The sequence below is a fragment of the Oncorhynchus gorbuscha genome, linkage group LG12, assembly GCF_021184085.1.
Source record: "Oncorhynchus gorbuscha isolate QuinsamMale2020 ecotype Even-year linkage group LG12, OgorEven_v1.0, whole genome shotgun sequence".
Lineage (NCBI taxonomy): Eukaryota > Metazoa > Chordata > Actinopteri > Salmoniformes > Salmonidae > Oncorhynchus > Oncorhynchus gorbuscha.
The window spans coordinates 65,911,325-66,055,111 of record NC_060184.1 but is presented as its reverse complement, the minus strand read 5'-3'; the positions used below and the strand labels follow the sequence as shown (position 1 = coordinate 66,055,111).

Genomic DNA, 143,787 nt, shown 5'->3' with positions numbered 1-143,787 from the left:
ACCATCAACCCCTCCCATCAACCCCTCCCATCAACCCCTACCCACCCTCCCATCAACCCCTCCATCAATCCCATCAACCCCTCCCATCAACCCCTCCCATCAACCCCCCCATCAACCCCTCCCATCACCCCTACCATCCCCTCCCATCAACCCCTACCATCAACCCCTCCCATCAACCATCCCTCCATCATCAACCCCCCATTCCCATCAACCCCTACCATCAACCCCTCCCATCAACCCCTCCATCAATCAACCCCTCCCATCAACCCCCCATCAACCCCTCCCATCAACCCCTACCATCAACCCCTCCCATCAACCCCCCATCAACCCCTACCCATCAACCCCCCCATCAACCCCTCCCATCAACCCTCCCCCCCTCAACCCCTCCCATCAACCCCTCCCATCAACCCCCCATCACCCCTCCCTCCCATCAACCCCCCATCAACCCCTCCCATCAACCCCCCATCAACCCCTCCCATCACCCCTCCCATCAACCCCCTCCCATCAACCCCTACCATCAACCCTCCCAACCCTCCCATCAACCCCTACCATCAACCCCCCATCAACCCCTCCCCATCAACCCTCCCATCAACCCCTCCCATCCCATCAAACCATCAACCCTCCCATCAACCCCTCCCATCAACCCCTCCCATCAACCCCTCCCATCAACCCCTCCCATCATCCCATCAACCCCTCCCATCAACCCCTCCCATCAACCCCTCCCATCAACCCTCCCTCAACCCCCCATCAATCCCCTCCCATCAACCCCTACCATCAACCCCTCCCATCAACCCCTCCCATCAACCCATCAACCCCCCCTCCCATCAACCCCTACCATCAACCTCCCATCAACCCCTCCCATCAACCCCTCCCATCAACCCCTCCCATCAACCCCTCCCATCAACCCCTACCATCTACCCCTCCCATCAACCCCTCCCATCAACCCCTACCATCTACCCCTCCCATCAACCCCTCCCATCATCAACCCCTCCCATCAACCCCCCCATCAACCCTCCCATCAACCCCTACCATCAACCCCTCCCATCTACCCCTCCCATCATCCCATCAACCCCTACCATCAACCCCTCCCATCAACCCCTCCCATCAACCCCTCAAATCTACCCCTCCCATCAACCCCTCCCATCTACCCCTCCCATCAACCCCTCCCATCAACCCCTCCCATCAACCCCTCCCATCTACCCCTCCCATCAACCCTCCCATCAACCCCTACCATCTACCCCTCCCATCAACCCCCCATCAACCCCTCCCAACCCCTACCATCTACCCCCCCTCCCATCTACCCCTCCCCATCAACCCCTCCCATCAACCCCTCCCATCTACCTCTGAAGTTCTATTTGCCATATATTATTAACTGTGCTGTTTCATAAAGGTTATGAACCTACATACATGTTACAGTATATTATACATGAGTTATCTTGCTGTTTTTCGTCCCACCCTTCAGCTCCACTAAACCCCTCCCATCTAACACCATCCATGTTTTATTTCTATTTGCCATATATTTTTTAACTGTGCTGTGATGTTACACAAAAGTTCTGAACCTTTTTATTCTCATAGTTTCTACAGATTGCCATTTAAAGATAAACATTTTTGCTAAAAGCATTATTATATTATTGATCGATTGACTATGACTTTTCAAATCACCCAGCAATGCTGGTTTTGCAGAGCTGTGTGCAGAGCTGCAGTGCTGGGTTTGCAGAGCTGGGTGCAGAGCTGCAGTGCTGGGTTTGCAGAGCTGCAGTGCTGGATGCAGAGCTGCAGTGCTGGGTTTGCAGAGCTGCAGTGCTGGGTTTGCAGAGCAGGGTGCAGAGCTGCAGTGCTGGTTTGCAGAGCTGGGTGCAGAGCTGCAGTGCTGGGTTTGCAGATCTGGGTGCAGAGCTGCAGTGCTGGGTTTGCAGAGCTGCAGTGCTGGGTTTGCAGAGCTGGGTGCAGAGCTGCAGTGCTGGGTTTGCAGAGCTGGGTGCAGAGCTGCAGTGCTGGGTTTGGAGAGCTGGGTGCAGAGCTGCAGTGCTGGGTTTGCAGAGCTGGGTGCAGAGCTGCAGTGCTGGATTTGCAGAGCTGCAGTGCTGGGTTTGCAGAGCTGCAGTGCTGGGTTTGCAGAGCTGCAGTGCTGGGTTTGCAGAGCTGGGTGCAGAGCTGCAGTGCTGGGTTTGCAGAGCTGGGTGCAGAGCTGCAGTGCTGGGTTTGCAGATCTGGGTGCAGAGCTGCAGTACTGGGTTTGCAGAGCTGGGTGCAGAGCTGCAGTGCTGGGTTTGCAGAGCTGCAGTGCTGGGTTTGCAGAGCTGCAGTTCTGGGTTTGCAGAGCTGGGTGCAGAGCTGCAGTGTTGGGTTTGCAGAGCTGGGTGCAGAGCTGCAGTGCTGGGTTTGCAGAGCTGGGTTCAGAGCTGCAGTGCTGGGTTTGCAGAGTCAGCTCCAGGTAAATGTTGCAAATCTTCAGCCTTTGCTGAACCTGCGACCAAAAACAACCTATATATATGGACAGTAACAAAACAAATGATCTCGTGATTATGTCTCTTCACAGCAAAAAACTGCAGCGATGTGATGGTTGTGCAATATATTTACATAAACATCAACCCAGCGATACTGAGATAAACATTAACCCTGTGAATCTCATCTTTTCCCATTGATTACTATGTACTGAGATAAACATCAACCCTGTGAATGTCATCTTTTCCCATTGATTACTATGTACTGAGATAAACATCAACCCTGTGAATGTCATCTTTTCCTATTGATTACTATGTACTGAGATAAACATCAACACGGTGACACTCTTCTTTTCCCATTGATTACTATGTACTGAGATAAACATCAACCCTGTGAATCTCATCTTTTCCCATTGATTACTATGTACTGAGATAAACATCAACACGGTGACACTCTTCTTTTCCCATTGATTACTATGTACTGAGAAAATAAGTCAACTACTGTGATGTTTTACCTTTTGCCTTTTTTTAACGCGCAAGTATGACATTTTTGTAGGCTGATAATGGACTAAGGGGTAAAAAAAATATATGTTTTGAGCAAATATTGTTTTTTAGACACAAGTGCAAACATAATTGAGTAGGCCTTTTAAAGATTTGGTCTGATGGTGCCCTCTGTCATCGGCCTCCCCCTTGCTTGAGGAACAATAGAGGCGCAATAGAGAACAAGAGGAGTGGCTCACTAACTTCTGGTTTATTCCTATTCAATGTGTGTCTTAGTTGAGTTCCAGTCACTTCTAAGAAAACATTAAACATTATTTTATAGGTAGATAAATAGATTCTTCAACTGAATGGAAGGTTCAGTTCTGTCACAGCCTTTTACAGTGTCAGATTTAAAGGACCTGCTGTCTTGTCAGCTCACAGCAGTGTTTCGCTTGATCAGAATCCTTGACTTTATTCTTATCATTTTTACAGCATTATTTGTAAAGACTTGTCATTTGCGAATGAGAGGTGCAGTAGCTCTGCTGGTGTTGCTGTTTTGTGTGTCTGGCACATGGGCTCAGGGAGAGAGTGGAGGGTTCAGAACTGAGCTGAAGGTAGTGGAACAGAGAGTGGAGGGGTCAGAACTGAGCTGAAGGTAGTGGAACAGAGAGTGGAGGGGTCAGAACTGAGCTGAAGGTAGTGGAACAGAGAGTGGAGGGGTCAGAACTGAGCTGAAGGTAGTGGAACAGAGAGTGGAGGGGTCAGAACTGAGCTGAAGGTAGTGGAACAGAGAGTGGAGGGGTCAGAACTGAGCTGAAGGTAGTGGAACAGAGAGTGGAGGGGTCAGAACTGAGCTGAAGGTAGTGGAACAGAGAGTGGATGGGTCAGAACTGAGCTGAAGGTAGTGGAACAGAGAGTGGAGGGGTCAGAACTGAGCTGAAGGTAGTGGAACAGAGAGTGGAGGGGTCAGAACTGAGCTGAAGGTAGTGGAACAGAGAGTGGAGGGGTCAGAACTGAGCTGAAGGTAGTGGAACAGAGAGTGGAGGGGTCAGAACTGAGCTGAAGGTAGTGGAACAGAGAGTGGAGGGGTCAGAACTGAGCTGAAGGTAGTGGAACAGAGAGTGGAGGGGTCAGAACTGAGCTGAAGGTAGTGGAACAGAGAGTGGAGGGGTCAGAACTGAGCTGAAGGTAGTGGAACAGAGAGTGGAGGGGTCAGAACTGAGCTGAAGGTAGTGGAACAGAGAGTGGAGGGGTCAGAACTGAGCTGAAGGTAGTGGAACAGAGAGCGGAGGGGTCAGAACTGAGCTGAAGGTAGTGGAACAGAGAGTGGAGGGGTCAGAACTGAGCTGAAGGTAGTGGAACAGAGAGCGGAGGGGTCAGAACTGAGCTGAAGGTAGTGGAACAGAGAGCGGAGGGGTCAGAACTGAGCTGAAGGTAGTGGAACAGAGAGCGGAGGGGTCAGAACTGAGCTGAAGGTAGTGGAACAGAGAGTGGAGGGGTCAGAACTGAGCTGAAGGTAGTGGAACAGAGAGTGGAGCAGAGCATCACTAAGTCTAAACTCCAGCAGATGATAAAGATGAACAAACTGAAGAAAGAGAATGCAGGTATTTAATGAAGGTGGATTTTATTGTTAACTGACCGGTTTATTGGTGCGTATTATGGCTATAGACTAACTATTGTCCCAGAAGTACGCTGTGCGTTATGAAAATAAGAAATGCACAAATCATTATAGAAACGGAATTTTACTTCCATTGCATTGTTTATCAGACAATCGGGCATCCCGAAAATCTAACTTGTCTCGAAAACGTTTGTACAGTTTGGCCTGGAAACTAATATGACCACTCTATGGACAGACTCTCACGAACACGGTGACATTCTCTGATTTGGTCTACGTACCCCACAAGTGTCACTGGACTCGTCTGAAGGTAACCGGTACCAGCAATTACTGGACAGTTAAAGTCAGAAGTTCACATACACTTAGGGTGGATTCATTAAAACTTGTTTTCAACCACTCCACAAATGTATTGTTAACAAACTATAGTTTTGGGCAAGTCGGTTAGGACATCTACTAAGTCATTTTTCTAACTATTGTTTACAGACAGATTATTACACTTAGAATTCACTGTATCACAATTCCAGTGGGTCAGAAGTTTACATACACTAAGTTGACTGTGCCTTTAAACAGCTTGAACAATTCCAGAAGATAATGTCATGGCTTTAGAAGCTTCTGATAGGCTAGTTGACATCATTTGAGTCAATTGGAGGTGTACCTGTGGATGTATTTCAAGGCCTACCTTCAAACTCAGTGCCTCTTTGCTTGACATCATGGGAAAATCCAAATAAGTCAGCCAAGAAGAAACACCATGGGACCACGCAGCCGTCATACCGCTCGGGAAGGAGACAAGTTCTGTCTCCTAGAGATGAATGTACTTTGGTGCGAAATGTGCAAATCAATCCCAGAACAACAGCAAAGGACCTTGTGAAGACGCTGGAGGAAACAGTTATATTAGTATCTATATCCACAGTAAAACGAGTCCTATATCGACATAACCTGAAATGCTGCTCAGCAAGGAAGAAGCCACTGCTCCAAAACCGACGTAAAAAAGCCAGACTACAGTTTGCAACTGCACATAGGGACAAAGATCGTACTTTTTGGAGAAATGTCCTCTGGTCTGATGGGGAAAAAATAGAATAGTTTGGCCATAATGACCATCGTTATGTGTGGAGGAAAAAGGGGGAGGCTTGCAAGCCGAAGAACGCCATCCCAACCGTGAAGCATGGGGGTCTCAGCATCATGGTGGGGTGCTTTGCTGCAGGAGGGACTGGTGCAATTCACACAATAGATAGCATCATGAGGAATGAAAATTATGTGGATATATTGAAGCAACATTTCAAGACATCAGTCAGGAAGTTAAAGCTTGGTCGCAAAAAAAAAAAATTCAAATGGACAATGACCCCAAGCATACTTCTAAAGTTGTGGCAAAATGCCTTAAGGACAACAAAGCCAAGGTATTGGAGTAGCCATCACAAAGCCCTGACCTCAATCCGATAGAAAATGTGTGGGTAGAACTGAAAAAGTGTGCGCTAGCAAGGAGGCCTATAAACCTGACTCTGTTACACCAGCTCTGTCAGGAGGAGTGGGCCAAAATTCACCCCACTTATTGTGGGAAGCTTGTGGAAGGCTACCCAAAACTTTTGACCCAAGTTAAACAATTTAAAGGCAATGCTACCAAATACTAATTGAGTGTATGTAAACTCCTGACCCATTGGGAATGTGATGAAATATATAAAAGCTGATATAAACCCTTCTCTGTACTATTATTCTGACGTTTCATATTCTTAAAATAAAGTGGTGATCCTAACTGACCTAAGACATGAATGTTTACTAGGATTAAATGTCAGGAATTGTGAAAAACTGAGTTTAAGTGTATTTGGCTAAGGTATATGTAAACTTACGACTTCACCTGTATATACAGTACCTTCGGAAAGTATTCAGACCCCTTGACTTTTTCCACATTTTGTTATGTTACAGCCTTATTCTAACATTATTAACCCTAGGATCCATATGCTGGTCAAAACATCCTGGCCTAATGTTGTTTTTGCTATATTGACCCCCCCCCCACCCCCCCCCAATTGTCATCATCTAATATTCCAGAAATCAATTAAACAATGTGTCTATAATGTTTTAACATCCTATTTTTGTTTTTTAATTTCTTATTTGTTTAAGTAAAATTATTTTTGCATCACTAAGTTTTCATATGTGGGTCAAATATGACCCTTATGTATTTCCTATGGAATTCACCACATTGCACTTGTCAAACAGACCCTTCTTTTTGCTACAACAATAAAATCAAAGTAAATAATCAAATATTTATTAAACACCCTGTTTTTAATGTTCATTAATCACCTTTTTCATTTGTCCTTTTGAACTCATTGAGTAAAAGGAGTTTCATGAGGAGGCTCATAAGAATGCTGCCAGATATACAAGCAAAATGATTTTACAGATGAGGAGGCTCATAAGAATGCTGCCAGATATACAACCAAAATGATTTTACACATGAGGAGGCTCATAAGAATGCTGCCAGATATACAACCAAAATGATTTTACAGATGAGGAGGCTCATAAGAATGCTGCCAGATATACAACCAAAATGATTTTACAGATGAGGAGGCTCATAAGAATGCTGCCAGATATACAACCAAAATGATTTTACACATGAGGAGGCTCATAAGAATGCTGCCAGATATACAACCAAAATGATTTTACAGATGAGGAGGCTCATAAGAATGCTGCCAGATATACAACCAAAATGATTTTACAGATGAGGAGGCTCATAAGAATGCTGCCAGATATACAACCAAAATGATTTTACAGATGAGGAGGCTCATAAGAATGCTGCCAGATAAACAACCAAAATGATTTTACAGATGAGGAGGCTCATAAGAATGCTGCCAGATATACAACCAAAATGATTTTACAGATGAGGAGGCTCATAAGAATGCTGCCAGATATACAGCCAAAATGATTTTACACATGAGGAGGCTCATAAGAATGCTGCCAGATATACAACCAAAATGATTTTACACATGAGGAGGCTCATAAGAATGCTGCCAGATATACAACCAAAATGATTTTACAGATGAGGAGGCTCATAAGAATGCTGCCAGATATACAACCAAAATGATTTTACACATGAGGAGGCTCATAAGAATGCTGCCAGATATACAACCAAAATGATTTTACAGATGAGGAGGCTCATAAGAATGCTGCCAGATATACAACCAAAATGATTTTACAGATGAGGAGGCTCATAAGAATGCTGCCAGATATACAACCAAAATTATTTTACAGATGAGGAGGCTCATAAGAATGCTGCCAGATATACAACCAAAATGATTTTACAGATGAGGAGGCTCATAAGAATGCTGCCAGATATACAACCAAAATGATTTTACAGATGAGGAGGATCATAAGAATGCTGCCAGATATACAACCAAAATGATTTTACACATGAGGAGGCTCATAAGAATGCTGCCAGATATACAACCAAAATGATTTTACAGATGAGGAGGCTCATAAGAATGCTGCCAGATATACAACCAAAATGATTTTACACATGAGTAGGCCATTGGTGCCACTGACTCAGAATCTTTGTTATCCAATTCAGATGACACAGACTATGTGCCTGTAGGTCCAGTTGGAGTTGTGGATGCACCTGGTAGTCCACCTGTCCAATATGATTCCACAGATGGGGAGGACGACTCCTCTGATGAGAGTGAAAACCATTCAAAAGGGCTCTTATTGGAGTGCCCCTTTTGCGACAGCGTGGAGAGAGGTCAACAAAGGGGAACTAAAGGCCTTTATTGGCATGGTGAAAAGGTGGGCTGTCTCCACACGGGAGCTATTTTTGGATCCACTGCAGAATCCAATGTATAAGGCCACCATGTCGGTCGGAAGATGTGAGGATATCCGTCGCTACCCGAGGCTGGATGACAAGAGGACCAGAGTGTTCAGAGAGGCAACAGACCACCTGGCAGCCTTCTGGTATGTGTGGGACCTTTTCCTATCGACCTGCAGAGGAAGGGTCATCCCCAGCGACTACGTCCGTGGATGAGCAGTTTTCCTCCAGACTTGACGCTTGGCATTCTATCCAAAGAGTTCAATCTTGGTTTCATCAGACCAGAGACTCATGTTTCTCATGGACTGAGAGTCCTTTAGGTGCCTTTTGGCAAACTCCAAAGCGTGCTGTCATGTGCCTTTTACTGAGGAATGGCTTCCGTCTGGCCACTCTACCATAAAGGCCTGGTTGTTGGAGTGCTGCAGAGATGGTTGTCCTTCTGGAAGTTTCTCTCATCTCCACAGAAGAACTGAGGCAATGGAAAATGTGGGGTGATGAAAGAGAGCCACCACCACTCAGATCAGCCAGGGCCAGAAGAGGTGCCAGCTCTGCCCAAGCACAAAGGATAGAAAAGTCAGCTACTGGTGTTCTCAGTGCAACACACCCGTCTGCAAAGAGCACAGTCACATGCTTGTGGTTTGTAACAAATGCATGAGCTAACATAAGTCAGCATCACACACACGCACACTTTGCTCCTTTTAGTGTTCATGTTTTATAAATTCACAATTGTTAGTGTTTTCGTTTATATTGATGACGAAATTTGTATTTTCAAATAAATATTTTGAAATATTATAAAACATGCTTAAGGTGGTTTATTTTGTTCTTCACACTAAAAGGTTGAACGTGAAACCTTGATTGTAAGATTGATTGTAATAAAAATATGATAATATTTTCAATAGCTGTTACGAACTTTCATAATATGTTATCATGGAAATGTGCTGGACTACCAAAAATCCTCAGCAATCAACACACAGTATCCCATAACAACAAAGTGAAAAATGTTTTTTAGACATTTTTGCAAATGTATAAAAAACTAACAAACAGAAATACCTTATTTACATAAGTATTCATAACATTTGCTATGAGACTCAAAATTGAGCTCAGGTGCATCCTGTTTCCAATGATCGCCTTTGAGATGTTTCTAGAACTTGATTAGAGTCCGCCTGTGGTAAACTCAATTGATTGGAAACCTGAAAATATTTACCTGTGCAACAACGCTCCCCATCCAACCTGACAGAGCTTAAAACTTCTTCGGGCTAGGGGGCAGTATTTTCACGTCCGGATGATAAGCGTGCCTAAAGTAAACTGCCTGTTACTCAGGCCCAGAAGATAGGATATGCATATGCATGGTATTATTGGATAGAAAACACTCTAAAGTTTCTAAAACTGTTAAAATAATGTCTGTGTATAACAGAACTCAGAACTGATTTGACAGGCGAAACCCCAAGCACCATCCATCCAGGGAAATTGTTTTTGAGGTCATTGTGTTTTCCAATGCTTTCTATGGGAAACCTGATTTTTTTAGGGCCCAGATTGCAGTTCCTATGGCTTCCACTAGATGTGAACAGGCTTTAGAAATTGTTCAATGTTTTTCTTTTGAGAAAAATTTCCATTTTAGGGTACCTGAGGTTGGATTATAAATGTTGTTTGGACCAAGTTTACAGGTAACTTATTAGATCCTTTGTAGTCATGTTGGGCGAGTTGGAACCGGTGTATTCCTGAATCAAATGCGCCAAATAAATGGACTTTTTGGGGATATAAAGAAGGAATTTATCGAACAAAACGACCATTCATTGTGTCACTGAGACATTTGGGATTGACATTTATTATATCACTATTTCTGACTTTCGTGTCGCACCTGCCTGGTTGAAAAATGTTTTTCATGTTTTTGTATGCGGGGTGCTGTCCTCAGATAATCGCATGGTGTGCTTTCGCCATAAAGCCTTTTTGAAATCTGACTCAGAGGCTGGATTAACAAGACGTTAAGCTTTATTTTGATGTATTACACTTGCATTTATATGAATGTTAAATATTTATATTTAATCTATCTAACGCGATTCGAGCGTTAAGGGTCCCTAAGAGGTTTTAAGAGTATCTGCAGAGAAGAATGGGAGAAACTCCCCAAATACAGGTGTGCCAAGCTTGTAGCATCATACCCAAGAAGACTCGAGGCTGTAATTGCTGCCAAAGGTGCTTCAACAAAGTACTGAGTAAAGGGTCTGAATACTTATGTAAATGTGATATCAGTTTTTTTTAAAACATTTTATACATTTGCCAAGAGTCTGCAAATCTGTCATCAAGGCAAAGGGTGGCTATTTGAAGAATCTTAAATATAAAATATATTTTGTTTTGTTTAACACTTTTTTGGTTAACTACATGATTGTGTTATTTCATAGTTTATGTCTTCGCTATTATTCTATAATGTAGAAATTTGTTTAAAAAAATAATTTGAATAATAATGAATGAGTAGGTGTTCTAAAACCTTTAACCAGTAGTGTACGTACGTTTCAATATCAGTGTCTGTACAGTATGTCTGTGTGTATACGTTCTCACTACAGCATGAACCATCAGAATTGTCCATAGCTGTTCGATTTCCTCTCGGACTGCTCTATCTTCATCTTAATGTTGTTCTGACTGCAGCTCATCAGTTTGACCGGGACGTTGAGCTGTTGTTGTATTACACCCATCAGCCTACTACTATAGTAAAGGCTTTGCCAAGCCAGGTGAGAGGGGGGTGGGTGTACTCTGTTGTAGATTTCTGTAAGTGAGATCAATGAGTAGTGTCGTCTAGTACCTTCAGGGGTGTTTCTAAGATTTAAGGACATTTGGGGCCTTAGCCCAAAGCGACAGGGGCACCCTAGTAGGGGGGTCTGTAGGGATTCTCGCTGGAAGAAGAACATTTGAATTTGAACAGCTAAATGCATCGATCTGGTACACTTTGAGATGAACATTGAGAGATAAGATCAAATAAATGTGTGTGTGTGTGTATGTGTGTGAGCATTCCACAAACTCACTCATTAATATCCGAGGCAACGGTAAAACAGTCAAGTCCGGATGTACAAAAACAAGTTACACGCCATTTGGAAAGACCGTAGAAAAGTGTGTACAACTTGGACAGTGTTCAGCATGCAGATCTCAAGCAAGAGCATCACCCCTCTGAAATAGGCTGCATTTACACAGGCAGCCCAATTTGGATATTTTTTTCACTAATTGGTCTTTTGACCAGTCACATCAGATCTCTTTCCGAGCTGATTTGATTGGGCAAACAACCAATTAGTTAAAAAATATATCCGAATTGAGCTGCCTGTCTAAAAGCAGCCATAGAAGATAGGAAAATATCATTCAGCTATTACAAAACATTGTTACAAATAATTCTAACAGCTTATACTTTTACTGTAATGATTCAATGCCCTCTAATAAAATGCCATAGGCGACAACATATTTATACAATACCTTTAATAATATGTACTACAAAATTAAATCCAATGCCATATAACATAGGCTGTAAATACACAGGCAAGCCAATTCTGATCTTTTACTCACGAATTGGTCTTTTGACCAATCAGATCAGCTCTTTTGCCACTAACTGGGCAAAATAACAGAATTGGGCTGCCTGTGTAAACACAGCCTAAGGGCTCAATTCAATCCGTAGCGCAGAAGATCTACATTGTAGCACAGTTGAAATGTAAAGGTAATTTCTGATTGAGACAACATACTTATGTAGCGTTTACTGTGAATGCAGTCTCTGTGAATGCGGAGAATTTGCCTTTAAAAGATTAATCGCGCTGTAACGCTTGATCTTGAGCCCTTAGGCTGCATTTACACAGACAGCTCAATTCTGATATTATTTTCCCCACTAAATGGTATTTTGGCAAATCAGATCAGCTCTTTTGCTAGTAATTGTAAATGCAGCCTTAATGCCGTAAAAGGGAGAAACAGAAAGGATGTGTTTTCAGAGTTTTGAATCAGGATAAATCCATCTACACCAGGCTCAGGCCAAAACGTGGCCACTATGTGGGGAACAGGATTTGAGACATGAGTCACACCCCGTCTTTATTCAGTCCTCAACAAATCTATTTTTCTGTCCGTTTACTCATATACAACTACAGTAACACACACACACATACATACACAGCTGAAGTTGGAAGTTTACATACACCTTAGCCAAGTACATTTAAACTCCGTTTTTCACAATTCCTGACATTTATCCTAGTAAAAAGTTCCCCTTCTTAGGTCAGTTAGGATCACCACTTTATTTTAAGAATGTGACATGTCAGAATAATAGTAGATACTTATTTCTTTCAGCTTTTATTTCTTTCATCACATTCCCAGTGGGTCAGAAGTTTACATACACTCAATTAGTATTTGATAGCATTGCCTTTAGATTGTTTAACTTGCGTCAAACATTTCGGGTAGCCTTCCACAAGCTTCCCACAGTAAGTTGGGTGAATTTTGGCCCATTCCCCCTGACAGAGTTGTCGTAACTCAGTCAGGGTTGTAGGCCTCCTTGCTCGCACACACTTTTTCAGTTCTGCCCACAAATTTTCTATCGGATTGAGGTCAGGGCTTTGTGATAGCCACTCCAATACCTTGACTTGGTTGTTATTAAGGCATTTTGCCACAACTGTGGAAGTATGCTTGGGGTCATTGTCCATTTGGAAGACGCATTTGCGACCAAGCTTGAGATATTGCTTCAATATATCCACCTAATTTTTGTTCCTCATGACTCCATCTATATTGTGTGAAGTGCACCAGTCCCTCCTGCAGCAAAGCACCCCTACAAAATGATGCTGCCACCACCGTGCTTCACGGTTGGGATGGTATTCTTCAGCTTGCAAGTCTCCCCCTTTTTCCTCCAAGCATAACGATGGTCATTATGGCCAAACTATTCTATTTTTTCCCCATCAGACCAGAGGACATTCCTCCAAAAAGTATGATCTTTGTCCCCATGTGCAGGTGCAAACCGTAGTCTGGCTTTTTTATGGCGGTTTTGGGGCAATGGCTTCTTCCTTTCTGACCCGCCTTTCAGGTTATGTCAATATAGGACTCGTTTTACTGTGGATATAGATACTTTTGTACCTGTTTCCTCCAGCATCTTCACAAGGTCCTTTGCTGTTGTTCTGGGATTGATTTGCACCAAAGTACGTTCATCTCTAGGAGAGAGAACGCGTCTCCTTGCTGAGTGGTATGATGGTTGCATGGTCCCATTGTGTTTATACTTGCGTACTGTTGTTAGTACAGATGAACGTGGTACCTTCAGGCGTTTGGAAATTGCTTCCAAGGATGAACCAGAATTGTGGAGGTCTACAATTTCTATTCTGAGGTCTTGGCTGATTTCTTTTGATTTTCCCATGATGTCAAGCAAAGAGGCACTGAGTTTGAAGGTAGGCCTTGAAATATATCCACAGGTACACCTCCAATTGCCTCAAATTATGTCAATTAGCCTATCAGAAGCTTCTAAAGCCATGACATTTTCTGGAATTTTTTAAGCTGTTTAAATGCCGAGTCAACTTAGTGTATGTAAACTTCTAACCCACTGGAATTGTGATACAGTTCATTACAAGTAAAATCATCTGTAAACAACTGCTGTAAAATGTACTTGTGTCATGCGCAAAGTAGATGTCCTAACCGACTTACCAAAACCTTATTTCGTTAACAATAAATTTGTGGAGTGGTTGAAAAACAAGTTTTAATGACTCCAACCTAAGTGTATGTAAACGTCAACTGTAGTAGTAATGCTTTAAACATATTGCAATCTACATAGTGAGAATAGAATAACTGTAAAAAAAAAATCAGGGCAAATATCAAATAGCATTTTTGCCTATACAGGCCAAAGCCACGTCGTGCATTATATCCACAATGTATTCAGTGCACTACATGAGGACTAGGGGGCCATTTGAGATGCAGCCTAGTGTCTTGTGTTCACTCCCAGGTGATGGCCAGCATCTTGCAGCTCAGCTCCCACAGTTTCTGGGCCAAGTCGTCATCCGAAGCTGTCCTGGAACACCTTGCAGGCGCACAGTCGCTGTTCACACACAAACACAATGAGTGTCAATGAGCAGATGTACAATAACCTACCTGATTAACGCTGTGTACCACTGAGTTCCCCTTTCCCAATATCAAACAGTATGCGTGTACCTGTAGTATCCTCCACTCTCCTTCTCCAGTCCTGGCTCCACAGCACAGTATATGGAGGTCTGAGCTCCCTCGACAGAGGACTTCGTGAATGGCCGGAACACCTTGACCGCTACCTGGACACGATTGTTCAGGTGTCTCCATAGTTCTGACTGGACCACACCCGGGTGGAGGGAGAACACACTCACACCGGTGCCTGCACACAACACACACAAGCTGGACGCTCAGTCATGTTATGATGACTAGTAGGAACAAGTTGCTTCTAGCCACAGTTACAGGGTGAGATATTTGCTCAATCTTAGGTTTGTAGGTACACAGGATTATCCATAGATCCTATAATTCTGAATAGCTAACAGAAGGTTTGAGAGTCTTAAAGTGGGAGAAACTAACATGCAGCGGTCTAAATGAACAAAGTCCTTTTCAGAATTCCCGGAGGGTGCTTTGGAGAGAAAACATGACATGGTCTATTTGAGGATCTTAACAGGACGATGTATATGTGTGAGACAGTACAGTATCCTGTTACTAATATATACACACACACACACACACACACACACACACACACACACACACACACACACACACACACACACACACACACACACACACACACACACACACACACACACACACACACACACACACACACACACACACACACACACACACACAGGTGACGGCATAAAACATCTTGCAGAGATTGTGAAGAAGAGGAAATCTTTTGAGTCAACTCCAATTCTCTCCAAGAAACATTCCGTTCTAGACCAGTTCGGCTATGGCTGTCGAGGGCAGCTCTTACCCTGCAGTCGTTTTGCCAGTGAACGTGTGCAGAGGACATTGGCCAGTTTGCTCTGTCCATAGGCCTTGACCTGGTCGTAGCTCGTCTCACTGTTGATGTCATCCAGTCTCATGCTGGTCCAGGTGTGAGCCACTGACGACACGTTAACGATGCGGGCTGGCGCCGAGCACTTGATCAGGTCCACCAACAGGTAGGTCAACAGGAAGTGACCTACAGGAAGTCAGGGGTTAGGGACAGGTCAGGGAAGGGTCAATGAGCTGGGTGTGTGCGTTATTTCTGGCAAATTTGCATGTTGTCAGTGTGTGTGTGTGTGTGTGTGTGTGTGTGTGTGTGTGTGTGTGTGCGTGTGCGTGTGCGTGTGCGTGTGCGTGTGCGTGTGCGTGTGTGTGTGTGTGTGTGCGTGCATAAGAATGTTTTGTTATCTGTAAAACTGGTAATGAACTGTCGTTAAATGATGTTCTCTTCAGTATGAATAGTTCAACAGTGTGTGTATCTTTACGGACCCAGGAAGCATGGCGAGAATGATAACCGTTTTTAAAAGAAACTGTACTTCAGCAAAAGTCAGACTCACTTCTATCCAAATCAGATTGAATTTTCGCCCTAATCCATGAATGGCTAATAGCCTTACTGCCGGAGGTTAAGACAGAGAGCAATCCACGTAAACCAGACGCTAATTAGTTCTACATTTAGGAAGGAAATAGGGGCTAATATACTGATTTACCATTTTAGCCTGCTTAAGAACATGCCTGCACTGATTTAATCTCGATAATCTGATAACGCAGACGCACCAAGTTGGCCTAGTATATACAGTTGAAGTCGGAAGTTTACATACACCTTAGGCAAATATATTTAAACTCTTGTTTCACAATTCCTGACATTTAATCCTAGTAAACATTCCCTGTTTAGGTCAGTTAGGATCACCACTTTATTTTAAAAGTGTGAAATGTCAGAATAATAGTAGAGAAGGATTTATTTCTGCTTTTATTTCTTTCATCGCATTCCCAGTGGGTCAAAAGTTTACATACACTCAATTAGTATTTGGTAGCATTGCCTTTAAATTGTTTAACTTGGGTCAAATGTTTTGGGTAGCCTTCCACGAGCCTCCCACAATAAGTTGGGTGAATTTTGGCCCATTTCTCCTGACAAAGCTGATGAAACTGAATCAGGTTTGTAGGCCTCCTTGCTCGCACACACTTTTTCACTTCTGCCCACAAATGTTCTATCGGATTGTGGTCAGGGCTTTGTGCTGGCCACTCCAATACCTTGACTTTGTTGCCAATAAGGCATTTTGCCACAACTGTGGTAGTATGCCTATGGTCATTGTCCATTTGGAAGACCCATTTGCGACCAAGCTTTAACTTCCTGACTGATGTCTTGAAATGTTGCTTCAATATATCCACATAATTTTTGTTCCTCATGATGGCATCTATATTGTGTGAAGTGCACCGGTCCCTCCTGCAGCAAAGCACCCCCACACCATGATGCTGCCACCCCTGTGCTTCACAGTTGGGATGGTGTCTTTGGTTTGCAAGCCTCCTCCTTTTTCCTCCAAACATAACGATGGTCATTATGGCCAAAGAGTTCTATTTTTGTTTCATCAGACCAGAGGACATTTCTACAAAAAGTACAATCTTTGTCCCCATGTACCTGTTTCCTCCAGCATCTTCACAAGGTCCTTTGTTGTTCTGGGATTGATTTGCACATTTCGCACCAAAGTACGTTCATCCCTAGGAGACAGAACTTGTCTCCTTCCTGAGAGGTATGACGGCTTCGTGGTCCCATGGTGTTTATACTTGCGTACTATTGTTTGTACAAATTAACGTGGTACCTTCAGGAGTTTGGAAATTGCTCCCAAGGATGAACCAGACTTGTGGAGGTCTACAAAAAAAAATTCTGGGGTCTTGGCTGATTTCTTTTGATTTTCGCATGATGTCAAGCAGAGGCACTGAGTTTGAAGGTAGGCCTTGAAATACATTCACAGGTACACCTCCAATTGACTCAATTTATGTAAATTAGCCTATTAGACATCATTTGACATCAAGCTGTTTAAAGGCACAGTCAACTTGGTGTATGTAAACTTCTGACACTGTAATTGATACAGTGAATTCTAAGTGAATTAATCTGTCTTGGAAAAATTACTTGTGTCATGCACAAAGTTGATGTCCTAACCGACATGCCAAAACTATAGTTTGTTAACAAGAAATTTGTGGAGTGGTTTAAAAACGAGTTTTAATGACTTCAACCTTTGTGTATGTAAACTTCCGACTTCAACTGTCTATATATCATAATAACTAGTGGAACCTTGAAATCGTCTATGGCCCAGGGGATTTTCCCGTTCCACTATCGGCTTGACTTACTTTGGGGAAGGGTTTAAGCTTTGGTTACACCTCAGCATTTATGGCAAATGCATTATGAAAGGGGCTACATGAATACAAGTTCATTGATTGATTTATCTTACCCAGGTGGTTGACTCCAAACTGCATCTCAAAGCCGTCCTTGGTCTTAGAGTAGGGACACATCATGATGCCAGCGTTGTTGATCAGGATATTGACTTGCTTCTCCTCTGCAAACACCAGAAAAACTGTCACTGAAAAAGCTTTCCCTCCCTCCATCTATCTATCCATCCATCCATTCCTATACCCTGAAGGTTATCTACCCTTGTTAACCAGCTCAGCGAACTCTCTGATAGACTTGGTGTCAGACAGATCCAGTTTGTGAACGACAAGGTTTTCATTTCCACAATCTTCTGTGATCTCTTTCCTGGCGCCCTCCGCCTTCTCCACGTCTCTACACGCCATGATGATGCGAGCACCTAAGAGGGGGTTCAAAGAAGTCAGAGGTTACACAGAGGTAGGTCATAAAAGGTTACTAGCACACGGGAGGACAAATGTGAGAGATGTTCATTTGTGTTTAAAATCCCTGAACATCATAGAATGGATCATTCTCAACGGTTTAACAGAATATCATAGAGATCTCTAAAAACACAAGCTTCATATCTGTTTACAGAATATTCAACTGTTCATTTCACAGTGTTTGTCAGTAAAGAAACAGGCAACAGTATAAACTGTGTTTCTCATCTTCTCTTGGCAAACAATGGACTGCTCATCCTATTTTAATGAGCCCAGCCCTGCTGAGAGAGCCTATGAGGGGAGACACACACACACACACACAATAGCTGTGGTGGCCCAGTAATTATGGAATAGAAGACCGTCATTATTCCATGGGAGTGTTCCGTCTGGAAGCTATCAAAGTGCCTTTGTTCCCCTCTCTCCGCTCCGATGTGGGGATCGAAATGGTTTCCCAAATTCCCTGGCAGAGCAACCAATCATAATTAAAACACAAACGATAAACAAACAATTAAGAGGGAAGTTAGAGTTTGAGTTGAGCCAATCGCACACACAGTGATGATCCAGGGTGATTTCATGCTGACAGCCTTTATTTGACGACGTTTATTTGTTCCACATGGGTAAGTAGTGTGTGTGTGTGTGTGTGTGTGTGTGTGTGTGTGTGTGTGTGTGTGTGTGTGTGTGTGTGTGTGTGTGTGTGTGTGTGTGTGTGTGTGTGTGTGTGTGTGTGTGTGTGTGTGTGTGTGTGTGTGTGTGTGTGTGTGTGTGTGTGTGTGTGTGTGTGTGTGTGTGTTCATTGGACATTGCAAACATTTTTTTTAATTATCTAGCTGTTGTTTATAGTACATAATTAACACATTTAGTTATTCTATTTTATTTTACCATCACAGCAATTTTCATTGAGTTAAATTAAAATATACATTTTGAATTTGACGGACAGAGGAAGGTAACTTGAGGATTCTAGTTTCAGATCTTTAAATTAAAGACTGTTTTCCAGTAAGCCAAGAAACAGAGTGTGATGCACGCAAGGATTTGTCTTGGCCCAGCCTGTCTAGACATATTAAATAAAATAGTATTGGTAATACAATTATATAGATATTTTAATATAACCTCTTTCATCTATTTCCTCTAGCTTACTTGACATCGTAAAGTATGATCAATATTTCCTTATAGAACAAATTACTTTAGGAAATAAAATGACAGACGGTTATGAATCTTTCGTTCCCAGCTCTAACCTCAGTTGTGAATGAGTGAAACGTCATTCTGATAGTCTTTTAACAGACCCCCGATGCTTGCAATACACACACACACACATTCCCACTCACACACAAACACACAGTTGTGTTTTGTAAGAGGAAGTTGGTGCCACACAGAGCTTTTCAAGTGCAGCCAACGGAACAAATCAGACCACGTACATAGAACCAGCTTTCATCTCCCTCTGTGTGTGTGTGCATGTGTGTGTTTGCGTGCGTGTGCGTTCCATCGCATGCATAGGACGGATGTTTAGCGGTCTACTCTGACAATGCCCTCTCTGTCTCCACCTCTCCTGGATCCTTAATGACTGCTACTTAGAATATCATTAGGCTAAAAGGTGCCCATACACTCGGTTTAGAAAAATATAGATTTTGTCCCTCTTGAGACAGCATAGTAACAATTCTGACTATTTTGAGGAAAGCTAAGAAAAATCTATGAATCTGTAATTCATTTGGAAGTTTTTGCCAAGGAGGTCTTGGTCACACAATTTTACATCTAACTAAGATGTTTGGTGCAGAATTTTCTCAAGTGAAAGCATTTGAATAAAAACTAGTCGTCTCTCGTTGAAGGACAACAAATACTTAATTGAAGAATCCTGTCCATAGTTCCCACTCCTACTAGGAGTCCTACCAATCACTGGCGAAGGATGTAGACTTCGACTTGTGTGTGTTTTTTTGTTTAACTATCCTTGGGTACCAGAAGTCCTGATAGTAAAACAAGGAAAATTTGTGCAAGGCGGGACATTTTGCCGGTCCTCACAAAAAAATGTTGCTATTTTAGGCTTAGGGGTAAGGTTTAGGGTTATATATAGGGTTCGGGGTTAAGTTTAGGCTCAAGGTTAGGAAAAATAGGATTTTAGATGGGAATCAATTCTTTGGTTCCCACAAGGATAGCAACGCAAAACTGTGTGTGTGTGTGTGTGTGTGTGTGTGTGTGTGTGTGTGTGTGTGTGTGTGTGTGTGTGTGTGTGTGTGTGTGTGTGTGTGTGTGTGTGTGTGTGTGTGTGTGTGTGTGTGTGTGTGTGTGTGTGTGTGTGTGTGTGTGTGTGTGTGTGTGTGTGTGTGTGTGTTCTCTACCTCTCTTGGCCAGGTCCCTGGCTGTCTCTTTGCCGATTCCAGTGTTAGCTCCTGTGATGATGACAGTCTGACCGTCCAGACGCACGTCACATGACCAGCGGCCACAGAAGAAGTTCCTGACAGAGTCACATACACACAGCAAGAGAGAGTCAAATACACAATCAACACAGTCAATCAACACAGTTGAACAAACAGTTGAAATCGTTTGGAGGATGTGGTAAGACAGCTTATTACAGAGACAGGAAATGTAGTAATATTACAACATAACACAACAACATACAATACACATATTACACACACACACCAGTGGAGGCTGCTGAGGGGAGGATGGCTCATAATAATGGTGGAACGGAGCAGTAGGAATGACATCAAACACCTGGAAACCATGTTTGATGTATTTGATACCATTCCACTGATTCTGCTCCAGTCATTAACACGAGCCCGTCCTCCCCAATTAAGGTGCCACCAACCTCCTGTGACACACACACAAACACCACATCATCAGAATGTCAACTTAATTTAGATGTCAGCAAGACAGTTAAATAACTAGCTACTAGTAAGAATACTAGCATTAAGTACTGAACCAAATTATGAAATGTAAATTATTCGACTTATGATTAATTGGAAATAAGTGAAAAAGGTTATGATCTTCTATGGAGCATACGACTAGATTAAATATTAATTCAGTAAATCGGCTACCAAACCTTGATAAATAATAGATTTAGTAAAAATCAATAATAATTTGTTATGAAGTAGAAATATGTTTTTGTTTTAATTTACTTTACAGTTTTTCTCAATCGCTTTGGCTCAATTCTCAAATTATTATTTTATTTTTCAAAACAATATTTTCAAATCTCTGAACAATTAGTTTATTTTTTTCACACCGGATTTGACATTCTTATTAATTAAAGCAAATTGCACGTGTTTGGTCACTTGTGTGCAAAAGAGTAAACACAATTGTCTACAATTTGCACAATGGCTACATGCACATGGCTGATCAAACCTGATGAGCTGATTCTCAGTGAAATTGTCATACTCTTCACAACATTCTTTCATCGTGTGAGCCATCACGTGCAAAAAGATCCATTCAATGAGCAAAATCTGTCTGAGATACATGCATCTTCCATAAATATCTATGACATGGAATGTGTGTGATGTCTGCTAAATTGGCAAATTACCTGCCAGGTGACATAGTAATGAAATAGGAATCACAATCTTACCAATCAAGTTTGGAAGCATATATATGGAGCTTGCCCACAGCACAATCACTACCATTTATGAACATGGAGGAACGTCACAACCCGGGAACAGCAGCTACATGCTCGTGGAGGAGAAATAAGAAGATGTGTAAGAGTGGTTGGTGGGGGTGTTAGGGGAAGACATAATAGAGGAAGAAGGCAAAGAATAAGAGTCCCTGATGAAATCAGAGCCACAATTGTGGACCATGTCATAAACCACGGTCTGACAATGGAAGAAGGATGGTCGGAGAGTACAGCCTAATGTAAACAGGTCCACAGTGTTAAGAACCATGGTGTTACAATGGAAGAGGCTGGTCAGAGAGTACAGCCTAATGTAAACAGGTCCACAGTGTTAAGAACCATGGTGTTACAATGGAAGAGGCTGGTCAGAGAGTACAGCCTAATGTAAACATGTCCACAGTGTTATAAACCATGGTGTTACAATGGAAGAGGCTGGTCAGAGAGTACAGCCTAATGTAAACAGGTCCACAGTGTTATAAACCATGGTGTTACAATGGAAGAGGCTGGTCAGAGAGTACAGCCTAATGACAGAGCAGCTCTACATGTCATATATCGGACTGCACAACGACCTCTACATGTCATATATCGGACTGCACAACGACCTCTACATGTCATATATAGGACTGCACAACGACCTCTACATGTCATATATAGGACTGCACAACGACCTCTACATGTCATATATAGGACTGCACAACGACCTCTACATGTCATATATAGGACTGCACAACGACCTCTACATGTCATATATAGGACTGCACAACGACCTCTACATGTCATATATAGGACTGCACAACGACCTCTACATGTCATATATAGGACTGCACAACGACCTCTACATGTCATATATAGGACTGCACAACGACCTCTACATGTCATATATAGGACTGCACAATGACCTCATGTTGATGACAGAGCAGCAGTATTCAGCCTCATAGCCAACAATTCCATCAGGCTAAGAGATCCAAAGTGCAATCATAAATTATGACTATATTTGCAAATATCAATGGTCAGCATTTCCACTACAGACAGATAAAAACATGATTTTTTAAATGACTAAGAAACAACTGTACAAGGTGCCATTTGAGAGGAATAGTGACAGAGTGAAGGAGCTGTGGCACCAGCATGTCCAGGTAAATCATTGGTGTGCGCATGGTATACTGTACTTCAATGATGCCTGTATATACTTCTTGAAGTTGTAGATGCCCATAAGAAAACATTTGTACTTTACTAAACTGTCTGATTCCATAATAGGCTGACTTTATATTTTGTTTCTGTGTTACTATACAGAGAACAATGGAGCTGGAAGGACACAAAACGACCCACATTCTTGTTTTTGTGGAGAGGCTGGGTTCAATCTGGCCAAAGGCAGGAGGCGTGGCCACAACCTCCATGGATGCAGAGCCACAAATGGCACACCAGGCCAACATGTGGGCAGTATTACAATGTGTGCTGCCATTTCTGAGAATGGTGTGAGCACACATTCCTCACATTGGGCCCTATAACACTCAACTTCTCCTGGCCTTCCTAAATACACTTTACAGAGACCTAATACCAGAACACCAACGAGGTTAGGTTAGACCAGATTTGCCAAATGATGTAATTGTGTGGAATAATGTCAGCTTCCACCAAACCAACATTGTTAGGGAATGGTTTGCTGCACCTGAAAGGAAGTCAATGGCTCTTCTTTCACCATCCTCCCCATTCCTGAATCCGGTTTTTTTTTCAGCATGAAGGTGGAAAGTATAAGACTATCGGACACAAGATCAGATGTCTCTGTTAGATGCCATGAATGCTGCTTGGGAGGACATCACAGGCCATCGTTGCAGGGGTTGGTTACGCCACGCAAGACGAGACATTTTGACCAGTACGGCTCACACGATGACAAAACTTTTCATTTTGGTGGCATTGGCCAATTTACTGACACAATTCGGTTTTTGAGGCATGAATGAAATGTTTTGGGTGAGTTACCACATTTTGCAGACATGCAATAGTTGTGATGTCCCGCAAAACAGTTGTGACAATTGCACTTAGTTTAGAGAACGTTAAGACTGTTTCAAAGAAATTAGCCAAAGCGATTGAGAAACTGTAACATAATAAACTAGCCCAGAGGTCTCCAACCCTGTTCCTGGAGAGATACCCTCCTGTACATTTTCACTCCAACCCCAGTTGTAACTGACCTGGTTCAATGTATCAACCAGCTAGTTATTAGACTTAGGTGTGCTAGAATAGGGTTGGTGAGAACCTACAGGATGCTACCGCTCCATTAACAGGGTTGGAGAGCCCTGGACTAGTCTAATTGCAATTTAATGTCAATACACTATAGTGGTAACCATTTGTTCAATGTTTCATAATTACAACAGTAATAACAGTTCGAATTTGAAGAAGAAAAATTGTTCTGTACACTGAAAGAGAAAATGACTGCCACCAGAACATCTTTGTTTTCCCCAATATAAGTAGTCATTGACCTACCTGATTGAATGCATTCCTTTCCCAGTGACCAATCTTTCTCTTCAATACCCCAAGTTCATCTAAACAAGTTTCCTCTCAACTCTAGGTTGTATCAATGGATACATTCCTCCGCGTTGCAGCCCGCCCACCCGACATCTGTCACACTATGGGTGCGTTCCAGCCCGTCGTTGTGCTGCGAATATTTTTATTTTATTACCATAATAAAATAGTAGTGGTTAATAGGGAACTGGTTTTGTTTGCCTGTTTGAACAGTGAGTAAATTAATGAATTAATAAAATGTATTTTGACATTTTAACTTATTCTCCAGATGTTGTGAGATCTTACAATATGCTCCGCACGACTTTATTGAATTGCTGTCTCGAACGAATGACTTGCTCAGGGGTCCTCTTTTGACCAATTTCCCCGGGAGTGGAGTGAGATCAATTCAAGGCATTTATTGCCTTTTATTTGATCAGTTCATTGATCGGATACTTTCAGTTTAACAATTCGGATAGCCTACCGGTAGTCAATTCAGGTTTTGTAAAGGCCTAGCTCACAATGTTTGTTCCTTTTCCCTTGAATATAAAAGGGCACCAAACGAATTGGCTGATTATGGCAGTTGACATTACTACACGTTTCGCCCTGAACAAGGTATGGCACACCTTGTCAGTCAGAGAACAAACATTTACAAATATGTCCTAGTTAGAATAATATAATAACTTAAACTTAATAACTTACATTTTCTGGGGGGAAAAATAGTCACACACATCCTGAGTGACTAACATTGTTTGTGGGACGAGGTCAACAGAGTATCCTGTAGAAAACTCACAACCTTTCCTTTTTATAATCCGAGGTTCAGTTGGTTACATCATCGTCATCTTCTACTGCTGTTACACTGTGTCAATGTGCAGATCGAGCGCTCATTTTAAGACTTCTTGTGGTTTGAAGCTTTGACCACTAGATGTCCCCATAGGCCAATTTTAGTGATACTTGTCAGCCTATTTTAGTCGTGTTCTAATAGATAATTAATGTAGAGAAAGCTATTGCTGGTCTAAATAATAGTCAGAAAGCCTAAATTACTCCCAACAAGAAAAGGCAGAATGTTGGTATAGCATTTGATAGCATTTTACTTTCTCCAGAAAGCACAGGAATCAAAGGTGTAAAAACAGAAGAGAATTACATGATTTAGTTCAACTGAATATTTGACAATTAGCTTTCCTTGTCCAGTCAGTCTCAGATAGTTTACTGACTGCAACACTAACTCTACACATTCTATAACCTATCTGTACCACTTCCACCTGCACTCACCATCAGCCACATCATACATCACCTGTCTGTCTCCCTCTTCACATTTAGCATTTGACATAGTAGGACTTATGATAGCAATATTTTCTCAGTATTTGACGTGACAGAAAGAAGCAATTTGGTGTAAAGATTATTATTAGCATTAATATTGGGTGTCTGTTCATCTCCAGCAGATGCCCAGTAGATGACAGCTAACAGCCCAGAGTTTGAGAGCGGTGCCTTCATCACTACCAGCCCTGGCACACACTGCCTGTGCACAACCACTGAAAGAGAGAGAGAGAATTATTTTATTTTACACCCTTATTTCATGGGTAATCAAGTACTGTACATATTAGGGTTCAGGGTCAGGGATGAGAGGTGAAAGGTCACTGACCTATAGTAACCCCCAGAGGTGAGTTCAGAATCAGGGGTCAGGATGCAGTACAGAGTGGTGTAGGCTCCTTCTGCTGGTGTCTTGAGGAAGTAGCTGAACTTCTTAAACATGAGCTGTAGGGGGCGCTTTATGTGACGCATCAGATCAGTGTTCACTACCCCCGGGTGGACTGCATAGGCTGTCACACCTAGAACTGTTAATACACACACACACACACACACACACACACACACACACACACACACACACACACACACACACACACACACACACACACACACACACACACACACACACACACACACACACACATTGTTCAAGTACCCAGGGCCTCTTTGCTCTATTTCAACCGCAGAGTGTTGGTGGTTGAGACACGAGACACTCACACTGGTGTACGCTTAGATCCATTCTCTACAGGATGCTACATGCATGGAAACACACACCCATACCCACCCGCGGTCCTCTTGGCCAGCTCTCTAGTGAACAGTATATTAGCCAGTTTGCTCTGGACGTAGGCCTTGACAGGGTGGTATTCTTTCTCACTGTTCAGGTCCTCAAAGTGGATCCTGCCCATGGCGTGAGCCGATGACGACACAGTGATGACACGGGAGGGGGCGGAGTGCTTCAGCAGATCCAATAGGAGGAAAGTCAGGAAGAAGTGACCTGGAAAAAGGAAATAGTTCATAAGGATAGGTTTCAATCAATGGCAATCAATCAATGATAATATATTCTCTTTATGTGGCAATGGAAAAAAGTGTTGCTTGCAGTCTTGTTAATAAACCAGCCGTTCTGTCTCGTACCCAGGTGGTTGACTCCAAGCTGCATCTCGTATCCATCTACAGTGGTGCTGTAAGGACAGGTGGCCACACCTGCATTGTTGATCAGGAAGTGAAGCACCTTCTCCGCTGGGGGACAAAAAGAGTCAGAACACCTCTGTATCGGAGCCCTGACAGTATGGTGTTTAATAGGTTTCACAGTATATGGTGTTGTGTGTGTGTGTTTTAACCCACTGTTGTAGATGTTTTCAGCAAATTCACAGATGGACTTGGTGTCAGCGAGGTCAAGCTTCCTGGCTTCCACCTTGGCCCCTCCCATTTCCCTGACGATGTCACTGACCGCAAGCTCCGCCTTCTCCATGTCCCTGCAGGCCAGGATGACGTGTGCACCTAGAGTAAGAGAACCCCTTTTTTATTCAATTATCTTCACACTTTTAAAACGTATCAAACTGCCATACTGTCCATGATGTCTAGCACATTTCTGACACTTCAGTAGCCTTTAAAACTCCCAGCATACACTGCAATGCACCCCCACTGGTTCCTACCTCTCTCATTACTAATATACCCCGAAAGTCTCTTTCCATAGAGAGATCATATTAGTGTGTACAGACAGAGGTTGGCAATACTGACTTCAGTCCCGTGACGGTTGTGGGGGTCGTAGAGCAAAACAGTCTCATCTTTCCATTGAGGGGTCATAAGAGTTTGGAAGCTACAGATGTTTCAGAGAGAAGACCAATTTCCGGTATGTCTCCTGGTCTGACAAACAATGTTGTAGCTCTGCCACCTTTCACCGCAGATACAGAAGGCCGACATCGGAGGATGTGGTGGGATACTTCCGGCGCCGACTGAGATGGCCGCCTCGCTTCGCGTTCCTAGGAAACTATGCAGTTTTTTTTTTTTTACGTGTTATTTCTTACATTAGTACCCCAGGTCATCTTAGGTTTCATTACATACAGTCGAGAAGAACTACTGAATATAAGATCAGCGTCAACTCACCATCAGTACGACCAAGAATATGTTTTCCGCGACGCGGATCCTGTGTTCTGCCTTACAAACAGGACAACGGAATGGATCGCATGCAGCGACCCAAGGAAACGACTCCGAAAAAGAGGGAAACGAGGCGGTGTTCTGGTCAGACTCCGAAAAAGGGCACATCGCGCACCACTTCCCAGCATTCTTCTTGCCAATGTCCAGTCTCTTGACAACAAGGTTGACGAAATCCGAGCAAGGGTGGCATTCCAGAGGGACATCAGAGACTGCAACGTTCTCTGCTTCACGGAAACATGGCTTACTGGGAAGACGCTATCCGATGCGGTGCAGCCAACGGGTTTCTCCATGCATCACGCTGACAGAAACAAACATCTCTCTGGTAAGAAGAGTGGCGGGGGCGTATGCCTCATGACTAACGGGACATGGTGTGATGAAGGAAACATACAGGAACTCAAATCCTTCTGTTCACCTGATTTAGAATTCCTCACAATCAAATGTAGACCCACAGCCGTATATATCCCCCCCCCAAGCAGACACATCGATGGCTCTGAACGAACTTTATTTAACTCTTTGCAAACTGGAAACCATTTATCCGGAGGCTGCATTCATTGTAGCTGGGGATTTTAACAAAGCTAATCTGAAAACAAGACTCCCTAAATTTTATCAGCATATCGATTGCGCAACCAGGGGTGGTAAAACCTTGGATCATTGTTACTCTAACTTCCGCGACGCATATAAGGCCCTGCCCCGCCCCCCTTTCGGGAAAGCTGACCAGGACTCCATTTTGCTGATCCCTGCCTACAGGCAGAAGCTAAAACAAGAGGCTCCCACGCTGAGGTCTGTCCAACGCTGGTCCGACCAAGCTGACTCCACACTCCAAGACTGCTTCCATCACGTGGACTGGGACATGTTTCGTATTGCGTCAGATGAAAATATTGACGAATACGCTGATTCGGTGTGCGAGTTCATTAGAACGTGCCTCGAAGATGTCGTTCCCATAGCAACGATAAAAACAGTCCCAAACCAGAAACCGTGGATTGATGGCAGCATTCGCGTGAAACTGAAAGCGCGAACCACTGCTTTTAATCAGGGCAAGGTGTCTGGTAACATGTCCGAATATAAACAATGCAGCTATTCCCTCCGAAAGGCTATTAAACAAGCTAAGCGTCAGTACAGAGACAAAGTGGAATCTCAATTCAATGGCTCAGACACAAGAGGCATGTGGCAGGGTCTACAGTCAATCACGGACTACAAGAAGAAACCCAGCCCAGTCACGGACCAGGATGTCTTGCTCCCAGGCAGACTAAATAACTTTTTTGCCCGCTTTGAGGACAATACAGTGCCACTGACACGGCCTGCAACGAAAACATGCGGTCTCTCCTTCACTGCAGCCGAGGTGAGTAAGACATTTAAACGTGTTAACCCTCGCAAGGCTGCAGGCCCAGACGGCATCCCCAGCCGCGCCCTCAGAGCATGCGCAGACCAGCTGGCCGGTGTGTTTACGGACATATTCAATCAATCCCTATACCAGTCTGCTGTTCCCACATGCTTCAAGAGGGCCACCATTGTTCCTGTTCCCAAGAAAGCTAAGGTAACTGAGCTAAACGACTACCGCCCGTAGCACTCACTTCCGTCATCATGAAGTGCTTTGAGAGACTAGTCAAGGACCATATCACCTCCACCCTACCTCACACCCTAGACCCACTCCAATTTGCTTACCGCCCAAATAGGTCCACAGACGATGCAATCTCAACCACACTGCACACTGCCCTAACCCACCTGGACAAGAGGAATACCTATGTGAGAATGCTGTTCATCGACTACAGCTCGGCATTCAACACCATAGTACCCTCCAAGCTCGTCATCAAGCTCGAGACCCTGGGTCTCGACCCCGCCCTGTGCAACTGGGTACTGGACTTCCTGACGGGCCGCCCCCAGGTGGTGAGGGTAGGCAACAACATCTCCTCCCCGCTGATCCTCAACACGGGGGCCCCACAAGGGTGCGTTCTGAGCCCTCTCCTGTACTCCCTGTTCAACCACGACTGCGTGGCCACGCACGCCTCCAACTCAATCATCAAGTTTGGGGACGACACAACAGTGGTAGGCTTGATTACCAACAACGACGAGACGGCCTACAGGGAGGAGGTGAGGGCCCTCGGAGTGTGGTGTCAGGAAAATAACCTCACACTCAACGTCATCAAAACTAAGGAGATGATTGTGGACTTCAGGAAACAGCAGAGGGAACACCCCCCTATCCTCATCGATGGAACAGTAGTGGAGAGGGTAGCAAGTTTTAAGTTCCTCGGCATACACATCACAGACAAACTGAATTGGTCCACTCACACTGACAGCGTCGTGAAGAAGGCGCAGCAGTGCCTCTTCAACCTCAGGAGGCTGAAGAAATTCGGCTTGTCACCAAAAGCACTCACAAACTTCTACAAATGCACAATCGAGAGCATCCTGGCGGGCTGTATCACCGCCTGGTACGGCAACTGCTCCGCCCTCAACCGTAAGGCTCTCCAGAGGGTAGTGAGGACTGCACAACGCATCACCGGGGGCAAACTACCTGCCCTCCAGGACACCTACACCACCCGATGTTACAGGAAGGCCATAAAGATCATCAAGGACATCAACCACCCGAACCACTGCCTGTTCACCCCGCTATCATCCAGAAGGCGAGGTCAGTACAGGTGCATCAAAGCTGGGACCGAGAGACTGAAAAACAGCTTCTATCTCAAGGCCATCAGACTGTTAAACAGCCACCACTAACATTGAGTGGCTGCTGCCAACACACTGTCATTGACACTGACCCAACTCCAGCCACTTTAATAATGGGAATTGATGGGAAATGATGTAAATATATCACTAGCCACTTTAAACAATGCTACCTTATATAATGTTACTTACCCTACATTATTCATCTCATATGCATATGTATATACTGTACTCTACATCATCGACTGCATCCTTATGTAATACATGTATCACTAGCCACTTTAACTATGCCACTTTGTTTACTTTGTCTACACACTCATCTCATATGTATATACTGTACTCGATACCATCTACTGTATGCTGCTCTGTACCATCACTCATTCATATATCCTTATGTACATATTCCTTATCCCCTTACACTGTGTATAAGACAGTAGTTTTGGAATTGTTAGTTAGATTACTTGTTGGTTATCACTGCATTGTCGGAACTAGAAGCACAAGCATTTCGCTACACTCGCATTAACATCTGCTAACCATGTGTATGTGACAAATAAAATTTGATTTGATTTGATTGAGATGCAGCCCATGCGTCTAGCTTAAACAGGCCGAATGTTATGGGGATGTTTTTATTGTGCTGATTCGATTTCCACGGTGAGGCATATATCAAATCAAATTGTATTAGTCACATGCGGCGAATACAACAGGTAATATATAATACAACAGGTAATATATAATACAACAGGTAATATATAATACAACAGGTAATATATAATACAACAGGTAATATATAATACAACAGGTAATATATAATACAACAGGTAATATATAATACAACAGGTAATATATAATACAACAGGTAATATATAATACAACCTTACAGTGAAATGCTTACTTATGAGCCCCTAACCGACAGTGCAGTTTAAAAAATACGGATAAGAATAAGAGATAAAAGTAACAAGTAAGTAAAGAGGAGCCGTAAAAAAAAAAAAATATATATATATATATATATATGCAGGGGGGTATATGGACTATAAGGGAGACAAGGGAAGCAATAGAATGTAAGATTGTACGGTCTACCTCTCTTGGCCAGGTCCATGGCGGTCTCCTTGCCAATGCCAGTGTTAGCTCCCGTCACGATCGCAGTCTTCCCATCCAGACGAACATCAGACGACCAGTGCTTCGTGATCAGGGACCTTGAAGAAGAGAGAGCCAATATGATAAACAAATAAGCTGTTTGACATTTGTTGTTGATATTGACTGGGACAACACAATTCGTTACATTAATATTAAATTATATGAATCGCAGTTATTTTCTCTTTGATGGTCTTACATCTATTTACAGTAGAACCATAGGGATTGATTTTACATCTATTTACAGTAGAACCATAGGGATTGGTTTTACATCTATTTACAGTAGAACCATAGGGATTGATTTTACATCTATTTACAGTAGAACCATAGGGATTGATTTTACATATATTTACAGTAGAACCATAGGGATTAGTCTTACATATATTTACAGTAGAACCATAGGGATTGGTTTTACATCTATTTACAGTAGAACCATAGGGATTGATCTTACATCTATTTACAGTAGAACCATAGGGATTAGTCTTACATCTAATTACAGTAGAACCATAGGGATTAGTCTTACATCTATTTACAGTAGAACCATAGGGATTAGTCTTACATCTAATTACAGTAGAAACATAGGGATTGATTTTACATATATTTACAGTAGAACCATAGGGATTGATTTTACATATATTTACAGTAGAACCATAGGGATTGATTTTACATCTATTTACAGTAGAACCATAGGGATTGATTTGACATCTATTTACAGTAGACCCATAGGGATTAGTCTTACATCTAATTACAGTAGAACCATAGGGATTAGTCTTACATCTATTTACAGTAGAACCATAGGGATTAGTCTTACATCTAATTACAGTAGAAACATAGGGATTGATTTTACATATATTTACAGTAGAACCATAGGGATTGATTTTACATATATTTACAGTAGAACCATAGGGATTGATTTTACATCTATTTACAGTAGAACCATAGGGATTGATTTGACATCTATTTACAGTAGAACCATAGGGATTGGTTTTACATCTATTTACAGTAGAACCATAGGGATTGGTTTTTACATCTATTTACAGTAAAACCATAGGGATTGATCTTACATATATTTACAGTAGAACCATAGGGATTGGTTTTACAGCTATTTACAGTAGAACCATAGGGATTGATCATACATATATTTACAGTAGAACCACAGGGATTAGTCTTACATATATTTACAGTAGAACCATAGGGATTTATTTTACATCTATTTACAGTAGAACCATAGGGATTGATTTTACATCTATTTACAGTAGAACCATAGAGATTGATTTTACATCTATTTACAGTAGAACCATAGGGATTGGTTTTACATCTATTTACAGTAGAACCATAGGGATTGATCTTACATCTATTTACAGTAGAACCATAGGGATTAGTCTTACATCTAATTACAGTAGAACCATAAAGATTGGTCTTACATCTATTTACAATAGAACCATAGGGATTAGTCTTACATCTAATTACAGTAGAACCATAGGGATTAGTCTTACATCTAATTACAGTAGAACCATAGGGATTGGTCTTACATCTATTTACAGTAGAACCATAGGGATTAGTATTACATCTAATTACAGTAGAACCATAGGGATTAGTCTTACATCTAATTACAGTAGAACCATAGGGATTAGTCTTACATCTAATTACAGTAGAACCATAGGGATTGGTTTTACATATATTTACAGTAGAACCATAGGGATTGGTCTTACATATATTTACAGTAGAACCATAGAGATTAGTCTTACATCTAATTACAGTAGAACCATAGGGATTGGTCTTACATATATTTACAGTAGAACCATAGAGATTGGTCTTCCGACTAGCTTGGAAGGACGGTACCGTGCAGTACCGAAGAGCCCTTACTGCTGCTCGATCGTCCTATTTTTCTAACTTAATTGAGGAAAATAAGAACAATCCGAAATTCCTTTTTGATACTGTGGCAAAGCTAACTAAAAAGCAGCATTCCCCAAGAGAGGATGACTTGCACTTTAGCAGTGATAAATTCATGAACTTCTTTGAGGAAAAGATTATGATTATTAGAAAGCAAATTACGGACTCCTCTTTAAACCTGCGTATTCCTCCAAACCTCAGTTGTCCTGAGTCTGCACAACTCTGCCAGGACCTAGGATCAAGAGAGACGCTCAAGTGTTTTAGTACTATATCTCTTGACACAATGATGAAAATAATCATGGCCTCTAAACCTTCAAGCTGTATACTGGACCCTATTCCAACTAAACTACTGAAAGAGCTGCTTCCTGTGCTTGGCCCTCCTATGTTGAACATAATAAACGGCTCTCTATCCACTGGATGTGTACCAAACTCACTAAAAGTGGCAGTAATAAAGCCTCTCTTGAAAAAGCCAAACCTTGACCCAGAAAATATAAAAAACTATCGGCCTATATCGAATCTTCCATTCCTCTCAAAGATTTTAGAGAAGGCTGTTGCGCAGCAACTCACTGCCTTCCTGAAGACAAACAATGTATACGAAATGCTTCAGTCTGGTTTTAGACCCCATCATAGCACTGAGACGGCACTTGTGAAGGTGGTAAATGACATTTTGATGGCATCGGACCGAGGCTCTGCATCTGTCCTCGTGCTCCTAGACCTTAGTGCTGCTTTTGATACCATCGATCACCACATTCTTTTGGAGAGATTGGAAACCCAAATTGGTCTACACGGACATGTTCTGGCCTGGTTTAGGTCTTATCTGTCGGAAAGATATCAGTTTGTCTCTGTGAATGGTTTGTCCTCTGACAAATCAACTGTACATTTCGGTGTTCCTCAAGGTTCTGTTTTAGGACCACTATTGTTTTCACTATATATTTTACCTCTTGGGGATGTTATTCGAAAACATAATGTAAACTTTCACTGCTATGCGGATGACACACAGCTGTACATTTCAATGAAACATGGTGAAGCCCCAAAATTGCCCTCGCTAGAAGCATGTGTTTCAGACATAAGGAAGTGGATGGCTGCAAACTTTCTACTATTAAACTCGGACAAAACAGAGATAATTGTTCTAGGTCCCAAGAAACAAAGAGATCTTCTGTTGAATCTGACAATTAATCTTAATGGTTGTACAGTCGTCTCAAATAAAACTGTGAAGGACCTCGGCGTTACTCTGGACCCTGATCTCTCTTTTGAAGAACATATCAAGACCATTTCGAGGACAGCTTTTTTCCATCTACGTAACATTGCAAAAATCAGGGATTGGTCTTACATATATTTACAGTAGAACCATAGGGATTGGTCTTACATATATTTACAGTAGAACCATAGGGATTGGTCTTACATATATTTACAGTAGAACCATAGGGATTGGTCTTACATATATTTACAGTAGAACCATAGGGATTGGTCTTACATATATTTACAGTAGAACCATAGGGATTGGTCTTACATCTAATTACAGTAGAACCATAGGGATTAGTCTTACATATATTTACAGTAGAACCATAGGGATTAGTCTTACATATATTTACAGTAGAACCATAGGGATTGGTCTTACATATATTTACAGTAGAACCATAGGGATTGGTCTTACATCTAATTACAGTAGAACCATAGGGATTAGTTTTACATATATTTACAGTAGAACCATAGGGATTGGTCTTACATATATTTACAGTAGAACCATAGGGATTAGTTTTACATATATTTACAGTAGAACCATAGGGATTAGTCTTACATATATTTACAGTAGAACCATAGGGATTAGTCTTACATATATTTACAGTAGAACCATAGGGATTAGTCTTACCGGATCTTTTCCATCTCTGTGTTTCTGATAGAAAACTGATATCCTCTTGGGAGACTTCAGAAATCCCCTCTTCAACCAGTCTGTCTTTCTGTCCACTCACAGAAACGGATGTGCTAGAGGACGCTGTGTGTCGAGACTCTTGTGTGTGTGTGTGTGTGTGCGCATGCAAGCGTATATATATGTGTGTGTGTGTGTGTGTGTGTGTGTGTGTGTGTGTGTGTGTGTGTGTGTGTGTGTGTGTGTGTGTGTGTGTGTGTGTGTGTGTGTGTGTGTGTGTGTGTGTGTGTGTGTCATGTCTCCAAATTGTTAATAGTCTATTGATAGGCCCCAGATAAACCATTCTTTCATCAGGGGAGAGTTGTGTCTAATTCATTACTGTGCCTTAGAGAAACTCTTTCTTACAAAATGTATTTCTGAATAGTAACAGTATTCTGTGATAAGTAGAAACGTGGAAGGAGTTAGTCAAGAGACAGCCAGCCGGAGGCTCCTCCTATTAGTGGGCCACCATGTTTTATCCTGACCATGTGACTGGACTGTTAAAACCTAATGTCACATGTATGGTTAGTAAAATCCCAGGTCCCTACATAAGAATGGAGTCTCACACTTCCATACAGGTTCTGTTTCACCTCAGGTGTAATTCAAGCCTGTCTAAACAGCAGGTGAAGATATTCCAGTTTCAGCATTTCTGACTGCGAAGTTTCTGGTAGTTTCCAGGTGAGAACTTGCTGCCCTGTGTCACCAGCAGCGAACTAGAACACTACAGGAAATGCAGTGTGTGTATTTGTTTGTGTGCAATACATGTAATACAAGTAATACATCCTTCACTAGGTGGCATCATAGTTTAGTGCCAATGTTCTCCAATACATTACCCTCTAAATCTACACATTCTCTATTCTTATGTTCTCTAGAAGCAGCTGAGTTGAAGGCATCTGATGTAAACCATGTGCAGGCTAGTCATAACTTCCTGTTTTCACAGACAACAGAAAATACCCTACTCTCTTGGTGGGCCTCTGGTTCTCAATGGCACACACGCACGTACACTTGCACGCAAACACAAACGACCCAAACCAGGCCCTAAATCAGCATCTCCAGCCCTTCTCATGTGGTTTTAGAGAAAATAGCCCTATCCTAGATGCTACGCAAGCTAAACGTGGCCAATGCTACGTTGGCCCTATACTGCCAGCCATCTTGTGTGATAATGAAATACTGTCAGTCTGTCTGTCTGCATTGGGACAGTGACAGAAACTGAAGCCCGGCCACATGTGTAATTAGCTCTGTTTTCACAGTCATTATGGCTCAGAGAGAAGATAAATAACTTCATTGTAATGACCAGATAGCAGACAGTAAACCATCGAATAACGGTACGGCTGCTGTCACAAGAAAAAACACTCGATTTGAATCAAAACAGTTTTGTCATTTATTGAAATTTGAATCAATATTTATAGTTTATTTACAGACAAGTTTTCACTTTCAACTCTTGAAAGCTTTATTTGATTGGTTAGCTATTCAATAGCTGGTTTTAGACTTGGACTTGTAGACTAACTGTGTGAGCTGGTTTTCATTTCAACACAGCCTGGTCTAATAGACTAGACATAACATAGTAAATGTAAATCCGAGACACTGGCATTAGTATATGTTACGTTTGGTATGGTTACAAAAGACAGAAGTTTACTTAAGGCAAAAAGTAAAGGACAGGGGGGACAGGTGGGCGTATAATGCAAACATTATCGAATCGTATCACAGACAATTTTAGCTAATTATCTACTTTAACTACTTACTACTTTTTAGCTACTTTGCAACTACTTAGCATGTTAGCTAACCCTTCCCCTAACCTTACACTTTTTAGCTAACCCGAACTCAAACTCTTTTAGCTAAACCCATCCCTGCTAACCTTAACCCCTAGCATAACTAACGTTTGCCAGCTAGCTAATGTTAGCCTCCTACCCACCTAGCCAACATTAGCCTCAACAAATTGGAATTCGTAACATACTGTATCATACATTTTTCAAATTCGTAACATATCATACAATTTGGAATTCGTAACATATCATACGAAATGGATGATGGGCATCCTCAAATTAATACATACCATATGAAACATAACATATGACACTAAATGTGAGTGTCTCTGATTTAAATATTGAATAATACAAAATGCTCGGAGACACTATGTTGTTCAACCAGGTAAAGTCTTAAAGCTGCAATATGTAACTTTTTGGGCGACCTGACCAAATTCACATAGAAACGGGAGTTATCGATCGGTCATTATCATTCAAAGCAAAGAAGCAGTAGATATGTTCTATGTGCACTATTTCTATGCGTTCTGTTCTGAAGTTTAGTTTTTTGCGTCTTTTACTTAAATCTTTTTACACCAGCTTCAAACAGCTGAAAATACAACATTTTTGATTACGGTAAATATATTTCCCAGCGATTTAGATGCTACAATGATTCTCTACACTAGACATGCTTGTTTTGTCACAGACTGAAATTAGGCAAACTATTTGATTTTAGTAACCACAAAATGGCGGAGTGATTTCTGCATAGTGCAGTCTTTATTCTCTTTGGGTCAGCACAATTGATTAAGGTGGATGAATCCCGGGTGTCCTGCTGTCCACAAGACTGTGTTAGCCCTCTGAGCTAAAGCTAACACAAGTCTTTTCAGACAAGGTTACTCATCACACGAGTGTGGATCACTGATCCACTTCCATGGTTTTTGTAGTACGACAATAAGGCTTTCGTTCCAAAGATTTCTTCATTAGTCCAACATCAAAAATATTTTAGAAAATAAACAACACATTTACATGTATAGTATATAACTCAACAAATGCATAGCATTTTTCTTAACAACAAACCACACACGTGGTGCTCTGAGAAGAAATCAACACCAAGGATAACAACAAGAAGGGAGTCAAACTCATGGACTTGATTTCAGTTGTCCAGCTCTTTTAGATCAGTAAAAATGAAAGAAATGAGACAATGAAGTAAAGGAGGCTTCATGAGACTATTGAGACAGCCATGAGGTCCAGATGAGGAACACAGTCCTTCAGGTTCCAGTTCTATGTCTATGGCACAGTTCCAATTCCTAGCACCTACCCAGGAAGACTATGGACTATTGTTTCAAGTAGGTCGTAGCAATAGGTTTTGGAGTGTCAACAAGTCTGTGGCTTCACTCCTCTCTTTATGGTACACTATCCACAATTTTCTTGTCTCACTTCATCAGTCACTGGGCAACTCATCAGTCACTTCCTGAACTGGCAGGTTGTCATCCTGCTGTGGGGGGTTATGGGTAATGGAGTTCCTTGGAGAAGGTGGAGGTGAATGACCGACACTTTTGGAGGAGGCAGAACTCTGGAACAACGGAGCTCTCTCATTGGCCTGTTCCTGGACGGGGATTCCGAATGCATCATCTGGCCCTTCCTCCTCGTTGCCTAGCGACGTCTGGCTGACGTAGACGACGATGACATCAGCGCTGAAGTTCATAACCTGACCGCTGGAGATGAAGGTGGTGTTATTGTTCCCCGTCACCTGACCTGGCAGAGAGAGAGTAGAGAGAGAGTAGAGGTATAGAGAGAGAGTAGAGGGTAGAGAGAGAGAGAGTAGAGAGAGTAGAGAGAAGGAGAGGGAGAGAGAAAGAGAGAGAGAATTAAGGGGTCAGTTTAGCCAGTTAGCCTAGTTAAGAGTCTTGCCATTGTGGTCTCTTTCCCAAAATGGTATCAGGTTTAATTTCACTACCAGAGATAAAGGGACATAACCAACCAACACAGAGAACCAAACCTCTTTTGAAATGTGTACAGAGGCCAATGTATGTTATAGTTGTGTAATTATGCAGTAACACACACAAACACATGATCCTCTAAAGCTGTGATATAAAAAAAATGTTTATGTTAGGGGCGACCTCAGATGACTAATAGCGAGTAGGAGTGATGATGACCGTGCACAGTAACCATAGAAAGACCGTGGTCGGCTGCGGTTGCTTTGACCATAGTCCTGGTCAAGGACATCATAAACATATCATTTAACATCAGGGTTTCAGTGTGACCAGCAGTTTTCATTCTATGTGAAAATGTTAAACTTTATTCAAGCTGCCATTTAGACGTAGAGAAGTATAGTTTGTCATAACATTATTACAGACGACATGTCCATCTCAGTGCTGAAATAGAATTAGTGTTATTCAAGCTGGCATTTAGACGCTTGTATCGTAAGCAACTTACAACTAATGTCCTATCAAACCCACAACTTGTGAGAAGCACGATGCTCCAACCAACTGAGCCATCGGAACAACTCTGGCGTTTGTATTCAAATCAAGTGGAACAAACTGCCATCTTGTCCCTTATTTCCATGTTAGTAGTTCACACCGCTGATGGTATTTATAAACACAACTGGAAAACTACAGAAGTCTGTTTCTGTCTGCTGCCCATTTCAACACCCCCCCCCCTCTCTCCCTCTCTCATATTCCCATGTTAACTCTGTAGAAGTGCAATGAGACAGTCACTCCTCACACCTCATTTACACGAATGCACGTGCACATGCACACAAACACACACCATAACATAGTATGTGTCAGTGTCTATAATCCCATCTGAAATCATTTACTGGCACTGGAATACCAGTCTGGCCAGCCTGGTGTAAAAATGTCATTTCACCACCATCACTAAAACAAACAAACCCCCTGGTGTCTCTGTTTACAGCAGACTGTCTACAGTTGAACTATCCTAGGAGGGCAGATAACATCAATTATGAGAGAGAAATAATGGAACAGACGTAAACTGAGTGTGAAACTTGCTCTGCATCTCATTCTAGTCTAAAGTGGCTTCCGCTCCTCATCTCCTTTCCTTCTGGAGCTGATGTAGTCATGGGGAACACCTGTCTTCGCTTCGCTCGCTATACTACTTTAACCTATCGTGCAGGTCTATGTCCAGGAGACACAAGGACTATACTACTTTAACCTATCGTGCAGGTCTATGTCCAGGAGACACAAGGACTATACTACTTTAACCTGTCGTGCAGGTCTATGTCCAGGAGACACAAGGACTATACTACTTTAACCTGTCGTGCAGGTCTATTTCCAGGAGACACAAGGACTATACTACTTTAACCTGTCGTGCAGGTCTATGTCCAGGAGACACAAGGACTATACTACTTTAACCTGTCGTGCAGGTCTATGTCCAGGAGACACAAGGACTATACTACTTTAACCTGTCGTGCAGGTCTATGTCCAGGAGACACAAGGACTATACTACTTTAACCTATCGTGCAGGTCTATGTCCAGGAGACACAAGGACTATACTACTTTAACCTGTCGTGCAGGTCTATGTCCAGGAGACACAAGGACTATACTACTTTAACCTGTGCAGGTCTATTTCCAGGAGACACAAGGTCTTTAATGTCCAGGGTCCAGACACAAGGACTATACTACTTTAACCTGTCGTGCAGGTCTATGTCCAGGAGACACAAGGACTATACTACTTTAACCTGCAGGTCTATGTCCAGGAGGCACAAGGAATATACTACTTTAACCAGGTCTATGTCCAGGAGACACAAGGACTATACTACTTTAACCTGTCGTGCAGGTCTATGTCCAGGAGACACAAGGACTATACTACTTTAACCTGTCGTGCAGGTCTATGTCCAGGAGGCACAAGGACTATACTACTTTAACCTATCGTGCAGGTCTATGTCCAGGAGACACAAGGACTATACTACTTTAACCTGTCGTGCAGGTCTATGTCCAGGAGGACTATACTACTTTAACCTGTCGTGCAGGTCTATGTCCAGGAGACACAAGGACTATACTACTTTAACCTGTCGTGCAGGTCTATGTCCAGGAGCCACAAGGACTATACTACTTTAACCTGTCTATGTCCAGGAGACACAGGTCTTTAACCTGTCCAGGGAGACACAAGGACTTTAACCTACTAGGTCTTTAACTATACTACTTTAACCTGTGCAGGTCTATGTCCAGGAGACACAAGGACTATACTACTTTAACCTGTCGTGCAGGTCTATGTCCAGGAGGACTATACTACTTTAACCTGTCGTGCAGGTCTATGTCCAGGAGACACAAGGACTATACTACTTTAACCTGTCGTGCAGGTCTATGTCCAGGAGACACAAGGACTATACTACTTTAACCTGTCGTGCAGGTCTATGTCCAGGAGACACAAGGACTATACTACTTTAACAGGTCTATGTCCAGGAGGTCGTGCAGGTCTATGTCCAGGAGACACAGGACTATACTACTTTAAGGACTATACTACTTTAACCTGTCGTGCAGGTCTATGTCCAGGAGACAAGGACTATACTACTTTAACCTGTCGTGCAGGTCTATGTCCAGGAGACACAAGGACTATACTACTTTAACCTGTCGTGCAGGTCTATGTCCAGGAGACACAAGGACTATACTACTTTAACCTGTCGTGCAGGTCTATGTCCAGGAGACACAAGGACTATACTACTTTAACCTAGGTCGTCCAGGAGCAGGTCTAATGTCCAGGAGACACAAGGACTATACTACTTTAACCTATCGTGCAGGTCTATGTCCAGGAGACACAAGGACTATACTACTTTAACCTGTCGTGCAGGTCTATGTCCAGGAGACACAAGGACTATACTACTTTAACCTGTCGTGCAGGTCTATGTCCAGGAGACACAAGGACTATACTACTTTAACCTGTCGTGCAGGTCTATGTCCAGGAGACACAAGGACTATACTACTTTAACCTGTCGTGCAGGTCTATGTCCAGGAGGACTATACTACTTTAACCTGTCGTGCAGGTCTATGTCCAGGAGGACTATACTACTTTAACCTGTCGTGCAGGTCTATGTCCAGGAGGACTATACTACTTTAACCTGTCGTGCAGGTCTATGTCCAGGAGACACAAGGACTATTGAGATGCAGCCCGTCTCTCCGAGGTGTGATCCCATAATTCAGTTGTTCCCAAACTGAGAGGTGCGTAATAGTAGTGCATCATCAGTTCCTCTTGTCATATCAGTCAGTAATACATTAGAGAGCTCCAGTATTTATAACTTTAGAACTTGTCAGACATTTCCAGATCAACCAGCCTGTCAGCTAAAGCTTTTTTATTTGTTTTTTTTAGCCCATAGATATTGTTCACATTTTTTTGTCACTCAAATAGCACATGAACACACATTAGACATGGCAAAACATATAGAATTGCAAGAAGATTTGCTTTAAATCTGTAAAATGTTCTTTGCATCCCATGACAAAATGTGTAGAATTGCAGAAAATAAGCTTTAAACCTGCTAAATTCTCTCCAGTGCTTGTGCTCATAGAAATAGATGTGGCGTGTGCGCGCGCAGGGGTGTGTGGGATGTTCTCCAATGCTTCAAGGGGGGCCCTGAGTGAAAAGGTTTGGGAGCCCCCGCCATAATTAACCTCTCTGAGCGGGAAGTCCAGTTAATGACATGTTATTACTGCATTATGAGAAATGTGGTTTATTTACTTACTGCTGCTTTGGGGCATAATTAAAGTATACAGTGATCAACGAGAGTCTGAAAGTGTGTGAGTCTGGGTATTACTCAAGGGATGTGTATTCAGAGCACATCTTGTTTCAATTAGACCTGTAGTCACTTTGCAAAACCCTGCAGAACTCTGGAACTGGGTGAACAGGAGTGTTGTGGTGGGCAGAGCTCACACACAGAGAGATAAACACACACACACGTTACAGCACAGTGTAATCACTGGCTCATCACACACACATTCTTCTTCCTACTGTGTGTGGTCTTTAAAACAAGCCAACAGTGTACAATATTAGCAGGAAACCAATATACTTATTTTGGAGCAACAATGTGAAAAGATATTTCTGAAATCTCAGTTACAGTCCTAGCCAAAACAATGTACAATAACCCAGATCCAATAACCCAGGAGAAACACCAGTGGATGTATTTATCTTTCCTCTTTAACAATGGTTGGAATGTATAATGACATGTGTACAGTGCCTTCAGAAATGATTCACACCCCTTTAGTTCTTCTACATTTTGTTGCGTTACAGCCTGAATTTAAAATGGACTAAATTGAGATGTTGTGTCACTGGTCTACACACAGGACCCCAAAATGTCAAAGTGGAATTTGGTTTGCAGAACATTTTAGAAATGAATAACAAATGAAAAGCTGAAATGTCTTGAGTCAATTACTATTCAACCCTTTTGTTATGGCCTAAATAAGCTCAGGAATACAAATGTGCATAACATTTACATTTAAGTCATTTAGCAGACGCTCTTACAAATCGCATGGACTCATTCATTCAACAATATGGTTAACATTATTTTAGAATGACTACCCTCTCTCTGTACCCCACACATACAATGATCTGTAAAGTCCCTTCATCGAGTAGTGAATTTCAAGCACAGATTCAACCACAAAGACCAGGGATGTTTTTCAATGCCTTGCAAAGTAGGGCATCGATTGGTAGATGTGTCAAATTTTAAAAAGATGACACTGATATCCCTTGGTGAAGCATGGCGAAGTTATTAATTAGGCTTTGGATGGTGTATCAATACACCCAGTCACTACAAAGATACAGGCGTCCTTCAAAACTCAGTTGCCAGGAAGAAAGGCAACTGCTCAGGGATTTTCACCATGAGGCCAATGGTGATTTTAAAACTGAGGTTGGATCAACAACATCGTGGTAACTCCACAATACTAACCTAAATGGCAGAGTGAAAAGAAGGAAGCCTGTACAAACTACAAATATTCCAAAACATGTATCCTGTCTGCAACAGAGCACTTAAGAAATATTGCAAAAAATGTGGTGAAGAAATGTAGTTTTGGTCCTGAATACAAAGCGTTATGTTTGGGGCAAATCCAACACAACGCATCACTGAGTACCACTCTTCATGTTTTTAAGCATGGTGGTGGCTGCATCATGTTATGGGTATGCTTGTCAATGGCAAGGACTAGGAAGATTCCTATGATAAAAATAAACAGAATACAGCTGTAAGCACAGGCTAAATCCTAGAGGATAACCTGGTTCAGTCTTCGCTCGCTATACTACTTTAACCTGTCGTGCAGGTCTATGTCACAGCTCTTAGAGACTTACCCAAAAAGCCTCACAGCTGTACTTACAAAGTATTGACTCAGGAGTGTGAATAATTATGTAAATTTGTTCTTTCATTATTGGATTTTCAATACATTTGCAAACATTTCTAAAAACATGTTTTACTTTGTCATTATGGGGTATTGTGTGTAGATGGGTGAGAATTAAAAAAAATATTTGATCCATTTTGAATTCAGGCTGTAACACAATAAAATGTGGACCAAGTCAAGGGATATGAATACTGTATTTAGCCTTTTTCTTGTAAAAAAGTGTGGCACTGCTGTGCAGTATCTACCTGAGGTGAGTGCTGGTTCCGCAAGTTGGCTCTGGATACAATCAGGGGCACACTCCAAATCCGAGCCCCCAGATAAGAGCTTGTTTCCTCCACTGCCCCTCCAAGAAAGTCCCTGGTTAGGCTCACTGCTGGAGGCCTCAGAGCTTAGCTTGGACTGCTGGTCTCCCACGGTTACAGAGGGGTCAGGAGAGGTTATAGAGGTTGAAGTGGGTGTGGTGTCTGTGGTGGGGGTGGAGCTTATGCTAGAGTTCAGTCTGTATAGCCCATCCACTTTCCTCTGTGAGCTGTCAATCAGCTGAGCTTTGACCTCTGACCTGGCTGGGGTCAGTGGCAGGTAGAGGTCACATGACGGCATGACGGGGGAAAGGGGGGAGGAGGTGGGAGAGAGGGAGTAGGGGGAGGTATTACAGCTCATCTCAGAGCTCTTCCCTTGCAAGCACTCAACCATCTTGGCCCTCTCCCTCCCTCCATCTTTTCTTTCATCCTTCTTTCCATCCCTGCTCTCCCCATCTCCTCCACAGGAGCAGGTCCCGAGGGTTCCAGGGTTGACGGCCTGACTACAGTCTTCATTCTCTCCTACCTCTAAAGGTTCCCTCACAGACAACACACACACACAGGAGCCAGCCCACAGTGGAGACACACACACACCCTCTGATACACCCTCCTCACACACAGCCTCCTCAGAAACCTCCTCCGCCTCCCCTGACCCCTCACTTCCCATCCCCTCATCCTCCTCCTCCCTCCTCTCCTCCTTCATCTCTTTAATGGGTGGTAGTTTGACCCGGTCACCAGGTATGGCTGTAGGACAGGTGTGTAGAGTTTCTGAGGGGGTGTCAGCAAGGACAATCAGACAGGTTTTCTCACACAGGGTGCAGTTCTGCCCCCCTACCCTACCTCCTTCACCCCCACTGTGGTAGAGAGGGGCCAGAGTCTCCTGGAGAGAAACACAAACAGATATGTTAGTCTGAGGGCCATTGAACGTTTTATTTAGTCTACGGTTAATGCATGTCATCAAAAAGTCTACCCTACCTGCTGTATCCGGGTCCTTTTCAGATTCTGGACACATAATCGCAAATTCACTGTAAAACATAAGAGGATGAGTGTCATTCATGTCAGATACATTTTATGCCAAGGAATATTTATATAAAAAAATGATTCCTTCAAGAATATTGTCCTCTGCAACAAATTCAACCTGGGTAGACATAATATAGCAAATTTAAATCTGTCTCCCTCCATTTAGTATCATATGTTACGTTTAGTATGGTATGTATTAATTTAAGGATGTCCATCATCCATTTCATATGATATGTTACGAATTCCAATTTGTTGTGTCTAACGTTAGCTAGGGGTTAAGATTAGGGTTAAGGTTAGGATTAGGAATTAGGTTAAAGGGTTAAGGTTAGCTAACATGCTAAGTAGTTGCTAATTAGCTCAAATGCTAAAGTTGTCCGTGATGAGATTCAAACACAAAACCTTCGGGTTGCTAGATGTTCACAGTATACGCCCACCTCTCCACCCCGACCGTGGGTGTCCAGGATTTACGTTTACTATGTTACCTCTAGTCTATGAGACACGGCGGACAAATTTAATCTCTCACTCGGGTACCTGAGAGTAGTTTGAGTTTGTCCTTGTAGCAGAAGAGCAGGAGGATGAGGAGACAGAGGACAGTGATGACTGACAGAATACACACTAGGACCCAGGAGGAGGTAGAGGAACCAGAGAGATGGGGTCCACAGACAGCATCAGTCTGGTCGCTCCCAGTCTTTTTGTCACTCTTCCCCAGGCCTTTACAACTGGAAGGAGAAAACACCCAAGGAGACATGGTCATTATTTCTGTTTTATAGCAATTCAGGCATTCTCTCTCTCCTTTCTTTCCCTCTCTCACTCTGCTCTCTTTCTCTCCTTCCCTCCCCCTCTGTTCTCTTGGTTGACCACAGAGTCAGGCAGTGGTAGAAGCTGCTCTGTGTTCCAGTGGAAGTGGTGCAGCATTAGTCAGAAGAGCGCTGTGGTGGAGCTTTGAGCGCCTGTAGAACCCTGTTCCTGCCTCACTGAATGGGACACACTGGACTGAAGAGGAGCGCCCAGGGGAAAAGACATTGTATGAAGGGACACGGTATAGGTGTGTGTTAACTCACTTGGTCCACTGTCTGCATGGTTCTATAGAGGTGTTGGGAGAGAAATATCCTCGCTTGCACGCAACACAAGTTCTCCTGCCCGCCTCTGAGTTTAAAACACACATGACAGAGAAGAGTGAAAAACTGGACTGCTAACAACAGTGGCAACACAGAAGTGTGTGTGTGTGTGTGCCTGCCTGTGTGTGTATATGTATATGTATGCCAGCATGTGTGTGTGTGTGCACGCGCGTGTGTGTGTGTGCATGTTAATAATAATAATAATAATATATGCCATTTAGCAGACGCTTTTATCCAAAGCGACTTACAGTCATGTGTGCATACATTCTACGTATGGGTGGTCCCGGGGATCGAACCCACTAACCTGGCGTTACAAGCGCCATGCTCTACCAACTGAGCTACAGAAGGACCACGTCTGCGTGTGTATGTCTCTCTCACCAGTGTCAGTCTCCAGTCCATATCCTGGTCCACAGGTAGGAATCTTCTCACAGAACTCACAGTTGATAGGAGAACACTCTAGACCAGGTTGACATTGACAGGGTACCGCAGCCTGGGGGTTACTGGGCCTCTCACGATTAAAACCTTTACCTGGGTTTCACAAACAGGTCAGGGGTTAGTGGTTAACCAAAGCAAACACCACAGACATCAGCATCTCCAAAAGCCTTTGCTAAAATGTATAGAAAACAAAGCTTCAACAGTAGACTTAAAGGCATCCCTTCCAACTAGACTAGACTCCAGTCACCTACTGACCTGTGTCACAGAACTTCTGTGGCAGACACTTGGTCTCGTTGGTCCAGTCAGGCTGGTACTCATCACGACCACACTGACGACACTTGGTGTCAGAGTACCCAGAACACTCTGCAAACACATAGGAGCCTGGGGGGTGGGGAAGAGCGAGAGGGTTAGACTGGCCACAGGTTAATACACCAACGTTGCAGTGATCTGCTGAGGTAAGAGAAAGCGGAAGAGGAAGAGGCTAAAATAGATACATTTCCATTACGCTTAGAGATGAACAGTTATTTGGGGATTAGGGTGTGTGCACATGTGTATGTATTGCAGCAAGTCAGTTCCTCTTTCACATCCTTCCTAATTTATTTTCAGGAAAAATGAAACATGGCAGTTTCTTTCTTCCATGCATATGACGGCTCTCTGCTAAAGCCCAGACAACTGGTTCTGTAGAGTGGTCATATTGGGTGTTAATGGCCATTCATGTATTTCTCTGGTTTAGTTTACCTGGTTCACACCTCCTGCAGCATCTCTTGTCTTTGAGGTACTGCTGCTGGGTACAGGTGGGTCTGGAGAGGGCTCTCTGGAAGACAAAACACAAACCACTATGGCCAATCTGGTTGTGTCAAGGCCTAAAACAATTATTGGCAGGTGACAGTAAATTTGAACAAAATGTCATTAATTAATTTGTTTATTCACCGTACAAAAAGAAAACTGCATGGGGAAAAAATCTGGTTAAAAATGGTGGTTCATGTCTGGACATGTGAATAATGACACGTGTGAACGTTTGTCACGTGAAAGTTCTGAATCTATTTTCACATGTGAAACCGCTAATTTCACACGTGAATATGCAATTGACATGCGAGGTGAAAACGGGTTATTCCCCTCACATATAAAAAGTGGACTTCAAGACATGTGAACAACTGACTTCACGTGTCTCTTTTCTGATGTGAACATTTCTGCTCAACATGTGAAAACCGCTACTTCACATGTGAAAATGTGAAAAATGTATCATGTGTGTTGCTTGTAAGGGTCATTCATGAATTTGTAGACATGAGATATAAGTCTATCAGTAAGACTAAACAGTGGTTGTTGGAGGACAAGAGAAGAGGATTGCCCAAGACAGAAAGAAACAGAAGACCCCCAACACCTCAAGGCATTCCACTGCAAACATTCTCACATTCTCACTGTCAACAGAATGCATTTTGGAATGAAACATTACTGGAATAAAACTTTGTTCTAATGATTTGATTCCAAACGGTTCTAACGTCCAAGCTCTTTAAAACAAGACCATAAAATACAAATATTGCCCACTTCAGCAGAGCATACTTGTCACGCCTTGGTCTTAGTGTTTTGTGTTTTCGTTGAATATTTGGTCAGGCCAGGGTGTGACATGGGTTTATGTTGTGTTTCGTATTGGGGTTTTGTAATTATAGGGATTGCGGCTGAGTAGGGGTGTTGTATGGGCTTGGCTGCCTGAGGCGGTTCTCAATCAGAGTCAGGTGATTCTCGTTGTCTCTGATTGGGAACCGTATTTAGGTAGCCTGGGTTTCGCTTTGTATTTCGTGGGTGATTGTTCCTGTCTCAGTGTAGTGTTCACCAGATAGGCTGTATTTAGGTTTCACGTTCCGTTTGTTGTTTTTGTTTCTATAAGTTATTTCATGTATCGCTTTTGTTTTTCTTCATTAAAGACATGAGTAACCACCACGCTGCATTTCGGTCCGACTCTCTTTTGACAAACGAAGAACGCCGTTACAATACTGGCATTGTAGTAGTCACCAGAGTGGATACTTGGCTGTGGAGGGAAGGAGGTCGCCTCAGTGGCTCGTTGAAGCTTGGTGTACAGATGTAGGATCTTAATTTGACCACCCTGTTGCAGGATAACTTTCCAGTTAAATTTGAAACTTGTAGTGTACAGTGCATTCGGAATGTATTCAGACCCCTTCTATTTTGTTACATTACAACCTTATTCTAAAATGGATTAAATAAACAAATGTCCTCAATCTACACACAATACCCAATAATGACAAATATGTATTTTTGGGCCATTTTTTTAAATAAACAGAAACAGTTTATTTACATTTACAAGTATTCAGACCCTTTGCTACGAGACTCAAAATTGAGCTCAGGTGCATCCTGTTTTCACTGAAGTGTTTCCACAACTTGATTGGAGTCCACCGGTGGAATATTAAATTGATTGGACATGATTTGGAAAGGCACACACCTGTCTATACAAGGTCCCACAGTTGACAGTGCATGTCAGAGCAAAAACCAAGCCATGAGGTAGAAGGAATTTTCTGTAGAGCTTCAAGACAGGATTGTGCTGAGGCACAGATTTGGGGAAGGGTACCAAAACATTACTGCAGCATTGAAGGTCCCCAAAAACACAGTGCTCTCCATCATTCTTAAATGGAAGAAGTTTGGAACCACCAAGACTCTTCCTAGAGCTGGCCACCCGGCCAAACTGAACAATCGAGGGGAAAGGGCCTTGGTCAGGGGAGGTGACCTATAACTCGATGGTCACTCTGACAGAGCTCCAGAGATCCTCTGTGGAGATGGGAGAATCTTCCAAAAGGCCAAACATCTCTGCAGCACTACACCAATCAGGGCATTATGGTAGAGTGGCTAGACGGAAGCCACTCCTTAGTAAAAGGCACATGACAGCCAGCTTGTAGTTTGCCAAAAGGCACCTAAAGGACTCTCAGACCATGAGAAACAAGATTCTCTGTTCTGATGAAACCAAGATTGAACTCTTTGCTTCAAGTCTGGAGGAAACCTGACAACATCCCTATGGTGAAGCATGGTGGTGGTGGCAGCATCATGCTGTGGGGATGTTTTTCAGTGACAAGGACTGGGAAAGTAGTCAGGATCAGAGACCCTTGATGAAAACCTGCTCCAGAGCGCACAGGACCTCAGACTGTGGTGAAGGTTCACCTTCCAACAAGACTAAGCACACAGCCAAGACAACACAAGAGTGGCTTCTGAATGTCCTTGAGTGGCCCAGCCAGAGCTCAGACTTGAACTCAATCGAACATCTTTGAAGAGTGAAGAGACCTGAAAATAGCTGTGCAGCGACGCTCCCTATCCAACCTGACAGAGCTTGAGAGGATCTGCAGAGAAGAATGGGAGAAACCCCCCAAATACAGGTGTGTCAAGCTTGTAGCGTCATACCCAAGAAGAATCAAGAATGTAATCGCAAGATTAAGATCCTACATCTGTGTAATAGATACTTAAAACATGAGTTTCTCTCTACTGTGAACACTGATCGTGCTGTGGTCTACCCACCCACTGCTGTTGGCAGGGGTTCAATGGTAAGCTAATACAATACCCCTCACCACAAACACACATATGCATGTACCTCCCCAGCCAGTGTTCTGAATTACATTAATAATACTGTTATGAGAGAAAATATGCTGAACCAAAAGTTTCTTTGTGAAGGAATAGAACTAACAAAAACACCTAATTCTCCATTTATATAAACCTTCAAACACCATGAGCACAGAGTGCTTCTGCCGAGTATTACTAACCCCATCCTAAAGAATCTTACAGTAGCTCTACTTCACTGTCACATGGCACAACTCTTGCCTCTCTCCATCCCTCCCTCTGCTGTCTGTGCCCCCATGCCAGCTCTGTCCCCCAATCACAGACTACAGAAACTCATCTAAAGCTTCTCATTCAGGTTCTTCTTGTTACCCACCAAATTTTTAAAAACAACGTCTGTAGCCACGTCTTAAGCTGCAACCCAGAACAAACAAGCTTTCTGCGACCAACCCTTTAAAAACCTCCACTGATACGGTTTTAGTCTGTGTGTCTGTGGTGCCAGAGATCCCAACAAGTTGAATTACTTCCATAGTGTCTCACATCAGTCATGGTTTTGCTTTTAATGATGAATGCCACTCATAGTTGTGACCACAGTCATAATGAGCAACATGTGTTAGAGGAGACAAGCTGACTGAGATCAGAGCAATGCTGCCATGCATCAACTTACAGCTGTTGAAGAAGGACACATTTCCCATACATCGAAGAAGGTGGGTGAGTAATGGAGCAGTAGTTCCAATGGCTCAGCATGGTGCTGGAAACACTATAGTTGTGGGTTTGATTCCTGGATGGGCCATATATAGATCGGTCCTCTGGACCCCAAGCGCTGCATGTTTTGGTTTTTGTCCTAGCACTACACAGCTGATTCAGATCAACTAATCATCAACCTTCGATCATTTGAAACAGCTGTGTAGTGTTAGCAAAAACCAAAACGTGCATGCCTTGGGGTCCCGAGAACCCAGTTTTGGAAATGCTGCCTTACCGTATAACTGTCATGGATCAATGTTTCAGAGATGAGGGAAGGGTATGCAGGAAGGAGGTGAGGGAAGAAGGAATGTTGAGACTATTGACACCCAACCGTGACAGACAGTATTGCTCAGTGACAGATTTGGGCGAAAGGGGACAGGAAACCAAAAGAATGCTGGGAATCGTATTTCAGTTTCCTCTGCCTCCGAACATCAGGCCATAATTGAGACGTTGCTGCAATATGTTTTAATTCATTAAATATATAAGAGCTTGGCTTGGATCCACCCTAAATTATTACAGGCTAAACTAGAGAAAGGTCAGGATGTTACATAGGCACCTCTAACCTCCATCCATTCTTATTTTATCTGAAGTGCAACTACAGTCAGTTCTGTTACATGCAAACATTGGTTCCCAAACTGTTTGTGTGTGTGCTGTGAACCATCATAAGCGTTAAAAGAAGAGATAGAGATATACAACGTAGAACAACAAATAATGCATGCAGAGCAGAATTAGGCCGATACCCGCTAATTAACGAAATCCAGAAAACAGCCGTTAAATTCTACAACCACCTAAAAGGTAGCGATTCCCAAATATTCCATAAAGCCATCACCTACAGAGAGATGAACCTGCAGAAGAGTCCCCTAAGCAAGCTGGTCCCATGGGCTCGGTTCACAAACACACCCCACAGAGCCCCAGGACAGCAACACAAATAGACCCAACCAAATCATGAGAAAACAAAAAGATAATTACTTGACACATTGGAAAGAATTAACAAAAAACAGAGCAAACTAGAATGATATTTGGCCCTAAACAGAGTACACAGTGGCAGAAAACCTGACCACTGTGACTGACCCAAGCTCTAGTTTTCACAAATCTCGCCGAAGATGGTGCCTCTTCCTGTTCGGGCGACGCTCGGCGGTCGTCGTCGCCGGCCTATTAGCTGCCATCGATTCCCTTTCGTTTCTGTTTATTGGGTTTAATTGGGTACACCTGTTTTGAGTTAGTGTTTGTTTGTAGGCTATTTAAGGGCACTAGGCCCGCTGGGTATTTGTGTGGGCTTGTTCTCTGTTATTTGGTGTTGGTGTATTAGTGTGATCTATATTTTTTCCGGACAGTTTTAGTCCTTTGTATTTTGGACGGGTTGTTTCATGCGCCCTTGTGTTTTGCATGTCCGTGTCTCCACTGTCTTTGGAATAAAATATCCACGTACGGAATTACCTGCTCTCTGCGCTTGACTCCTCCACTCACCATTCATAGAAGTCGTAACACTAGTGACACCCCATCCCGGATCCGGGAGCGTAATCATCGACTGACACTAATTATCATAATGCAACGGACATAAATATTACTAGAAAATATTCCTATTCATGAAAATCACAAGTGAAATATATTGAGACACAGCTTAGCCTTTTGTTAATCACCCTGTCATCTCAGATTTTCAAAATGTGCTTTACAGCCAAAGCAAGACAAGCATTTGTGTAAATTATCGATAGCCTAGCATAGCATTATGTCCAGCTAGCAGCAGGTAACTTGGTCACGAAAATCAGAAAAGCAATCAAATGAAATAGTTTACCTTTGATGAGCTTCGGATGTTTTCACTCACGAGACTCCCAGTTAGATAGCCAATGTTCCTTTTTTCCAAAATTATTATTTTTGTTGGTGAAATAGCTCTGTTTGTTCTTCACGTTTGGCTGAGAAATCGGCCGGAAATTTCGGTCACGACAACGCCAAAAAATATTCAAAATTAGCTCCATAATATCGACAGAAACATGGCAAACGTTGTTTATAATCAATCCTCAAGGTGTTTTTCAAATATCTATTCGATAATATATCCACCGGGACAATTTGTTTTTCAGTAAGACCGATTGGAAAAATGGCTACCTCTGTATTTTACGCAAGAATCACTCTGAGAGCCAATTTGTAAGTCGCTCTGGATAAGAGCGTCTGCTAAATGACTTAAATGTAAATGTAAATCAGGTGACCACTTACACAATGTAGCCGCTTACGGGTATACTTCAACATAAAGGCGTAAAACTACGTCACAATGCTGTAGACACCTTGGTGAATATGTAGAAAAAGTAATCTGGTTGATAGCCCATTCACTGCTCCATAGGGATGCATTGGAACGCAGAGCTTTCAAAACTTGAGGCACTTCCGGATTGGATTTTTCTCAGGCTTTCGCCTGCAATATCAGTTATGTTATACTCACAGACAATATTTTTACAGTTTTGGAAACTTTAGAGTGTTTTCTATCCTAAACTGTCAATTATATGCATATTCTAGCATCTTGTCCTGACAAAATATCCCATTTACTTTGGGAATGTTATTTTTCCAAAAATGAAAATACTGCCCCCTAGGCACAAGAGGTTATTAAAGCTTTGACTATGTACAGACTCAGTGAGCCTTGCTATTGAGAAAGGCCGCCGTAGGCAGACATGACTCTCAAGAGAAGAGAGGCTTATGTGCACACTGCCCACAAAACGAGGTAAAAACTGAGCTGCACTTCCTAACCTCCTGCCAAAATGTATGACCATATTAGAGGCACATATTTCCCTCAGGTTACATAGACCCACAAATAATTTGAACACAAATCGAATTTTGGTACATTTGCATATCCATTAGATGAAATACCACACAGTGTGCCATCACAGCAGCAAGATGTGTGACCTGTTGCCACAAGAAAAGGGCAACCATATATTTATGTTTATTTTCCCCCCCTTTGTAGTTTAACTATTTGCACATCGTTACAACATTGTACATAGCCATAATATGACGTTTGAAATGTCTCTATTCCTTTGAAACTTTTGTGAGTTTAATGTTTACTGTTCATTTGTATTGTTTATTTCACTTTTGTTTAACATCTATTTCACTTGATTTGGCAATGTAAACATATGTTTCCCATGCCAATAAAGCTATTTGAATTTAAATGAATTCAGAGTGTGAGGGAGAGAGAGAGAGAGGGGGGGAGGGATAGAGAGAGAGATGAGTGACTGAGTGTGAATGTGTGAATGAGTGAGTGAGATAGAAGACTAGAGAAAGAGTGTGTGACAGTTCTCACAACCAGTAGCACCTGTAAAATACTATCTTTATTTGTTTGTAAATGGGGGGGGGGGGCTGCAATCCCTGATCCCATCAGGGGTTGGGATCTTTCATCTTCTCTGACATGAGATGCATTCCAGTCTTTCTCAGATTTGCATAACCGCCACCCCAAACTCTGACACCAGGCCAAGGACAACCTCTCCCGCATTAATGATTTAACACCTGGGTATTTGTAGACTACAGATTAAAATCTAGGTACTCTGTGAATTATTGCATGATAATCTCATGTCCATTCATGTTACTACCAAGGGATATAAATGATATGTAATGACTTATAAACAGTTTACTTATGGTTAACATATGTAACAATGGTTTATAGCCCTTTATAAACAGATCTCCATCTAAAGTACTGTCTGCCGCTGGATGTGGGCTGTAGTAGACTGTATGTCTGTCTGTCTGTCTGTCATCGAAGCACCAGCACAACGCTTTATATTTTACAACGTACTCCGCAGCAGAAGCGAACTCCTTCGTCCGCTGCTCTTTACCACGCGCGAGGTTCCAATAAATCACGTTTTGCGGGGGAAGTTGTGAAGCACCAGGGAAACTGTGAAGCATGCTGTACCCTATTGCGTGATTGTATTTGTGAGTCTGTTATTAAAGAATGTGAAACAATGTGTATGTTTAATGCTTTTCATTAAATCATGTACGGCTATACTTATTGTTTTTAAATGATTAAAGGAATGGAAACATTGTGATTTTAGTGTGCGGAACGGCTTGCAGGGGAACTCAGTTAAACGTGTCATGAGGCTGATGGCTAAAAAAACAGTCTGTACTATATCTAGATTCTACAATGTATTTTCACGTTTAAGAATGTATTTTCTCCCCAAATAGAAGCTATATTTATCACGGTCCACAACTTGGTTGGTTTCTTCGTCTGTCACTCTCTCAGGTTAAGACTTGTCCTACAGGAGTGACAATGAGGCAACACCTGGGCTGGTCCAGTTAGTACAGTTGTAGACACTTAGCGTTTAGATACTGTAGACACTTAGCGTTTAGATACTGTAGACACTTAGCGTTTAGATACTGTAGACACTTAGCGTTTAGATACTGTAGACACTTAGCGTTTAGATACTGTAGACACTTAGCGTTTAGATACTGTAGACACTTAGCGTTTAGATACTGTAGACACTTAGCGTTTAGATACTGTAGACACTTAGCGTTTAGATACTGTAGACACTTAGCGTTTGCCTGCACATTAGACAAAACATAAATGACTAAATGAATACTAGTGTTTGGTATTGCATAACAGACTGACAATTGATCTAGACACTTAGCGTTTAGATACTGTAGTCATTACGTTTAGAATGTAGAAAATATGACACTAGACAAAACATAAATGACTAAAAATGTAACAGACTGACAATAAGAGAGTCATTACAATGGAAAATATGACTAGAAATGTATGTTTTGATAACAACGAGCATTGCCATTAAAAAGATGGACATGTGCAACTCATGGAAAACCGTATACAGTTGAGGACTAATAGACTGAAAAAAAAACGTTTGGTGTTCATTTGTGTTTAAATTCCAACTGCACAGGACGCCCCTCACTTTAAAGTTTAAAAAAATGTCATGGACTAAATGATTCACGCATTCCATTGTAAAGTGCAAGGTAGCCCAATACTGATCGAAAGGAGCCTAAAGTTACTCTTTATTTTCCAAGAAACTTACCTGTTTTGTTTAGAGGCGAATTGCCTCTGGCAGCTAAAACAGCCAAATTCTCCATCTAAACTTGAATCGATTCTCAATTGTAGTAAGGTTCTAGAAACATAAAGCCCTTTACTTTCATATCAGATCAAAATAATTTCACAAATTCTAAATACACACTCACTGTTTTAACACAGTTTTAGCCAACAGTATTTTTCAGTGACAACACTTTTGTGCATGTCCGACTTCCTCACAGGCATTTGGAAACGCAGATAGTCCCAGCTAATTAGTACAGGTAGTCCACTCTGTCTTCCCTATTTTTTCAGTAAACATGCGCGGGAATATGGCCATGTGGGAACCTTAACCCTATACAGGTGTGTAGTAATTTAAGCTTTTTTAAATTATTATTATTTCTGGCTGATATGAAAGATATGTTCCTTACGTTTCCAAAACAAGCAATGCGTGTTAACGTTTAGATCAAGTGTCGGGGCTCTTAAAACACTTAACTGGCCAGAAGATACATTAATCAATTGGGTGCTAAAGGTAGTTTGTGTATTTGAATGGGGTACGTGCAAAGGTACCAATGTACATGAAAGCAACTGTAGGTCCTGCATTTCTCAATGGAATATCTGACATGCAACACATTGCTCAGACAGTTGCAACACCAACCCGTATGATGGGGAGAAAGACGGAAGAGAACACGTCCTAAATCCCCTAGACAAACCCACATGATCCTGATTTACAGTAACAAGACAAACGCCCCCACAACAAATTGGAGCCTAAAGGTGAACGTCCGGTAAAAACAACCTTATAAGGCAAGCAAGAATGCATCCAGCTGTCCTTTACAGTTTACAGGGAACGGTAGAGGGCCGGGGTGCTTGGTCACGATCCAAACATAAATGTTTCCACTTGATGCTCAAGCATGTCTGTTTTCTACCAACTCTTCCAGAGCAATAACAATGGCCAGATGAAGACCTACTCTAGATATAGAGAAAACTATACATCCATTAAATAAAACTATTATCTATATAAAGCACTTTTTTATGCATGCAATGAGTTTTTTTGAGTAGCCTATGATTTACCTGTGCGCACAGATTGAGAACCAGATGGGTGACCCAGCCTTGAAATATCCAACTGGTAGGGAAGTGAATTCTCATCTCTCCTCCTTAGAGACACAAATCAGAGAAGAAAAGAAATCCAATTGTCTTGTGCAGATTTAGGATGGTCGATAGCAAAGGAACCGGTACGGTTTTGTCGGTAATTATAGGGATTTTGGGGGATACAGTGTGCAGCCTCCAGACCAGTCTGGCATTCTCGCTTCGCATGCCCGGTAATGCACGCTCTGCTTTCCTCTAGTATCACCCACGCGCTCTAGAGTGATCAGCCTCTGGTGAAAACACAGTAAATTTACTAGCACTACCGGAGAGAGAGTTGGGGAAGATCCCGCCCCTCTGACCTTCTCCTCCAATGGGTTTTGAGGAGACGAGGAGAGAGAGCATGCAATTGAGATTCTCTCATAGTCTAAACTCCCCCTCGCCATTGAATAAAATAATCCGTGTGTGTTGATTGCCTCAGACATACTGTAAAAGTTCAATGGTTTGAGTCTCACACCTAAAGTAGACCCTAATGTTGTTTCACAATGTAAATGAACCCATATAATCAATTGAAATAAACATAATTCTATAAATCTGGTCTGTCTCTTCCTCTCCACTGTATTAAACTAACATGGCATTTTGTGAGGAAGGTTGTGATGTTATGTATTCATTGCCATGACTGTGAGACTGGCCAATAGCTTCTACCCCCAGACCATCAGGCTGCTGAATAGCCACCACTAGGCAGCTGCTCACCTTGTCTCCCTCCTGCACCCTGGACTTCCTCTGATATGTCACAAAATGGGTGAGTGATATTTGGGGATCCTCTGTAACAGCCTCATCTATCCTCTCTACCCCCCCCCCTGCCTACCTAGCTTCCCACTCTCCCTCAAAGCCGTCAGGTGTAATTTAGTATTTGCATAACCGTCACTTTATTTTAGAAGGAAGGCTTTCTTCACCTTCACTCAGCTCTGCGTCACTCTCTCCTCTCCCCCTGCCAGGGACAAGCAGAACCTCACATGCAAATTCAGAGGCTTTCCACTTTTGTTTTTGTTAAGTTTTTTTCTTTTACTAGGTGAGAGAGAGTGGGGGAATATTTCCTGGAGGCGTTCTCTGGAACTTGGTAGAACTTAATGTTCTAATTCCAGGAACACAGAACAGACAGTGATGTTTGGAGTTGTAACTCAGCCATTGCAGGTTTCTGTGACACAATGGAACCTACTGGAGCTAGGTCCAGAGCTCTGCTCATCACGTCAGCTCTGACAGAGACCACAAATGTGGCTTCTGATAATAATGATGCGAAGATGCAGGGATGTGTTGCATCGGTGACGTCATATTTGAAATTGTACAGTACATCCAAACACACACTGAATAAACAGATATACAACTACATTGAACAGAAATGTAAACGCAACATGTAAAGTGTTGGTCACATATTTCATGAGCTGAAATAAAATATCCCCAAAAATGTTACATAAGCACAAAAAGCTTAATTATTTTCACAAATTTGTTTACATCCCTGTTAGTGAGCATTTCTCCTTTGCCAAGATAATCCATCCACCTGACAGGTATGGCATATCAAGAAACTGAATAAACAGCATGATCATTACAAAGGTGCACCTCGTGCTGAGGACAATAAAAGGCCACTGTAAAATGTGCAGTTTTGTCACAACACAATGCCTCAGATATCTCAAGTTTTGAGGGAGCATGCAATTGGCATGCTGACTGCAGGAATGTCCACCAGAGCTGTTGCCAGAGAATAAACCGCCTCCAACGTTGTTTTAGAGAATTTGGCATTATGTCCAAGTGTCCTCACAACCGCTAGACCACGACGTCACGCTTCCAAACAAACTAAACACCTTCTTTGCCCGCTTTGAGGATAATACAGTGCAACCTTCGCGGCTTGCTAACAAAGACTGCGCCCCCCCCTCTCCTTCTCTGTGGCTGACGTGAGTAAAACATTTAAACGTGTTAACCCCCGGAAGGCTGTTGGCCCAGACGGCATCCCTAGCTGCGTCCTCAGAGCATGCGCAGACAAGTTGGCTGGTGTGTTTACAGATGTATTCAATCACTCCCTATCCCAGTCTGTTGTCTCCACATGCTTCAAGATGGCTACCATTGTTTCTGTACCCAAGAAGGCAAAGATAACAACCATCCCGAAGCACTCACTTCTGTCATCATGAATTGCTTTGAGAGGCTAGTCAAAGATCATATCACCGCCACCTTACCGGCCACCCTAGACCCACTTCAGTTTGCGTACCGCCCCAACAGGTCCACAGATGATGCAATCACCATCACACTGCACACTGCCCTATCCCATCTGGACAAAAAATAATACCTATGTAAGAATGCTGTTCATGGACTTACAGCTCAGCATTCAACACCATACTACCCTCCAAACTCACCATCAAGCTGATGGACCTGGGTCTCAACCCCTCAACCCCTTTAGATTTGTGTGTATTAGGTAGTTGTTGGGGAATTGTTAGATTACTTTTTACTTGTTAGATATTACTGCACTAGAAGCACGGAACTAGAAGCACAAGCATTTCGCTACACTGTGATACATTTTTTAGATTTAATTTGAGGACCTCCCTATCCGGCTTCTTCACCAGCAGGTTTGTTTGAGACCAGTCCCCCGGACAGCTGATGAAACGGTGGGTTTGCTCAACCAAATCATTTCTGCACACTGTGAGAAACAGTCTCAGGGAATCTCATCTGCATGCTCGTTGTCCTCACCAGGGTCTTGACCTGACTGCAGTTCGGCATCATAACCGACTTCAGTGGGAAAATGCTCACCTTCCATGGCTACTGGCACGATGGAGAAGTGTGCCCTTCACGGATAAATCCCGTTTTCAACTGTACCGGGCATATGGCAGGCGTCTTGTAGGCGAGCGGTTTGCTGATGTCAACATTGTGAACAGAGTGCCCCATGGTGGTGGTGGGGTTATGGTATGGACAGGCATAATCTACGGACAACGATCACAATTGCATTCTATCGATGGCAATTTGAATGCATAGTCATGCCATTCATCCACTTCCATCACCTCATGTTTCAGCATGATAATGCACAGCGCCATGTCGCAAGGATCTGTAAACAATTGCTGGAAGCAATTGTATACTCACCAGACATGTATACTCACCAGACATGTCACCCATTTAGCATGTTTGGGATGCTCTGGATCGACGTGTACGACAGCGTGTTCCAGTTCCAATATCCAGCAACTTCGCACAGCCATTGAAGAGGAGTGGGACAACATTCCAGCCAACAGCCTGATCAACGCAGGTAAGGGTGCTCTCGAGTGGCTAGATGTTCTTTACCATTCAGCCATATGATTTGCCACCAATGCTCCTTATGGACACATTACTGCACTCTATACTATATGTAAACTGGTCATCTCTGTATACCCGTCGTAAAACCCACTGGTTGATGCTTATTTATAAAACCCTCTTAGGCCTCACTCCCCCCTATCTGAGATACTTACTGCAGCCCTCATCCTCCACCCGTTGTTGTCACACCCTGATCAGTTTCACTTGTCCTCGTTATTGTCTCCACCCCCTCCAGGTGTCGCTTATTTTCCCAAGTGTATTTATCCCTGTGTTTCCTGTCTCTCTGTGCCAGTTCATCTTGTATGTTTCCAAGTCAACCAGTGGTTTCCCGTTCTCCTGCTTTTTGCATTCTCCTTTTTCTAGTCCTCCTGGTTTTGACCCTTGCCTGTTTCTGGACTTTGTACCCGGCTGCCTGACCATTCTGCCTGCCTTGACCACAAGCCTGTCTGCCACTCTGTACCTCCTGGACTCTAATCTGGTTTGGACCTTTTTGCCTATCCATGACCATTCTCTTGCCTTCCCCTTTGGATTAATAAACAACGTAAGACTCCAAACATCTGCCTCCTGTGTCTGCATTTGGGTCTGTCTTGTGCCTTGATAGTTCTGCCAGTCACATTCTGTAAAAGGTCCCCAAAGCTGTGTGTCTTTTCAGTTCACTGCAGCTAGCGACTGGAACGAGCTGCAACAAACACTCAAACTGGACATCTCAATTTCTTAATTCAAAGACTCATTCATGGACACTCTTACTGAGAGTTATTGTTGCTTTGCGTGATGTGTTGTCTCTACCTTCTTGCCAGTTGTGCTGTTGTCTGTGCCCAATAATGTTTGTATCATGTTTTGTGCTACTACCATGTGCTGCTGCCATGTTGTGTTGCTACCATGCTGTGTTGTTAGGTCTCTCTTTAGGTAGTGCTGTGTTGTCTCTCTTGTTGTGATGTGTGTTTTGTCCTATATTGATATTTAATTTATTTGTATTTTTAATCCCAGCCCCCATCCCAGCATGAGGCCTTTTACCTTTTGGTAGGCTGTCATTGTAAAAAATGATTTGTTCTTAACTGATTGGCCTAGTTAAATAAAAAATAAATAAACTCTATGCAAATGGTCATACCAGATACTGAGTGGTTTTAAAGTATCTGTTACCAACACATGCATATCTATATTCCCAGTTGTGAAATCCATATATTAATTTATTTCAATTGACTGATTTCCTTATGAACTGTAACTCAGTAAAATCTTTGAAATTGTTGCCTGTTGCATTTATTTTAGTTCAGTGTATGTTTGTATACGGATGATGGTTTGTTGCTCTTGTTTCTGTTAAGAGGTATTAGCCTACACTCAAATGTACGTTGTTAGTCTTTCTAATATGCCACTAAAGCTTCTCTCAGAAAAGCAATATTTATGTATAAAATGTATGTATTAAAACATTGTCTCAGAGCCAATGGAAGTCTTTCACGCTGCTACCTCCACCCCCCCCCCCCCACTCGCCTGCTTCCCCCCTCCTCTCTCTCCTCAGCCATTCCCGTAAGCTCCCGCTGAGCAAGGCATATTTGTGGCGAGCCTCCCTGCAGTTAGCAGAGGGGAAATTAGGATCTGGAACTGACTAGCATAGCAATAAAATGCCTCAATTTAAACTCCAAACATATCGCTAACAGTTCAACGCTTCAATTTAGCCTCTGACACCAAACATGGCTGAAGCCACAGAAACATCTGGCTGTGTGTGTGTAAGGATAAACATTGCCCAAAAGGCAAAAGCAAATAATTCATTGGTTATGCATGTTGCTATAGGCAACCCACTTATAAAGGGAGAGTAAAACATGGACAACCAGAAAAGGCCAGAGGATTCCATTAATAAGCACTCTAGTGGCCTGCCACACACTGAATGTGTGTGTGTGTTTCTGCCATAATAGTGACCACAGCGCTGGACTCAGTTCAAAGGGTTCCTTCCGTATCCTGTTTGCAGTCGTGTCACTGGCACACACACACACACACACACACACACACACACACACACACACACACACACACACACACACACACACACACACACACACACACACACACACACACACACACACACACACACACACACACAGCAGCGTAGAGGCACCATGTTCCCGTGGTTGAAACTTGAAGACCATTTCTGCTGCTTGCTTTGGAAACAGACATGATTTTCTGAGTCACCACAGCACACACACACACTCGCCCGAAGTCAGTCGTATGACTAAGAAGTCCCAATTGAGGCCCTTTCCAAACACACACACAGTAGTAAGTTAAGTAAAAACACAGGACCCCAAGAAAGTCAACATTCACCAAAGTTGGGCTTAAAAACCTCTTCTAACACACTGCAAACATAGCTTAACACTCATTCAAATCACCCACCCACATACTCTCTCTCTTTCTCAAACACACCACCCTACACCAGGTGTGTATCCTAACCCAGATCCCGCCCTTTACCCTAAACTGGGTTCGTATCCAAACCCCAACTCTCTCCCTTCTTTGAGCACACCCCTGACTTTATTCATATTTTTGTTCAGTCCGTTTTGTTTTGTGTCCTGGTTTTTTGTTTTTCTTTTCATTTCTACAACAGTAAAGCGACTTAGGGTTTTTGAAAAGCACAATTTAAGTAACACAACATGCAACAATTTCAAATGTCAAAGATTTTGCTGAGTTACAGTTCATATCAGGTAATCAATTGAAATAAATGAATTGGGCTCTAATCTATGGATTTTACATGACTGGACAGGGGCGCAGCCATCGGTGGGCCAAACCAATTTCAGGGGCCAGGTCCACCAACTGGGGAGACAGGCACTGCCAATCAGAATGAGTTTTTCCCCACAAAAGGGCTTTACTACACCCCCCCACCCCACACATCTGACGATCCCGCAGGTGAAGAAGCCGGATGTGGCGGTCCTGGGCTGGTTACACGCGGTCTGCGGTTGTGAGGCCGGTTGGACATACTGCCAAATTCTCTAAAACGTTGGAGGCGGCTTATGGTAATTAACAAATTCTCTGGCAACAGCTCTGGTGGACATTCCGGCAGTCATCCTGGCAATTGCACACTCCCTCAAAACTTGACACATCTGTGGCATTGTGTTGTATGACTGCACATTTTAGAGCTGCCTTGTATTATCCCCAGCACAAGGTGCACCTGTGTAACGACCATGCTGTTTAATCAGCTTCTTGATATGCCACACCTGTCAGGTAGATGGAATATCTAGACAAAAGGATCAAATGCTCACTAACAGGGATGTTAACAAACATGTGCACAAAATTTGAGAGAAATAAGCTTTTTGTGTGTATGGAACATTTCTGGGATGTTTAATTTCAGCTCATGAAACAAGGACCAACACTTTACATGTGTTTATGTTTTGTTCAGTGTATTATTACTATTATTATACGCTGACAAATACCAACATGCTCCATGTTTCATTTCTACCCATGCAGTAGTGTCCTAAAATATATACATTTTTTGTCCACCTGGTGAGTAATCAGTAACAATGTTAAATATTAAAGTGAATATGCAAATTCTGTTCTTTGTGGAGGGGTGGGGACAGGGTGATATATTGACAGAACAGGGTGTAGCGTCACACATGACTCCCTACAGTACACTGTATACCGAAGCTAGGACTTGTAATGGCTCTGAACCAGTCTACGGGCCAGCAACTCTGTCTGTCCCATCTACTGAACTTTGGAATCCTGGACAGACAAAGGGACACAACACTCTTTGAAGTTAGAGTAGTAGCGGCTGTGTGTGTGTGGGGGGGGGGGGGACAGATGAGGGGGGGATTCTGTCTATTTACCAAGGGCTTAGTTTTACTACTCTGAACACCTGCTGAAACTTTGAGCTGTGTATTGTATGGCAATGGTGGATATTTTAACACACATTCACAATAACCTTCAGAGACAGGTGTACAGTGCATACTTAAAGTAGTCAGACCACTTGACCTTTCCACATTTTGTTACGTTACAGCCTGATTCTAAAATGGATTCAATTATTTATATTTTCTCAACAATCTACACACAATACACTATAATGACAAAACGAAAACATACTTTTTGAAATATTGCAAAATGTATAAAATAAATAAATAAATATATATATATACATATGTAAAGCTTATTTACACAAGTATTCAGACTCTTTGCTATGAGATTCTAAATTGAGCTCAGGTGCATTCTGTTTCCATTGATCATCCTAGAGATGTTTCTACAACTTGGAGTCCATCTGAAGTAAATTAAATTGGACATGACTTGGAAAGGCTCCACAATTGACAGTGTATGTCAGAGCAAAATCCAAGCCATGAGGTCGAAGGAAGACTGTGTCGAGGCTCAGACCTGGGGAAGGGTACAAAAAAAACATTTCTGCAGCATTGAAGGTCCCCAAGATCACAGTGGCCTCCATTTATAAATGGATGAAGTTTGGAACCACCAACTCTTCTTAGAGCTGGCCACCCAGCCAAAATGAGCAGTTAGGGGAGAAGGGCATTGGTCAGGGAGGTCACTCTGACACAGCTCCAGAGATCCTCTGTGGAGATGGGAGAACCTTCCAGAAGGAAGGTTCTGAATGTCCTTGAGTGGCCCAGCCAGAGCCTGGACTTGAACCCGATCGAACATCTCTGGAGAGACCTGAAAATAGCCGGCAGCGACGCTCCCCATCCTACCTGACAGAGTTTGGGAGGATCTGCAAAGAATGGGAGAAACACCCCAAATACAGGTGTGCCAAGCTTGTTAACGTCATACCCAAGAAGACTCAAGGCTGTAATTGCTGTCAAAGGTGCTTCAACAAAGTATTGAGTAAAGGGTCTGAATACTTATGTAAATGTGATATTTGTTTTTCATTGTTTATACATTTGTAAACATTTTGAAAAACCCGTTTTTGCTTGGTCATTATGGGGTATTGTGTGTAGATTGTGGAGGAAAAAAAAACAATTGAATCCATTTTAGAACAAGGCTGTAACATAATGTGGAAGAAGTCAAGGGGTCCGAATACTTTCCAAATTAACTGTATAAGTACACAATTGTTTATTTCGTCTTTTATTATTTCATGACACCAATTTCAAATGTACATAATAATATGGGTACAGTCCTTTTCATTTCAGTGTATCATACAGTTATTTACTTGTAGAGCATATCCCAAAGAGAAAATAACAAAACCCAAATCAGAACAGCCACTTTAGATAAGAACCAGCCGAGACACTGCAACACGCAGAGGCAGAACGAGACAGGGAAAGGAGGGAGGCATGGAGCGAGGGAATCAGTGTTCTTCATCTTCACATTTCCAACATAAACAAACTAAGCCAATGAATGGTAGTGATGATCATGTACATCATATATAATAAGACGACTCTGAATCAAAATACACACAATAAAGAGAAAAGAATGATAAAGTGATGTGCACATTTCTTTGGAGGAATAAAGTCTTAAGAGATAAATAAGTTATAAAATAGAGACTATCAAAACAACAATGAGAGAGAGAGACGTGACGAAATAAAGGCAGGCGATTGACTTCAAGTAGGCGATTCCCCAGAGCCATGAACATACAGACGTCAGTTAGTAAGCTAGTCCTCTCCATGTTGACACCAAAAGGTTCCGGAACAATCACATTCTGACATAGAACGCCACTAACATTCTAACTAGACTGGACTGCAACATTCATAAAGCTTTTGGTGCCGACATGGCGCAAGCTAAAATTCTAAATCAAACCCAATTAGGTGCATCTCAATAGTCTATAATGACTTCCTCTACTCATCTCGTCTTCTCTCCTTGAGACGAGGAAGTCACTTCAGAGTATTGATATACACCCTGGCCCTGATCAAATAGTTCAAAGCGCACCCTTCCTTCCTCCCTTCCTAGGGCTCAGCCAGATAGCTCTCCCCTTTCGAGTCACAGGAGTGAAGGATGCATCTAGAAGGTATTCGAACAAGACCCTGACCTGGCCTATCACTGGTGGCTGGGCCAGCGCTCCCGGACACTGGAGGCTCATGGGATATGTAGTGCGCTGGGGCCCCAGACGGAAGGACAGATCATTTCTTCCTCTGGAAGACGTTGGCCAGCATGGCGCCGGACGTGGTCAGCTGACCCATCTTACTCAGGAACTTGGTTTTAGCGTCTTCACCAACCAGACTAGCAGCAATGGACACAGAGCTACAGGAACAGAAACACAATCAACACGTTGGCCAGCATGTCTTCTACTAGCACAGAGTTTGCTGATAACTACTTTGAGGGAAAATGTACTTACTACGACTGATATGTGGTTGTCCCACCTAGCGATCCTAAGATGAATGCACTATGTAAGTCATTCTGGATAAGAGCGTCTGCTAAATCACTAAAATGTCAACGTGTACATTTATTATAGAGCTTAGATATTCATCCTCACAGAGAGCTACAGTTTATTAGGTACACCCATCTAGTACTGGGTCGGAACCCCTTTTGCCTCCAGAACAGCCTGAATTCTTCAGAGCATGGATTCTATGTTCAGACATGCTGTGGCTTTAAAAATTTGCTCAATTGGTAACACGGGACCTGAAGGTGTCAGGAAAACATTCCCTACACCATTACACCACCGCCACCAGTCTGTACCGTTGACACCAGGCAGGATGAGGCCATGGACTCATGCTGCTTACGCCAAATCCTGACTCTGCCATCAGCATGACGCAACCGGGATTCGTCGTACCGGGTGTTGTTTTCCCACTCCTCAATTGTCCAGTGTTGGTGATCGTGTGCCCACTGGAATGGCTCCTTCTTGTTTGTAGCTGATAGTGATGTGGTCATCTGCTTCAATAGCCCATCTGTCACAAGGGCCCACAAGTTGTGATTTCCCAAGATGTTGTTCTGCACACTACTGTCGGTTTGTGGCCCGCCTGTTAGCTTGCAAGATTCTTGCCATTCTCCTTCAACCTCTCTCGTCAATAAGCTGTTTTCGCCCACAGGACAGCCGCTGACTGGATGTTTGTTGTACCATTCTCTGTAAACCCTAGACACTGTTGTGCGTGAAAAGCCCAGGAAGCCGGCCGTTTCTGAGATACTGGAACTCTCGCGCCTGGCACCGGCGATCACACCACACTCAAAGTCGCTTAGGTCACTTGTTTTGCCCATTCTAACGTTCAATTGAACAGTAACTGAATGTCTCGATGCCTGTCTGCTTGCTTTATAGAACAAGCCACGTGACCATTTTTGTGAACCAGGTGAACTAATAAGTACCTAATAAACTGTCCAAAGTGTATATATGAGTTATATTGGGCCTCCCGAGTGGCGCAGTGGTCTAAGGCCCACTAGAGATTCTGGGTTCGAGTCCAGGCTCTGTCACAGCCAGCCACGAACGGGAGACCCACGGGGCGGTGCACAATTGGCCCAGCGGGAGTTTGGCCAGCAGGGATGTCCTTGTCCCATCGAGCTCTAGCAACTTCTGTGGTGGGCCGGGTGCAGTGCACGCTGACACAGTCGCCAGGTGTACGGTGTTTCCTCCGACACATTGGTGCGGCTGGCTTCCGGGTGAAGTGGGCATTGTGTCAAGAAGCAGAGCGGCTTGGTTGTGTTTGGTTGTATTTTGGAGGACGCACGACTCTCGACCTTCACCTCTCCCGAGTTCGTACGGTATAGGTTATATTGATGATAATACTGTAGAATGGGATATATTATATAACCTATAGAATGGCACATACTGTATCTTATATAGCCTGGACACAAATAATCAGTATACTATCATTCATCCAGAATGTTTTCCCTATAATCTCTACAATCGTACAAATGCTCATTTGTTTGCTTTGTTCTGCTCTTGTTTCATTCTCTTCGTCCATATATTTGGACAGGTAAATGGAAAAGCTGTTTCCTAAGAGTTAACAGTAACAGTCTCTACTGACTGACAGTTAGGAGAGTTCCTCTTTTTCCCCCTCTGCCTAAATCTGGTTGAACAAGAGCAGATAAAGAACTGTAGGGGAACAACTTTTCAACTAAATTTGGTCAATAGTCAATGTAAAGTTATGTAAAATGCTGGAGTTGAGTGCCGTAGTGTAGTAACATGGTTGTTGATAGATACCTTGAGTCTAAAACAGACCCAACTCTTGTCTCTAACACATGATGATGCTGAGAGATTCTATAGTTAGAATTAAACATGATGATTAAACCAACAACCTCAAAACAAGACTCAATATGACATTGGGGTGTGTAACTGTGTTGCTAGGCTACAGCCTCAGAGTTCAAGAGTTCAGAGGGTACACGTGTGCGCACATACACAGGTCTGTTTTTAACGAGGCAGAAACACATGTTCACAAGACAGCCACACTATGGGCAGTCTAGAATAGTTGATTTCCACTACTCCCTAACCTCCCCCTCACACTATGGCTGAGTCCCAATGCTCTTTACAGGCTCTCTTCTCTCCTCCCCCTAACCTCCCTTCCTTACCACTGTCCTGAATCTAAAGGATGCAGTTTCTCTACTGTTAATGCAGCTAGGCTTCCAGAGGGTCATATGACTGTGACCCAACAGCCAACAGCACTCATGGTGTGGGACGAAAACCAGTGGATAAAGACAAGGAGAGTTTGTAGAGTTTTGTGTGTGTGTGTGTGTGTGTGTGTGATTTTGAATGCTCTGACATAACACAGACATAGCACACAGGACTGTGATTGTGTACTGATTTACTGGTGTGCGTTAGTACTCACCCCTCTGCCTGTCCGATCCCTCTGTTTTCTACCTTCATCTCCCCCTCCTTGATCATGGAGCTCAGGATCACCTGCAACAGGAAAGGAGACACACACAGTGGAAAATATACCAGTTAGACTGCGGTGCTGTGGAAAGTATGCCTGGTGTGTGGTAAGTGGTCTGGGAATCAGCTGGTCTTTAACTGGCATGGGAAACAGGTCATTTGATGTAGTTTGGGAGAGCTACTGTGGTCAGTGTGTGTGTGTGTGTGTGTGTACCTCGTGTTCAGGAGATAGCTGTTCCATGTCGGTCCTCAGACACCTCAGGCCAGGCAGGAAGTGATTCACCATCAGCTCCTCTGAGATGACTGGAGCAGGAGATCAAGGACCGGATAACTGAACACAAAGTTAACCTACACTGAACAACCAAACACCAACACAGAGTTAAACACTACTGAACACTGGTCAACTGAACCGTTGTGAATTAAGTAATATTATGACACTAACACAGTTTAAAAACAAGTAAGATTAGTGAGGTTATATGACTACATTACCCAGAGGGCCACAGTAATTCCACTGCCTCATTGCACACTGATGGTGTCACAGTACCAGGCTCTGATAGTGGGGAGTTTAGCCACCGTGACCAAAGCTACACGAGACCCCACGTATAGCCTGCGATACTCACACATTACCAAACCTCAGCCAGCTGGTGTAAGTGACTGCGTGAGGTGGCATGGATGTCACTAGAGAGGTTAGGGAGGTATGTCGCAGTGCTGCGAAACACGCCCTTGAGGAGTCTCACTATTTTGGGAACACATTTAGGGAGGAACGTGCACGCATGCATGCACATGCCATATGCTGGGAATTCTGACCAAAGGCTTAGAGGCAGCTCTCCCTCTGTCATTTTCTCTTCTGGCTTCTCCGTCTCTCTGAGGCAGACTGTGGTCTGTAACTGTCCGTCTCTCTCATTTTCGCTCTCCCTCTCTGTGGGCTGTGGTCCGTCTCTCTCTGTCTCCCTCCCTCTCTCCGCCCACTCAACCCTGTAATCAGCATACGGCCCCAAAATGGAGAGTTCATTTTCCTTTCTCAACTCGCCAGCGCATAAATACACATACAGCAAATGTATTCAACTTATTCAGTGTACTATATATATACACACACCACACTGACTGAGGCAGGGTTGGTCGATTACAGCCCAGAACCCCAAATAGTGAACTTTTAACCTACAGTAACCTAGTCTGACTACAGTAACCTAGTCTGACTACAGTAACCTAGTCTGACTATAGTAACCTAGTCTGACTACAGTAACCTAGTCTGACTACAGTAACCTAGTCTTGACCCAGGTCTTGTTATTCTAAAGACGTATTCTGAGTCACAGCTATAAAAGTGAAATAAAACACTCTCCCCTGAGCCCCAGCCAAGCCAACACTCTGCTGTGGGGACAGTTCTTGAAATGTCTTAAGTACATACTGCTAGGTGGACACATTTAAAAACCACTTAATGAACTATTGTCCTCTTTTAGCTTTTCAGCCTCTTCAACCTCATGCACTTGAAGAAATTCGGCATGGGCCCTTGGATCCTTGCACCATCGAGAGCATCTTGACCCGGCTGCATCACCGCCTGGCCGGGCAACTGCACCCCCTTTGAACTGCAAGGCTCTACATAGGGTGATGCGGATGGCCCAATACATGACTGTGGGTGAGCTCCCTGCCCTCTAGGTCTTCTACACCAGGCGGTGTCTGAGGAAGGCCCAAAAGACAGTCAAGGACTCCAGTCACCCAGGCCACGGACTGTTCACTCTGTTAACATCTGGCAAGCTGTATTGGAGTATTGGGTTTCGGAACCAGGCCATCAGACTGCTGAAAAGCTAAACCTAGTTGTCTCCCTGCACCTTACAGACTATTTGCACCAGAGAAATTATATGCATGTTAGAGATTATTTTCACTGACTACCCCCACAGCCAACACTGACACAAACACACCTAGAACTCATACATGCAGACAAAGCTGCTGTTCTATCATAGAATATTGATTCCACTAGCGACTTTAGAATTGTACATACAGGTCCATTATTACTATGTATACACCTATTTTTGACTCATTTCATAGTTATTATTGATTCATGTACAGCATTGTTGAGGGAGCTAGCTGTTTATTATCTATGCATAGTCACTTTACCCCAACCTACATGTACAAAATAACTTGACTAACCTGTACCCCCACACATTGACTTGGTACTGGTACCCCCTGTATACAGCCTCGTTATTGTTATTTTACTGTTTTTACTTTAGTTTATCTAGCAAATATTTTCTTAACTCTTTCTTGACCTGCATTGTTGGTTAAGGGCTTGTAAGTAAGCATTTCACGGTAAGGTCTACTACACCCGTTGTTATTTGTCACATTCTCCGAATACATTTGATTTGACATAAGCATTGTGCTGCACCTTTTATACCTGCTGCATGTGACGAATACATTTGATTTGACATAAGCATTGTGCTGCACCTTTTATACCTGCTGCATGTGACGAATACATTTTATTTGAATTTGATTTCACACGCACGCACGCACACACACACACACACACACACACACACACACACACACACACACACACACACACACACACACACACACACACACACACACACACACACACACACACACACACACACACACACACACACACACGTGTTGGGTGAAGGATACAGCAACAGGAGAGAGCGCTGTAGGCCTCAAACAGCTGAGTAGCGATGTCTATCCTCTTACTCTCTGTAGCCTGGATGTTGTTACCCAACGCTAGTTTGTGGAGGTGAGGCAGCACAACTGGAAGACAAAAAAACAAACAAATATCACTGTGTGTGTGTGTGTGTGTGTGTGTGGATTTGAGTCCATATGTGCATGGGAGTGTGTTTTAGTGTGCCTTTGCATTAGTGTGTGTGTGTATGTATGTGTCCATACTGACACTCGTCTGTGAAGTGTGGTTCAGCGTAGTGTGTGTGTATATTATCAGTAGTACTAACAATCGTCTCTGAAGCGTGGCTCAGCATAGTGTGTGTGTATATTATCAGTAGTACTGACACTCGTCTCTGAAGCGTGGCTCAGCGTAGTGTGTGTGTATATTATCAGTAGTACTGACACTCGTCTCTGAAGCGTGGCTCAGCGTAGTGTGTGTGTATATTATCAGTAGTACTAACAATCGTCTCTGAAGCGTGGCTCAGCGTAGAGAGTGTGTATATTATCAGTAGTACTGACACTCGTCTCTGAAGCGTGGCTCAGCGTAGAGTGTGTATATTATCAGTAGTACTAACACTCGTCTGTGAAGCGTGGCTCAGCGTAGTGTGTGTATATTATCAGTAGTACTAACAATCGTCTCTGAAGCGTGGCTCAGCGTAGAGAGTGTGTATATTATCAGTAGTACTAACAATCGTCTCTGAAGCGTGGCTCAGCGTAGAGAGTGTGTATATTATCAGTAGTACTAACAATCGTCTCTGAAGCGTGGCTCAGCGTAGTGTGTGTGTATATTATCAGTAGTACTAACAATCGTCTCTGAAGCGTGGCTCAGCGTAGTGTGTGTGTATATTATCAGTAGTACTGACACTCGTCTCTGAAGCGTGGCTCAGCGTAGTGTGTGTATATTATCAGTAGTACTGACACTCGTCTCTGAAGCGTGGCTCAGCGTAGTGTGTGTGTATATTATCAGTAGTACTGACACTCGTCTGTGAAGCGTGGCTCAGCGTAGTGTGTGTATATTATCAGTAGTACTGACACTCGTCTGTGAAGCGTGGCTCAGCGTAGTGTGTGTGTATATTATCAGTAGTACTGACACTCGTCTCTGAAGCGTGGCTCAGCGTAGTGTGTGTGTATTATCAGTAGTACTGACACTCGTCTCTGAAGCGTGGCTCAGCGTTGGGTCCGACCCGGCCAAAGGTCTTGATGATCTCCATGTGTAGAGAGTGTTGGTCCTGGTACTGTGGGTCCTCCAGGAACGATGCCAGCTGCATCTTCACACGCTCCAACAGCTGGGACACACACACATATTAATGTACACACATACACACGCATGCCAACATGGATACTCCCCCTAATACACATGGACACAATGCAAAACACACCTGTGCTCAAACATCTAACCCAGACTTGCTTAATGCAGGAGTGTAGTTTGTGCATATATGAGAATCAGCATGTCCATACCTCTTTTTGCGTGACCGTCTCCATGATGGTACCAAAGGCAGGGATAGTAGAGATCCTAACTGAACTAGAAGCCAGACAGGAGTTAGAACAGAGCCAGGTCTCTGCTTTATTCAAACTACAAAATGCAGCTCAGAAGACGATATAAAACAGACCAACACCAACCAAGCATCAGTGTGGATCATGTATGTTAATGCCAAGGTTAATGGTGATGTTAGATCATTCCAGTGTCCGTATGGATTTAAACAATATAACACACTAAATAGAACCAGGAGGATGCAGAGGAAGGAGGGATAGAGAGGAGAGAAAACGTCTCGTCTTCGTTGACTCACAATTCAGGGCCACTGCACAGTGTAATAAGAGCCGGGGCCACCCGACGGTCTATTAAAGCTTCTGACATGCCTCGCAGAATCAACTGGAAACGGTTAGGAGGGAGAGACGAAGAGGTTAGGAGGGAGGGAGAGGGGGGGGGCAATCGTCCAGGACCTGAGGGTTGGGTGGAGGGGGTCTGCTAAAAAGGGGGTGAGGAGGAGGATGGGGGGGGTAGTGCATTACAGCTGAGCATGCTGGGATGATCTCCACATGCAGCCAATCAGAGCGCGAGTTGGGGTAGTGTAGCAGACTGATGATGCGATGAACATGATTGGGTAGATCATGCCAGAAAGGACAAAATGACCTATATTGTCAGAAGTGATGATCAAGTACACTACATATTTTGTCTTAATTGAGGACTAGGTTACGATTAAGGTTAGAAGTAAGGGTTTGGGCTAGTGTTTAGAAAGCATCATACTGCTGTCCTTTCAAGCATGGTTATATAGTGACTACTGGGGTGTGGGTTAGTGTCGCACACTGATGATGCCTGGTGTTAGTGACAGTAAACACAGAACCGCACACGGTCGACCGCACCTCAACCTCTACAGGAAGAAAGCCCTAAGAAGACTTTTATCCAGAGTCAGAGAGACCTTGAACCATCTAGGAGCACAGACAGGGCAAAAACCCTAAAGATACACAGTTTAGAGAAAGCACCTACTTTGGAATTGATTTATGTTGCAAAGCCTCATTGTCCCTGAGTTTTGAGAAAATAAATCATAAGTCAAACCATTGACTCCTTTAACAATGGATGTATGTTTCCATACCAACTACAGTCCTGAAAGCTCTGGTGTTATTCAATATATATCTTCATCAAAGAGGTTAGGGTTCTTCCTGTGAGGTTGGAGGAGGGGTCGAGGTGGCCAGACAAGGCAGCAGGAGACACTTACATCTCAGGGTCGCTGGAGAGCGTGATGAGAGCAGGCACCACCCTCTGAGCCACCAGCGTCTCATTCACCCCCTTCACCAGCAGCTGTTTGGACAACACAGCCGTGATGTCACAGCCCAGGGGCGGGTGATGGACAGAGCCAGCAGTGTCATGGCAACACGCCGAGAGACGGAGGAGAGGGAAAAAGGAAAACAAAAAGAAAGAAAGGAAGTGATATACAACAACAAGAAGTAGCAGCAGCGCCAAGGTAGGAACGCATGTCAGGCACGCCCAAGCCCGCACGTAAACACACAGGTAAACAAACAACAAATACAAACAACCAATAAGTGAGAAGCCAAGCAAACAGAGCTGCTGAACAGAGTTGGTAGAAGTTCCCCCTAACCAGTGGTCCAGAGTCAGATTTTTGTTAATGCCCTAATAGTCATGGTTAGGACTGGGGGCAGAGGGATCAGGTCCTTGATCTGTGGTCAGGGGCAACTTCTGCCAAGCCTGCAGAGAATGGCATGGGAGGGATATACAACTATGAGATGGTGATAGGGGGGTTAAGTGTCTATACCACTATGACAGTAGAGGGGGATGTCTTTACCACTATGACAGTAGAGGGGGATGTCTATACCACTATGACAGTGAAGGGGGATGTCTATACCACTATGACAGTGAAGGGGGATGTCTATACCACTATGACAGTGAAGGGGGATGTCTATACCACTATGACAGTAGAGGGGGATGTCTATACCACTATGACAGTAGAGGGGGATGTCTATACCACTATGACAGTAGAGGGGGATGTCTTTACCACTATGACAGTGAAGGGGGATGTCCACACCACTATGACAGTGAAGGGGGGTGTCTATACCACTATGACAGTGAAGGGAGATGTCCAGACCACTATGACAGTGAAGGGGGATGTCCAGACCACTATGACAGTGAAGGGGGATGTCCACACCACTATGACAGTAGAGGGGGATGTCCAGACCACTATGACAGTAGAGGGGGATGTCTATACCACTATGACAGTAGAGGGGGATGTCCAGACCACTATGACAGTAGAGGGGGATGTCTATACCACTATGACAGTAGAGGGGGATGTCTTTACCACTATGACAGTGAAGGGGGATGTCCACACCACTATGACAGTGAAGGGGGATGTCTTTACCACTATGACAGTGAAGGGGGATGTCTTTACCACTATGACAGTGAAGGGAGATGTCCAGACCACTATGACAGTGAAGGGGGATGTCCAGACCACTATGACAGTGAAGGGGGATGTCCAGACCACTATGACAGTGAAGGGAGATGTCCAGACCACTATGACAGTGAAGGGAGATGTCCAGACCACTATGACAGTGAAGGGAGATGTCCAGACCACTATGACAGTGAAGGGGGATGTCCAGACTACTATGACAGTGAAGGGGGATGTCCAGACCACTATGACAGTGAAGGGGGATGTCCACACCACTATGACAGTAGAGGGGGATGTCTATACCACTATGACAGTGAAGGGGATAGTGCTACAACACCTCCTCCTCATCAAAAGTGTATTTTATGTAGGCCTGATTCCATTTTGATCCAATGTTTTTCCCTAGCTCCTACCTCTTTGGTGTTCACAATGAAGGGGTAGGGGCTCTGGGAAGGGGCTAGGGGTTAAAATGGAATCAGGCCCTTGGGGGGGAAGGCAATAACAAGTAGAGGCTGCTGCAGGGGAAAGAGATATGGTGGCATTTCAAACCAGTATTGTTCTGTTTGCATAATACAACTAAAAAACCTTTACAATCCAGTCAATGTTCCAACAATACTTATCTATTAAAACTGTAAGATTAAATCAGCAAGAAGACTACTTCTAGTCCATGACAAAACAGGTTTCAATAAAAACAGGTTTCAATAAAACATTTTAGATACAGAATACATCAAACAAAATACAGTGTCATTCTTATGTGGTCTAAACTATAAAGCATGTTATTACGTGGGCAAATTTGTGTGTGTGGCGCGTTGTGGCAGGGCGTCGTACCTCAAACATGCGTGCGGCGGTACAGCGAACTAGAGCGGAGGTATGGACCACTCCGTACCATAGCACTGTCAGTAACAACTCATGGTACACTGGGTTAGCCCTGAGAGAGAGAGAGAGAGAGAGAGAGAGGGAGAAAAGGGGTGGAGAGAGAGAGAGAGAGGGAGAAAAGGGGTGGAGAGAGAGAGAGAGGGAGATGGTGTTGTAGAGAGAGAGAGAGGGAGATGGTGTTGTAGAGAGAGAGAGAGGGAGATGGTGTTGTAGAGAGAGAGAGAGGGAGATGGTGTTGTAGAGAGAGAGAGAGGGAGATGGTGTTGTAGAGAGAGAGAGAGGGAGATGGTGTTGTAGAGAGAGAGAGATGGTGTTGTAGAGAGAGAGAGGGAGATGGTGTTGTAGAGAGAGAGAGGGAGATGGTGTTGTAGAGAGAGAGAGGAGATGGTGTTGTAGAGAGAGAGAGAGGGAGATGGTGTTGTAGAGAGAGAGAGAGGGAGATGGTGTTGTAGAGAGAGAGAGAGGGAGATGGTGTTGTAGAGAGAGAGAGAGGGAGATGGTGTTGTAGAGAGAGAGGAGATGGTGTTGTAGAGAGAGAGAGAGGGAGATGGTGTTGTAGAGAGAGAGAGAGGGAGATGGTGTTGTAGAGAGAGAGAGAGGGAGATGGTGTTGTAGAGAGAGAGAGAGGGAGATGGTGTTGTAGAGAGAGAGAGAGAGAGATGGTGTTGTAGAGAGAGAGAGAGGGAGATGGTGTTGTAGAGAGAGAGAGAGGGAGATGGTGTTGTAGAGAGAGAGAGAGAGGGAGATGGTGTTGTAGAGAGAGAGAGAGGGAGATGGTGTTGTAGAGAGAGAGAGAGGGAGATGGTGTTGTAGAGAGAGAGAGGGGGAGATGGTGTTGTAGAGAGAGAGAGAGGGAGATGGTGTTGTAGAGAGAGAGAGAGGGAGATGGTGTTGTAGAGAGAGAGAGAGGGAGATGGTGTTGTAGGGAGAGAGAGGGAGATGGTGTTGTAGAGAGAGAGAGAGGGAGATGGTGTTGTAGAGAGAGAGAGAGAGGGAGATGGTGTTGTAGAGAGAGAGAGAGAGATGGTGTTGTAGAGAGAGAGAGAGAGGGAGATGGTGTTGTAGAGAGAGAGAGAGAGGGAGATGGTGTTGTAGAGATGGTGTTGTAGAGAGAGAGGAGATGGTGTTGTAGAGAGAGAGAGAGGAGATGGTGTTGTAGAGAGAGAGAGAGGGAGATGGTGTTGTAGAGAGAGTAGATGGTGTTGAGAGAGGAGATGGTGTTGTAGAGAGAGAGAGAGGGAGATGGTGTTGTAGAGAGAGAGAGGGAGATGGTGTTGTAGAGAGAGAGAGAGAAAGATGGTGGTGTAGAGAGAGAGAAAGATGGTGTTGTAGAGAGAGAGAGAGATGGTGTTGTAGAGAGAGAGAGAGATGGTGTTGTAGAGAGAGAGAAGGGAGATGGTGTTGTAGGGAGAGAGAGGGAGATGGTGTTGTAGAGAGAGAGAGGGAGATGGTGTTGTAGAGAGAGAGAGGGAGATGGTGTTGTAGAGAGAGAGAGAGATGGTGTTGTAGAGAGAGAGAGAGATGGTGTTGTAGAGAGAGAGGGAGATGGTGTTGTAGAGAGAGAGAGAGATGGTGTTGTAGAGAGAGAGAGAGAGAGAGAGAGAGAGAGAGAGAGAGAGAGAGAGAGAGAGAGAGAGAGAGAGAGAGAGAGAGAGAGAGAGAGAGATGGTGTTGTAGAGAGAGAGAGATGGTGTTGTAGAGAGAGAGAGAGATGGTGTTGTAGAGAGAGAGAGAGAGAGAGAGAGAGAGAGAGAGAGATGGTGTTGTAGAGAGAGAGAGAGAAAGATGGTGTTGTAGAGAGAGAGAGAGAAAGATGGTGTTGTAGAGAGAGAGAGAGGGAGATGGTGTTGTAGAGAGAGAGAGAGGGAGATGGTGTTGTAGAGAGAGAGAGAGATGGAGATGGTGTTGTAGAGAGAGAGATGGTGTGAGAGAGAGAGATGGAGATGGTGTTGTAGAGAGAGAGATGATGGTGTAGAGAGAGAGAGAGATGGTGTAGAGAGAGAGAGAGAGAGAGAGAGATGGTGTTGTAGAGCGAGAGGGAGAGAGAGATGGTGTTGTAGAGAGAGAGAGAGAGATGGTGTTGTAGAGAGAGAGAGAGAGATGGTGTTGTAGAGAGAGAGAGAGAGAGAGAGAGATGGTGTTGTAGAGAGAGAGGGAGATGGTGTTGTAGAGAGAGAGAGAGAGATGGTGTTGAGAGAGAGAGAGAGAGAGAGAGAGAGAGAGATGGTGTTGTAGAGAGAGAGAGAGAGAGAGAGAGAGAGATGGTGTTGTAGAGAGAGAGAGAGAAAGATGGTGTTGTAGAGAGAGAGAGAGAAAGATGGTGTTGTAGAGAGAGAGAGAGAAAGATGGTGTTGTAGAGAGAGAGAGAGAAAGATGGTGTTGTAGAGAGAGAGAGAGATGGAGATGGTGTTGTAGAGAGAGAGATGGTGTTGTAGAGAGAGAGAGAGATGGTGTTGTAGAGAGAGAGAGAGATGGTGTTGTAGAGAGAGAGAGATGGTGTTGTAGAGAGAGAGAGAGATGGTGTAGAGAGAGAGAGAGATGGTGTAGAGAGAGAGAGAGAGAGAGAGAGAGAGAGATGGTGTTGTAGAGCGAGAGGGAGAGAGATGGTGTTGTAGAGAGAGAGAGATGGTGTTGTAGAGAGAGAGAGATGGTGTTGTAGAGAGAGAGAGAGATGGTGTAGAGAGAGAGAGAGATGGTGTTGTAGAGCGAGAGGGAGAGAGATGGTGTTGTAGAGCGAGAGGGAGAGAGATGGTGTTGTAGAGCGAGAGGGAGAGAGATGGTGTTGTAGAGCGAGAGGGAGAGAGATGGTGTTGTAGAGCGAGAGGGAGAGAGATGGTGTTGTAGAGAGAGAGAGAGATGGTGTTGTAGAGAGAGAGAGAGAGAGATGGTGTTGTAGAGAGAGAGGGAGATGGTGTTGTAGAGAGAGAGAGAGATGGTGTTGTAGAGAGAGAGAGAGAGAGAGAGAGAGAGAGTGTTGAGAGAGAGAGAGAGATGGTGTTGTAGAGAGAGAGAGAGAAAGATGGTGTTGTAGAGAGAGAGAGAGAAAGATGGTGTTGTAGAGAGAGAGAGAGGGAGATGGTGTTGTAGAGAGAGAGAGAGAGAGAGAGAGGTGTTGTAGAGAGAGAGAGAGATGGTGTTGTAGAGAGAGAGAGAGATGGTGTTGTAGAGAGAGAGAGAGAGATGGTGTAGAGAGAGAGAGAGAGATGGTGTAGAGAGAGAGAGAGAGAGAGAGAGAGAGAGATGGTGTTGTAGAGCGAGAGGGAGAGAGATGGTGTTGTAGAGAGAGAGAGAGATGGTGTTGTAGAGAGAGAGAGAGAGATGGTGTTGTAGAGAGAGAGGGAGAGAAAGGGGGTAGAGAGACGGAGGAGATCCTAGTAAGTAAAAGTAAAGAGTTTATTACACGATTGTTGCCTATTCATTCTTACTAATGTGTGTGTGTGTGTGTGTGTGTTACCCCAGCTCTACAAAGGAGGCTTTGAGACTGTCCAGGGGGGCATGTGAGAGAGACAGTGTGGTCATGACGTCCTCTAGAAAACCAACAAGCAGCTTACGATCCTCATCCTGCAGGAAACACACATATCACACACACACACACACATTAATACATACATTATAAAAAATACACACATTATATAATACATACATTATATAAAATGCACACATTATATAATATATGAATATATACATTATATAAAATACACACATTATATAATATATGAATATATACATTATTAATACAAACATTATATATAACACACATTATATAATATATGAATATATACATTATATAAAATACACACATTATATAATATATGAATATATACATTATTAATACAAACATTATATATAACACACATTATATAATATATGAATATATACATTATATAAAATACACACATTATATAATATATGAATATATACATTATATAAAATACACACATTATTAATACATACATTATATAAAATACACACATTATTAATACATACATTATATAAAATACACACATTATATAATATATGAATATATACATGATATAAAATACACACATTATATAATACATGAATACATACATTATATAAAATACACACATTATTAATACATACATTATATAAAATACACACATTATATAATACATGAATACATACATTATATAAAATACACACATTATTAATACATACATTATATAAAATACACACATTATTAATACATACATTATATAAAATACACACATTATTAATACATACACTATATAAAATACACACATTATTAATACATACATTATATAAAATACACACATTATTAATACATACATTATATAAAATACACACATTATTAATACATACATTATATAAAATACACACATTATTAATACATACATTATATAAAATACACACATTATTAATACATACATTATATAAAATACACACATTATTAATACATACATTATATAAAATACACACATTATTAATACATACATTATATAAAATACACACATTATATAATACATGAATACATACATTATATAAAATACACACATTATATAATACATACATTATATAAAATACACACATTATTAATACATACATTATATAAAATACACACATTATTAATACATACATTATATAAAATACACACATTATTAATACATACATTATATAAAATACACACATTATTAATACATACATTATATAAAATACACACATTATATAATACATACATTATATAAAATACACACATTATTAATACATACATTATATAAAATACACAAATTATATAATACATGAATACATACATGATATAAAATACACACATCATTAATACATACATTATATAAAATACACACATGATATAATATATTAATACATACATGATATAAAATATGAATATATGAATACATACATGATTAATACATACATTATATAATATATGAATATATACATTATTAATACAAACATTATATATAACACACATGATATAATATATGAATATATACATGATATAAAATACAAACATTATATAATACATGAATACATACATTATTAATACATACATGATATAATATATGAATACATACATTATATGCTGATTATCAACAGTTATGAGAAATATGGGTGGCTGGCCAACGACAGACATGTTTACCTGATTGTAGCATGTCAGTACCCCTGTAGCATAAATGGGGACAGTAGCCTTGGTCAGAATACCATTCCCAGTTAAAGCATCTAGGAGAAACAGAATACAAATACTTCAGAAATTAGAGATAGAAAATGAGAAAATGACATATGACCATGTAGCTGATTTCCAGTTCAGTGAGCTTATAAAACAGAGAACAGTTGACAGGAAGCACAAGGCCTGACACAAACACTTCACACAAACCACAACAACAAACTAAAACACTTGGCAGAGATCTGAGCACACGCTTGTTTTAATATTCAGAGGATGAAAGAGACAGGGAAACACCAAATCCCACTGAGTGTGTGTGTGTGTCTTCCACTTACCCACATTCTCTTCAGAGAGCCGTAGAATCTCTTGGAACTGTGGTTTTACCTGAAAGAGAGAGGAGAGACTGCTATAGTCTGCACCAATGAAATTCATTAAACAGTGCAACTTCCTTCCGGAAAAAGGCCAACAGTAGATACTCTCACCTTAGTGTTAGTGAAGATCTTGCCAAATGTGCGACAGAGTCTCCAGAAGAAACGTGAGAACTCATGGACACACGTAGTGGAGGCTACGTTAATACGACCTACTATGTCTATCAGCTGGGGAAGACTGGAGAGAGAGGAGAGGGGGTCAGGGTTGTGTGTGTGGCTGTGTGTGTGTCAATGAGTACTGCATAGACCACTCACAGTTGGTTGACCACCCATAGCAGGCTGTCCCAGCCTGTGGTGCCCTCATGTTCTAGCTGGTAATCATACAGGATGAGAAGGGCGCTCAGCGTCTCCCGGCTGCCAACGATAGTCGCTATATCCTGCAGAGGAGACGCCGGACGAGGGAACCGCGTCACTAAGGGGTCAAACAGAGGTCAGGGTTAAAGTTCAGGGAAGGAAAATACTAAGATTATGGGTGAATAATGTAGTCAGAACATAGCTAGGTTACTGGTCACCAATTGTGTCAGTGTGTTTCCTACCCTCTATGGGGGGAATGTCTCCTTGCAGGTTAACTCTGTGTGTGAAGGGAGCGTTCTGGATCACCACAGAGAACAGAGGAGGGATGAGAGACTGTAGGGCAGACAGGAACATGTGGAGCTTGTGTTCATCAAGACCATGTTCTCCCTGCTGGAGAGAAGGAGAAAAAGGAGGGGACAGAGAAATAATAATAAATAATAATATATGCCATTTAGCAGACGCTTTTATCCAAAGCGACTTACAGTCATGTGTGCATACATTTTACGTATGGGTGGTCCCGGGGATCGAACCCACTACCTTGGCGTTAGAAGCGCCATGCTCTACCAACTGAGCTATAAAGAGAGAGAGGGGGAGTGAGAGAGAGGGAAGGAGAGAGAGGGAGGTGAGAGAGAGTGAAGGAGAGAGAGGGAGGTGAGAGAGAGGGATGGAGAGAGAGGGAGGTGAGAGAGAGGGATGGAGAGAGAGAGGGATGGAGAGAGAGAGAGAGAGGGGGAGTAGGAGAGAGGGAAGGAGAGAGAGGGAGGTGAGAGAGGGAGGAGATGAAGGAGAGAGAGGGAGGTGAGAGAGGGAAGGAGAGAGAGGGAGGTGAGAGGGAGGAGATGAAGGAGAGAGAGGGAGTTGAGAGGGAGGAGATGAAGGAGAGAGAGGGAGTTGAGAGAGAGGGAAGGAGAGAGAGGGAAGGAGAGAGAAGGAGGTGAGAGAGGGAGGAGATGAAGGAGAGAGAGGGAGGTGAGAGAGAGGGAAGGAGAGAGAAGGAGGTGAGAGAGGGAGGAGATGAAGGAGAGAGAAGGAGGTGAGAGAGGGAGGAGATGAAGGAGAGAGATGGAGGTGAGAGAGGGAAGGAGAGAGGAGGTGAGAGGGAGGTGAGAGAGAGGGAAGGAGAGAGAAGGAGGTGGGAGAGGGAGGAGATGAAGGAGAGAGAGGGAGGTGAGAGAGAGGGAAGGAGAGAGAAGGAGGTGAGAGAGGGAGGAGATGAAGGAGAGAGAGGGAGGTGAGAGAGAGGGAAGGAGAGAGAAGGAGGTGAGAGAGGGAGGAGATGAAGGAGAGAGAGGGAGGGAGAGAGAGGGAAGGAGAGAGGGAGGTGAGAGAGGGAGGAGATGAAGGAGAGAGAGGGAGGTGAGAGAGAGGGAAGGAGAGAGAGGGAGGTGAGAGAGGGAGGAGATGAAGGAGAGAGAGGGAGGTGAGAGAGAGGGAAGGAGAGAGAGGGAAGGAGAGAGAGGGAAGGAGAGAGAGGGAGTGGAGAGAGGGAGGTGAGAGAGGGAGGTGAGAGAGGGAGGTGAGAGAGAGGGAAGGAGAGAGAGGGAAGGTGAGAGAGGGAGGAGATGAAGGAGAGAGAGGGAGGTGAGAGAGAGGGAAGGAGAGAGAAGGAGGTGAGAGAGGGAGGAGATGAAGGAGAGAGAAGGAGGTGAGAGAGGGAAGGAGAGAGAGGGAGGTGAGAGAGAGGGAAGGAGAGAGAGGGAGGTGAGAGAGAGGGAAGGAGAGGGCAGTTAGAGAGTTCACTTCTTTATCTAGATTCTAGAATGTTAGCGTCAACATCAAAACTTTTCTTACATATACCAAATAAACAAAGTCCTGTGGGTCTACCTACCTTGAGAAGTTTCTCTATGCGGGCCAGTAGAGAGGGGATGAGAGTGGTCTGGAGGTTTCCCAGCTCTGTGGTCCAGGCAGCGAATGCTGGGATGAACACCTGGTGGATAGCACTGACCACCCTCTCGGATGGGTCACCAAGGGACAGCAACATCAGCTCGAAACCCTGACCGCAACATGAACACAACACGACCAGTCAGTATAACATGACCACATTCAACACAACCAAACACAAGAACGGTCAAAAAGCCTTTTCAAACATGCGCGCACACACACACACACACACACACACACACACACACACACACACACACACACACACACACACACACACACACACACACACACACACACACACACACACACACACACACACACACACACACACACACACACACACACACACACCTGGGAGTACTTGTCAGGGTCATCAATGTATCCCATGATGATAGCAAGGCTTTTGACCACAGCCTCTCTGACCATGTCTGCCTTGTCTTCAGCCAGCATCTGCTGCAGCATGGACAACACCAGGGAGCTACGGATCTCCTTCTGTTAACACACAGACATATAAACAGATTTGAACGAACGAAGGAAGGAGCGCGTACACGCACACGCGTGGCCAAGTCTCTTACAGGCAGATAAGATGTGATGACAGGCGTGTGTACAGGTGTTTGTGTACATGTGCAAAGGTGTGTGTATATGTGTGTGTGTGTATTATTGGTACGTGGGCCAGCTGTTTATTCACCCACACCCGCCCGCAATTGCTAATAACCCATCTGCAACTGTCTGACTATATGCGATAAAGTGTCAATCTGAGTCTCGCATAGGGCTGTGCATTAGCAACAAGTGCTCAGCATATTTGGGAACTCTTTCAAGACTGTTAGAAAAGCATTCCAGGTGAAGCTGGTGGAGAGAATGCCAAGCGTGTGCAAAGCTGTCATCAAGGCAAAGGGTGGCTACTTTGAAGAACCTAAAATATATTTTGATTTGTTTAACACTTTTTTGGTTACTACATGATTCCATATGTGTTATTTCATAGTTTTGATGTCTTCACTATTATTCTAATGTGCGCATTAGTGAGCTTATAGATGTGAAGAAATAGCCCAATAGTTTAAAAATGTCTTTCACGCAGAGAAGAATTTAGTTATGAGAGAGCCATGTGAGTGAGAGTTGCTTCAGAACATGCAGCTGGGAGAAGGGAATTATCATTATAATTATTCAGCCCAAGAACAGAACGGCCACTGGCCACAAAAGGCATTTCTTTAGGGGGTGGAAATTCGAGGCGTTATCAAGTGCTTGTTCAATTGTGAATGAGAGACTGATGAAGTCTACACAGCCTGTGCAAGAAGCAAAGCAGAGGTCATTCCTTTCAAGCAACTTTTTTCAAAAATCGCACCACGCTGCCTAAGAATGCATTAAAAATCTAAACATATAGCCCAAGTTTGTATCGCAACTAAAATTGCATAAATAACTCTAAATTAAGCACATAGGAGGACTTCTTTCTTTGTTAACAGCTCAACACAGAATAGCTGCATGTGAGCACTCCCTCAGAAATTGTTTGGAGAAAAACTAGAAAGGAGGTTATTCAGCTATGTTCAATTCTAATCTTCATACTAGAAAATAATGCCACGGAATTCTAAGCAAATCTTGTCTGCTAAATGAACTAGTGTAGCCCACAGCCATATGGCATAGCCAAAATGTAGTATTTCCTTCATTTAAAAAAAACAACGACCTTTATTTAATCTAGGCAAGTCACTTAAGAACAAATTCTTATTTACAATGATGGCCTAATCCGGCCAAACATATGGGACTCCCAATCACGTCCGGATGTAATACAGCCTGGATTCGAACCAGGTTACTGTAGTGACACCTGTTGCACTGAGATGCAGTGCCTCAGACCGCTGCGCCACTCGGGAGCCCCAAGTGAGATCAGGGCTTAACATAAGGACAACGAAAATAATGCCACGGAATTCTAAGCAAATCTTGTCTGCTAAATGAACTAGTGTACCCTACAGCCATGTGGGCTATAATCTTAATCTTGTCTTTACATCAGTCAACAGTTTGGACACCTACTCATTCAAGGATTTTTCTTTATTTGTACAATTTTCTATGCTATTATGTTCTTCTGAAATAGACTACATTTTCTTCCTATTATGTTCCTGTCTAAAATAAATCATGGAGTTATTGTGACAGTGTAGGCTATATTAAATGGATTTCTTAGACTTTTTAAAACGTAGATGCATCAGTGGCTTGTAGGCTGTGTGTGGAAGAGAGGAGATGCTAAATGTGTTTGTAAATTACCGTGATACCGGCAGTTATTTGCTTGACAATCACCGGCTGACAAAATGAATGACCGCCACAGCCCTATACCTGCACCCAACCCACTAATATAGAAGTGGCTCTGTAGGCTACAATCAGTCAGAGGTGGTGGAACTATATTTGGACAGGGGGTGCAGGATTTTTACATGCAGCTTCAATTCTATCATTACATGTTGCCCGGGAAGTAAACCCTTGGAATAACAAACGACATCCGTTTCACCAGCTGTAAGGAAATAAAAAGCTGTGAAAACAACCCAACGTGTTTCTGATAAGACCTCAGTTCGGTTTTGGATGCATATTTTATGTGGTTGAAATACTATCAGCTTTCATGATGCTGATAAAGATAGCATCTCAACAAATCAAATCAAATGTATTTATATAGCCCTTCGTACATCAGCTGATATCTCAAAGTGCTGTACAGAAACCCAGCCTAAAACCCCAAACAGCAAACAATGCAGGTGTAGAAGCACGAGATGTATCTGTCAACAGACAGTATCTAACTGCAAATTCACATTCTCTCAAGATGCTGAAATAAATAAATCGTTTTCTCCACTCCTGTTCTCGAGTCACAATTTAGCCTACATTTGGTGTATCATTTTACTGCAAGAAATGCTTCATTCTGCAAGAGTTCATATGAAGGCTCTGGGAGAGGTTATAGACCTACAGTCAGTGTCCAGATTTCTGTTTCCATTTAACCCATCTGAACAGTAGGCTACAGTTCCCTTGACGTGCCATAGGCCTATTTCAAGTCCCCGATATGTGAATGTTGAATTTGTATAGCGCCTCAAAATCATCACACACACAACATAGCCAGCACTGCAGTGCTCTTTGCCACGTCACCAAATCTTTCCTAAACATGGCTTTTCTGGCCCTCCCTTCTCCCATCTCCCATCTCTTTACTTTCAACTCTCTTTATTCAATCTCCCAGCCACCCACCCGCTCTTCATCCACACAATATTTAAATGACCCTAAACCCGCCAGCACTGTGGATATAACTGCGGGGACTGCGGGTTGAGTCAACTTATGCATCACTAGCGTGTGTGTGAGTCTTACAGGCAGGTAAGGTGCTAAGGCTCCACAGGCTTCTGCTACCAGCAACCTCCTCTCTGGATACTTATGGTTGATCTGGAGAGAGAGAGAGAGAGAAGAGAGAGAAAGGAGAGAGCGAGAAGAGATTGAGAAGAGAGAGAGAGGGAAAGGAAAGAGCGAGAAGAGAGAGCGAGAGGGAAAGGAGAGAGAGATAAGAGATTGAGAAGAGAGAGAGGGGGAAAGGAAAGAGTGAGAAGAGAGAGAGAGAGGGAAAGGAGAGAGAGAGAAGAGATTGAGAAGAGAGAGAGAGGGGGAAAGGAAAGAGTGAGAAGAGAGAGAGAGAGGGAAAGGAGAGAGAGAGAAGAGATTGAGAAGAGAGAGAGAGGGAGGGAAAGGAAAGAGCGAGGAGAGAGAGAGGGAAAGGAGAGAGCGAGAAGAGATTGAGAAGAGAGAGAGAGGGGGAAAGGAGAGAGCGAGGAGAGAAGAGAGAGAGAGGGAAAGGAGAGAGAGAGGAGGATGGGATGGGGGAGACAGAAAGAGACAACATGAGATTCTGGGACAGACATGACCTTGTAGATTAGAAAGTGTTGATCTTAAACATTCCTTGTGGTTTGTCTTTATTGGAATGTTGTTGGACCTGTGGCTCAATATATTGGTCATTACCATAGTAACAGATATTTGTTTATGTATCAACACTTTACACAAGTAAAAAAAAAAAAAAGAGAGGAATATTTTCAGGAAGAAAAAAGAGAGAAAGGACAGAGAGGGAGAGAGAAAAGGAGTAAGGAGAGAGGAGTAGCTACCTGTTCCCAGCATTGTGGTAAGAGTTCAGCCTCAACTCTGGTAGGACCAACATGTCTGGCAAACGCCACACAACCTGTTAGGATCATCTGCCTACAAACACAACCAGGAGTCAATATACACACACTGTCAAGATCCTCCTTGATCATCAGACTATAAACACAACCAGGAGTCAATATACACACACTGTCAAGATCCTCCTTGATCATCAGCCTATAAACACAACCAGGAGTCAATATACACACTGTCAAGATCCTCCTTGATCATCAGCCTAAACACAACCAGGAGTCAATATACACACGGTCAAGATCCTCCTTGATCATCAGCCTATAAACACAACCAGGAGTCAATATACACACACTGTCAAGATCCTCCTTGATCATCAGCCTATAAACACAACCAGGAGTCAATATACACACTGTCAAGATCCTACTTGATCATCAGCCTATAAACACAACCAGGAGTCAATATACACACACTGTCAAGATCCTCCTTGATCATCAGCCTATAAACACAACCAGGAGTCAATATACACACACTGTCAAGATCCTCCTTGATCATCAGCCTATAAACACAACCAGGAGTCAATATACACACTGTCAAGATCCTCCTTGATCATCAGCCTATAAACACAACCAGGAGTCAATATACACACGGTCAAGATCCTCCTTGATCATCAGCCTATAAACACAACCAGGAGTCAATATACACACGGTCAAGATCCTCCTTGACCATCAGACTATAAACACAACCAGGAGTCAATATACACACACTGTCAATATCCTCCTTGATCATCAGCCTATAAACACAACCAGGAGTCAATATACACACTGTCAAGATCCTCCTTGATCATCAGCCTATAAACACAACCAGGAGTCAATATACACACACTGTCAAGATCCTCCTTGATCATCAGCCTATAAACACAACCAGGAGTCAATATACACACACTGTCAAGATCCTCCTTGATCATCAGCCTATAAACACAACCAGGAGTCAATATACACACTGTCAAGATCCTCCTTGATCATCAGTCTATAAACACAACCAGGAGTCAATATACACACGGTCAAGATCCTCCTTGATCATCAGCCTATAAACACAACCAGGAGTCAATATACACACACTGTCAAGATCCTCCTTGATCATCAGCCTATAAACACAACCAGGAGTCAATATACACACGGTCAAGATCCTCCTTGATCATCAGCCTATAAACACAACCAGGAGTCAATATACACACGGTCAAGATCCTCCTTGATCATCAGCCTATAAACACAACCAGGAGTCAATATACACACTGTCAAGATCCTCCTTGATCATCAGCCTATAAACACAACCAGGAGTCAATATACACACGGTCAAGATCCTCCTTGATCATCAGCCTATAAACACAACCAGGAGTCAATATACACACACTGTCAAGATCCTCCTTGATCATCAGCCTATAAACACAACCAGGAGTCAATATACACACTGTCAAGATCCTCCTTGATCATCAGCCTATAAACACACAGAGAGAACAGCTAGGTATAAGAACACACACGCATGCACGAGCCCACACACCTCTGTTCGTCGTCAGGTCTCTTGATGAGGTTGAAGAGGATGTGGAGGAGCTGGTCTCTCTCTTTAGGCTCCGGGTGGAGACACGCTGTACATAGGATGAGAGGAATCAACTCCTAGAGAGAGATAGAAGGATGAGAGAGAGATGAAAAGAGAGATATCAGCTTGGGTTTGTGGCTCCGAATGTTCACACAGTAAAGAAACGGTTTGCAGGCAGGGGTGTGTGTGATGTTTGCGTGTGTGTGTGTGTGTGTGTGTGTGTGTGTGTGTGTGTGTGTGTGTGTGTGTGTGTGTGTGTGTGTGTGTGTGTGTGTGTGTGTGTGTGTGTGTGTGTGTGTGTGGGCAATGGGTAGGAGAGAGGGAGTTCAATGACGACAACACCACCAACAGAAACAGAAAGAGGGTCAAATGAAACAATGTGCTGTTATGTACATCTATGTATCATGATGACAATGTCTCATGGTTTTCTAATCTGAATGACTGGTACCCCTGGTCTGAATCAAGTTCCTTTATGAACAGTAAAGGTCATATGAAGTTCATGCGAGAGTCAGCCTGGAGAGAGAGCAAACTAAAATGTAGTCCCAGGACGAGGTGGGGCAGACAGACAGCCCTTCATTCTGCCTCATGGACAAACTGTGGTTAGCTCAACATTCCTGCCTCAAACACAACCAAATTAGAGAGAGGATACACTGTTAAAAAACACAGTTAAAAATATGGATTTTATTTTTAACCAGCAGGGTTTTCCAGGAAGGTTTAATATTTTCCTGCTGAATGTTGGCATACGAAACAAACCCAACGTTGAATGTTGGCGTATACGAAACAAACCCAACGTTGAATGTTGGCATACGAAACAAACCCAACGCTTAATGTTGGCATACGAAACAAACCCAACGCTTAATGTTGGCATACGAAACAAACCCAACGCTTAAAACAAACCCAACGCTGAATGTTGGCATACGAAACAAACAAAACCGAAACAAAAACGCTGAATGTTGGCATACGAAACAAACAACGCTGAATGTTGGCATACGAAACCAACGCTGAATGTTGGCATACGAAACAAACCCAACGTTGAATGTTACGAAACAAACCCAACGCTGAATGTTGGCATACGAAACAAACCCAACGCTGAAATACAAAAACAAACCCAACGCTGAATGTTGGCATACGAAACAAACAAAACCTAAAACAAACTGAATGTTGGCTGAAACAAATGTGAATGTTGGCATACGAAACAAACCCAACGTTGAATGTTGGCGTATACGAAACAAACCCAACGCTGAATGTTGGCATACGAAACAAACCCAAAGCTGAATGTTGGCATACGAAACAAACCCAACGCTGAATGTTGGCATACGAAACAAACCCAACGCTGAATGTTGGCATACGAAACAAACCCAACGCTGAATGTTGGCATACGAAACAAACCCAACGCTGAATGTTGGCATACGAAACAAACCCAACGCTGAAAACCCAACGCTGAATGTTGGCATACGAAACAAACAAACGCTGAATGTTGGCATACGCTGAATGTTGGCATACGAAACAAACCCAACGCTGAATGTTGGCATACGAAACAAACCCAACGTTGAATGTTGGCATACGAAACAAACCCAACGCTGAATGTTGGCAGAAAAAGCAAGTCCAACCAAAGAGAGGCTTGGGAGGGAGACCTGAAATAACTCTGGATGTCTGTAGATGGACACCTGTCATTCATTCAAATCAAATATATTACGTGCTTCACATACAACACAACCACCAGAGACATAAAGTCGGAGGTTTACATACACCTCAGCCAAATACATTTAAACTCAGTTATTCACAATTCCTGACATTTAATCCTAGTAAAAAGTTCCCTGTTTTAGATTAGTTAGGATCACCACTTTATTTTAAGAATGTGAAATGTCAGAATAATAGTAGAGAGAATGATTTATTTCAGCTTTTATTTATGTATTTCATCACATTCCCAGTGAGTCAGAAGTTCACATACACTCAGTTAGTATTTGGTAACATTGCCTTTAAATTGCTGAACTTGGGTCAAACATTTCAGATAGCCTTCCACAAGCATCCCACAATAAGTTGGATGAGGTTTGGCCCATTCCTCCTGACAGAGCTGGTGTAACTGAGTCAGGTTGGCAGGCCTCCTTGCTCGCACACATTTTTTTCAGTTCTGCCCACAAATTTTCTATCGGATTGAGGTCAGGGCTTTGTGATAGCCACTCCAATACCTTGACTGGTGTCTTTAAGGCATTTTGCCACAACTTTGGAAGTTTGCTTGGGGTCATTGTCCATTTGGAAGGCCCATTTGCGACCGACTTTTAACTTCCTGACTTGAAATGCTGCTTCAATATAGCCACATAAATATCCTACATCATGATGCCATCTATGTTGTGAAGTGCAGCAGTCCCTCCTGCAGCAAAGCACCCCCACAACATGATGCTGAGACCCCCATGCTTCATGGTTGGGATGGTGTTCTTCGGCTTGCAAGCCTCCTCCTTTTTCCTCCAAACATAACGATGGTCATTATGGTCAAACAGTTATATTTTTGTTTCATCAGACCAGAGGACATTTCTCCAAAAAGAATGATCTTTGTCCCCATGTGCAATTGCAAACCGTAGTCTGGCTTTTTATGGCAGTTTTGGAGCAGTGGATTCATCCTTGCTGAGCGGACTTTCAGGTTATGTCGATATAGGACTCGTTTTACTGTGGATATACAGTGGTGCAAAAAAGTATTTAGTCAGCCACCAATTGTGCAAGTTCTCCCATAGTGGAGTTTGGAGTGTGACGGTTTGAGGTTGTGGACAGGTGTCTTTTATACTGATAACAAGTTCAAACAGGTGCCATTAATATAGGTAACAAGTGGAGGACAGAGGAGCCTCTTAAAGAAGAAGTTACAAGTCTGTGAGAGCCAGAAATCTTGCTTGTTTGTAGGTGACCAAATACTTATTTTCCACCATAATTTGCAAATAAATTCATTAAAAAATCCTACAATGTGATTTTCTGGATTTGTTTTGTCATTTTGTCTGTCATGGTTGAAGTGTACCTATGATGAAAATGATAGGCCTCTCTCATCTTTTTAAGTGGGAGAACTTGCACAATTGGTGGCTGACTAAATACTTTTTTGCCCCACTGTAGATACTTTTGTACCGGTTTCCTCCAGCATCTTCACAGGGTCCTTTGCTGTTCTGGGATTGATTTGCTGTTCTGGGAGTCCATGGCTTTTCTGGGATTGATTTGCTGTTCTGGGATTGATTTGCTGTTCTGGGATTGATTTGCTGTTCTGGGATTGATTTGCTGTTCTGGGATTGATTTGCTGTTCTGGGAGTCCTTTGCTGTTCTGGGATTGATTTGCTGTTCTGGGAGTCCATGGCTTTTCTGGGATTGATTTGCTGTTCTGGGAGTCCTTTGCTGTTCTGGGATTGATTTGCTGTTCTGGGAGTCCATGGCTTTTCTGGGATTGATTTGCTGTTCTGGGAGTCCTTTGCTGTTCTGGGATTGATTTGCTGTTCTGGGAGTCCTTTGCTGTTCTGGGATTGATTTGCTGTTCTGGGAGTCCTTTGCTGTTCTGGGATTGATTTGCTGTTCTGGGAGTCCTTTGCTGTTCTGGGATTGATTTGCTGTTCTGGGATTCCATGGCTTTTCTGGGATTGATTTGCTGTTCTGGGAGTCCTTTGCTGTTCTGGGATTGATTTGCTGTTCTGGGATTGATTTGCTGTTCTGGGATTGATTTGCTGTTCTGGGATTGATTTGCTGTTCTGGGAGTCCTTTGCTGTTCTGGGATTGATTTGCTGTTCTGGGAGTCCATGGCTTTTCTGGGATTGATTTGCTGTTCTGGGAGTCCTTTGCTGTTCTGGGATTGATTTGCTGTTCTGGGAGTCCATGGCTTTTCTGGGATTGATTTGCTGTTCTGGGAGTCCTTTGCTGTTCTGGGATTGATTTGCTGTTCTGGGAGTCCTTTGCTGTTCTGGGATTGATTTGCTGTTCTGGGAGTCCTTTGCTGTTCTGGGATTGATTTGCTGTTCTGGGAGTCCTTTGCTGTTCTGGGTGTCCTTTGCTGTTCTGGGAGTCCATGGCTTTTCTGGGATTGATTTGCTGTTCTGGGAGTCCTTTGCTGTTCTGGGATTGATTTGCTGTTCTGGGAGTCCATGGCTTTTCTGGGATTGATTTGCTGTTCTGGGAGTCCTTTGCTGTTCTGGGATTGATTTGCTGTTCTGGGATTGATTTGCTGTTCTGGGACTGATTTGCTGTTCTGGGATTGATTTGCTGTTCTGGGAGTCCTTTGCTGTTCTGGGATTGATTTGCACTTTTCACACCACAGTACGTTAATCTCTAGGAGACAGAACGCGTCTCCTTCCTGAGCGGTATGATGGCTGTGTGGTCCCATGGTGTTTGTACTTGCGTACTGTTGTTTGTACAGATGAACGTGGTACATTCAGGCATTTGGAAATTGCTCCCAAGGATGAACCAAACTTGTGGAGGTCTACAATTTTTTTTCTGAGGTCTTGGCTGATTTCTTTTGATTTTCCCATGATGTCAAGCAAAGAGGCACTGAGTTTGATGGTAGGCCTTGAAATACATCCACAGGACCACCTCCAATTGACTCAATTTATGTCAATTAACCTATCAGAAGCTTCTAAAGTAATGACATAATTTTCTGGAATTTTCCTAGCTCTTTAAAGGCACAGTTAACGTAGTGTATGTAAACTTCTGACCCACTGGAATTGTGATGCCGTGAATTATAAGTGAAATAATCTGTCTGTAAACAACTGTTGGAAAAATTACTTGTGTCATGCACAAAGTAGATGTTCTAACAGACTTGCCAAAACTATAGTTTGTTAACAAGAAATTTGCAGAGTGGTTGGAAAACGAGTTAATGACTCCAACCTAAGTTTATTTAAACTTCTGACTTCAACTGTATATGGCACTGAGAACAACTATCCTGATTATCCTTTCACCAACTGTTAGAGAAGGTATTTTTAAAAGCTAAAGAACAGCTGCTCGGGCAGTGTTAAGTAAACAATTTCCCAAAAATGTATGTTTCTTTTTGAAATGGCACAAGCATTAAAAGAAGGAATGGGACATTAAAAAGTAAAGGTCAACAAGCTGTTACCATCAAAGTGTGTTATTTTGTTTCAGATATTTACTTCTGAGAAAAGAGAAAGTGTATACTTCTAAGACTTTTTCTTCAGTGAACCCTATCTGACCCTGTTCTATTCCAGAACCAAGTGACACTTCCACCTGTTCCAAGGAAAACATCTGGCCAATGCTGGGTCAACATGTGGGTAGGTAGAGGAGCCAGGGAAACGCCATGGTACCACCATGTTTATACCAGAGATGGCCAAATAGGGTCTATTGCAGTGTGACAACATGGTACCACTGTGTTTAGACCAGAGATGGCCAACTAGGATCTATTGCAGTGTGACAACATGGTACCACTGTGTTTAGACCAGAGATGACCAACTAGGATCTATTGCAGAGTGACAACATGGCACCACCGTGTTTAGACCAGAGATGGCCAACTAGGACCTATAGCAGAGTGACACCATAGTAACACGTTTAGGCTAGGAGTGGCCAACTAGGACCTACAGCAGAGTGACACCATGGTAACATGATTAAGCCTGCACAGGCCAACTAGCAACTATGGCAGTGACACCATGGTAACATGTTGTAATTCAGGCTACAAGACTGGAAGCTTAATGACAATTGCCAAATGTCATTACACTATTTGGTACTTTGTAAAACATGTGTCTTTCCATTGATCAGATTGCGGGGAACACAGTATTCTGTTTGGATGCCGGAAACCATTTGGAGTGGACGAACGTACGCAGGTAGCCGACTACCTGAAGTGATGTGTTCGACAATAAGATCATGACTGGTTGTTCATGCCACATTAAATTGACCAGTAAAACATTTCTACCGTTAAACGACATGTCTTTACTATTATGCCCATAAAATAGAAACCCCTGAATGTCACGGTATAATTGACTCATTAAACCTCAAAGAGAGAAAAAAGGGAAGTGGGATTGTTGACTCTCTTTATGGTCCTGGTTCTCAAGAAGCCCATAAGAGGTACTGGGCCGTATCGTAGAGTAGGCTTGGTCTGTCTGCCATAAGACCATAATGATTTATGATCATTGATAGTGAAGGCGACAGGTGGCAGGCATGTTTTTACCATTCACTTAGTCAGTCATCAAAATCAAACGTCTATTGTTCCTAGTTGCGTGTCCATAGTGTGTAAAGCCTACAAATAGTAGGAGCACAAAGGTGTGTGTTGATTCTGTCTAACAGACGCAGAACAAAGTCCATTCCCGCCCGGAGGCAGAATAAGACAATCTCTTTTTTTCTCCCTCACTTTGTTTTCCCTAGTTTTGGGCAGGAATCCAAATTCTTCATAACTGTCAGTAGATCATTAAAACCACAGCTGTGATACGCAAATCACATACAGTGTGGGGAGCCCACCTGACCCTCCTTACCACTCCCTCACACAGACCACACACTGTCAAACACAATTCCAAACCTAGCTCACCACACTAGCTCTTTAAACATGCTGTAGACTACTGCATGGAAAGAAACCAGCAGCATTTACCATTAAGAGTGATGACTTACTTTACAGCAACGCCAGATAGCTATTTATTGATTATTTTTTTGTTAATCGGTTAGTCAGTTACACTGCATGTCTTTGTCACACAATGCACTTAAATTAGCTTAGAAATGTTACGTGAAATTATACAAAATGCACACAGTTGTTCAACCAGCTCTGGTTGGCCACCGTTTCAGCCAGTCAGAGATTAAAGAATCAATCAATGAGAAGACTGCATGCTATTGGGAACCACTCAGAAAGGAGCAAGGTGAGAACACACAGGGTGAGAGAGGTAAAACACAGTCCACTATACAGGCCACAACCACATATGCCATCTTAAGGACTAAAACAAACCATACCCCTAATCTAAGCGTTTTCATAAATGATCCAAATACTACCATGACTTTGTCCTGCTCGAGTACGAATAACTAGCCAATCAGATGAGAGACGGGTTGGTTATAGCCCGTGGCGTGGGCCTGTGTTACACTGTGTGTGAGGTCAGGTGAGGTCATGCAGATGTGGGGGGCATCCAACTCACCTGGCACAGGTGTGCAACCATTCTCTAGGAGCAGAGAGGCATGCACAGAGCGAGAGAGTGAGTGAGAGAGTGAAAGGACAAAAAAAGTGAAGGAAAGGGAGGAGAGATGAGAGATGAGCATCGGTGAAAAAACAGTGGAGTCAGACGCTGAATACCAAACTGAAGACAGAAAGAAGACCGTGTTGATGGGAGGATGGGGGAGAGGTGAGGAGGGGGGAGGAGAGGAGGGAGGTACCTCTCGTTTGGCCAGGAGGACATTGGGGACGATGTGAGGGAGACAGCGACCCAACATCAGCATCACACTCTCCTCATTGTCTGCTATCCTCGACACCTAGAGAGAGAAAGAGTGAGTGAGTGAGAAAGAGGGGGAGAAAGAGTGAGTGAGTGAGAGAGAAAGAGGGGGAGAAAGAGTGAGTGAGAGAGAGAGAAAGAGGGGGAGAAATAGTGAGTGAGAGAGAGAGAAAGAGGGGGAGAAAGAGTGAGTGAGAGAGAGAGAAAGAGGGGGAGAAAGAGTGAGTGAGAGAGAGAGAGAAAGGGGGAGAAAGAGTGAGTGAGAGAGAAAGAGGGGGAGAAAGAGTGAGTGAGAGAGAAAGAGGGGGAGAAAGAGTGAGTGAGTGAGAGAGAAAGAGGGGGAGAAAGAGTGAGTGAGAGAGAAAGAGGGGGAGAAAGAGTGAGTGAGAGAGAGAGAAAGAGGGGGAGAAAGAGTGAGTGAGTGAAAAAGAGGGGGAGAAAGAGTGAGTGAGAGAGAGAGAAAGAGGGGGAGAAAGAGTGAGTGAGTGAAAAGAGGGGGAGAAAGAGTGAGTGAGTGAGAGAGAAAGAGGGGGAGAAAGAGTGAGTGAGAGAGAAAGAGGGGGAGAAAGAGTGAGTGAGAGAAAGAGGGGGAGAAATAGTGAGTGAGAGAGAAAGAGGGGGAGAAATAGTGAGTGAGAGAGAAAGGGGGGGAGAAATAGTGAGTGAGAGAGAAAGGGGGGGAGAAAGAGTGAGTGAGAAATACCAAGACAGAAATTAGAAAAAAAATGCTGATTATATTTTGTTGATATGTCACTGCTCTGCGTATTAAAATGGTTTCAGTAGTAGTATACTATACTCTTAAGATAGCTGACACTATGGTCATGTGACTGTGATTAGGGGTGAACTCTGACCTCTGCACCCAGACGACTGTCAGCTGACATCTTACAGAAGGACAGCAGGGCCTGCTGGAATGCAGGGGACAACTTCCTGAGGACGAGAAAAGACAAAAAAAGATGAGAGTGAGAGTGAACAGGAAGCAAGATGCTCATTCCAGTCAAGATAGATGGACAATCAGACTGTTTATTACGGACCACTGGCTCCATCTAGAGGTCATTCTGAGTAACTAGACTTTATTTTCAGACTCACCTGTTGGGCTGGTCAAACACCACCGTCCCTCTGCTCTTTAGCTTGGCATGGGGTTGTGAAGAGGTGTGTGTAGGGTTACTGATGGTCTGAGTGGGGGGGGTGCTCTCAGTGGGGGGTTTATCAGGTTCTGAGGCGCCCCTGATATCCAGGTACTGACCGTTGTCCAGAAGGGGCTGGGGAGGGGTGGAGGAGGGGGGGTTTGGCTGTGAGCCCTGGTCATGAGGAGGGGGGGACACTGTCCTTCTCAGGCTTTGGATCTCACTAGAGAAGAGAGGACAGAAACAAATCATATCAAATAGCTGTAAAGATCTGAAGGATTGCAGCCAACTGAATAGGCCATGGGTGGACAGAGAGCTGACTGATTAAATGCCAGTTCAAAGGGTAAAGGTCACATGGTGTGGCAGTAACATTTTCAATTAGCATGCACCTGTGACCACATAGTGTAGTGTAGAGCCATTACTACATCCGCTCCCAACGCATGCGCACAAGCACACACACACACACACACACACACACACACACACACACACACACACACACACACACACACACACACACACACACACACACACACACACACACACACACACACACACACACACACACACACACACACACACACACACACACACACACACGCACACACGCACACACACACGCACACACGCACACACACACACACACACACACACACACACGCACACACGCGCACACACCTCTGTAGTTTCTTGATATAGTCGGCCAGACTCTGTTTCTCCTCGTTCAGTAGACTAATCTGATACTCCAACTCCTCAACTACCTCCGTCTGCTGCTGAAAAGAGGAGAGAGAGGAAAGAGAGAGGAGACAGAGAGAAGCCACAGAGAGACAGAGATCGAGAGAGAGGAGAGGAAAGAGAGAGGAGACAGAGAGAAGCCACAGAGAGACAGAGATCGAGAGAGAGGAGAGGAAAGAGAGAGGAGACAGAGAGAAGCCACAGAGAGACAGAGATCGAGAGAGAGGAGAGGAAAGAGAGAGGAGACAGAGAGAAGCCACAGAGAGACAGAGATCGAGAGAGAGGAGAGGAAAGAGAGAGGAGACAGAGAGAAGCCACAGAGAGACAGAGATCGAGAGAGAGGAGAGGAAAGAGAGAGGAGACAGAGAGAAGCCACAGAGAGACAGAGATCGCAAGAGAGGAGAGGAAAGAGAGAGGAGACAGAGAGAAGACTAAATCAATAAGCTCTGTACCCAAAATCACACGGGTATGTAAACATTATGAGTGGCTGCAGGACACACATGATTACACCCAGAATTTTTCTCCCTCTCACTCACCTGCTGTAAAAGATCAGATTTCTGGGTAATGTAGTTCCCAGTGAGCTCGCTTGACTCCACTCCGACGGCTACGTCCACGGTATTCCGCGGCGATGGAAGGGCGGAGCCACAGTTCCTGTAGATCTGTAATAGGTCGGGAGGCTTTGGAATGTTCAGGCCCACGTCGTCCCACAACTCAAAGTCCTGAACAACCGAAAAAGATGGGATCATGATTATATTCACTATATAGCATTTTGTGCCGCACTAAATGCACCCAGTTCAGGCCAACAACTCAAAGAAACAAGCATTACCTGGTCATCATTTTCATCAGAGAACGTGATGGCCGACAGTTTGTATTCATTCTTTAATAAATATTCATTCACAAGGAAATTTAAGGCTCGCTTCTCTAGTGGGCGGATAGGTTCCTGAGGAAGAGGACAGAGGGAAATAAACCATGAATCAACTTGAAAAGTGAAGTTTCTCAACAAACAGTGTTTTTTAAGAAACATTGTGTATTTGCTGCAGTGGTACTCCAAAAGTGAACTGCATACAGTTACTAGCAGAGTGTCTGGCCTACCTGAGTCTCAGGATGTGAACTGTAGTTCTTGTTTCTCTCCTGAGTGTCGCTTTCTAGAAAGACAATAAAGCAACAGAACAGATGAACCCTTCCACCGTTCAGTAAAACAGGGGAGGAGCTAGAGAGAATCTCCTAAGAAAGAGAGAGATGATAGAGGGATGAAATGGAGGAGTAGAAGTGTTAAGTACGCCACCTGCTGCCTGAGTCAAGTTGGTGCGTAGAGCCTGAATGGTCTCCTTGGCTTTCCGTAGCTCAAACTCCAGCACTGGACAGGAAGTGACATCACAACACACAGGAAGGAAGTGCATCCAACCAAGGAGAGGGAACAAACAAACAAAAAAATATGGCCATGAAAAATGAAACAAAAAGAAACAAAAAGGAGATTGATTTGAAAACAGGAGACATGCAAACTATGGCGTCTAATGAACGCATGCAGCAGAGGATCCTGGGATAGCGGACTAAGGAATAGTGTCTAAGGATTTACGTGTCTAAGGGTGTATCGGAAGAGTGTTAAGTGGCTACCTCTCCTCATCTCCTTTGCTTCTTCTGCACCGATCTGAAAACCCAGGATAGATAGAAGCAATGTGGAGGATACTTTATGTGAATCTGCTTCCAACTATCCAGTTGTTTAAGATCAGTACAGACAGGAGGGAGGGAGAGCTGAAACCACTAATGGGAAGCAGCCTAAATAATATGCTAATAGCTGTCTGACCAGGGATTGTACAAATCAATAGCTAAAAAAAGTGAGTTCCAGGCTATGCAAAATATTGGACTCTGCTCAAATTTGAAGTGGAGCTTTTTGATTTGTGGTTGGTCAAATGTTAATACGGTATACTATTAGGCCTAAGCATAGGATGGATACTATAGCCGCTACTTACATACAGGAGAAAAACTGACATATGGATTGTAATTACATTATGCTACATTGAGAGGGCTCTAAAACCTCCTGTAAGAAGTCTATCAAGGACTACAGTAGTGAGATTCAATCAAATAACAAGTTCATGAGCAGGGAAACACTCCACAGGTTGCTCTTCAGACATGTTGAAGAAAACCACACAGGAGGAAGAGAAGCAATGGCGAGCAGAGAGGACATATTGCATGGCTGTGCACTGAAGATCTGCCGCTTCAGTAGTCTGACTCAGCGCCTGTTCAATTCTGTCCTAGTTAACGAGGTCCAGACAAGACTTCCCAATGCAGATCAAGAGTACACAGGACGCAACAAGACAACAAAATGGAGAAAGAAACTGAAGAATCCCCCCAAAAAAGGAGAAAAAAAAACAGAAAAAAAGAAGAAGCTGCAAGCTGCTAGTCTGGATGGAGGGTTGTCCCGTTATGGACCGGGCTTGGATCAGAACAGCCTAAAAACCCAGAGTCAGACAGCTGGGGGCGACATGTTGGGACGACGGAGGAGAGGCAGGTTTCGGGAGGAGATGCCGAATTGGAGGGATGGCAGGATGGAGGGAGGGCAGGATGGAGGGAGGGCAGGGTGGAAGAGTAGAGGGTCTGTGGTTGTGGAGAAGGGACCACAGGCTTGCTCTGCTGCATGGTTCCTGGAGAATTGTCCAGAACTTTCATCTTACAAAGCTAAAGGGTTGGAATTGACATTTGACATTTTGGCATTGAGAAAAGAAAAGACAACAGGCCAATTAACAGTCATATAAAGAGACGAGGTTCTATGTGGAGCAGAGTGTCCAGCTTTCAGTATATCAGTTATAGTCATTTGCATCATATTCACAGTACAGGTCTCTAGTCATCACATCCTGTCTGGCTAAATGTGGAGAACAAACACTAGAATAGGCTACATCATAGGCCTACACCGTTACAGAGAAATCTGTGGAGTGTAGCCCCTGGATGGATACCTTGGTCCTCTACTCGTCATCTTGGTCAGTTCATCCTCTCTGATCTTTAACGTACTCGTCGTCTTGGTCAGTTCATCGTCTCTGGTCTTTAACGTACTCGTCGTCTTGGTCAGTTCGTCGTCTCTGGTCTTTAAATGACTTAAATGTAATGTAAATGTTTAACGTACTCGTCGTCTTGGTCAGTTCATCCTCTCTGATCTTTAACGTACTCGTCGTCTTGGTCAGTTCATCGTCTCTGGTCTTTAACGTACTCGTCGTCTTGGTCAGTTCATCCTCTCTGATCTTTAACAGACTTGTCGTCTTGGTCAGTTCATCCTCTCTTATCTTTAATGTATTCAGTCTATCCTCTCTGATATTTAATGGATTCAGAGAAGATTAGCTGGTGGGTGTCATGAGAAAAGCTTTTTTTAAAGAGTGTGAATTTTCACAACATCCAGTGACACTGACAGGTCCTTTGAGGGAAAATAACACTGTCTCAATTACATCTGCTGATTTATTTAAACCAGGATGGCTTAATAAGAGGAACATGGAATTGGTAGGTAAATCTGGAATGGAACCATAGTGATGTCATCTACAGTGAATCAAACAGGGCTGTAGATACACCATGACATCATAAAGAAAAGGTCCTGTATACTCTGTCTGTCTCTCCCTTCCCCTGCTCTTCTCCGTCTGTTGTCTGTCTCTCCCTTCCCCTGCTCTTCTGTCTCTCCCTTCCCCTGCTCTTCTCTGTCTCTCCCTTCCCCTGCTCTTCTCTGTCTCTCCCTTCCCCTGCTCTTCTCTGTCTCTCCCTTCCCCTGCTCTTCTCTGTCTCTCCCTTCCCCTGCTCTTCTCTGTCTCTCCCTTCCCCTGCTCTTCTCTGTCTCTCCCTTCCCCTGCTCTTCTCTGTCTCTCCCTTCCCCTGCTCTTCTCTGTCTCTCCCTTCCCCTGCTCTTCTCTGTCTCTCCCTTCCCCTGCTCTTCTCTGTCTCTCCCTTCCCCTGCTCTTCTCTGTCTCTCCCTTCCCCTGCTCTTCTGTCTCTCCCTTCCCCTGCACTTCTCTGTCTCTCCCTTCCCCTGCTCTTCTGTCTCTCCCTTCCCCTGCTCTTCTCTGTCTGTTGTCAGTCTCTCCCTTCCCCTGCTCTTCTCCGTCTCTCCCTTCCCCTGCTCTTCTGTCTCTCCCTTCCCCTGCTCTTCTGTCTCTCCCTTCCCCTGCTCTTCGGTCTCTCCCTTCCCCTGCTCTTCGGTCTCTCCCTTCCCCTGCTCTTCTGTCTCTCCCTTCCCCTGCACTTCTCTGTCTCTCCCTTCCCCTGCTCTTCTGTCTCTCCCTTCCCCTGCTCTTCTGTCTCTCCCTTCCCCTGCTCTTCTCTGTCTGTTGTCAGTCTCTCCCTTCCCCTGCTCTTCTCCGTCTCTCCCTTCCCCTGCTCTTCTGTCTCTCCCTTCCCTGCTCTTCCTCCCTTCCCCTGCTCTTCTGTCTCTCCCTTCCCCTGCTCTTCTGTCTCTCCCTTCCCCTGCTCTTCTGTCTCTCCCTTCCCCTGCTCTTCTGTCTCTCCCTTCCCCTGCTCTTCTGTCTCTCCCTTCCCCTGCTCTTCTGTCTCTCCCTTCCCCTGCTCTTCTCTGTCTGTTGTCAGTCTCTCCCTTCCCCTGCTCTTCTCTGTCTCTCCCTTCCCCTGCTCTTCTGTCTCTCCCTTCCCCTGCTCTTCTCCGTCTGTTGTCCGTCTCTCCCTTCCCCTGCTCTTCTCCGTCTGTTGTCCTTCTCACCCTTCCCCTGCTCTTCTCCGTCTGACCCTTCCCCTGCTCTTCTCCGTCTGTTGTCCGTCTCTCCCTTCCCCTGCTCTTCTCCGTCTGTTGTCCGTCTCTCCCTTCCCCTGCTCTTCTCCGTCTGTTGTCCTTCTCACCCTTCCCCTGCTCTTCTCCGTCTGACCCTTCCCCTGCTCTTCTCCGTCTGTTGTCCGTCTCTCCCTTCCCCTGCTCTTCTCCGTCTGTTGTCCGTCTCTCCCTTCCCCTGCTCTTCTCCGTCTGTTGTCCGTCTCTCCCTTCCCCTGCTCTTCTCCGTCTGTTGTCCGTCTCACCCTTCCCCTGCTCTTCTCCGTCTGTTGTCCGTCTCTCCCTTCCCCTGCTCTTCTCCGTCTGTTGTCCGTCTCTCCCTTCCCCTGCTCTTCTCCGTCTGTTGTCAGTCTCTCCCTTCCCCTGCTCTTCTCCGTCTGTTGTCCGTCTCTCCCTTCCCCTGCTCTTCTCCGTCTCTCCCTTCCACTGCTCTTCTCCGTCTGTTGTCCGTCTCTCCCTTCCCCTGCTCTTCTCCGTCTTTTGTCCGTCTCTCCCTTCCCCTGCTCTTCTCCGTCTCTCCCTTCCCCTGCTCTTCTCCGTCTGTTGTCCGTCTCACCCGTCCCCTGCTCTTCTCCGTCTGTTGTCCGTCTCACCCTTCCCCTGCTCTTCTCCGTCTGTTGTCCGTCTCTCCCTTCCCCTGCTCTTCTCCGTCTGTTGTCCGTCTCTCCCTTCCCCTGCTCTTCTCCGTCTGTTGTCCGTCTCTCCCTTCCCCTGCTCTTCTCCGTCTGTGGTCCGTCTCTCCCTTCCCCTGCTCTTCTCCGTCTGTGGTCCGTCTCTCCCTTCCCCTGCTCTTCTCCGTCTGTGGTCCGTCTCTCCCTTCCCCTGCTCTTCTCCGTCTGTGGTCCGTCTCTCCCTTCCCCTGCTCTTCTCCGTCTGTGGTCCGTCTCTCCCTTCCCCTGCTCTTCTCCCTCTGTTGTCCGTCTCTCCCTTCCCCTGCTCTTCTCCGTCTCTCCCTTCCCCTGCTCTTCTCCGTCTCTCCCTTCCCCTGCTCTTCTCCGTCTCTCCCTTCCCCTGCTCTTCTCCGTCTCTCCCTTCCCCTGCTCTTCTCCGTCTCTCCCTTCCCCTGCTCTTCTCCGTCTCTCCCTTCCCCTGCTCTTCTCCGTCTCTCCCTTCCCCTGCTCTTCTCCGTCTCTCCCTTCCCCTGCTCTTCTCCGTCTCTCCCTTCCCCTGCTCTTCTCCGTCTCTCCCTTCCCCTGCTCTTCTCCGTCTCTCCCTTCCCCTGCTCTTCTCCGTCTCTCCCTTCCCCTGCTCTTCTCCGTCTCTCCCTCCCCCTGCTCTTCTCCGTCTGTTGTCCGTCTCTCCCTCCCCCTGCTCTTCTCCGTCTGTTGTCCGTCTCTCCCTCCCCCTGCTCTTCTCCGTCTGTTGTCCGTCTCTCCCTCCCCCTGCTCTTCTCCGTCTGTTGTCCGTCTCTCCCTTCCCCTGCTCTTCTCCGTCTGTTGTCCGTCTCTCCCTCCCCTGCTCTTCTCCATCTGTTGTCCGTCTCTCCCTCCCCCTGCTCTTCTCCGTCTGTTGTCCGTCTCTCCCTCCCCCTGCTCTTCTCCGTCTGTTGTCCGTCTCTCCCTTCCCCTGCTCTTCTCCGTCTGTTGTCCGTCTCTCCCTTCCCCTGCTCTTCTCCGTCTGTTGTCCGTCTCACCCTTCCCCTGCTCTTCTCCGTCTGTTGTCCGTCTCACCCTTCCCCTGCTCTTCTCCGTCTGTTGTCCGTCTCTCCCTTCCCCTGCTCTTCTCCGTCTGTTGTCCGTCTCTCCCTTTCCCTGCTCTTCTCCGTCTCTCCCTTCCCCTGCTCTTCTCCGTCTGTGGTCCGTCTCTCCCTTCCCCTGCTCTTCTCCGTCTGTGGTCCGTCTCTCCCTTCCCCTGCTCTTCTCCGTCTGTGGTCCGTCTCTCCCTTCCCCTGCTCTTCTCCGTCTGTTGTCCGTCTCTCCCTTCCCCTGCTCTTCTTCGTCTGTTGTCCGTCTCTCCCTTCCCCTGCTCTTCTCCGTCTCTCCCTTCCCCTGCTCTTCTCCGTCTCTCCCTTCCCCTGCTCTTCTCCGTCTCTCCCTTCCCCTGCTCTTCTCCGTCTCTCCCTTCCCCTGCTCTTCTCCGTCTCTCCCTTCCCCTGCTCTTCTCCGTCTCTCCCTTCCCCTGCTCTTCTCCGTCTCTCCTTCCCTGCTCTTCTCCGTCTCTCCCTTCCCCTGCTCTTCTCCGTCTCTCCCTCCCCTGCTCTTCTCCGTCTGTTGTCCGTCTCTCCCTCCCCTGCTCTTCTCCGTCTGTTGTCCGTCTCTCCCTCCCCCTGCTCTTCTCCGTCTCTCCCTTCCCCTGCTCTTCTCCGTCTGTTGTCCGTCTCTCCCTTCCCCTGCTCTTCTCCGTCTCTCCCTTCCCCTGCTCTTCTCCGTCTCTCCCTCCCCCTGCTCTTCTCCGTCTGTGGTCCGTCTCTCCCTCCCCTGCTCTTCTCCGTCTGTGGTCCGTCTCTCCCTCCCCTGCTCTTCTCCGTCTGTGGTCCTCTCTCCCTCCCCTGCTCTTCTCCGTCTGTGGTCCGTCTCTCCCTCCCCCTGCTCTTCTCCGTCTGTGGTCCGTCTCTCCCTCCCCCTGCTCTTCTCCGTCTGTGGTCCGTCTCTCCCTCCCCCTGCTCTTCTCCGTCTGTGGTCCGTCTCTCCCTCCCCTGCTCTTCTCCGTCTGTGGTCCGTCTCTCCCTCCCCCTGCTCTTCTCCGTCTGTGGTCCGTCTCTCCCTCCCCTGCTCTTCTCCGTCTCTCCCTTCCCCTGCTCTTCTCCGTCTGTTGTCCGTCTCTCCCTTCCCCTGCTCTTCTCCGTCTCTCCCTTCCCTGCTCTTCTCCGTCTCTCCCTCCCCCTGCTCTTCTCCGTCTGTGGTCCGTCTCTCCCTCCCCTGCTCTCTCTCCGTCCGTCTCTCCCCCTCCCCCTGCTCTTCCTCCGTCTCCTGGTCCGTCTGCTCTCCTCCCTCCCCCTGCTCTTCTCCCGTCTCTCTGGTCCTGCTCTCCTCCGTCTCTCCCTCCCCCTGCTCTCCTCCTCTCCCTCCCCCTGTCCTCCGTCTCTCCCTCCCCCTGCTGCTCTCCTTCTCTCCCTCCCCCTGCTCTCCTCCGTCTCTCCCTCCCCCTGCTCTCCTCCGTCTCTCCCTCCCCCCTGCTCTCCTCCGTCTCTCCCTCCCCCTGCTCTCCTCCGTCTCTCCCTCCCCTGTCTCTCCGTCCTCCCTCCCCTGCTCTCCTCCGTCTTCCCTCCCCCTGCTCTCCTCCGTCTCCCTCCCCCTGCTCTCCTCCGTCTCTCCCTCCCCCTGCTCTCCTCCGTCTCTCCCTCCCCTGCTCTCCTCCGTCCTCTCCCTCCCCTGCTCTCCTCCGTCTCTCCCTCTCCCCTGCTCTCCTCCGTCTCTCCCTCCCCCTGCTCTCCTCCGTCTCTCCCTCCCCTGCTCTCCTCCGTCTCTCCCTCCCCCTGCTCTCCTCCGTCTCTCCCTCCCCCTGCTCTCCTCCGTCTCTCCCTCCCCCTCCCCCCTCCCTCCCCCTCCTCCCGTCTCTCCCTCCCCCTGCTCTCCTCCGTCTCTCCCTCCCCCTGCTCTCCTCCGCTCTCCCTCCCCCTGCTCTCCTCCGTCTCTCCCTCCCCCTGCTCTCTCCCTCCCCTGCTCTCCCTCTCCCTCCCCCTGCTCTCCTCCGTCTCTCCCCCCTCCCCCTGCTCTCCTCCGTCTCTCCCTCCCCCTGCTCTTCTCCGTCTCTCCCTCCCCCTGCTCTCCTCCCTCTCCCTCCCCCTGCTCTCCTCCGTCTCTCCCTCCCCCTGCTCTCCTCTGCTCTCCCTCCCCCTGCTCTCCTCCGTCTCTCCCTCCCCTGCTCTCCTCCGTCTCTCCCTCCCCCTGCTCTCCTCCGTCTCTCCCTTCCCCTGCTCTCCTCTCTTCTCCGTCTCTCCCTCCCCCTGCTCTCCTCCGTCTCTCCCTCCCCTGCTCTCCTCCGTCTCTCCCTCCCCTGCTCTCCTCCGTCTCTCCCTTCCCCTGCTCTCCTCCGTCTCTCCCTCCCCCTGCTCTCCTCCGTCTCTCCCTCCCCCTGCTCTCCTCCGTCTCTCCCTCCCCCTGCTCTCCTCCGTCTCTCCCTCCCCTGCTCTCCTCCGTCTCTCCCTCCCCCTGCTCTTCTCCGTCTCTCCCTCCCCTGCTCTTCTCCGTCTCTCCCTTCCCCTGCTCTTCTCCGTCTCTCCCTTCCCCTGCTCTTCTCCGTCTCTCCCTTCCCCTGCTCTTCTCCGTCTCTCCCTTCCCCTGCTCTTCTCCGTCTCTCCCTTCCCCTGCTCTTCTCCGTCTCTCCCTTCCCCTGCTCTTCTCCGTCTCTCCCTTCCCCTGCTCTTCTCCGTCTCTCCCTTCCCCTGCTCTTCTCCGTCTCTCCCTTCCCCTGCTCTTCTCCGTCTCTCCCTTCCCCTGCTCTTCTCCGTCTCTCCCTTCCCCTGCTCTTCTCCGTCTCTCCCTTCCCCTGCTCTTCTCCGTCTCTCCCTTCCCCTGCTCTTCTCCGTCTCTCCCTTCCCCTGCTCTTCTCCGTCTCTCCCTTCCCCTGCTCTTCTCCGTCTCTCCCTTCCCCTGCTCTTCTCCGTCTCTCCCTTCCCCCTGCTCTTCTCCGTCTCTCCCTTCCCCTGCTCTTCTCCGTCTCTCCCTTCCCCTGCTCTTCTCCGTCTCTCCCTTCCCCTGCTCTTCTCCGTCTCTCCCTTCCCCTGCTCTTCTCCGTCTCTCCCTTCCCCTGCTCTTCTCCGTCTCTCCCTTCCCCTGCTCTTCTCCGTCTCTCCCTTCCCCTGCTCTTCTCCGTCTCTCCCTTCCCCTGCTCTTCTCCGTCTCTCCCTTCCCTGCTCTTCTCCGTCTCTCCCTTCCCCTGCTCTTCTCCTCGTCTCTCCCTTCCCCTGCTCTTCTCCGTCTCTCCCTTCCCCTGCTCTTCTCCGTCTCTCCCTTCCCCTGCTCTTCTCCGTCTCTCCCTTCCCCTGCTCTTCTCCGTCTCTCCCTTCCCCTGCTCTTCTCCGTCTGTTGTCTGTCTCTCTGATTCTCGTCTTCATGTCCGTCACTCAGTCTCTGTCCGGTCAGGACATGACAGGTACGCCTCGTCTTACCTGCCACCCTCTCGTCCGACTCCCGGTTCCCGTCGTCAGAGTAACGAGCGAAGTCTAGAGAGTCCAATGTGCTGATGCTGCCCGCTCGGTCTGATGGGAGAGACATGCAGAGCAATCAATCAATGAATCAATATATATTTTATTTCACCTATATTTAACCAGGTAGGCCAGTTGAGAACAAGTTCTCAATTCCTACTGCGACCTGGCCAAGATAAAACAAAGCAGTGCAACACAAACAGAGTTACACATGGAATAAACCAAACATACAGTCAATAACACAGTAGAAAAATATGTACACAGTGTGAGCAAATGAAGTAAGGAAGAAAGGCACTGTGATAGACTACATCCAGTTTTCTGAGTAGAGTGTTGGAGGCTATTTTGTAAATGACATCGCCAAAGTCAAGGACCGGTAGGATAGTCAGTTTTACAAGGGTATGTTTGGCAGCATAATTGAAGGATGCTTTGTTGCGAAATAGGATGCCAATTCTAGATTTAATTTTGGATTGGATATGCTTAAAGTGAGTCTGGAAGGAGAGTTTACAGTCTAACCAGACACCTAGGTATTTGTAGTTGTCCACGTATTCTAAGTCAGAACCGTCCAGAGTAGTGATCCTGGACTGGCGGGCAGGGAACGGTTGAAGAGCATGCATTTAGTTTTACTAGCATTTAAGAGCAGTTGGAGGCCACGGAGGGAGTGTTGTATGGCGTTGAAGCTCGTTTGGAGGTTAGTTAACAGTGTCCAAAGAAGGACCAGATGTATAAAGAATGGTGTCGTGTGCGTAGAGGTGGATCAAAGAATCGCCCGCTGCAAGAGCGACATCACTGATATATACAGAGAAAAGAGTCCGCCCGAGAATTGATCAGCCTGAGAATCAACGGTAAACAGCCTATTCATTAACAGAGCCTCCAGTGATTATTACAGTATTCACCTCATCACCTTGACTATGAACAGCTTGGGGGAAATCATAACAGAATATAAACCAAACACTATATGTGGAGACAGGAGAGAACATGGGGGTAGATTCAGCATCCAAACAGGTTAGTTTTCTATGCAATAGTCCATCCTGTTTTCAGAAACATACCTAAACAATACAAATGTAGAACTACAGTCGTGGACAAAAGTTTTGAGAATGGAACAAATATAAATTTTCACAAGGCTTGCTGCTTTCGGTGTCTTTAGATATTTTTGGCAGATGTTACTATGGATACTGAAGTACAATTACAAGCATTTCATACGTGTCAAAGGCTTTTATTGACAATTACATGAAGTTGATGCAAAGATTCAAAATATTGATTTTTTGTTCCCGAGCCACTTAGTCATCACTTTTGCCTTATGGCAGGGTGCTCCATCATGCTGGAAAAAGGCATTGTTTGTCACCAAACTGTTCCTGGATGGTTGGGAGAAGTTGCTCTCGGAGGATGTGTTGGTTCCATTCTTTATTCATGGCTGTGTTCCTAGGCAAAATTGTAAGTGAGCCCACTCCATTGTCTGAGAAGCAACCCCACACATGAATAGTCTCAGGATGCTTTACTGTTGGCATGACACAGGACTGATGGTAGCGCTCACCTTGTCTTCTCCGAGACAAGCTTTTTTCCGGAGGCCCCAAACAATCGGAAAGGGGATTCATCAGAGAAAATGACTTTACCCCAGTCCTCAGCAGTCCAGTCCCTGTACCTTTTGCAGAATATCAGTCTGTGACGGATGTTTTTCCTGGAGAGAGGTGGCTTCTTTGCTGCCCTTCTTGACACCAGGCCATCCTCCGTCTTCACCCCACTGTGTGTGCAGATGCACTCACACCTGCCTGCTGCCATTTCTGAGCAAGCTCTGTACTGGTGGTGCCCTGATCCCGCAGCTGAATCAACTTTAGGAGACGGTCCGGGCGCTTGCTGGACTTTCATGGGCGCACTGAAGCTTTCTTCACAACAATTGATCCGCTCTCCTTGAAGTTCTTGATGATCCGATAAATGGTTGATTTATGTGCAATCTTACTGGCAGCAGTATCCTTGCCTGTGAAGCCCTTTGTGCGCAAAGCAATGATGACGGCACATGTTTTCTTGCAAGTAACCATGGTTGACAGAGGAAGAACAATGATTCCAAGCACCACCCTCCCTTTGAAGCTTCCAGTCTGTTATTTGAACTCAATCAGCATGACAGGGTAATCTCCAGCCTTGTCCTCGTCAACACTCACACCTGTGTTAACGAGAGAATCAATGACATGATGTCAGCTGGTCCTTTTGCGGCAGGGCTGAAATGCAGTAGAAATGTTTTGGGGGGATTCAGTTCATTTGCATGGCAAAGAGGGACTTTGCAATTAAATTGCAGTTCATCTGATCACTCTTCATAACATTCTGGAGTATATGCAAATTGCCATCATACAAACTGAGGCAGCATATTTGTGTCATTCTCAAAACTTTTGGCCACGACTGTAGAATGTGATAACTCTTGTTTCAGTGAGTGACAGGGTTAGCTATCCTTCTAGTAACCTCATATGCCTGTCCAACCATATAGCCTACCATTCACTCCCATCTCAATACAGATAGCATATTGAAAGTAAAAGGAGAGATGACCATTCATTTTGAGAATAAGACTGAACTACCCTGTAGTGAGTAGGAGTGTATGGTATTGAAAACCTGAGCTATTCTTCCCTAAGGCCTACCCCTCCTCCTCTCCTTACCAAACCAGAGGGGATATTCCAAGTCCAGGTGATTACACTGCACCGGTCCTCCATCCCATCCTCTCTGCAGTTCACTCATATCAAAGGCAGAGTGCGTGTGTGTGTGTGTGTGGGCCTACTCAAGCTCCATGAATGGTTCCAGGCCTGGCTAGCCTAACAGCTGTCTGACTACAGGAGACTCCTCACCTCTATACCCACTGACAGGGAGGTGAAGAACAGTGACACAAATTGTATTTTGTAAATTGTGTGTATGCAGAGCTCCCTTGCAAAAGAGACCTTGGTCTCAATGGGACTCCCTGTTCAAATAAAGTCTCAAAACAGAGGCAATATAACAATAGATGTATTCTACAGCATGGATTATTAGGTACACAGACAGTGTAGGTCTACAGACTGAGATGTGGTGGTGCACGCACGCGCACACACGCACTACACACACACACACAAGGTAGATGTGAGCGGGAGCTCAGACAGTCAGGCCAGAACAGAACAGGTTGAGCAGAGCCAAACATCCCACAAAGTGATTCGTCAGCATCTCAAAACCCTGCAGCAAATCTGTGTCTGTGTGTTTTCTTCTCACTGCCTGTATGTTGAAGTGAGGGATTTCTTCGAATGGATTAAGGGTGTGTGTTCTTCTTGATCTGTGTGAGCAAGTATGTGCTTGACTGCATGTACCCTGCTAGTGCCAAAGAGAGCAGGGTAGTAGGATATCCCTAAGCTAAGTCTTTCAAGGAAGAGAGTGGCTAGCTAAAAGTGGAGCATTAATGCTAACACCTTAGTCTCTGATTGAGCTGAGAGTTGAGCAAGCAGACTGTAGCAACATGCTAATCAGCTAGCTACAGAGGAGAAAACAATGAACTGGGTAGAGAAAGAGGGAGTGGGTGAGAAAAGCATTGTGTAAATGGGTGGTGGCATCCAGCTACTCTTGCTCGATGAATAGCCTAACCACCCCCTGAGTCTTCAGAACCTGAAGACTTGTATTAGCTCCTGGAATTAGGTCTAATGCTTAGGCTTCAGCTCAGTGGGCCATGGTGTTGAGTTGTGCAGCGAGAGGCCTGCTGCAGGTGACCAGAGCAGCATGCTAGACTTTTAAATTAGCAGAAAGCTAGCCAGATCATAGTATTATGGGAGTGCTAACAGCAACAAGTGACCCATATGATGCCTAGACCGTATGAGACAGTGTCTTTACCCAATGACCATGCAACACATTTTCCAATAATTTCCCCATATGCTCCCAACATGGTGCATGACACCTGTCAGTTTTAAATTATGTGGCATCAAATTAAGCTTCTAATATACAATGTTAGAACATCAACTGCCTCTTCTTTAGTTTTACTACTGGATCTTAAACCCTTCATGAACAAATCCATCATATTTGTGTACAGTCCTGAACAAAACCTGGAAAGAGCAAGCAGATGGGACAGTGGCAAGGAAACTGTCCCTGGGCTGGAGGCCTATTGTCTCTAGTAGGGACAGGCCCTCAAGCTGTCCCCGTCTCTCTCGTCTATTTTCCTGTTTATCAGTAAAGTTAACATAATAGAGGACAGGCCGAGTTCCTCATCATCCTGTTCTTAAGATCAGATGTAGGATCAGCTTACCCCTCACCAAAGACTAACCTTAATACTGTGAGGTGAAATCCTAATGGGGGAAAATTCTAATGGAAACTTCCTCCTACTAAAAGTTTTTTTTTTTCATTTTTTTTTTTATAACTTTATTTAACTAGGCAAGTCAGTTAAGAACAAATTATTTTTTTCAATGACGGCCTAGGAACAGTGGGCTAAATGCTTGTTCAGGGGCAGAACGACAGATGTGTACCTTTTCAACTCAGGGGTTTGAACTTGCAACCATCCGGTTACTAGTCCAACGCGCTAACCACTAGGCTACCCTGCCGCCCAAGGTTGACATAGATAATAGACGTGTGGTGTTTCACCTAGGATTTTTTTCAGCAGAGTTAATAGGGGTGTATTCCTGCGGGGAGGGGCGAAGCATACATCTACATGATAAAACATGTAAATGTATGCCTCTCTGCTAAATGCATATAGGGCAACACTGGGTGTGGCTGCCTGGAGTACCATATGTCACTGCTGTTCTAAGGTCTTTTGCAAAAGCCCCCGCCCATTCGTAAAGAGAAATGCCCCCTGGGATACCTTAGTCCTCAAGATCCACAACAACCGGCGAGGCCCCAGACAGACAGGCAGCAGCAATTAGGCCTAGCCATGCGCTGAACAATGGCAGCTATAGATAGAGGCTATTAGGCTACATGAATGTAAATACTTCTACCATGACAAGCATCCTTCCTCCCTCCCAAAACAGTCTCATCACTGACCTCACATGACTGGGCTGGTGGATGCTTTGTAATGGAACCCCTGCTTTCACCTATCCAGTTGTGTTAGATCAGGTAGGAAGGAAAGTGGGAGGCACATCACACAATGATGGAAATGTAGTTTACACAGCTCAGGCCACTGTTCTTATCATAGCTTTTATCAGTAGAAAAGGATGCAAAATTGCTAATTAGGTCATACCCCTTGATTGTACCTGCAACAGTAGAACACAGAATACACAGATCTGGGCTAGGCATACACATGCAGTCCTGTGTTTAGTGATGGAAATGGCCAGAAGATTTGGGGCAGTTGAATGTGTGGTTTGATGTTGCAGTAGCAGTTCTGGTGGTGCACCAATTTGTCAGCAAACTGTTTGTGTTGTGTGTCTCACAGGACAGACCTCTATCTACGCATAGGGCAGCGCACAATTGGCCCAGCGTCGTCTGGGTTTGGCTAGTATTGTAAATTAGAATTTGTTCTTAACTGACTTGTCTAGTTAAATAAAGGTTAAATAAAATATGAAAAACTTCTAGGAATAATTATTTACAACCTGTAGGCCAGGGGGATGTATTATGTACTGTAGCCAACTCTTCTACCATTTCATGCTGAATGAACAGAGAGAGGAGTCATAACACCACGTACCACTGTGTAATACCAATGTAATGATGGTTCTAACAATGATCAAGATGCCTAAATCCATCATCCAGGCCTACAGACAGCTACAGCCAGTTAGAGAGACAGGCCTAGTTAGTGTTGGAACAGCACCATGTATAGCCATCTTTAGCAGCAGCTTACATGATGCAAATATCTCAATTACTACACTATAAAGAAGGTGCCAGGCATCATTTGCACATGAATGTCTGATAGGCCTTTTCAGGTCGCCATGTTATACATGGTCACTACTATTCTGGTTGCACCTGTTCCAAGCCAGCTGGCACCTAGGCTAGGGGAGAAACTCACCACACAGCAGGTAACAAAGGTAGGTGCGCGTATTCTCCTTGATTAGTGAATAATCATGATCACGGTGTAGTTTCCACTGTTCGCGAGTTAGAGAGAAAGACGGGTGTCGTTTATTCTGTATAACCAGGCCATAACGTTAGTGTACCAGCATTGTTTCTCCATTGAATAATATACTGCCAGGGAGCTAACTAGCGCACACAGCTAGTTATATTATAATGCATTGGGTTGTTAGCTAGTAAGGTTAGATAATAGCTAGCTAGCTACTTACTTAGCGGTCCCCCTGGTCCCAGTCCTTGTTCTTTACAAGCGGGCGGAGTGCCGGTTTGCCTCTCGAAGTTGCCCGGGTTGGAGAAATAATCACGCAACCGCGGAAGCTCCCTCCCTGATTCCAACAGTTCGGTATGAAACTCAAGGGCCGTGAGGATGTAATGATCCCGTATTAACTGAGCAGCGATCACATCTACCGAGACCCGGGTCTCTGCCAAGGCAACTGTCATAGCCGCAGCTGCGACCGATACCGAGATGCCTTCCACACTGGGGCTGGTCCGGGTGCTGGACACTAAAAGGGCCGGAGGCTCGGCGTCCGCTGGCGGAGAGAATGGGTTGTTGGACGAGGGGCCTTGCGTTCCAACGCTAGGGCTCTTTTCGATGTGAACACCGTCCTCTGCTCTCTGCTCTGCCTCATCTTCAGAATCACTCAGATTAAACGGGTTGACGTTACCCGCCGCCATTTTCCTACTATAAAGATTTGAGTAGCAAGCTAGCTAGCTAGCTGAGAATTGGACCCGTCTTCCTGGACGGATGGCTAGCTAGAAGGCTAGCTGGCTGAACCCTTCCTTCCTCGATCGACATGAAAAGGGGTGAATTCAGGGTAGCGTTTGGTTGAATGTAATTTCAACACCCGCCTTCTCCATGTAATAGCGGGATTGGATTGGATACGGGAGTTTTTAGGGAGAAACTGGGCAGGCCAGGAGCTTTGACAGCTGACAGCATCGGTTTGACAGCTAGCTAACCTTGCCGGAAAGTGATACTTTTCTCATCATCACTAAAATAAAGCATGGATGGATGGACGGACCATTGCTATATAGTTATAACCATGTTAATCCCTAATAGCGACTATGATCTATTTCATTTATGTAGCCGGCTGTGAAATCAAATGCCAGTACTAGAACTACAATTCCCACGGACCATTGCTGTAGCTCAGTTGGAACGTCATATTTACAACAAGGAAGTGGCGCTGTAACGTCCCAGTGTGGACTGATTTATTTTATAAGCTGCTTAGAAAGACAGACAGCAGGTTTTTAAGCCCATCGCGCCGGTAGATAAGCTTGACACACTGTACTAAAGATTGTATAAGTGTGTTTCTTAATTTAGTTCACCTGAAATTAGGGTCTGTTGATGGGTGAAGTTGGGTCGCTAGACAGCAAAAAGTGGCAGGTGTGTGTTTGAATGACTTAACTCTCATTCATTCAAGATTCAAAGTAACCAATCTGCCTTCGGCTTGAATCAAGAAAGTGTTCAAAGGTAAGATTTTTTATTTTATTTAGCACGTCTGATGTTGTTGACATGTGGGACACATTTGTGTTCTAGTGAGTGAATGCGATAGCTAGAGTATGAATGGATGGCAGCACCTTATAGACTCAGAAACATATGGCCACAACAGATTATCTGACGTCTATATCTAATAGTTATTTTCTGCTCTCTCTCTGTTCCTCTCCATCCATTCCTCCCTCCCTCCAGAACTTCTGGGGTCTCCCCAGCCCCCAGTCTTCATCATGAGGATGATAATGTTCTTCCTGGTTGGGCTTCTGGTCCATGTCATTTTCTTCATCTCCATATTTGACATCTACTTCACATCGCCCCTGGTCCACGGAATGGCCCCCCAGGTGTCCCCCCTGCCTCCCCCTGCCTCCCGCCTGCTGCTGGTGGTTGCAGATGGACTCAGGGCAGACAGCCTCTATAAGCTTGATGCCAATGGATCCACCAGGGCTCCTTACTTAAGGTAACTGAGCTCTCTCAGATTAACTGGCTGTATGGAAGTGTGTGTGGACTCAAGAGTTGTGTGTGCGTATGCATTTCTCACAGTGTGTGTGTGTTCTGAAGGAGTGTGATGGAAGAAACAGGGAGTTGGGGTGTGTCACACACTCGTGTTCCCACCGAGTCTCGACCTGGACACGTTGCTTTGATCGCTGGCTTCTACGAAGATGTCAGCGCTGTAGCTAAAGGTCAGTGTCTGTGTGTTTGTGTGTGTGTGTGTGCCAGCGTGTGTGTGTCCGTGCGTGTTACTAATGGAAGTGGGCAATTCTACAGTAACAGAGTGAGACTGAGACCCAGATTTTTCACTTTAAAATGTATGTATCTGCACTGTTCTTCAAGTAAATATTTTTTTTCCTGTGGAAATTGTTACAAGTAATTGTTTAAATTTGTCCTTGTGAAGAGTTATGTTTTGTTTCACTTTGCAATTATTGTTTATTGTTTTACATACCTTTTTAAAGTAAAACATCGGAGTCTGTTACTGTGTAATTTCCCTCGTGTTTATATGCTGCGTTCATAATATTTTCTCTTTGTGTGTGTGTGTGTGTGTGTGTGTGTGTGTGTGTGTGTGTGTGTGTGTGTGTGTGTGTGTGTGTGTGTGTGTGTGTGTGTGTGTGTGTGTGTGTGTGTGTGTGTGTGTGTGTGTAGGCTGGAAGGAGAATCCAGTGGAGTTTGACTCCGTGTTCAATGAGAGCAGACACACCTGGTGTTGGGGCAGCCCTGACATCCTGCCCATGTTTGCCAAAGGTTAACAAAAACATGTACAATACACAACCTTTCAAATACAGGAGAAACACAGATACACCACCATGTGTGGCTTATTAGATCAGAAATAAACTAATCCTCTCTTTCTTTCTCTCTCTCGACCACCCTCTCACTTTCTTTTTATCATTCTTACCATCATCTCCATCTACACTTCTTCCCCCCCTCTCCTGCAGGTGCCAGTGGGGACCATGTGTACACCTACACCTACCCAGCAGAGAGAGAGGACTTTGCCTCCACCGACGCCTCCAGACTGGACACCTGGGTCTTTGATGAAGTCAAGGTACTTATGGTGATGAGAACAGGGTGTGTGAGTTTGTCTCAGCATGGGGGTACAGACACTGTATATATTTGCCTCTCTCCCCCACCTCCTCTCTCTTAGTCGTTCCTCCAGTCTGCAAGGGTGAACTCCAGTCTGATGTCCAGTTTACAGAAGGATCAGAATGTCTTCTTCCTCCACCTACTGGGCATTGACACCAATGGACACGCCCACAGACCCATGTCACAGTGAGATAGAAACCCTGTACAGACCAGAAATATCACATTCTAGATATACAGGGATATACAGAATATACAGAAACCATGTACAAACAAGAGATACATTATTCTCTAATATCTTTTAAATGAAGGACTGCAGATTTCAATTAGTGTATATAGTGGGGTCTACACAATGGATGGCAGGAAACACAGACTCATTTAGGCTACTAATGACCCTGTTTGATTTTGTCTCTTAAAAATCCCCTTTGTGTGCGTTGTGCGAAGGGAATATCTAGAGAACATACGTCTGGTTGACTCTGGGGTGAAAGAGCTGGTCTCCATGGTCGAGGACCTTTTTGACAACGATGGGAGAACAGCCTATGTGTTCACCTCTGACCACGGCATGACCAACTGGGGTAGGACTTCAGCTAGCACAGAAAGGTGGTCACCATGGTAGTGAAGTAGTAGATAATGTATTGCTGTGTGTCTCCAGGCTCCCATGGTGCAGGCCACCCCTCTGAGACCCTGACCCCATTGTTGGTGTGGGGAGCTGGGGTTCACACTGCTCAGAAAGTCACTGAACCCCAGAAGTACTCAGATGGATACCTACAAGGTACTATAACTCAGTACTATTAGTCTGTGTGTGTTTGTCCTCCTACTCTCCTCTCTTCTTTCAACTCTTCTAGAGGGGGAAAAGGTAGGTCAGAGATTGTATTATTCTGTTGTAACACTTTACTCCAACCCTCAGATTGTATTATTCTGTTGTAACACTTTACTCCAACCCTCAGATTGTATTATTCTGTTGTAACACTTTACTCCAACCCTCAGATTGTATTATTCTGTTGTAACACTTTACTCCAACCCTCAGATTGTATTATTCTGTTGTAACACTTTACTCCAACCCTCAGATTGTATTATTCTGTTGTAACACTTTACTCCAACCCTCAGATTGTATTATTATGTTGTAACACTTTACTCCAACCCTCAGTTGTTCTACCGATATATAACGGTCATAATGCTGACATAACACAATGTGTGATCCTGTGTCTGTTGGTGTTTCTCTGTCAGAATGGCAGCTGGAGGGCCTCCGCAGGGTTGATGTCAATCAGGTGAGACACCCATGTAGCCTCACCACATCTGGCGCTGGCTGATGATGTCACAACCACGTATTTCCTCTATGTGTTGAAGATAGTCCAAAAACAACAGTAATCTGTTCCCAGTCTAATGCCAGATGTGTGTTACAGGCAGACATAGCGCCACTGATGTCATCTCTTATTGGAGTGCCTATTCCTCTCAACTCTGTGGTGAGTAACACCTCATAACAGCATGTCAGTATCTTTAGAATACCATAATGAAGAGACATGTCAGTGGAAAAGCTGTTATACAGTAACCACAATCTGCACTGGGGTTACAGAGCTGCTCTAAGATGCAAAATCAAATATATGTGCAGACGATAAGGCATCATCTCATGCCATATATACCTTCTCTATATTGAGTGTGTGTGTGATACAGGGAATTGGGTATATAGTGCATGTATTATGCTGATAAAGTGTGTGTAATGTGTGTTGTGTAGGGTGTGTTACCACTGCAGTACCTGAACAACAGTGACCAGTTTAAAGCTGAGAGTATGTACTCTAACGCCATCCAGATACTGGAGCAGTTCAAGGTGAAATATAACATGGAGGATAATAATGTTGTTATGATGATGACGTTGTACATTACATAACCAGGTGCATTTGTTCAAATATTCACCTCTGTTTCCAGGTGAAGATGGCTCAGAAAAAGGAAACAACTTTATCCTTTCTCTTCACTCCATACCAGTAAGTATCAACCGTAGAGATAGAACTATTGACTGTAATGGTAATTCTCTAGTTCAACTCGTATAAAGAGAGTCACATGACCAGTTGTGTGTAACCAGTGTGTCCTCCAATCTGTCTGTCTGTCCTTCAGGTTGCTGACAGAGTCACGCCAGGCAGAGTTTATCAACAAGGCCAGGGTTCTGATCCAGCTAGAGGAATATGAAGAAGCTGTAAGTACACTGGGTATCAAACCCCAGTTATCTGTACAACTGAAGACCGTGTGGCCCACTGAGCTAAAGGCTAAAGCCTATGTTTTTTCTTGGGTTACGTTGGTCATGATGACTGACAGATACTAGCTGCTAATATACTGAATGTTCCCTCTCCTCCCCCCACACCCTCTCTCTCAGATCTCTCTATGCAGGTCTCTGATTGGCCATGCGTTGGAGGGTCTGTCCTACTACCACACCTATGACCGGTTCTTTCTGGGCTGTAGTGTTGTGCTGGGCTTCACAGGCTGGACCTCCTATGTGGTTCTTGTTATACTGAAGACACACGCCAGTCTCAGGAGACCACCCACACCCACTGACCAGGTGATCAAACACTCACACACACACAGTACATGGACGCACACATGAAGGCAGGCACACACACCTCACCTCCTGTATCATTCTGCTGATACTGAAGAGATGTGTTCACAACCCTGTGTGTGTGTTGAAGGTGTCTGGTAAAACCCTGTGTGTGTTGAAGGTGTCTGGTAAAACCCTGTGTGTGTGTGTGTGTTGAAGGTGTCTGGTAAAACCCTGTGTGTGTTGAAGATGTCTGGTAAAACCCTGTGTGTGTTGAAGATGTCTGGTAAAACCCTGTGTGTGTTGAAGGTGTCTGGTAAAACCCTGTTTGTGTTGAAGGTGTCTGGTAAAACCCTGTGTGTGTGTGTGTGTTGAAGGTGTCTGGTAACCCTGTGTGTGTTGAAGGTGTCTGGTAAAACCCTGTGTGTGTTGAAGATGTCTGGTTCATTACATTTCATTATAGTACAATGGTTTGATTTGTCTAATCTTAGCAATTTCTTCTTAGCTAGCTACATAGCCGTCTTTGTATCAAAGATAATTGCGTAATTATCGTATTTCGTCGGCCTAACGTAGTCTACACTGCTATCTGCCCAGCAGCTAGCCAGCTAGCAAACGTCCACCGTCTACCGAATAGCAGCACTGTAGAAACTATTACACTCAACTGAACGACTTGATTAGTGTAGTGTTAGCTAGCTACATAGTTGTCTTTGCTGTCTTTGTATCCAAGATAATTGTGTAGTTTAGAGTGTGTAGTCTTAGAGTGATTATCTTAATTCACCGAGGTTAGCTAGCCAGCTATTTGTCGTCCTTAACGTAGGAGACACTGCTAGCTAGCCAACAGCTAGCCAACGTCTACCGAATAGAACTTCCGCACTCAACAACCCGGTCGCATTCCGCTTCGCTCCACAGGTAGTATCACATTTTCATTTCATTTCATCACAGTACAACGGTTTGATTTGTTTGATCGTAGCTAGCTACATAGCTAGCTACATAGCCGTCTTTGTATCAAAGATAATTGTGTAGTTTAGAGCGACTTTCTAGGTTAGCTAGCCAGCTATTGTCGTTCTTTTAACACAACGTAACGTAATCAACACTGCTAGCTAGCTAGCCCCCGAATAGCAGCACTGTAGAAACTATTACACTCAACGGAACGACTTGATTAGTGTAGTGTCAACAACGCAGCCACTGCCAGCTAGCCTACTTCAGCAGTACTGTATCATTTTTATCATTTTAGTCAATAAGATTCTTGCTACGTAAGCTTAACTTTCTGAACATTCGAGACGTGTAGTCCACTTGTCATTCCAATCTCCTTTGCATTAGCGTAGCCTCTTCTGTAGCCTGTCAACTATGTGTCTGTCTATCCCTGTTCTCTCCTCTCTGCACAGACCATACAAACGCTCCACACCGCGTGGCCGCGGCCACCCTAATCTGGTGGTCCCAGCGCGCACGACCCACGTGGAGTTCCAGGTCTCCGGTAGCCTCTGGAACTGCCGATCTGCGGCCAACAAGGCAGAGTTCATCTCAGCCTATGCCTCCCTCCAGTCCCGCGACTTCTTGGCACTGACGGAAATATGGATCACCACAGACAACACTGCTACTCCTACTGCTCTCTCTTCATCCGCCCACGTGTTCTCGCACACCCCGAGAGCTTCTGGTCAGCAGGGTGGTGGCACCGGGATCCTCATCTCTCCCAAGTGGTCATTCTCTCTTTCTCCCCTTACCCATCTGTCTATCGCCTCCTTTGAATTCCATGCTGTCACAGTTACCAGCCCTTTCAAGCTTAACATCCTTATCATTTATCGCCCTCCAGGTTCCCTCGGAGAGTTCATCAATAAGCTTGATGCCTTGATAAGCTCCTTTCCTGAGGACGGCTCACCTCTCACAGTTCTGGGCGACTTTAACCTCCCCACGTCTACCTTTGACTCATTCCTCTCTGCCTCCTTCTTTCCACTCCTCTCCTCTTTTGACCTCACCCTCTCACCTTCCCCCCCTACTCACAAGGCAAGCAATACGCTCGACCTCATCTTTACTAGATGCTGTTCTACCACTAACCTCATTGCAACTCCCCTCCAAGTCTCCGACCACTACCTTGTATCCTTTTCCCTCTCGCTCTCATCCAACACTTCCCACACTGCCCCTACTCGGATGGTATCGCGCTGTCCCAAACTTCGCTCTCTCTCCCCCGCTACTCTCTCCTCTTCCATCCTATCATCTCTTCCCTCTGCTCAAACCTTCTCCAACCTATCTCCTGATTCTGCCTCCTCAACCCTCCTCTCCTCCCTTTCTGCATCCTTTGACTCTCTATGTCCCCTATCCTCCAGGCCGGCTCGGTCCTCCCCTCCCGCTCCGTGGCTTGACGACTCATTGCGAGCTCACAGAACAGGGCTCCGGGCAGCCGAGCGGAAATGGAGGAAAACTCGCCTCCCTGCGGAACTGGCATCCTTTCACTCCCTCCTCTCTACATTTTCCTCCTCTGTCTCTGCTGCTAAAGCCACTTTCTACCACTCTAAATTCCAAGCATCTGCCTCTAACCCTAGGAAGCTCTTTGCCACCTTCTCCTCCCTCCTGAATCCTCCTCCCCCCCTCCTCCCTCTCTGCAGATGACTTCGTCAACCATTTTGAAAAGAAGGTCGACGACATCCGATCCTCGTTTGCTAAGTCAAACGACACCGCTGGTTCTGCTCACACTGCCCTACCCTGTGCTCTGACCTCTTTCTCCCCTCTCTCTCCAGATAAAATCTCACGTCTTGTGACGGCCGGCCGCCCAACAACCTGCCCGCTTGACCCTATCCCCTCCTCTCTTCTCCAGACCATTTCCGGAGACCTTCTCCCTTACCTCACCTCGCTCATCAACTCATCCCTGACCACTGGCTACGTCCCTTCCATCTTCAAGAGAGCGAGAGTTGCACCCCTTCTGAAAAAACCTACACTCGATCCCTCCGATGTCAACAACTACAGACCAGTATCCCTTCTTTCTTTTCTCTCCAAAACTCTTGAACGTGCCGTCCTTGGCCAGCTCTCCCGCTATCTCTCTCAGAATGACCTTCTTGATCCAAATCAGTCAGGTTTCAAGACTAGTCATTCAACTGAGACTGCTCTTCTCTGTATCACGTAGGCAATCCGCACTGCTAAAGCTAACACTCTCTCCTCTGCTCTCATCCTTCTAGACCTATCGGCTGCCTTCGATACTGTGAACCATCAGATCCTCCTCTCCACCCTCTCCGAGTTGGGCATCTCCGGCGCGGCCCACGCTTGGATTGCGTCCTACCTGACATGTCGCTCCTACCAGGTGGCGTGGCGAGAATCTGTCTCCTCACCACACGCTCTCACCACTGGTGTCCCCCAGGGCTCTGTTCTAGGCCCTCTCCTATTCTCGCTATACACCAAGTCACTTGGCTCTGTCATAACCTCACATGGTCTCTCCTATCATTGCTATGCAGACGACACACAATTAATCTTCTCCTTTCCCCCTTCTGATGACCAGGTGGTGAATCGCATCTCTGCATGTCTGGCAGACATATCAGTGTGGATGACGGATCACCACCTCAAGCTGAACCTCGGCAAGACGGAGCTGCTCTTCCTCCCGGGGAAGGACTGCCCGTTCCATGATCTCGCCATCACGGTTGACAACTCCATTGTGTCCTCCCAGAGCGCTAAGAACCTTGGCGTGATCCTGGACAACACCCTGTCGTTCTCAACTAACATCAAGGCGGTGGCCCGTTCCTGTAGGTTCATGCTCTACAACATCCGCAGAGTACGACCCTGCCTCACACAGGAAGCGGTGCAGGTCCTAATCCAGGCACTTGTCATCTCCCGTCTGGATTACTGCAACTCGCTGTTGGCTGGGCTCCCTGCCTGTGCCATTAAACCCCTACAACTCATCCAGAACGCCGCAGCCCGTCTGGTGTTCAACCTTCCCAAGTTTCTCTCACGTCACCCCGCTCCTCCGCTCTCTCCACTGGCTTCCAGTTGAAGCTCGCATCCGCTACAAGACCATGGTGCTTGCCTACGGAGCTGTGAGGGGAACGGCACCTCAGTACCTCCAGGCTCTGATCAGGCCCTACACCCAAACAAGGGCACTGCGTTCATCCACCTCTGGCCTGCTCGCCTCCCTACCACTGAGGAAGTACAGTTCCCGCTCAGCCCAGTCAAAACTGTTCACTGCTCTGGCCCCCCAATGGTGGAACAAACCCCTCACGACGCCAGGACAGCGGAGTCAATCACCACCTTCCGGAGACACCTGAAACCCCACCTCTTTAAGGAATACCTAGGATAGGATCAAGTAATCCTTCTCACCCCCCCCCTTAAAAGATTTAGATGCACTATTGTAAAGTGGCTGTTCCACTGGATGTCATAAGGTGAATGCACCAATTTGTAAGTCGCTCTGGATAAGAGCGTCTGCTAAATGACTTAATTGTAAATGTAAATGTAAAACCCTGTGTGTGTTGAAGGTGTCTGGTAAAACCCTGTGTGTGTTGAAGGTGTCTGGTAAAACCCTGTGTGTGTGTGTGTGTGTGTTGAAGGTGTCTGGTAAAACCCTGTGTGTGTTGAAGGTGTCTGGTAAAACCCTGTGTGTGTGTGTTGAAGGTGTCTGGTAAAACCCTGTGTGTGTGTGTGTTGAAGGTGTCTGGTAAAACCCTGTGTGTGTGTGTGTTGAAGGTGTCTGGTAAAACCCTGTGGTGTGTGTGTGTGTTGAAGGTGTCTGGTAAAACCCTGTGGTGGATGGGTGTGTTGAAGGTGTCTGGTAAAACCCTGTGGTGGATGGGTGTGTTGAAGGTGTCTGGTAAAACCCTGTGGTGGATGGGTGTGTTGAAGGTGTCTGGTAAAACCCTGTGGTGGATGGGTGTGTTGAAGGTGTCTGGTAAAACCCTGTGGTGGATGGGTGTGTTGAAGGTGTCTGGTAAAACCCTGTGGTGGATGGGTGTGTTGAAGGTGTCTGGTAAAACCCTGTGGTGGATGGGTGTGTTGAAGGTGTCTGGTAAAACCCAGTGGTGGATGGGTGTGTTGAAGGTGTCTGGTAAAACCCTGTGGTGGATGGGTGTGTTGAAGGTGTCTGGTAAAACCCTGTGTGTGTGTGTGTTGAAGGTGTCTGGTAAAACCCTGTGGTGGATGGGTGTGTTGAAGGTGTCTGGTAAAACCCTGTGGTGGATGTGTGTGTTGAAGGTGTCTGGTAAAACCCTGTGGTGGATGGGTGTGTTGAAGGTGTCTGGTAAAACCCTGTGTGTGTGTGTGTTGAAGGTGTCTGGTAAAACCCTGTGGTGGATGTGTGTGTTGAAGGTGTCTGGTAAAACCCTGTGGTGGATGTGTGTGTTGAAGGTGTCTGGTAAAACCCTGTGGTGGATGGGTGTGGGAGCTACGCTGCTGATTGGAATGTTCCTGATAATCCAGAGAAGTCCAGTAACCTACTACATCTACTGTCTACTGCCTGTCCCTGTCTGGTACTCTGTCCTCAAAGAGTGAGTACGTACACACACACACACACACACACACACACACACACACACACACACACACACACACACACACACACACACACACACACACACACACACACACACACACACACACACACACACACACACACACACACACACACACACACACACACACACACACACACACACACACACAGTTTGAAGTAATTTGATGAGTTGAATGGATGAAAGGGAGGTATTGTACTTATTCTATGCCACTACATTTTTCATGATCGCAAAGTGTTTATTTTGATGATATCAACCATACGTGTGTGTTTCAGGTTTGGAACTCTAACAGATCTGGTTCGTTCGTACAGTTCACTACCACTGGGTAAATGCTTTGGCTACTTTGCCCTGGTCACATTTGGGATTGAACTTCTGGTAAGCAGCCATCATATGGTCACTATTTCACTAATGGCTCAATTCAATATAATCTGTATTTCTACTTGGAAAAAGTTGCTACTGTGTCTGTCTCCCCCAGGTGGTGAGTTTCTTCTATCGGGCCATGTTGACTGTAGGCCTGGCTGTTCTCTCTCTCTGGCCCCTCCTCTCTGGCCTCTACAGCAAGGCCAAGGTAAGACAATGCTGGCTGTTCTCTCTCTCTCTGGCCCCTCCTCTCTGGCCTCTACAGCAAGGCCAAGGTAAGACGATGCTGGCTGTTCTCTCTCTCTGGCCTCTACAGCAAGGCCAAGGTAAGACGATGCTGGCTGTTCTCTCTCTCTGGCCCCTCCTCTCTGGCCTCTACAGCAAGGCCAAGGTAAGACAATGCTGGCTGTTCTCTCTCTCTCTGGCCTCTCCTCTCTGGCCTCTACAGCAAGGCCAAGGTAAGACGATGCTGGCTGTTCTTTCTCTCTGGCCTCTACAGCAAGGCCAAGGTAAGACGATGCTGGCTGTTCTCTCTCTCTGGCCCCTCCTCTCTGGCCTCTACAGCAAGGCCAAGGTAAGACAATGCTGGCTGTTCTCTCTCTCTCTGGCCTCTCCTCTCTGGCCTCTACAGCAAGGCCAAGGTAAGACGATGCTGGCTGTTCTCTCTCTCTGGCCTCTACAGCAAGGCCAAGGTAAGCCGATGCTGGCTGTTCTCTCTCTCTGGCCTCTACAGCAAGGCCAAGGTAAGACGATGCTGGCTGTTCTCTCTCTCTGGCCCCTCCTCTCTGGCCTCTACAGCAAGGCCAAGGTAAGACGATGAGTGGCTTGTAGTTCTTTACTAGTCTGGTCTCTAGCTCCTTCCACTTTGAGGTGCACAAATCTGAAAGGACAGGATAGCAAGCAATATGGCAGGAGCACAAAGCACGTGTAAAATATGTTTAATTAATTTTTCTCTCTCACTCTAAATATCTTTCTGTCTTTCACTCTAAATATATCTCCCTTTGTCCTCTCTCTTTGTCCTCTCTCTCTCTCTATTTGTCCTCTCTCTCTCTATTTGTCCTCTCTCTCTCTCTCTCTTTGTCCTCTCTCTGTCTTCTTCTCTCTCTGTGTCTGTCTTTAGTTTAGGTCAGTGAGCTGGGTCCTGTGTTGTTTGTTTCTGGCCACATTTCCCATGATGCCAGTTGTTGGGAGAGAAGCCAACATCCACATGGTGTAAGTATTCTAACTTCTCTACAACATTACAGCAATGCTTCTTAGCCCTCTTTAAAAAGAAAAATAGCATTATATATATATTTCTCTCTTTCTTTCCTCTCTCTGTAGTACCTGTGCAGGTGTACTCTCTCTGTTCATTTCCACCTTTTACCTCTGGTTGGCACGGAAACGGACTACACTACACCTGACTGACCGCTACCTCTTAATCTTCCAGGTAATGAATGTGTGTGTGCGTGGGTGCACGTGCGTGTGTGTGTTAATCAGTATTGTTTCTATGTGTATAGATGCTCCATGTAGCAGTGTGTGCCTATGTGCCCACCAGCACTCATTCCAGTCTGCAGCTGAAACAGGGTCTGCCTCTCCTCAACCAGATGATCAGTTGGACTACACTGGGTGGGCACCAACTCTCTCTCTCTCTCTCTCTCTCTTTCTTTATGACAAAAGTCCTTGAAATAGCTGTATGATCATCAAAACCAGGCTTATAAAGATAACTGGCATCTCTCTCTCCCAGGTTCCTCTCTGTTTGTTCCTTTGTTGAGTTCTACTCGTCTGTTCCATCGTCTGCTCAGTATCTTACTCTCCCTCACAGCCACCTACCTACTACTGAGTACTGGGTAAGAGATAGTCAGGCAATGCTCAACAAGTGTAAGCTTCCACTGCATTGATTAGCTGGTATCGTACCTGTACTAATTGTGCGTGTGTGTGTCAGGTCTGAGGCTCTGTTCCCGCCAGTCTTGTCCTGGCTGATGTTTGTGTGGATCAACATAGAACAGGAAGCCATGCTCTCTCAAGGTATCTCTGGGAGACAGGAGGTATAAACCGTTACGCTGTTACTGTTTTCTATTGATGAATGGTTCTACTTGCAATCTACTTCAGTTGAATGTTCCTAATGCATGTTGACCTGGATAAGAGTGACTGCTGAATGACTGGAGCCATGTAAATGTATACACTCTCTATGCACTGACTCTGTGTCAAGGACCAGTCATGTTAATCACCTCCGACTAATACAGCCACTTCCTGATAAACACGGGAACCACTGCTAGTCCCTCCACTTGGCACAATGCCATGGTTAATCCTCTGAGCATAGAAGACAACCTTATTGGTGTAGAATGTCTGGTATAGCATTATAGGATGCAGTGTTACACTGTATCAAGTCATTGTGGCTTTATTATGAAATACATTTGTGTCATTGTTTTTCAGCTGTCCACCCTTGACTTCTCTGAAAACATTGACATCACCAAGATCAGACAACTAAAGCTGGATGACATCAGAAGATCCTACTTCTTCGTATCCTTTTCCTTGGTGACACTGCAGACCGTTAATGACCTATAGGCAGCCCTAGTTTAACCCTGGTGATAGTTGTCCCTATCTGATGTAGTTGCTGTCTGAGCTGGCTAAAGAAGAAGAACAGTGTTATTTCGACACATTGGTTTTTAAGCACAAACCCTAACATCACTCTTGACTTTATGCAAACGAATAGCATTTTGACCGTCTCTCTCTCTAAACTACTGGCTATTCTGTAAAACCACTGTCTGGTTCCTTGACATTAGGCTGTCAGGTTTTCTTCATAATTACAGCCTTCTTTGGTACTGGGAACATAGCATCCATTAACAGGTATTGTATGGTGGAGACTGGGGCTCTGGACCAATATGGGTTTATTCATGAGTGCATTAGGTTGGTTTTCACATTTACATTCTTTCACTATCTGACCTCTGAACCCCTTCTTGTCTTTCTCTGGGTTCTCTTTTTCTCGACTCTACTATGTCTCTTTCTTCTTGCACCCCCTTCTCTCGCTCTCTCTACTCTCCTTCTCCCCCCTCTCTCTCGCCCCTCCCCCCCTACTCTCTCTCTACTCTCCTTCTCCCCCTCTCTCTCGCCCCTCCCCCTCCTACTCTCTCTCTACTCTCCTTCTCCCCCTCTCTCTCGCCCCTCCCCCTCCTACTCTCTCTCTACTCTCCTTCTCCCCCTCTCTCTCGCCCCTCCCCTCCTACTCTCTCTCTACTCTCCTTCTCCCCCTCTCTCTCGCCCCTCCCCCTCCTACTCTCTCTCTACTCTCATTCTCCCCCTCTCTCTCGCCCCCTCCTACTCTCTCTCTACTCTCCTTCTCCCCCCCTCTCTCGCCCCCCCCCCCTCCTACTCTCTCTCTACTCTCCTTCTCCCCCCTCTCTCTCGCCCCCCCCCCTCCTACTCTCTCTCTACTCTCCTTCTCCCCCTTTTCTCTCGCTCCCCCCTCCTACTCTCTCTCTACTCTCCTTCTCCCCTCCTCTCGCCCCTCCTCTCCCCTCTCTCTCGCCCCCCTCCTACTCTCTCTCTACTCTCCTTCTCCCCCTCTCTCTCGCCCCCCCTCCTACTCTCTCTCTACTCTCCTTCTCCCCCTCTCTCTCGCCCCCCCTCCTACTCTCTCTCTACTCTCCTTCTCCCCCTCTCTCTCGCCCCCCCTCCTACTCTCTCTCTACTCTCCTTCTCCCCCTCTCTCGCCCCTCCCCCTCCTACTCTCTCTCTACTCTCCTTCTCCCCCTCTCTCTCGCCCCTCCCCTCCTACTCTCTCTCTACTCTCATTCTCCCCCTCTCTCTCGCCCCCTCCTACTCTCTCTCTACTCTCCTTCTCCCCCTCTCTCACCCCCCCTCCTACTCTCTCTCTACTCTCCTTCTCCCCCCTCTCTCGCCCCCCCCCCTACTCTCTCTCTACTCTCCTTCCCCCTTCTCTCTCGCTCCCCCTCCTACTCTCTCTCTACTCTCCTTCTCCCCCCCTCTCTCCCCCTCCTCTCCCCTCTCTCTCGCCCCCTCCTACTCTCTCTCTACTCTCCTTCTCCCCCTCTCGCCGCCCCCCCCCTCCTACTCTCTCTCTACTCTCCTTCTCCCCCTCTCTCGCCCCTCCCCCTCCCTCTCTCTCTACTCTCCTTCTCCCCCTCTCTCTGCCCCTCCCCCCTTCCTAGTTTTGACTCTCCTTCTCCCCCTCTCTCTCCTCCCCCCTCCTACTCGCTCTCTGTAGTTTTGATCCAGCCTCAGTGTACTGCTTCCTCACCGTCTTCAACCCCTTTATCATGGGAGGCCTGATGATGTGGAAGGTACCACACACAAACACACACACACTACAATGTCATACCATATGAAAGTACACTACCGTGTAGACTCCGGGATGCTGGCCTTCTAGGCAGAGTTGCAAAGAAAAAGCCATATCTCAGACTGGCCAATAAAAATAAAATATTAAGATTGGCAAAAGAACATAGACATTGGACAGAGGAACTCTGCCTAGAAGGCCAGCATTCCGGAGTCACCTCTTCACTGTTGACATTGAGACTGTTATTTTGCGGGTACTATTTAATGAAGCTGCCAGTTGAGGACATGTGAGGCATTTGTTTCTCAAACTAGACACTCTAATGTACTTGTTCTCTTGCTCAGTTGTGCACCGGGGCCTCCCACTCCTATTTCTATTCTGGTTAGTGCCAGTTTGCGCTGTTCTGTGAAGGGAGTAGTACACAGCGTTGTATGAGATCTTCAGTTTCTTGGCAATTTCTCGCATGGTATCACCTTAATTTCTCAGAACAAGAATAGACTGACACGTTTCAGAAGAAAGTTCTTTGTTTCTGGCCATTTTGAGCCTCAACTAGTCTAAAGAAGTCCAGTTTAATTGCTTCTTTAAATCAGCACAACCGTTTTCAGCTGTGCTAACATAATTACAAAAGGGTTTTTTAATGATCAATTAGCCTTTTAAAATGATAAACTTGGATTAGCTAACACAACATGCCATTGGAACACAGGAGTGATAGTTGCTGAAAATGGGCCTCTGTACGCCTATGTAGATATTCCATAACAAATCTGCTGTTTCCAGCTACAATAGTCATTTACAACATTAGCAATGTCTACACTGTATTTCTGATCAATGTGATGTTATTTTAATGGACAAAAAAAGTTTATTTAAAAAACAAGGACCTTTCTAAGTGACCCCAAACTTTGGAACTGTAGTGTATTTTAAAAGGAAACAATACTCAACTTATAATGGTGCCAACAAGATTGTGGTTAACCATGACTATTCTAACAACAGGTGTGGGTTACATTCGTTTAGGTCTACATATCGGTCTGCATACACAATATGCCTCTATGGATTGTAGTATTGTCTTGTAGTGACATTGACAGAGCAAATATACATATCGTCAACAAAACGGATCACAACTTTGCAAATAATCCACAATGTGTTGTAATCTGCCCACACTTTTACATGAAGATGAGACTGTTGTTGTTACAGGTGATAATCCCATTCATCATCGTTATGTGTACGTTTGAAACCATCCAGGTCTCTACACAACTTTCCTCCAGAAGGTAACAGTTAGCTTGGTTCCATCATGTGAAAATCAAGTACACATACAGACATACAGTATTTTGAGAAATTAGCTCATGGGGTCATTTATTGAATTAATAATTTCTCTTCTTTTGTTTCCAGTCTGTTCCTCATCGTTCTGGTGATTTCTGACCTGATGGCTCTGGTAAGGAATGAGACAGCTATTAGCAATATGGTTGCCTCTGGTAAGGAATGAGACCGCTATTAGCAATATGGAAGTCTCTGGTAAGGAATGAGACAGCTACTAGCAATATGGTAGCCTCTGGTAAGGAATGAGACCGCTATTAGCAATATGGAAGTCTCTGGTAAGGAATGAGACAGCTATTAGCAATATGGTTGCCTCTGGTAAGGAATAAGACCGCTATTAGCAATATGGAAGTCTCTGGTAAGGAATGAGACAGCTATTAGCAATATGGAAGTCTCTGGTAAGGAATCAGACAGCTATTAGCAATATGGAAGTCTCTGGTAAGGAATGAGACCGCTATTAGCAATATGGAAGTCTCTGGTAAGGAATGAGACAGCTATTAGCAATATGGAAGTCTCTGGTAAGGAATGAGACAGCTATTAGCAATATGGAAGTCTCTGGTAAGGAATGAGACAGCTACTAGCAATATGATAGCCTCTGGTAAGGAATGAGACAGCTACTAGCAATATGGAAGTCTCTGGTAAGGAATGAGACAGCTATTAGCAATATGGAAGTCTCTGGTAAGGAATCAGACAGCTATTAGCAATATGGAAGTCTCTGGTAAGGAATGAGACAGCTATTAGCAATATGGTAGTCTCTGGTAAGGAATGAGACAGCTACTAGCAATATGGTAGCCTCTGGTAAGGAATGAGACAGCTATTAGCAATATGGAAGTCTCTGGTAAGGAATGAGACCGCTATTAGCAATATGGAAGTCTCTGGTAAGGAATGAGACAGCTATTAGCAATATGGTTGCCTCTGGTAAGGAATGAGACAGCTATTAGCAATATGGTAGCCTCTGGTAAGGAATGAGACCGCTATTAGCAATATGGTAGCCTCTGGTAAGGAATGAGACCGCTATTAGCAATATGGTAGCCTCTGGTAAGGAATGAGACAGCTATTAGCAATATGGTAGCCTCTGGTAAGGAATGATACCGCTATTAGCAATATGGTAGCCTCTGGTAAGGAATGAGACAGCTATTAGCAATATGGTTGCCTCTGGTAAGCTGTGGAAATGTCACCATATTCTCCATCTCTACCTCGTCCTCCTCTCTTCCTCTCTCCATCACTCTTTCCTCCAGCATTTCTTCTTCCTAGTGCAGGACTATGGGAGCTGGCTGGACATTGGCACCAGGTAGGACCCAGCAGAGAGAGAGGTTTTGCATGTCTTATGGCTTATTTATAAACTGGGTGGTTTGAGTCCCGAATGCAGATTGGATGAAATCCGTGCTATATCAGACCATATACCATGGGTTAGACAAAACATGTATTTTTACTACTCTAATTACGATGGTAACCAGTTTATAATAGCTATAAGGCACTGAGGGGGTTTGTGGTGTATATACCACGTCTCCAGGAACTCCGTGTTGAGTCGTGCTTAAGAACAGCCCTTAGCCGTGGTATATTCACCAGATACAGTGCATACGGAAACCCATTGAATTTTTCCACATTTTGTTCGGTTACAGCCTTATTCTAAAATGTATTATTGTTTCCCCCCCTCAATCTACACACAATACACCATAATGACAAAGCAAAAACAGGTTTTTATATTTGTTTGCAAATTTATAAAAAATAAACAACTTTAATAAACAACTCACATTTACATAACTTTTCAGACCCTTTACTCAGTCCTTTGTTGAAGCACCTTTGTCAGCGATTACAGCTTTGAGTAATCTTCGGTATGACTCTACATCGGGTTCAAATCTGGGCTCTGGCTGGGCCACTCAAGGACATTCAGAGACTTGTCCCGAAGCCACTCCTGCATTGTCTTGGCTGTGTGCTTAGGGTCTTTGTCATGTTGGAAGGTGAACCTTCAGCCCAGTCTGAGGTCTTGAGCGCTCTGGAGCAGATTTTCATCAAGGTTCTTTCTGTACTTTGCTCTGTTCATCTTTCCCTTGATCCAGTCTAGTCTCCCAGTCCGCTGAAAAACATCCCTACAGCATGACTTCTTGCATTTAAGAATGATGGAGGCCACTGTGTTGTTAGGTACCTTCAATGGTGCAGAAATGTGTTGGTACCCTGCGCCTCGACACAATACTGTCTCAGAGCTCTACGGACAATTATTTTGCTCTCATGGCTTGGTTTTTGCTCTGAATGCACGGTCAACTGCGGGACCTTATATAGGCAGGTGTGTGCCTTTCCAAATCATGTCCAATCAATTGAATGTAGCACAGGTGGACTACAATCAAGTTGTAGAAACATCTCAAGGATGATCAATGGAAACAGAATACATCTGAGCTCAATTGTCGAGTCTCATAAATTTCTAAACCTGTTTTTGCTTTGTCATTATAGGTTATTGTGTGTAGATTGAGTTTTTTTTATGAATTCATTTTAGAAAGGCTGTAACAATGTGGAAAAAGTCAAGGGTTCTGAATACTTTCCAAATGCACTGTACCACACACCCTCGGGCCTTATTGATTAAATTAGCCCATACTGTCAGGAGGCTGGTGGGCGGAGATATAGAAGTACAGGCTCAATGTAATGAATGGAAATGTGTTTTGATACCTCTCCATTTATTCCATTACAAAAAGCCTGTTCTCCTATATCTTGGCCCACCAGCATCCACACACACTTACTTACCATATATACACTGCTCAAAAAAATAAAGGGAACACTTAAACAACACAATGTAACTCCAAATCAATCACACTTCTGTGGAATCAAACTGTCCACTTAGGAAGCAACACTGATTGACAATAAATTTCACATGCTGTTGTGCAAATGGAATAGACAACGGGTGGAAATTTTAGGCAATTAGCAAGACACCCCCAATAAAGGAGTGGTTCTGCAGGTGGTGACCACAGACCACTTCTCAGTTCCTATGCTTCCTGGCTGATGTTTTGGTCACTTTTGAATGCTGGCGGTGCTTTCACTCTAGTGATAGCATGAGACGGAGTCTACAACCCACACAAGTGGCTCAGGTAGTGCAGCTCATCCAGGATGGACCATCAATGCGAGCTGTGGCAAGAAGGTTTGCTGTGTCTGTCAGTGTAGTGTCCAGAGCATGGAGGCGCTACCAGGAGACAGGCCAGTACATCAGGAGACGTGGAGGAGGCCGTAGGAGGGCAACAACCCAGCAGTAGGACCGCTACCTCCGCCTTTTTGCAAGGAGGAGCAGGAGGAGCACTGCCAGAGCCCTGCAAAATGACCTCCAGCAGGCCACAAATGTGCATGTGTCTGCTCAAACTGTCAGAAACAGACTCCATGAGGGTGGTATGAGGGCCCGACGTCCACAGGTGGGGGTTGTCTTACAGCCCAACACCGTGCAGGACGTTTGGCATTTGCCAGAGAACACAAGATTAGCAAATTCGCCACTGGCGCCCTGTGCTCTTCACAGATGAAAGCAGGTTCACACTGAGCACATGTGACAGATGTGACAGTCTGGAGACGCCGTGGGCAACGTTCTGCTGCCTGCAACATCCTCCAGCATGACCGGTTTGGCGGTGGGTCAGTCATGGTGTGGGGTGGCATTTCTTTGGGGGGCCGCACAGCCCTACATGTGCTCGCCAGAGGTAGCCTGACTGCCATTAGGTACCGAGATGAGATCCTCAGACCCCTTGTGAGACCATATGCTAGTGCGGTTGGCCCTGGGTTCCTCCTAATGCAAGACAATGCTAGACCTCATGTGGCTGGAGTGTGTCAGCAGTTCCTGCAAGAGGAAGGTATTGATGCTATGGACTGGCCCGCCCGTTCCCCAGACCTGAATCCAATTGAGCACATCTGGGACATCATGTCTCGCTCCATCCACCAACGCCACGTTGCACCACAGACTGTCCAGGAGTTGGCGGATGCTTTAGTCCAGGTCTGGGAGGAGATCCCTCAGGAGACCATCCGCCACCTCATCAGGAGCATGCCCAGGCGTTGTAGGGAGGTCATACAGGCAGGCACGTGGAGGCCACACACACTACTGAGCCTGTTACGATTAATGAGTGAAGAGGTGTGGAGTCAGGCGCAGAGAGCAAAAGGATGTGGGAAAAACACGCTTTAATGTCCAAGCAAAATAACATGAACAAAAGTAGGAAAACAAATGATCAGAAATAATAACGGACAGCGTGAAACCTGAAAATGCAAACAAAAATCACTAACACAATACAGACGAACAAGCCCGCACGAAACAGAAGCGGGCTGAACAAACTTATATAACCCCACCCTAACATCCAAACAAGAAACAGGTGATACCAATCAGACAAAACCAAAGAAAGACAGAACAAAGGATCGGTGATAGCTAGTAGACCGGTGACGACGACCGCCGAGCGCCACCCGAACAAGAAGGGGAGTCGCCTTCGGTAATATTCGTGACAGAGCCTCATTTTGACTTGTTTTAAGGACATTACATCAAAGTTGGATCAGCCTGTAGTGTGGTTTTCCACTTTAATTTTGAGTGTGACTCCAAATCCAGACCTCCATGGGTTGATACATTTGATTTCCATTGATCATTTTTGTGTGATTTTGTTGTCAGCACATTCAACTATGTAAAGAGAAAAGTATTTAATAAGAATATTTCATTCATTCAGATCTAGGATGTGTTATTATTTTAGTGTTCCTTTTATTTTTTGGAGCAGTGTATATATCTATATCTCTCTGTTTCCAGTATCAGCCACTATGTGATTGTGATGTCCATGACCATCTTCCTGATGCTGCTCAGTCTCATGACCCACATCCTCACGTCCGGGAGAGTCTCTCTGTGGAGGACACGCAAGATGCACTTCCCCTGAACATTATCTCTCTCACTCTGTGTGTGAGTTTTTAATCATGCCTATTTATTAACATTCTCCATTAGATTTACCTGAAGTGCACAATTATGCTAAACAAGATGCCGTAGGACTAACTTTTGATGTGCACTGGAATTGTTTTATTGTAGATGTCTACATTAAAACTGTGACTTATCAAAGTCAAGGCAGCACAAACATAACCACATGTAACTTATGGAGTTATTCCCGTAAAAGTTCAATTAAATGCAGTCTCAAATAGCCGCCTTTCCCTTTTGAATAGCCGGGTAACGGCACACATTTCAGCAAATGAACGCTGTTTACGAGGTTACCATGAATTGCCATTAATTGTTTACAAGGTTTAATGTTTGATTTGTTAAATTTCACAAATTCAGTAAGGACTCAAAAATAAATATAGCAAACATCCATTTTTATCGACAGTAATAAACTGGTAGCCATTGGCTGCGAAAAGCTGAGAACTGTTAGCTAACTGGCAACCACAAAAAGTCAATTTCGGGAGTACAGACCCCCAGAAATTGGCTGTTCGCCCTCTAGTGGCAAAAGTAAGAACTGCCGAAAATACACGTTTTCGCAATTGTACGTATTCTGGCAAGGATCTATGGGGGAGTATATATAGCCATACTAAGACGAAAGAAATGTGACAATGTAAATGATAACACATTTGTGCAGGAAATGAAGACATTGATTAAAATGCTGGAAGTGATTGCTGGAATTAAACCAATAACTATGCAAATGAGGAAAATCTGTGAAATAGACACCTGGCTCAAATAGAAGCCTGTCTCTAATAATCCTCTTTCTGTTTTCAGTGATTCAAGAAGATAAACTCCCAGGCTTTTTAAGTTTTTTAATTTGACTTTTTTTAACGGTACATAAACTGATCAGATCAGAATTCTGAAGTCTGACAAATGTTTTTTTTTTTGAGGGGCGACAATGTCATAGAGGACCCGGTGTGCAATCATGACAACTCGTTTTCAGCCAACTTACAAGCAAATACTTTACCATCTCATGGTAAGAGTGGCTGAGTTACTAAGCGAGAGTCAGGGTAGAGAGGCACTTCAGAGGTAGAATCAGTGAATCCAATAGCGATATAAGTAGGGGAAATCTAAAGTAGATAGATTTCAGAGGCAACACTCCATAGGCGACAGAGGTCACAGGTGTCGAGGGGAACAGTCAACATGCCGGCGATCAGAGGAAGGCTCCAGGCAGGTGGAAATGATCACATAACAGCACAGTCCAAACTCCGATGTCAGTCAGCTAGCGAGCTAGCACTAAGCCAAGGTTACAAAAGCTCCGGTAGGCCAAAAGTTGGACAAAACAAATGACGAAAGACAGACTAGGTACTAAACAATTAGAGTAGGCAGGGATGATTTGAAGCAAGTCACATTCTGAATGTGCAGAATGCCCCATATGTAATATGATAGCTGGTTTACATCACACTTCCTCGTGAATGTTGGATTGTCGCTCACCACCGCCAACACTCGGTCTCTTAATGACGGTGGCAATTGTGCATTGTGGGTAGTTTAGACGTTATCCGAAAATAAGTTAATACATATTTAAAACCCCAAAACAGAACTATTTTGGAAGTTATAGTTAACCAGATCGTGACTACAACTAAGTTTGACTACACTGTGTTGTCACTTTGTTGAGTAAAAACTGCTGCTTTCTACCCTTTAAGTCTAGGTATAAGTCTATTTGAATATTTGAATGATCTGTATATGATATTGACAACACTATTTTCAACTACTGTTCACCAAAAACATTGTATAATTTAAATGAAGCCATTAAGTAATGGAACAAGAGTAATAATAATAATATGCCATTTAGCAGACGGTTTTATCCAAAGCGACTTAGTCATGCGAGTATACATTTTACATATGGGTGGTCCCAGGAATCAAACCCACTACCCTGGTGTTAAACTCCATGCTCTACCAACTGAGCTACAAAGGACCATGCTCAAGAGTAGCCTAACTAACTTAATTGAATAGTTGATAAGGGATGTATTTGTGTGTTACTAATGTGTTATTGAATTGTTTCCTACTTCGATGTGTGGTAAATAGTATATTCTACAGGGTTATCTATCATATTAATATTGTATTACATCTATTTTTGTCAACTGATTCTATATGATGCATTACCTGGTGGATATGGATGGTGTATTAAAATGTTAATTTACTGCCAGTGCGTTGTTCTGTAGTGTTTCTACTGTACATTAATCCAGAGGCAAGACCTATTTTAACACCATCATCAACAATAGACATCTTTCAGTTAACTTCTGTTTCCTCCAAGAATGGTTGTACATGATCTTATCTTCTTTGGCACTACTACACTCAACAGCCAGTTTATTAGGTACACCCATCGAGTACCGGATCCGACCCCCTTTGCCCCCAGAACAGCCTGAATTCTTTAGGGCATTATACAAGGTGTCGGAAATGTTCCCACGAGGACGTTGGTCCATGCTGACGCAATGGCATCAGGCAGTTGCTGCAGATTGTTACTCCACATTGTTACTCAAATGTTAGGATCCCCAGTAGCCGACGCCAATGACGACAGCTAGTCTTACTGGGGTCCGACGTATAACGGAAAATACATTACGGACAAAAGACTTTACAATTTACATACTTTTAAAAACATTAACATGTATCATGTGCATCTATCAGTTTCACATACATGTCAGTACATACACACAACAAGTAGGTCACATTGGGGAGAGGTGTTGTGCCATGAGGTGCTTTTATTTGTTTTTTGAAACCAGGCTTGCTGTTCACTTGCACAATATAAGATGGAAGGGAGTTCCATGCACTTATGGCTCTTTATAATAGTGTACATTGCTTTGAATTTGTTCTGGAGACTGTGAAAAGACCCCTGGTGGCATGTCTGGTGGGGTAAGTGTATGTGTCAGTGTTGTGTGTAAGTTGACTACACAAACAATTAGGAATTTCCAATACATTAATGTTTCTTATAAAACAAGAAGAGACACAGTCACAGTCTTTCCTCAACTCTTAGCCAAGAAACACTGGCATGCATAGTATTAATATTAGCCCTCTGATTACAATGAACAGGAAGACGTGCCGCTGTGTTCTGGACGAGCTGCAGCTTAACTAGGTCTTTGCAGCACTTGGCCAAATGCATGCTTTTTAACCGTTCGCTGCCTGCACCCGCACGCCTGACCAGCATCACCACCCTGGATGGTTCCAACCTTGAATATGTGGACATCTATAAGTACCTAGGTGTCTGGCTAGACTGTAAACCCTCCTTCCAGACTCATATCAAACATCTCCATTCGTAAATCAAATCAAGAGTCGGCTTTCTATTCCGCAACAAAGCCTCCACTCATGCCGCCAAACTTACCTTAGTAAAACTGACTATCCTACCGATCCTCGACTTCGGCGATGTCATCTACAAAATTGCTTCCAACACTCTACTCAGCAAACTGGATGCAGTTTATCACAGTGCCATCCGTTTTGTCACTAAAGCACCTTATACCACCCACCACTGCAACTTGTATGCTCTAGTCGGCTGGCCCTCGCTACATATTCGTCGCCAGACCCACTGGCTCCAGGTCATCTACAAGTCCATGCTAGGTAAAGCTCCGCCTTATCTCAGTTCACTGGTCACGATGGCAACACCCATCCGTAGCACGCGCTCCAGCAGGTGTATCTCACTGATCATCCCGAAAGCCAACACCTCATTTGGCCTCCTTTCGTTCCAGTTCTCTGCTGCCTGTGACTGGAACGAATTGCAAAAATCGCTGAAGCTGGAGACTTCTATCTCCCTCACCAACTTCAAACATCTGCTATCTGAGCAGCTAACCGATCGCTGCAGCTGTACATAGTCTATCGGCAAATAGCCCACCCATTTTTACCTACCTCATCCCCATACTGTTTTTATTTATTTACTTTTCTGCTCTTTTGCACACCAATATCTCTACCTGTACATGACCATCTGATCATTTATCACTCCAGTGTTAATCTGCAAAATTGTAATTATTCGCCTACCTCCTCATGCCTTTTGCACACAATGTATATAGACTCCCCTTTTTTTTCCTACTGTGTTATTGACTTGTTAATTGTTTACTTCATGTGTAACTCGGTGTTGTCTGTTCACACTGCTTTGCTTTATCTTGGCCAGGTCACAGTTGCAAATGAGAACTTGTTCTCAACTAGCCTACCTGGTTAAATAAAGGTGAAATAAAAAATAAAAATAAATAAATATGACTGGACAAAAATCACGATAAGATAAAACTAGAGCCTACTGAGTTGAATGTCTTTCTGCCCATCATTTCATTTAAAGTACTCAAGTTTTTTCCATCATTCTTTATATCACTGATCTTGGCTTCATAATACAGTTTCTTTTCTTTTTTGGAGTTTAGTCACATAATTTCTCAATTTGCAGTATGTCAGCCAGACCTACTGTCATGTTTTGTCTTATATTGTCTTGTCATTATGCTTTCCCTTCTGTTCGTTTCCCCCTGCTGGTCTTATTAGGTTCGTTCCCTTTTTCTATCCCTCTCTCTCCCCCTCCCTCTCTCTCCTCTCTCTATCGTTCCGTTCCTGCTCCCAGCTGTTCCTATTCTCCTACTCACTCATTTAGTCTTTCCACACCTGTTCCCTATCTTGTCCTCTGATTAGAGTCCCTATTTCTCCCCTTGTCTTCCGTTTCTGTCCTGTCGGATCCTTGTATATTGTTCGCCGTGCTGTGTCTTGTTTCCCTCAGATGCTGCGTGTGAGCAGGTGTCTGAGTCTGCTACGGTCAGTGCCTTCCCGAGGCAACCTACAGTTTATGGTCGAGTCTCCAGTCTGTCCTCGTCACTACGAGTGGAATTAGTTTTTTATGTTTTGTTTTCTGCTCCGATTTGTCTAGGAGTATTGCCTATTTCCTTTACTGGAATAAAGACTCTGTTTTCGCCAAGTCGCTTTTGGGTCCTCATTCACCTGCATAAAACCTACAGTGCCTTGGGAAAGTATTCAATCCCCTTCACTTTTTACACATTTTGTTACGTTACAGCCTTATTCTAGTTTTTCAGTTTTTCAATTCCTCATCAAGCCATGGAGCCTTAACAGTTCTAACAGTCCGTTTCTTAACAGGTGCATGTTTATCAATAATTGGAAGAAGCAATTTCATAAATTCATGAAGTGCAGTGTCTGCATGATCCTTATGAATCATATCAGACCAACAAATATTTTTAACACCATCCACATAAGAGACACAGCAAAATATTTTGCATGATCTCTTAAACAGTATTTTAGGCCCAGCTTTTGGAATTTTGTCTTTCCTGGATATAGCCACTATATTGTGATCACTGCATCCAATGGGTACAGATACAGCTTTAGAACAAATTTCTACAGTATTAGTAAAAATGTGATCAATACATGTGGTGTATCTTGGTTGATTAATATCCCAAACCAGATTACAGGCACTGGTTACAGTGAGAAGCTTCACCTTGAACCGATGAAAACCAGTAAATATTCAGGTCCCCAAGAAAGTAGACCTCTCTGTTTACATCACACACACTATCAAGCATTTCAAACATACTATCTAGATACGGACTGTTAGCACTTGGTGGCCTATAGCAAAACTATCTAGATACGGACTGTTAGCACTTGGTAACCTATAGCAAAACTATCTAGATACGGACTGTTAGCACTTGGTAGCCTATAGCAAAACTATCTATATACGGACTGTTAGCACTTGGTGGGCTATAGCAAAACTATCTAGATACGGACTGTTAGCACTTGGTAGCCTATAGCAAAACTATCTATATACGGACTGTTAGCACTTGGTAGCCTATAGCAAAACTATCTAGATACGGACTGTTAGCATTTGGTAGCCTATAGCAAAACTATCTAGATACGGACTGTTAGCACTTGGTGGCCTATAACAAAAAAAGGCTTTAGATGTGCCATGTGAACCTGCAACCACAACACTTCAATAACACTTGACATAAGAGTGTTGGCGACCGTGTGCCCACTGGAGACGCTTCTTCTTATTTTTAGCTAATAGGAGTGGAACCTGGTGTGGTCGTCTGCTGCAATTGCCCATCTGAGACAAGGATCAACAATTTGTGCGTTCCTAGAAGCCGTTCTGCACACCACTGTTGTACTGTGCCATTATTTGTCTGTGTGTGGCCCGCCTGTTAGCTTGCACGATTCTTGCCATTCTCCTTCAACCTCTTTCGTCAACGAGCTGTTTTCGCCCACAGGACAGCCGCTGACTGGATATTTCTTGTTTGTTGTACCATTCTCTGTAAACCCTCGACACTGTCGTTTGTGAAAAGCCCAGGAGGGTGGCCATTTCTGAGATACTTCATCCGGCACTTGACACCGATGATCACATTACGCTCAAAGTCGCTAAGGTCACTAATTTCACCCATTCTAACGTTCAATCAAACCGCAACTGAATGCCTCAATGCC

General features: G+C 44.6%; 5 protein-coding genes across 19 annotated transcripts; 1 reads left to right on the top strand and 4 right to left on the bottom strand.

Annotated features, from left to right (window-relative positions):
- Window positions 1–13,752: 13,752 nt before the first annotated feature.
- On the bottom strand, window positions 13,753–25,037 carry zgc:112332 (uncharacterized protein LOC553712 homolog). Of its 4 annotated transcripts, none has more exons than XM_046292662.1 (8): window positions 24,165–24,225; window positions 21,654–21,747; window positions 20,434–20,549; window positions 17,914–18,069; window positions 17,716–17,820; window positions 15,258–15,467; window positions 14,462–14,654; window positions 13,753–14,348 (listed from the first exon to the last, which is right to left on the bottom strand). In XM_046292662.1, the coding sequence occupies exons 2-8, from the start codon at window positions 21,716–21,718 to the stop codon at window positions 14,246–14,248; spliced, it is 948 nt and encodes a 315-aa protein (XP_046148618.1). In that variant the 5' UTR covers window positions 21,719–21,747; window positions 24,165–24,225; the 3' UTR covers window positions 13,753–14,245. The 4 variants fall into 4 exon arrangements, with proteins under 4 accessions (XP_046148618.1, XP_046148619.1, XP_046148620.1 ...); XM_046292663.1 differs by having other exon boundaries at window positions 21,654–21,754; window positions 24,165–24,189; XM_046292664.1 differs by lacking the exons at window positions 21,654–21,747; window positions 24,165–24,225 and adding an exon at window positions 24,882–25,037.
- A 215-nt stretch (window positions 25,038–25,252) lies between these two features.
- Window positions 25,253–35,330, bottom strand: si:dkey-73n8.3 (uncharacterized protein LOC100150965 homolog). Its single transcript, XM_046292666.1, has 7 exons — window positions 35,197–35,330; window positions 31,380–31,495; window positions 26,832–26,987; window positions 26,622–26,726; window positions 26,275–26,484; window positions 25,822–26,014; window positions 25,253–25,711 (listed from the first exon to the last, which is right to left on the bottom strand). The coding sequence occupies exons 1-7, from the start codon at window positions 35,208–35,210 to the stop codon at window positions 25,609–25,611; spliced, it is 897 nt and encodes a 298-aa protein (XP_046148622.1). The 5' UTR covers window positions 35,211–35,330; the 3' UTR covers window positions 25,253–25,608.
- A 1,259-nt stretch (window positions 35,331–36,589) lies between these two features.
- On the bottom strand, window positions 36,590–57,818 carry tnfrsf11a (tumor necrosis factor receptor superfamily, member 11a, NFKB activator). Its single transcript, XM_046292661.1, has 9 exons — window positions 57,517–57,818; window positions 47,913–47,988; window positions 47,430–47,555; window positions 47,118–47,267; window positions 46,683–46,767; window positions 46,153–46,340; window positions 45,577–45,626; window positions 44,548–45,481; window positions 36,590–38,726 (listed from the first exon to the last, which is right to left on the bottom strand). Exons 1-9 carry the CDS (start codon window positions 57,589–57,591, stop codon window positions 38,413–38,415), a joined length of 1,998 nt encoding a protein of 665 aa, XP_046148617.1. The 5' UTR covers window positions 57,592–57,818; the 3' UTR covers window positions 36,590–38,412.
- An 8,055-nt stretch (window positions 57,819–65,873) lies between these two features.
- relch (RAB11 binding and LisH domain, coiled-coil and HEAT repeat containing) lies at window positions 65,874–116,318 on the bottom strand. Of its 10 annotated transcripts, none has more exons than XM_046292648.1 (30): window positions 115,704–116,317; window positions 109,483–109,572; window positions 100,965–101,036; window positions 100,772–100,824; window positions 100,506–100,619; window positions 100,216–100,398; window positions 99,623–99,717; window positions 98,907–99,167; window positions 98,672–98,747; window positions 97,765–97,860; window positions 97,530–97,553; window positions 90,415–90,527; window positions 88,851–88,941; window positions 88,072–88,143; window positions 85,108–85,248; window positions 84,701–84,865; window positions 83,115–83,262; window positions 82,834–82,990; window positions 82,633–82,756; window positions 82,486–82,534; window positions 82,130–82,209; window positions 80,444–80,550; window positions 76,942–77,041; window positions 74,935–75,017; window positions 73,679–73,742; window positions 73,368–73,506; window positions 72,194–72,310; window positions 69,768–69,856; window positions 69,510–69,580; window positions 65,874–66,996 (listed from the first exon to the last, which is right to left on the bottom strand). In XM_046292648.1, exons 1-30 carry the CDS (start codon window positions 116,164–116,166, stop codon window positions 66,876–66,878), a joined length of 3,558 nt encoding a protein of 1,185 aa, XP_046148604.1. In that variant the 5' UTR covers window positions 116,167–116,317; the 3' UTR covers window positions 65,874–66,875. The 10 variants fall into 10 exon arrangements, 9 of the variants coding, with proteins under 9 accessions (XP_046148604.1, XP_046148605.1, XP_046148606.1 ...); XM_046292649.1 differs by lacking the exon at window positions 74,935–75,017 and adding an exon at window positions 74,008–74,090; XM_046292650.1 differs by having other exon boundaries at window positions 83,115–83,259.
- On the top strand, window positions 115,502–139,555 carry pign (phosphatidylinositol glycan anchor biosynthesis, class N). Of its 3 annotated transcripts, none has more exons than XM_046292660.1 (30): window positions 115,502–116,959; window positions 117,176–117,437; window positions 117,539–117,660; window positions 118,118–118,216; window positions 118,408–118,514; window positions 118,614–118,738; window positions 118,994–119,124; window positions 119,202–119,321; window positions 119,777–119,817; window positions 119,953–120,012; window positions 120,282–120,374; window positions 120,473–120,528; window positions 120,659–120,737; window positions 120,915–121,097; window positions 126,390–126,529; window positions 126,829–126,928; window positions 127,029–127,121; window positions 128,034–128,125; window positions 128,234–128,339; window positions 128,410–128,518; window positions 128,637–128,739; window positions 128,835–128,937; window positions 129,326–129,412; window positions 129,684–129,739; window positions 131,118–131,193; window positions 132,372–132,445; window positions 132,567–132,609; window positions 133,730–133,782; window positions 137,239–137,381; window positions 138,184–139,555. In XM_046292660.1, the coding sequence occupies exons 2-29, from the start codon at window positions 117,211–117,213 to the stop codon at window positions 137,360–137,362; spliced, it is 2,802 nt and encodes a 933-aa protein (XP_046148616.1). In that variant the 5' UTR covers window positions 115,502–116,959; window positions 117,176–117,210; the 3' UTR covers window positions 137,363–137,381; window positions 138,184–139,555. The 3 variants fall into 3 exon arrangements, with proteins under 3 accessions (XP_046148616.1, XP_046148615.1, XP_046148613.1); XM_046292659.1 differs by having other exon boundaries at window positions 115,503–116,959; window positions 137,239–137,385; XM_046292657.1 differs by having other exon boundaries at window positions 115,503–116,959; window positions 137,239–139,555.
- Window positions 139,556–143,787: the final 4,232 nt, after the last annotated feature.

Excerpts from the sequence above, each read along its gene's own strand:
- relch (XM_046292648.1), bottom strand. The coding sequence starts at position 116,166 with ATGGCGGCGGGTAACGTCAACCCGTTTAATCTGAGTGATTCTGAAGAT. Across the intron at positions 99,168-99,622 it reads TATATCAAGAAACTACAGAG|TGAGATCCAAAGCCTGAGAA; the intron begins GTGTGTGCGCGT and ends TCTCTTCTCTAG. Across the intron at positions 88,942-90,414 it reads AGACCTGACGACGAACAGAG|GCAGATGATCCTAACAGGTT; the intron begins GTGTGTGGGCTC and ends TTGTGTTTGTAG.
- tnfrsf11a (XM_046292661.1), bottom strand. The coding sequence starts at position 57,591 with ATGAGAATTCACTTCCCTACCAGTTGGATATTTCAAGGCTGGGTCACC. Across the intron at positions 45,482-45,576 it reads AAAGGACCCGGATACAGCAG|GAGACTCTGGCCCCTCTCTA; the intron begins GTAGGGTAGACT and ends GTTTCTCTCCAG. Across the intron at positions 38,727-44,547 it reads GGAACCAGCACTCACCTCAG|GTCAGGTGACGGGGAACAAT; the intron begins GTAGATACTGCA and ends TCTCTCTGCCAG.
- pign (XM_046292660.1), top strand. The coding sequence starts at position 117,211 with ATGAGGATGATAATGTTCTTCCTGGTTGGGCTTCTGGTCCATGTCATT. Across the intron at positions 128,126-128,233 it reads GAAGCCAACATCCACATGGT|TACCTGTGCAGGTGTACTCT; the intron begins GTAAGTATTCTA and ends CTCTCTCTGTAG. Across the intron at positions 129,740-131,117 it reads AACATAGCATCCATTAACAG|TTTTGATCCAGCCTCAGTGT; the intron begins GTATTGTATGGT and ends CGCTCTCTGTAG.
- zgc:112332 (XM_046292662.1), bottom strand. The coding sequence starts at position 21,718 with ATGTTCATAAATGGTAGTGATTGTGCTGTGGGCAAGCTCCATATATAT. Across the intron at positions 18,070-20,433 it reads CAGGGACCTGGCCAAGAGAG|GTGCTCGCATCATCATGGCG; the intron begins GTAGAGAACACA and ends ACCCCCTCTTAG. Across the intron at positions 17,821-17,913 it reads CGCTGAGCTGGTTAACAAGG|AGGAGAAGCAAGTCAATATC; the intron begins GTAGATAACCTT and ends TGGTGTTTGCAG.
- si:dkey-73n8.3 (XM_046292666.1), bottom strand. Across the intron at positions 26,988-31,379 it reads CATGGACCTGGCCAAGAGAG|GTGCACACGTCATCCTGGCC; the intron begins GTAGACCGTACA and ends CTCTTACTCTAG. Across the intron at positions 25,712-25,821 it reads ACCTCTGGGGGTTACTATAG|TGGTTGTGCACAGGCAGTGT; the intron begins GTCAGTGACCTT and ends TCTCTCTTTCAG.